Raw genomic sequence first — 119628 nt, 5'->3', positions numbered from 1 at the left:
GCTAGAGTGAGTCCTGCCAACATCCCACTGAAAGCAGCAGGTCTCAAGTTATGTATCCTTTACAGTGGTGCCCCGCAAGACGAACACCTCGCAAGATGGAAAACCCGCTAGACGAAAGGGTTTTCCGTTTTGGAGGCGCTTCGCAAAACGAATTTCCCTATGGGCTTGCTTCGCAAGACGAAAATATCTTGCGAGTTCCTGCGGGGTTTTTTCCCTTTCCCCCCCTTTTTCTAAGCCGCTAAGCCGCTTATCCGCTAAGCCGCTAAAAGCGCTAATCCGCTAAGCCGTCAATGGGCTTGCTTCGCAAGACGAAAAAACCGCTAGACGAAGAGACTCGCGGAACGGATTAATTTCGTCTTGCGAGGCACCACTGTAATTTGTTCCATTGGTTTTAGGACTTAATAGTGGAATGGTATGCATTCATTGGGGTATAAGAACATAAGAACCCTGTTGGATCAGGCCCATGGCCCATCTAGCCTGCGAGAAAGTTGCAAGGAAGACCCAAGCACAAAAGCACCTCCTTCCTATGGCTTCCACTGATACACAGAAGTACTACTGCCTCCAAGCAGGAGTCAGAGCATAGTCATCATGGTTAGTAACCAATATAAGCCTCATTATCCATGAGGATTTACTTTTAATTCTCTAGTAAGTGTGGTCATGATCATAGTCTCAGGCTGCAGTTCCAACTCCTTTTACCTGGAACAGGCTTCCTCAACCTCGGCCCTCTAGATGCTTTTGGCCTACAACTCCCATGATCCCTAGCTAGCAGGACCATTGGTCAGGGATGATGGGAATTGTAGTCTCAAAACATCTGGAGGGCTGAGATTGAGGAAGCCTGACCTGGAACTAAGCCCCACTGGATTCAATAGGATTTTCTACTGAGCAGACATGGTTAGAATTATGCTGTTAAGTCAAAGATAACTTCAGCATCTGCACTAGCTTGTGATCCTGATCCTGCTTAAATTTAGGTGTAAATAACTGTGTCCCTGAGGACAGCACTCACCTGCAGAAAAAATATCTATTCCTTCAGAGCATCAGTGTATAACAACAGTATACAAGTTTTCCTCCCACTACCAGCACAACAAAGTAGAAATGTTCTCTTTTAAGATAAACTGAAGCCAAAATGTGTTCAACTGCTGGGTCCAAATTCCACATTTTACGCAATACGTACACACAATGTTAATTATTCAGATATGCCAATCCCTGCCCAGAATAAGCCTCACATCGCAGGCATGACAGCAGGCCAAGTTCCGTAAAGCACTAAAGCTTCTGAGTGTTACTTTACCTATAGGATCCGCCCAAGTCTTTGAAGACAGAAACCAACTCCTCTTTGCTGGTTTGTTTCAGGAGCATTTTTTGCCACAGCCAAAAATCAAAGTGACATCAGTTGTTTGAAATGTAATCAAGCACAAATGAAAAACTAAAGTCAAAAAGTTTTAATCATCTTTTGAAGTTCTCCAGTCTCTGTATCAAATAAATGGGGATGGAGAATTCCTTAGAAATATATTTTGTTTTTACACAAGAACTGATGATCTCATTAAATGAGTTGCGAAAGTTCCACTTCCAGTTTGTCTTGGCTTGGAGTAGATTATCCACACCTGAACCCAGGAATGCAACTAAAGCCCTGGCGAGGGTTTGCAGTTACTGTCAATTTCCTGGAAAAGGTCTTTTGATTAGAGCACCTTCCCACCAACCCCTTCTTTAAAAAAAGAAAAAAAGTGCACCATATTGTTCAGACTAGTAAAGCTATTGAAACTTCCTTTATCCACAAGAGAGCAAATAAATCTCCGGGAAAGTTCTCCAGGCCAGTGTCTTTGGAAAGGTCCCTGTGTCTAGGACATCTGCCAGTCTGTCTTCTGTTCAGCCTCCCAAGCGCTGGCCTTCACCCCAGGCAAAGCCTCCAGGCCGTTCTTCAGGCAGAGGGTTGTAATTGGGATCCTCTTCAGGTGTATCAAATATGGCTTTCCTGTTAAAGCAAAATAATAATAATAATAAATTTTAAGTTCACATGACATCAAGTACAGAAAGCTCTCTGTAACCTGGTTGGCAACTACTTTTGCCATGAGGGCTATTATAAGAAAGGAGCCGGGCCCACAAACCCTACTGTGACCCACTGCCCATGTGACCCCTTCACTCTGCGGTTGGCAAGAGTGGTGGGTCAAATTTTGTCCTAAAGAAGAGCCATGCCTTTCTAGGCCAGAATATCAGGAATACTGCTTTGGCACTCTGCTTGTCTGAATTGTTATTCACTGGAATATTATTATGGAATTAACGCTGATGTGCTGCTGCTACTTGATTGCCGTATGTCTTGTGTATTATGCACCACATCCATAATACCTTGAACGTTAATTAAAAATCCTTGTTTGAAAAGAACATGGATTGGTACAGCTTATTTTCTCTTCTCTGGTTACGAACTAGATCACTCCTTCTGCAGAGGTGTGGTATGATTATGAAAACTTGGCTTCTCTCATCTGTTTCAGATTCAGTGTTGTTAACACTCAAAAGCATGAAGTTTGACCTGGCAGCAGCCCTTGGCATCTAGAGCTTTGCAATTACATACGTGGTTGCCTTTTCCAGAGTCAAACCGCTGGTCCATCTAGCCCATTATTGTCTACTCTGACCGGCAACACATCTCCAGGGTTTTAGAGAGATCTTTCTCAGCACCTGCTAACGGATCCTTTGATCTAGGGGATGGTGCCTGAAAATTTCTCCATACAAGGCATCCGCTCTATCAGTGAGATATACTGCCTTCAGTGTAGGAGGTTTCATCTAGCTCTTGTGTGCAGTCAGGTAGACTTTGGTAGAATTTCAGCTTTTTCAAAAGACAGGTGTTTAGCCTTCATGGTCCCGGAAACAAAGGCAACAATGCTAAAAGATAAGAGATAGATCAAGGCATCTCTGCCAATCAGACCCCGTCTCTCCTGGTGACACCCTAGTTTTAGTTCCCTCTCTTAACTGGTTTTAGGACAGTTTCTCCCCACCCCCCGCCCAATAATAATAATAACCCAACACTACACAAGAAGACACTTACAGAATTGATGGTGTTTTCAAAAGCCTTCCTCCTCCAGGCTGATTTGGAAAGACATCTTCCAAGAAGAAATATATATGACCAACAGCAATACCTAAAGTCAAGGGGAAATATTCAGAACCTTCTAAATGTGCTCCACACAGTCCTCAGTCGTGGATTATTGCCTGTATGCTGCTGTTTCTGGAAACTCAATAAACACATTTTATTTATTTTAAAAAGGCCAGACTTTCACCAAAGTTCTGTGACCTTAGAGTGAAGGGATGGTTAATTAATTAATTAATTAATTAATTAATAATACTGATTGATTGAATGAATGACCATCATCGTCTTACCTAGAAGGTCAACAATAATAGAGTTTCCCAGTAAGAGTGAAAATCCCATGAGGACCCAGGGGAGAAAGGGAGCCTGGAAGATGAGAAGCCCAAAGAAGTTCATGCGGACGAAAGGGTTCCTGCGACTCCAGACATAAACCAACATGATCGTAAACGCCTGTCCTAGGAAGACCAAGTTGACAAACAAGCCAAAAAGCTGGTGGAGGAATGGTTAAAGAAAGAGCGGCTGCACCCATGTCAAGAAAACATAACCATTTAAAAACAAACAGCAGGAAGACCAATGGTGCAATACTGTAGGATGTGCTTGTTCAGTTCTTTCTTTTAAAAAATCCAAATCTTGACACCCCCCCCCCAAAAAAAATAAGCCGATGAATAAACAAGATTTATCAACTTCCTTTTCTGCCCATCACAAAAGCCGAAACAAAAAGTTAAGATATCATGCCAAGCTATGGTTTGTGCTAGCCATAGTTTAGAATCCCCACTACAGTTTGAGCTTCCAAACATGGTTCAGAGCTACTGCTTCCATTCTGATTAGCATGTTTGCACAGAGCAACCTTCTGCAATCTAGTGATCTCTAGATATTTTGGGTTATTATTTATATACCACCTTTTTCTTCCAAAGAGCTCGAAGGTGGTGCATGTGGTTCTCTTCCTCCCCCATTTCACCCTCACAACAACCCTGTGAAGTAGGTTAGGCTGAGAAATGGTGACTGGCCCAAGGTCACCAGTGAACTTCATGGCTCAGTGGGGATTTGAATCCTGGTCTCCCAAGTCATAGTCCAACAATCTAATTTACGCCATGCTACATCCACCATCCAGGAGCACAGACCCTGCTGCTTGGGGTTGATGGATGTTGGAATCCTAAACATCTGGAGGGCACCATGTTGGGGAAGGCTTCACTGGGACCAGGGAGCTCCAGGATCCTGGTCACCACTCAAGCCACAAAGTCCACTTGGGCCTGTCATCCATACTCAGCTTAACCTGCCCTAAAAGGATTGCTGCAAAACTGGAGAACCACTTTGCTATAATGTTTTATTCAGCTCTTTTCAGTCTCACAGTATCTTTATCTCAACACCGAAAAGGATACAGTCATTAATAGTCCACCAAAAAGGAACATAAATACAAAGTCTGCTGTCCGGCCCCGGAATGATCCTTCCTCAAGCATTCGGCAGTAGCGGTATCTGAAGTTATTAAGGTCAGGAAAAACGCTCGATAACAGGCAGGCATTTACCATTTTTTATCTTTGCAGGGAAATGAAAAATACATTCTGCACTTAAACAGAATTACTTGCGAGTATCAGATAGGCCTAGGATTAAAACATGTGATGCTGTAGAATACAGTGGTGCCCCGCAAGACGAATGCCTCGCAAGACGGAAAACCTGCTAGACGAAAGGGTTTTCCGTTTTGGAGGTGCTTCGCATAACGAATTTCCTATGGGTTTGCTTCGCAAGACGAAAATGTCTTGCGAGTTCCTGCGGGGTTTTTTTCCTCACCCCCCCCTTTTTCTAAGCCGCTAAGCCGCTTATCTGCTTATCCGCTAAGCCGCTAAAAGCCGCTAATAGCGCTAATAGTGCTAATCCGCTAAGCCGTCAATGGGCTTGCTTCGCAAGACGAAAAAACCGCTAGACGAAGAGACTCGCAGAAAGGATTAATTTCGTCTTGCGAGGCACCACTGTACTATGTTAAAAGCTAAAATGAAATGAAAGAAAGATGTTAATGGACTAAGTAAATTATATGTGAAAATAGTTTTGGAAAAATGCAACAATGATATATATGGAAACTCAGCCAGGAGGATTTGAGGAAGTTACCCAACAATGTCAACAAAAGTGGAGTTATTATAGTTAGGATGTATGTATGTTTGTTTGTTTTCTGATTTTTTTATGTTTGTTGGTATGTTTGTTATAAATTGGGAAAAGTAATTAAAAAAAATTTTTGGGGGGGAAAATACATTCTGCATTTGAGTTTCAAAGAGTTCCTGAAACCAGTCTCTGGGTATCAGAAGGGTGGGTATCAGTAGGTGGGTGGGGGAAAAAGGATTTGAAGCCAGCAAAGAGGGGCATATGCAGTCTGATTTCATACCAAGCAGCCACAAAATGTGTCAACGTTCTTAACAGAAGTGAAGCAAATGGACAGGCAAGGCTCCATAACTCATACATCAGGGGCGTCTGCTAAAATGAAAATAACTCTACGGAATCTTAGCAAGGATCAGTCTCTCAACCTGCCTCATTCCCCATATAGCCAAGCAATATGGTTGCCAGGGCAACCCTGCCAACTTACTATGGCAAGGGCCATCTCACTTTTCCCAGAACTCAGTAGCCACCAGCATTAAAATGAAGGAGGGGAGAGGATGTTTTCTGTCCAAAGTGGCTGCATTTCAGCCAACAAGGTTTCCTTCTACTGATTAATTCACAAGTTGCTTTTCTGCAGAAAGAACACAATACCCAAACCCACTTAAAGGTGTAACAAAACTCAGCAAAAAACCAACTGATCTCAATGTGAGTCTTAGAAAAGAGGAATCTTGACCCTTATGCAAATTTGTAGAGTTTGTTTTTGTAACCGTGGCCTTCATCTAAGCACAGGACTTTCTAAATAATTTGCATTTATGTTTAGTCAGTCAATCATTTATTTATTTATTGTGTCTGACTAAAAGCCATTACAAATTCAATTACAGATCCAGCAAGTCAATTAAAACTTGATAAAGAAATCCAGAGATATACATCCATTTACAATAAGTCAAATTAGTGAATCACCTGTGCAGTCTACAACATTGTCTTTTATATAGCTAGCATTAATAATTTTAGCGGCTTTAGCAAATAGGACTGTTTTGTATGTGACAAGCAGATCACAATCAGATAATAGCCAACATATTTTCACTTCAGGGTTCTGTCCCTGTAGTGGTGTATTTATATTTAGCAATAGGACTACTGTACCAAAGTTCATCCACTTCGAAGGATTACAAATATATTTATTCAAAACATTGCTTTCCCTCTCATTTAATATACCTCATGCAGCTTACAGAACAAACCATTAGAAATATTAGTAACGAAAACATCACAGATGAGCTACAATTTATGTGTCTGTAACTACTGCAGTTACTACCGTAACTACTCTAATCCCATGGAATGTCTTGAGGTAAAGTATGAAGAAGTATTTTCACCTAGTGCAATGTTCCTGCCTCCGCTGGGTGTTTGAAAGTTGGGTGCCAACACACAAAATGCCTCCTCCCTTGGCAGTCATACCCAAAGATGGGGCACTGGGAACAGTGTCAAAAAATATTTTAAAACCAGCCTATACAAGGTGGGCTATGTAACTGGGAAGTCAGCGCAAATCTTTCCACTATAAGCCAAAGACCAAGCAACCCTTGAGGGCCAGACTGGTCATTGCTAAAGGCTGAACTTGAGAGAAGCAGTTCCTGCCAACTTTGTATTGATGCCTTCCTAGAGAGTCTCTTACAAACCTTCGATAATTTTTTTTGTGCTCTGAGGAATTTTAGGCCAAAGGATACAAAAATATCATATTAAATAAAAAATTAAATCCAACTGGTCCGAAGAAAAGGTAGTTCGTTACGAGCCTCCATACCTAGAAAACAGATGAGGGAGCAGATGTTAGTTACCCGCATGCTCTCAGGAAATGCCTCATTGCTTTAATTCAGGGGTAGGCAACTTAAGGCCCAGGGGGCCGGATCTGGCCCAATAGCCTTCTCAATCCAGCCTGTGGACGGTCCAGGAATCAGCATGTTTTTACATGAGTAGAATGTGTCCTTTTATTTAAATTGCATCTCTGGGTTGTTTGTGGGGCCTACATGGTGTTTTAACATGAGTAGAATGTGTGCTTTTATTTAAAATGTATCTCTGGGTTATTTGTGGGGCATAGGAATTTGTTCATTCCCCCCCCCCCAAAAAAAAAAATAGTCCGGACCACCACATGGTCTGAGGGACGGTGGACTGGCCCACGGCTGAAAAAGGTTGCTGACCCCTGCTTTAATTAGAAGAAATCTCAATTTGCTTTAAATCATCTAACCTTTCAGACCAATGGCCTCATTCACTCTTTGCTTACCAAACAATCAATCTGATAGGAGTAAGAGCAAAAAGTCCAGTCCTGCGCCCTGTCTACTTTTTGATTTTTTTGCCACTGCCACCAAAAATCAGTGGGGTCTTGGGAGATCAGACCCCTGGCTTATGAATTAAATGCACAAGTCCACATCGCACAGAAAACATATTTTCTTCCCTTTCTTTAATCAGACAGAAATTAAATAATTAACACCTGAGTTTGCATAGAGCACCTTTTCGTCATCACTAAGTGAAAGCTCCATTAATTTCCATGGGTCAACTCTCTGACTAGAACTCAAATTTGACAGGACCCAGAATGCTTACGTTCTATAAAAAAGTGAAAGTGGAGATCTGAATACTTTTAAAAATGTTAAATAACATTAGCAAAGAAGTCACTTTTCCACTAAAAAAATGGCAGTTCTGGGCAACACAGTTAGGGCTGGTTCTGCTGTTTTCTCATATTGGGTCCAGGTTTTAGAATGCAGAAGAGGAAGAACAGAGATTGACCAGAGATGAAAGATTAAATGGGTGGACCCAAACCTCATCCATTAAAATGGCAATCTCCTGAACTACTCTACCAGATTTGTGTCTTCTGCCTTTCAACCCCTCTTTTCTCTATTGGTGTCTTAAAGACAAGATGAAAACAAAATCACAGCAGATCCAGCTGTGGCTTCCGTTCCACCACAATATGATGTAATCAGGCCACATAACACAGGCTCCCATTCCCATCATAGCATGATGTAATCAGGCCGCATTTAGTCTTCCACTCAAAAGAGGATAATCATTCTATTACCGCTCAATGGTATTAACATGCACGGAACCATTGCCTGGAGCCATCACAGAAGCACTTGTGCCTGTCCCACCCAAACCCTCAAATTCCACCTGCAGCAACCCCAAAACACCTTGCAGTTGGAGAGGTAGTTTGCTCATCTGCTGCATTCCACTAGTGTGAAAATAGCAGTGATTTTTCAGTTGTGGAAACATGGCTTTAACAACTCCCTTTAAAAGTCACTGACGTGCAAAAAAAACCCCAAAGCAAAACCTACTTACTTGAAAGTGTTTAAATATTAATTCAGGGTTGAAGTACAGCTGAAACGGCGTGATTAATTCTAATTGCTGAAACAAAGGAGAATGCAAAAGAGCTTAGAATTATTTCAGTGCAGTAATGTAACTTACAAATGAAACCACTAGGTGCCAATACAGCTTTTGCCAACTTGGGTCCCTCAGACATCATTGAACTACAACTCACCATCTATAGCCATGCTGGCTGGGCCTGATGGGAACTGCCCTCCAAACATTTGGAGGTCACCAGTTTTGTGAAGGCTGAGCTAGTATGTCAATCAACTCTGCCTTGTATTCCAATTCTCAGATCTTTCCACTTAAGAACCTAAGAAGAGCATGTTGATTCAGGCCAGCGTCCCAATTTTATGGGAGAGGATGTGTAATAGTTATTTGTTATTTTGTTACTTAATGTACTGAATTCATCAACATTTGCAAAAGCTGTTACTGACTTAAAAATGACAAGCACCTCTACCGTTGCAGACATTTTTATTATTCTATGCCTAAATATTATTCTTGAAAGTTAAAAAAATATACCAAAAAAGGAACAAAAAAAGAAACCCAGGTACTTTTGCGTACTTTTGCAAAGCATAGTCTGGGTTAACCATAGTTTGGGCAATATTGGACTTCATTAATCATAGCTATGGGTGTCACTCAAGGCGCCACTGGTAAATGGGAGTGCCAAACAAATAGAAAAATGAAAGGCTCATATGCTGGAAGGGGTGGAGTACTTCATTGGTAGAGCACATGCTCTGAGCACCGGTCAAAGGAACAATTACTGGCATGGCCAATTAAAGATTCTCAAGACAGCAGGGCCAGAAAAGGCCACAGAGAGCTTCTGCTAACTGGAGCAGCCAATTCTCAATGCTCTTCTGGTTTCAGAAAATACTGTTGAGCTCAGGCACAGAGCCTGTGCTTTGATTACAGGTGGCCCCAAGTTCAGGTTCACTAAATTTTCCTCCTACCCAACTACCTTAGGAGCTCAAGGCAGTGTACGCAGTTCTTCTGAGCCAACTTTAACTTCTACAACATTCCTGAAGGTAGGTTAGGCTGAAAGATGAAGTTGCATTGAGGTCACCCCAGTGAAAGCTTTGTGAGCAGTGGGCCCAGTTGCTTCCTATTGTTGGTCCGAAAGCCTAACCACTACACTTGGCTAGCTCCTAGAGATGGAGGGGACACAGAAAGCTGCTTTATACTGAATCAGGCCACTGGTCTAACCAGCTTAGTATTGCTGACTGGCAATTAAACAATAAACAGGGTGGTGATACAATGACTACTGCAAACAGCACAAGATAATATCACCAAGGCAACTATCTGTAAACAAACAGGAAATGTCCATAAAAAGGGCAAAAATAGTTTCTTTCCCAAAGAGGTTTTATCTTAAACAACAGCAAATGAAGTAAATAAAGAGTTCATTTGTAACTTATCAGTGGTTCAGTGCTCATATCTTCTCTTTCCAAAATATTTTTTTTCTTAAACACTTGCAAACACATTAAAAAAGCGTCCACTTGTGATATGCCAGTGGTTCAGTGCTTAGATGTCATTCCGGTAATCTGACATTTCGTCGCTGAAGAACTTAGTCATCTGACTGGTAGCAGCTCTCCATGATCTCAGGCAGCTCTCCATGATCCTAGCCTTTCCTGGAGATGCCACCCATTGTGCAGGCAAAGCAGATGCTGTACCGCTCTTCCAGGAGCGTGGGTGGGTCTTGAACCCATAATCCCAACAGGATAGGCTTGCAGGGCATTAGCCAGCGGCTCATTGGGACTCCCACCATACCCAACCCCTGGCCATGCTCCAACATCAGATGGAGGGCCACAGTTCTCTCACCTCGATTGTAAATGAAAAAGCCAGTCTTTGGAAAAGGGTCATAACTCAGTGGTAGAGTGCCCACCTTGCAAGGGAAGGAGACCAGGTCCAGCGCCTGATGGCATCTCCAAGTAAGGTTGGGGTCTGAAACGTTGGGAGCGCCACTGCCAGCCAGTGCTGATCTAGATGGACCATAGTCCGACTCAGTATAATGGTCACCTCCAGACTGGATTATTGTAACTCGCTCTACATGGGGCTGCCCTTGAGACTGACCCAGAAACTCCAGCGGGTGCAGAATGCCGTGGTGAGACTCCTTACAGGGTCCTTGCTGCGAGATCACATTCACCCAGTGCTACACCAGCTGCACTGGCTCCCGGTGGAGTACAGGATCAGGTTTAAGGTGCTGGTTTTAACCTTTAAATCCCTATACGGCCTAGGACCCTTCTACCTATGGGACCGCCTCTCCTAGTATGTCGCACAGAGGACCTTACGGTCTTCAAACAAAAACACCTTGGAGGTCCCGAGCCACAACCAGAGCCAGGGCCTCAACCAGAGCCAGGGCTTTTTCAGCTGTGGCTCCAATCTGGTGGAACGCTCTGTCACAAGAGACAAGGGCCCTGCGGGACTTGACATCTTTCCGCAGGGCCTGCAAGACAGAGCTGTTCCACCAGGCCTTTGGCCAGGGCACAGCCTGACCCCCTCCTTTGGCAATCCTCACAGAACTCTAGCCCAATGGTTGCCATTAATCTGATTTTGAACTGATTTTAGAATGGATTTTAGAATGCTGTATTACTTTACTGTTGTTAGCCGCTCTGAGCCTGGCTTCGGCTGGGGAGGGCAGGATATAAATAAAATTTTATTATTATTATTATTATTATTAGGCAGCTTCCTAGGTTTCTCTCTTTCAATGAGCTGGCCTACCTTGCAGGGCGGCTGGGAGGATATTGAAAAGGGTATTATGAATTTCTAGAAGAAGGAAGAGCGGGATGAACTGTGGGCTTAATTAGCAGCTTAAAGCAGGCCATTCATTAAGCTCATGGACTGGCACCAAGAGAGAGGGGAAGCTTGCAGGCAGTCCAGCCTGGGCGACCTCATGCTGGAGGCGGGGCGTGGGCGGGACTATGCTAATGACCCTCGGCCCTTCGCCCCGCCCCCTCCGAAGACAGGGGCCCGGCGGGTAGGCCGAAGCCTCCCTCCCTCCTCCCCTTACTCACCACGGCGGCGGTGGTGAGGACGCAGGCAGTGGTGTAGGCCCGGGTGACGGGAGGCACCTGCAGGTATTCCTGGCGGAAGGTCTGGTACGCCATCTTGGCGCCGGCGCCGCCTAAGCACTTCCCTCGCCTCTTGGCGTCCCTTCAGCCTCGACCAATCCGTGCCGGCGACGATTGGCCAATCAAGAGCCTTCCCCGCCCCCGCTTTTGCCCGCCCTCTATCTCCGCTCCGGCAAATCAGCGCCGTCTTCCTTCGCCTTCGCAAGCCTAATCGGAATCGAAGACTTCGAGCCCATAGATTAAATAGATTTAGAGTCATGCTACAGAGGCGACATGGGAGTCTCGTGTCTCCTTAAGAATAGAGACAGGCGGATAAGGGTAAGAGTGATCCATTCAGCGGTTCTCAACTTGTGGGTCCCCAGATGTTGATGGACTACAACTCCCATCATCCCTGAGCTCTGGCCTTGCTAGCTAGGGTTGATGGGAGTTGTAGTTCAGCAACATCTGGGGACCCACAGGTTGAAAAAGGCTGCGAGTCTAAGCCTAAGGAACACACTTGATTCTTGTTGCGGGGATATCAGTGGTAGCTCAGTGGCAGCAGAGTATCTGCTTCGCGTGGAGAGCCGCTGCCAGTCAGTGCAGACAATACTGAGCTATAGATGACCTGACGGTTTGACTCCCTGTATGGCAGCTTCCTGTTATGTTCCTATGCCTCAGTGAAGTCTGCGGTTTCTGAGGAAGAAGAGCCCACTGGCCTTTGTTGCAGTTGGAGGGGACTTTGGGCTGGAAGTCCACCGCCCCTCAGTCAACACACCGAAGGGTTGTCAAAGTTCCTCCTTCAGCCCATTGACGCCAAGAGTGAACAGCCCTGCAGGGTTGGCCTAAGCGTCAACTTCAGCTCCATGCGACGTACAGCTGACAACCACGGGCAACACTGCAAGGATGTTGTAAATTAACTCCGCCCAATCCCTAATCTGCAGCATAGATCAGCAATTGTAGGGATGGCAGCTAGTGCTGCCAAATGCAGCAGTTCTTTCCAAGAATATCAGGACAAAAGGAATGAGGAGGTGGGAGGGGAACCAAGACAGTTTTATTAACAAACAAACATACAAAGCATAACATAAAATATACCCAACAGGGGCCACCCAATCTCCCCTTCAGCTGCCCGGAGCTCCAAGTAGAGCAGTAGGAGAAAGTTGGTCTCCCAGCATCAGGGCCTTTGATCTGGGCAGAAGCTCCCCAGGCCCCTCCCACCTATGGCTTTTATAGCCTGCCTTGATGTAATCAAGTGGACCTGGCATTAGGTAAAGGTAAAGGTACCCCTGACCATTAGGTCCAGTCGTGGCTGACTCTGGGGTTGCGGCACTCATCTTGCTTTATTGGCTGAGGGAGCCGGCGTATAGCTTCCGGGTCATGTGGCCAGCATGACTAAGCCGCTTCTGGGGAACCAGAGCAGCGCACGGAAACGCCGTTTACCTTCCCGCTGGAGCACTACCTATTTATCTACTTGCACTTTGATGTGCTTTCAAACTGCTAGGTTGGCAGGAGCAGGGACCGAGCAAAGGGAGCTCACCCCGTCGTGGGGATTCGAACCGCCGACCTTCTGATCGGCAAGTCCTAGGCTCTGTGGTTTAACCCACAGCGCCACCCATGTCCCTTGCACCTGGCATTACTCAGGATTAATACAGAGCGGCTGAGTGTCTCCCACTACCTGCAGCCGGCATCCAGCCAGCGCTTGCAACACAGAAGAAACTCCCGACAGGTGTGTAAAACACAAGAATCCAACTGGGTATGTTAAAGGGAAAGGGACATGCCACCTAACTCTTCGAAATACAATTGTCTTCTGCATTTCCACTACACAGCTCTGTAGGGATGGCATCCCCTTCAGCTGGACCTCTCCCCCCTGCAACTGCAGATTCTTTAGATTAGATTATTAGATTATTATTCTATTATATATTATTCTATTATTTAATTTCTGGTTGGCAGCTGTTCTCTCAGCCTCACCCCAGTCTGCAACCTGCAATAGGGATGCTTACACCGCAGGAGTGTTAATGGCTGCTAGCCACGACGGTTCCTTCTTCCTAGGTCGCAAAAAGAATACCAATGAAACGATCCCCTCTTGACCTTTTCATTGCTCCGTGTTCGCCATCACGGCGGCTTACTGGAAGCCACGGTGTCGCTCTTGCCTGCCCCCATCTCTATGATCGGATCTGGGAAGGAGGGCGTGAGAGGAGCGGTGGGCGGGGCCGAGGAGGTGAAAGGCTAAAAAGTGGCGGGAAGCAAAGGGGCTTCCAGGTCGGTGCTGCACCGGAGAGGCTGCCGTGGTTGTGGGTTCGAATCCCCGCTTGGAAAGGTAAAAAGACCTGAACTCGGGTCAGGAGCTCCAGATCTCGAAACGGGAACTTGCCCCAACTGTCTGGTACTGTATTTCTATAGGAAATAATTATGGATTCAATCACAGACATAACTATATGTTTTAATCCTGCTTTTAAAAAAAAAATTAAAAGTTTCTTCTAGACTGTATCTTTGTTTTTTTGCTGGTTTAAATGAGTTTGCTGCTGTTATAAGTTGCTTTGAGATTATTTTGCTTAAAAACAGTGACTAATAAATTTAATTAACAATAATGGTTAAATGCCATTCTCCCAGACTGAACGTTTTCTCAGTTTATCTTTAGCACTGCAGCCTTTGAGGGGCTTGTAAACGCCAGTAAAAATATTATAAAGTTACTGCTAATCTGGATTACACTTTAGTGGGTGAAATCTAAACCAGCAAGACCATAAACTCACAGTAGCAGCTAACACATATATTTATATGTATACATTGAAGCATAGTGAACAACGCAAGAATGCAGGAGTAAGATGAATAGAAACGTCTTAGCAAGCAGATGTTTAGATCATATTTTGTTCACAGGACACTCTCTCCCCACTGCACCCCTCTTCCCTCATGAAATTGTCGTTGTTTTTCTAAAAATTCACCCCTGGACCTCTTCTCCGAGGTTTACCATGTTGTGTCATGTCAGAATGTAGGAAATTACGGTAGGAAATAAACAACTATTTGACTTTTAGAAGATATCTGAAAGGAGCCCTGTATAGGGAAGTTTTTAATGTTTGATGTTTTACTGTAGTATTATAATTGCTGCAAGCAATGATAATAAAAATAGCTCCCTTTGCTGAGCTATAATAATAATAATAGCTAACAGGCAGTATCTGGTTTTGCCAATGGGGTCATCCAGTATTTTTTTTACCTCTTATAACACTGTCCTTTTTTTCTATTTCACAGACTTCCATGCTGTGTTTGTGTAGCTAGTTTTGCAAAAATGTCAGTAAATCCCATGGCCTATGAGGCCCAGTTCTTCGGCTTTACTCCTCAAACGTTCATGTTGCGGATATATGTAGCCTTCCAGGACCACCTTGCTCACATAATGCTTGTGGTGGAGGACACTATTCTGAATAAATTGGAGTGCATCCGTCCCAATAAGCTCACGCCTTCCCTAATCCGGAGGAGCACAGAGCAGTTCTTCTCTTTAATGAAGAAGATTTTCAACAACCTCTTTGGCAAAATGGAAGACACCCTTCTGAAAACAGTGTTGAGCATCCCCCCAAATGTTTTGCTTCCAGAAGACAAAGGCCAAGAGGAATTCCGCTACACTCCAGAACAGTTTCAGGAGCTCCAGGATGAGATTGACCAGCTGGAACGACAACTCAAGGCCGAAAGCGCAGCTGAACAGGCTCTTCTAGCGGAGCTGGAAGAGCAAAAGATTGTCCAAGCGCACCTTGAAGGGATCCTCCAGTGGTTTGATGGCCTTGAAAACGTAGGCAGAGAAGAGGGGGTCGGCAACCTGAAAGAAAGCTTTTCCGCCTTGACAAAAACAACTGTCAAACTCCAGAGTGTCGTGCAGGAGGTGGAAGAGAAAATGAACAAGCTGAAGAAGTGATTGTGTAAAGGTGGGGATGGAGAACCTTCAAATGTTCTTGAACTCTATCGCTCCCATCAGACCCAGCATAGCCAATGGTCTGGTGGAGCCTGTAGTCTGGCCACATGTTCCTCACCCCTAGTGGCAAATAAAATGGGATCCATTGGATCAGTGTTGCTGTTCTGCCTTAAAAGTATGACAAGAAGCTTTTTGCATCTGCAGATGGCCTCGTGGTCCCACTCGCTAGCTGTTGGTCAAACTGGGCAGCTACTGTCTTGTGACACATCTATTCTCACCCACACACCTTTAATGAAGAGCTCTATGATAGGAGCAACCCTGCCATGGACACTACTCCCCAATATATTGCAGGACCTCTTCTGGGGAGGAATTGCTCCTTCAGGCAGCTGGAATCTACAGGGTGGCCCAAAAGTAGCTATACTGCTTTAGAATCCACTTTCTTTCTTCTTGACTGTTCTTTGATTCAGCTGTATACCTACTTCTGTAGATCAACTTTTGGGCCACCTTGTATGTGTGCAGAACTATATAATTACACTCTTAACTCTGAAACTTTTAAGAATGGGCACATTTTTCTTTGTGTGTCTCCTGTCTTTCAGATCCCTGCCCTCATAGTTTATAATTTTACCTTGTTATTTATAAGCTGCTTCTTGGCTAGCGTAGGGTAAAATGTTTTCAGCTCTTAGCTGCGCCAATACCTTTATTTAGTTTCTCAAGTGTGCTTATCCACAATGTCCCTTCAAGTGATGTGTGTTTTCCAGCAATGCTTTGAACTGGAAAATTGTTAAACTTGCATTGCAAAATTTCCAGCTTTAAATATAAATATTCCCTAGAGTAAGGTGTTTCAGGGTGTTTGGTTTGGTTTACCGAATACACATAAATAAACGAATCACTTTGAGACAGCCATGGCTGCCTGTATTGTGTCGGTTTATTGCTGATGAACTTATGAAATGGGATGTTTTCCAATGAAATGTAAACCCTGGAGGTTTTCATTTTGGAAAACATTCCACCCTGTGGCACTGCCCACCTTCAAGGACTGTTAAGACAGTGGAACAGACTCCCACGAGAGGTGGTGGGCTCTTCTTCCTCAGAGGTTTTTAAGCAGAGGTTGGGTGGCCATCTTTTGTGTATGATCTAGCTGAGATTCCTGCATTGCAGGGGAATGGACTAGATCAGGCGTAGGCAAACTTGGCCCTCCAGATGTTTTGAGACTACGATTTTCATCATCCCTGACCACTGATCCGGTTAGCTAGGGATGATGAGAATTGGTAGTCCCAAAAATTCTGGAGGACCAAGTTTGTCTATGCCTGGACTGGATGACCCACGGGATCCCTTCCAACTCTGATTCTTTGCTTGTGTGATAGGTGACTAGTGAGCTGAATACTTGCTTACACCTGTGGTACATCTAGCTCAGTGCTGTCTAGCACATATGGGAAGCCCTATAGAACAAGAAACAGGAGGGGAAAGAACAGCACTTGGGGAGCAAGCTGGTAACCTGGAAGAGGAAAAAAACAAAGGAAAGGATTTCAGGATTGTCCACAATGACAGGTAGCAGCTCTCCAGGGTTTCAGCCCTCACTTCCCAGCTCCAATTGGGGATTTCAGGGATTAAATCTGAGACCTTCCTGCTACTGCTGTCACTGTAATTACTCCTGGTGTGCTCTGGTCCATGGGATCACAAAGAGTCGGACATGACTAAACAACAACAAACAGTGCCTAGGATTGTGGCTAAGGAATATACAGTGGTACCTTGGGTTAAGTACTAAATTCGTTCCGCAGGTCCGTTCTTAACCTGAAACTGTTCTTAATCTGAAGCACCACTTTAGCTAATGGGGCCTCCTGCTGCTGCCGCGCTGCCGGAGCACGATTTCTGTTCTCATCCTAAAGCAAAGTTCTTAACCTGAAGCAGTATTTCTGGGTTAGTGGAGTCTGTAACCTGAAGCGTATGTAACCTGAGGTACCACTGTATCATGCTTTTAGAGTGTGTGAGTGTGTGTGTCCAAATAAAACTACCAACAATTTCCTTTGCATTTCAAGTTATAAACAACACTGGAATCCCATCTATGCAAAGATGATTATCTTTTCATTGTCCTTTTTAATACAAGAATACTGGAGGTGGAGAATAACACTGATGCAATGCTGAAGCATTGCTGAGTTTATAAATGTAGACAAACAAACATTTTCAGACCATAGGAAGTTGTACTACACAACCAAAGGGTTGCCTGCTCCTTTAATTGGGGTTGAAATCTCACCCAAAGCTTCAAAGTTTCCATGTATTGTCAAAACAGCCTGTAATCGGTGGCAGATGCTTTTATTACACGTTTTATATTTGTTATTAGTAACCTTGTCACTTAAGCCACAAATCAGAAACACAAACAACACAATAAAATAGCAAAGCAAATTAAAGCAAAAGCACAAAAAGGGATACAATAATCTCAGAAAGGTAAAAAAAACAACACAATAGTGTTCAAATTGCTGTTAGAGCAGAGCTGTCTGCAAGCTCAGCCTGCAGGCCTCAGTTTGGCCCAACCCACCTGGCCTACACATGGTGTCACAGAAGTTATCGGGCATGGGCTGCTGTACACCTTGGCTGAAAACAGGGAGAGCAGGCACATCCCATTTTGCAAGCTGTATCCCACAGGAGGTGGAGGAGAAAAAGATCTGACCTGCTGGCCTGATCCAGTTCCCCACCCCTAGAGCGGAGACTAAGGCCACACTCTCCCCATACATTTAAAGCACTGTGATACAACTTTATAAACAGTCACAGCATCTCCCAAGGAATCCTGGGAGCTGTAGTTTGTTTAATGGGTGACAAGAGTTGTTAGGAAGCCCCCAGTCCCATCACAGAGCTACCGTTCTCTGAGTGGTTGAACCACCAATCCCTCTTCACAGGGAACCCTGGGAATTGTAGGTCTGGAAGTGGGGATACAGGGGTCCCCTAACAACTCTGAGCACCCTTAAATTCTTTGGGGGAAGCCATATCATAGCACTTTTAAGAGTATTTTGTGACTGTGGATTGCCACATATGCTAGGGGTGTGCCATACCTAGAGATTTTCTTCCACACTTAATAGCTTTTGCTTCATGCTTTTGTAGACACCAGTAAGCAATCAATTCTTTTTGTTTAAACGCTGATGGTGATCCAAATTTCCCCACTGAAACACCCAGAATAAAAACATTTGATCTTTCCCAACCCGTATTAGGGTTTTTAATCTACGTTTATACCACAGCCACCCTAACCATCCTCAGATATTGGGTGAGTTCATCCTCCTTTTTCTCTGAGTGTCCTCTGGTGATACCAAAAAATTCAACCTCCCCCCCCCCATGCAACTCTTGAACTATTGATGGAAAACTCACTGCAAAATGGCTTTCTTGGATGGTCTGAAGGCTTTCTTGCACCTCTCAGGTCCAAGTATACTTGCACTTGTACGCTGGGACACTTGATATGAAAAGGAATAAACAGTAGTACATACTGTAAAAGCTCTTGCTTTCAAAAAACTGCTGGACATTAGAGAGTTTGTAGTGCAAATAGTGTACTAAAGATCTTCAGATACTTTTCAGTTGTTGCAAATGCCAGTTTTGGAATTTAGTTTAGCGGTTCCCTGAATGACAAGAGGAGGCAATACTGCTTGTTTTAATTCAAGATTAGTCTGGTTCCTTCAGAGAAAACTGAATGGTGACAGTTGCAGTCCAATTTTATTCGCAAAGAATTATTAAAAGGTTGTATGTGACATGAGTCTGCTTAGAGGGGGGTTCTGACACTTCAACCCAGTGGGTTTTCATGATCTGATGTCATTCTACCTTCCTTTCAGTGAACATTGCACTTTTTAAGCAGGCAAAAGATGCACTATGAGTAACATTCCCTGCTCTGATAGCAGGATCAGTAAAATCTAGATAAACATTTCAAAGCAGCTGCACCCACTTAACGTCACAAAACAGGAAAACAAAATATCCCATTTGTTCCATGTGCAACAAGACCCACCCTCTCTCAACACTGAAAGGTATTTTTGTTCAACCGAGAACCACCGTAAACAACATGCATCAAGGACTCAATAAAAGGCACTTTTTGACATTATGTACATTTGTGTGTATTAAACCCACACATAGATAAGACGCTTCTCAGAAGGGGACGGCGGGGAAAGACTCGAGAGTTCTCTGCTTTCCTGGAAAGTGCTGCAAATGGAGCCACGGCTACAAAATAACTGTCCACGAATCGCAAACCTAAGAACACAAAAAGAAAGATAACAATTGCCTGCCATGTGCAGTTTCTTCATACTGTGCAGCGCTATGGAGATCAAAAGACTTCTTTCGTTACTTCCCATCAACTGGCAGCGCTATGGGGGCTACATCCAGGGATATCCCCTGCGCTTCTCCCAAACAAGGACAAGGGCCTTCTCAGTCCTAGTCCTGACATGCTAACCACTACACCACACTGCCTCTCCAGCGGGCGGGCACATCCCACTATTGCTGTCACAAAATGAGGCTCTTACCTGACAGCTCATGAGGAGATGTGCTTCACCTTCCGCCCAGCTGGTTACAGCAAATTCAGGCCAGCACTGACAGCGGCGGCCGTGTTCTGTCACGCTGTCTTCCAGCGAGGAGCAGAGCTTCTCCTTGGTCATCCCCTTACAGAGAGAAGGAATCAAACCCTTTTGGTGGAGCAGGCAGCCCAGTCCTCCCCATTCCACACATGTACACCTCCCTTGCCAACCGCTTCCCTTCCCCGTGGTAGGGTCTGGCGCTGTGGTCTAAACCACTGAGCCTCTTGGGCTTGCTGATCAGAAGGTTGGTGGTTCAAATCCCCGTGACGCAGTGAGCTAAGTTGCTCTGTCCCAGCTCCTGCCAACCTAGCAGCTCGAAAGCACGCAAGTGCTAGTAGATAGATATTGCTGCGGCGGGAAGGTAAACGGCGCTTCCATGCACTCTGGCACTCGTCACGGTGTTCTGTTGCGCCAGAAGCGGTTTAGTCATGCTGGCCACATGACCCGTAATGCTTGTGGACAAACGCCGGCTCCCTGGGCCTGAAAAGTGAGATGAGCGCCGCAACCCCATAGTCACCTTTGACTGGACTTAATCGTCCAGGGGTCCCACCCTAGGACCCTGAAGTGAAAAGTGGGTAATAAATCACAACAATAACTTTACAGAATTAATAGTGAAATCCAGCCTGGGAAAGCTGCTCAGCTGTTTAACTCAATGGGCCTTTTCTGCTGTGTCTTCTCTTTTACTACAATTCCCACCATCCCTGACCACTGGTCTTGCTAGCGAGGGATGATGGGAGTTGTAGTCCAAAAACAGCTGGACACCCAAGTTTGGGAAACACTGCTCTAAAGGCCTTTGGCCCTTAGCCACTTGTGGCCTTAACCACCTGTGGCCTGTGACCTGTGACCTGTGGGTGGGATATTTCTGATGCATTTTTCTGCCCCCTTGGTTTTAACATACCCAGACCTTTTGCATACAAATCTGGTGCACTCTGCCGCTGAGCCATGTTCCTTTACCCCAAACGGCGCAAATGATTTTTGAGCACCTGCTCACCTGCGTGCTGATGGAAAGCCCACACGGACACACGACCGAGTGACTCATCACACAGAGATTGTTCCTAAGAAGAACACAGCCATGAATTAATGCAAGGTGGAGAAGCAATCAGGGGTGAAACTTCAACAGGGATGAATTCCTTTTTGTTTCCTTTATTAAGTCTTACGTTGGCGAACTTCAGCCACCTGCTAGCTATTTCTCCACATCATCTATCTGGGATGAGGCAGAGGAAAGGCCTGACTTAAAGCATTGTATGTGTTCGTCTCACCTTCTGCAAACCGGGCAGATGACCTTGCGCTCTGCATCCAAGCCATCCAGCATAGCATTCAGGCACTCCTCGTCAAAGCGCAGGCTTTGTTCGTACTCTTCCACGGCCAGCTGTTCTGCAAGGGAGAAACCCCCGTCCCCTGCGTCACAGGCTGTGCCAACAGAAATTAAAGCCGCGGCTATCAGAATCAAAAGAGAATCAAGTACCTTGCAATATCAGCTCCTCCTGGATTTCCTCCAAGACGTCCAGCATCTAAAGGGAACCGCACAGTAAGCTGGTATTAGCTCCGCAGAATAAAAACAGACTTCACCTGCCAGCAGAAGGACAATATGGATAGAGCCAGTCTAGCCTCTCTAGGAAGGGAGCTCCAAAATATGGGAGCTGCCCCCGAGAAGGCCCTCTCCCACATCCCCACCAAGAACGCCTACGAGGATGGTGGGGCTGGGAGAAGGGCCTACCCCAAAATATCTCAGAGCCCAAGCAAGTTTGGTGGAAGAATACAGTCCTTCTGATAGCCTAGACCTAAGCTGTACAGTGGTATCTTGGTTGTCAAACTTAATCCGCTCCGGGAGTCTGTTTGACTCCCAGAACCGTTCGAAGACCAAGGCGCGGCTTCTGATTGGCTGCAGGAGCTTCCTGCACTCAATCATAAGCTGTGTTGGACATTCGACTTCCAAAAAACGTTCGCAAACCGGAACACCAACTTCCGGGTTTGCTGCGTCCAGGGGCCGATTCGTTCGACAACTAAGCCGTTCCACAACCAAAGTACCACTGTATAAGGCTTCATAGGCCTAAACCAGAACTTTGAATTATTATTAATAATAGTTAAATTTGTATACATCCAGAGGGATGCCAGCTCTCTAAGATACAGGGGTTGCCAACCTTTTTAGGCTCATGGGCACATTTGGATTGAACCGCTACTGCAGGTACCCTTTGGGCATTTTTAAGTGCTGTTTGGGCATTTCTCACCTTTCACCCCTGCGATCTGGGTAGAAGGCAGTTCCACTAGAATTAATCTGAGCCTTGAAAAGGACATAGAGCTGAAAGAGGAAGTGCGAAAGAGTGCCGCTCTTCCAACTTCCTCCTTCGGCTCTATGTACTTTCTGAGGGAACGAAAGATCACCTCTCTGGTCGCCAAGGGTACTTCATGTGGCCGTGAGGTGTGTGTGCACTCAGAAACCTTGTGGGCACCAGGACATTATGCTGACAATCCACACACACACTGTTGAGATTTGCATTCCACCTTAAGGAGCAGGTGTGAGGAACTGTTGCGTGTCACATGTCTGTTTACATTCAAGCACAGTTTGCTGGGAACTTCCGTTGTGTGTATTGCTTTTGCTTTTCCCTGTCTCTCTGAGAGGATAAAGAGAGAGAGAGAGACGACATGTTTCTTTGTCCTGATTTATGATTAATAAATCTGTAGTTGTAGTATGCTTTCACAAGCCTCACGCCTATTCTGTGTGTGCACTTCGATCTGCTGATAGTATGCCCTGGCTTTGAAGCCCGGGTCGCTGATTTACGTCGGAGCAGATAATAATAATAATAATAATAATAATAATAATAATAAATTTTATTTATATCCCGCCCTCCCCAGCCGAAGCCGGGCTCAGGGCGGCTAACAACACTAAAACAGTACAACATTATAAAAACATTATAAAAATTAATTAAAATCAAAATTGATGGCAACCATAAACTAAAGTTTTGTAAAGATTGCCAAAGGAGGGAGTCAAGCTGCGCCCTGACCAAAGGCCAGGTGGAACAGCTCTGTCTTGCAGGCCCTGCGGAAAGATGTCAGGTCCTGCAGGGCCCTTGTCTCTTGTGACAGAGTGTTCCACCAGGTTGGAGCCGCAGCCAAAAAAGCCCTGGCTCTAGTTGAGGCCAGCCTAAGCTCTCTGTGGCCTGGGACCTTCAAGGTGTTTTTATTTGAAGACCGTAAGTTCCTCTGTGGGGCATACCAGGAGAGGCGGTCCCTAGGCCGTATAGGGCAGAGGCCGCTGGGTCTTCGCAGGGGACGGCTGGATGGAGAGGGCCCAGCTGGGGCTAGCCAGCTGGCCTTGAGGCCCTCTGCATGTCGACACCCCCCCCCCTGCAATATGGACAGCCTCCCACAAAGAACATAGTACAGTAGCTGCTTCTTACCGCAGTGACCTGAGGGGAAGCTTCTTGTTTCCTGGAGAAGGGCAGCTGGAAATCCAGAGGCTGCAGAGCCTGCCATTCCGTTTCCATCACTTCCTGGACCAAGAGGGCTTTGCTGGCTTGATGTGCTGTGTCTTCTCCCACATGGCGGTATCTGTCCAAGAGCCTGGCACGGCTGCTCTTCAGCCTCTCCACGCAGCGCTGGAGGGCAGTGAACAGAGAGATAAAGACTCGCAATGGAGACACCAGCATGGCAAAACCATTTCTCTGACTTTCCCCCACAATCCCCTACCCAGGAAGATGAAATGCTTTCTGAACAATTATTTTTTTTAAGATTCACCTGCTATGACTACAGGGATGTAGGTTTTCAATATTCTTGGAATAGTTGGGGGGAGAACAGTGTTCTTCATTCACTAGAATCTGATCAGATTCAGCGTATTTGACTTCATTTTATTACTTGCTTAGCCAAACCTTTAATAGGCATTACAAGTATAGGCCATCATAAAATATCATAAAACATCCATATATAACATTTTAAAATATATACAAATAAACAACCATCAAAAATATGTAATAATGAGGATTTTCATTGGGATTTCTTCCTGCTATCTCCACTGAGATACTGTACTACTGACAAGACTTTTTTATTTCTTATTTCATATATGCCCTGCGTATCCTTTGCTGATACTGTGTACAGTCGTACCTTGGTTTTCAAACAGCTCAGTTCTCAAACGTTTTAGCTCCTGAACGCCGCAAACCCAGAAGTGACTGTTTCGATTTGTGAACTATTTTTGGAAGTCGACCGTCTGACAGGGCTTCTGTGGCTTCCAATTGACACACACTTTGGTTTCCGAACATTTTGGAAGTCAAATAGACTTCCAGAATGGATTCCGTTCGACTTCCCAGGTACGACTGCATTCCTTTACTGATACCTTTTATGTAAGCACTGTTCTTTGAGAGTATCTAGCTTCAGGATGATGCAGATTAGGTAATTGAATTGTTATGTTTTCTGTTTTTTATATTGTGAACTGCCCTGAGTACTATGGGTATAGGGCGGTATACAAGTTTAATAAATAAACAACAAAAACAATATCCTGCAAGGATCTCAAGGTGGTACAGCCTGTACCCCGATTCTTACTTTCTTCCTCACAATGACATTGAGAGATAGGTTAAGCTGAGACTGTGACTGGGCCCAAGCAAGGTCTGTGTGGAAAAAGGAGGGTTTTTTTTTGTTTGTTTAAATGAAATCCATTTTAAATACAGTGGTACCTCGGTTTAAGAACAGTCCGGTTTAAGAATGATTTTGTTTACAAACTCCGCAAAACCGGAAATAGTGTCTTGGTTTGAGAACTTTGCCTCGGTCTAAGAACTGAATCTGAATGGTGGAAGGGCACCAGCGGCAGGAGGCCTCATTAGGGAAAGCACACCTCTGTTTAAGAATGGTTTCAGTTTAAGAACGGACTTCCGGAAAAGATTAAGTTCGTAAACCGAGGTACCACTGTAAATAATCTTGGCAGGTGCAGCTTGCATGAAAAGCTTCCCTCATTGACGCAGTTCCTAAATGTGCACAAGCCCCTTTTCTCCTTCCCCAGTCAGGCACCGATACTATGGAACTACCCTCTTGCAGAGCATAGACAAGCAAGCACCCACAACACCGACGCAGTTCAGGGATCTTATAAAAACACATGGTTTGTGAGCAGAGCCGTCACAGCTAGTAGCCATCAACAGCCGCCGCCTGTTGATTGAATTTGTCCAATCCTCTTTTAAAAGCCATCCAAGGTGGTGGCCATCGCTCCCTTCTTGTGGGAGGGAGTTTAGGTATATGCTCGGTCCCTAGGGGATGGGCTCCTACGGAATCGGCCATCCATGTAGGACGGCGCCTTTAGCAACGCGCAGAGCCGGCAGGGCTCCTTGAAATGTATCCAGTCATGGAACGTTCGCAGTAGTCATGGAACGTTCGCAGTAGTCATGGAACGTTCGCAGTCGCCGCGTTCCACGGGAGTGTCGGGCGGACCCCGCACCGCCGCCTCACCTGCCTGAAGGTCTCCTTCCAAGGCGGGGTCCGGGCGCCCTTGTAAAGAGCCTGGTGCCGCTGAACCTGCCCCTCCATCCCCTTCGCGAAGCACGAGACCCGGACCCGGCAGCTGCGTTTACACGGCCGACTTTACCGCCTTCCTTTAACCGCCCTCCACTCGCCCAAGGCACCCTGGGAAATGGAGTTCGGCAAAGGACTCCGGTGCATGCTGGGAAACGTCTCGCACCTTGCATCTTGATGGATCAGTCAGGCACTTGATGGGAATCGTAGTCCGGAAGGAAGACGTTCTCGTCGTTCAAACGTCCCTTCTCGGGTTTTGGCGGTGGGAGGAGGAAGGAGGCGAAGTAAACAAGCCAAACCTTTTAAAGACAAGGAGATGGGAATGTAAGAGTGATAAAGCAATAAAGTGCGAGAGGGGAGGGTGGGAATCAATTTTACGAAAGAAGTGTGACGAAAGCAATAAAGAAAAATGAAAGTGTGATATACAGTATTTCTAATACCGTGCGGAAGAATATTGTGGTCAAACGGTAGAGATACATTGATAAAACAAGGATGATAAAAATCTAAAATGATCGAACAAAAAACTGAAATGCCATTGTGGCTGAACAATTATAGAAAATGTTAGAATGATGAAGCACGAAAGAAAGAAAGAAAGAAAGAAAGAAAGAAAGAAAGAAAGAAATATTAGTTAGGCAACAATAGAAGAGAACGTTTGGAATGATAAGACACATGAATGTAGCACTCCCTATCTCTACGTGTAACAAACACAATATTCGCAAAAAACAAAAAAGATACTAAGTTAATAGATGAAATTCTGGAGATCTTTCCCCGCTTTTTTCGCCCCGCCTAGAAAATAGAAAATATTGCCAAGATTTGAACGGGCGGGATGTTCTTTCGACGTAAGCAGCCCTCACTTCCACTGCAGGATAATTAGAATATCTATGGAAAACCCCATAGCCCCGCGCAGCTTTCACGCCTACCCTTTTCACAAGTCTACGGTCCAGAGACCGCTTGCGTCAGCAGGCCGCGGTGCACTCTGGGTCTCGTCCTTCCCTCGCTCCCTCCCGTGGCGAAGTTGCCCGCTGGGCTTAACCATCTTTATCGGTCCGCCGGGACGCCGACGTCACCGTCCGCGGTGCACTCTGGGGCTCGTAGTCCCGCGCTCCTGAGGCGGCGAGGCCCCGACCGGCTTCATCGACCGGCGACGATGGCGGCGGCCGTGGCGCCGGGCTTGGGAGAGCGCTGGTGGGCGGAGCTGCCTCACCACGCCGTGCTGTGCCGCTTGAGGGAGCAGGCCGACAAGGAGGCTGGGCCGGAGCCGGGGCCCGAGTCGTCGCGCCCGTCCCTCCCGCGGGACCTGTTGTTCGGCCTCGGCGGGGAGCTCTTCCTGTGGGACGGCGAGCGCGCCGCCTTCTACGCCCTCAGCCTGAGGGGCCTGGGCGACGAGCCCGACAGGCTGGGCCAGTACCAGGTGCGGCCTTTCGCCCCGATAGGGCTCGGCCCTCACTGAGGTGGCCAACCTGTGTTTGGGGCGCCGCCGCTTCGGGCCTCAAGGTGGTGGCGGCTCACCTGTGGAAAGCCCCTCCATATAGGACTATAGGCTTGCATTATCGGTAGCGATAATAATGAATGGCTTATTGCGTTTTTTTTCTCCCAAGGAGCTCAAGGTGGCATACAGTGGTATCTCGGGTTACATATGCTTCAGGTTACAGACTCCGCTAACCCAGAAATAGTGCTTCAGGTTAAGAACTTTGCTTCAGGATAAGAATAGAAATCGGGCTCCGGCAGCGCAGCGGCAGCAGGAGGCCCCATTAGCTAAAGTGATGTTTCAGGTTAAGAACAGTTTCAGGTTAAGAACAGACCTCCGGAACGAATTAAGTACTTAACCCGAGGTACCACTGTACATGCTTCCCCAATTAATCCCACACACACAACAACCCTGTGAGGTGGGTTTGGCTGAGAGGCAGTGACTGATCCCTAAGGTCACACCCAGTGAGTTTTGTGGCTGAGCAGGGATTTGAACGCAGGTCCCATAATTTTTGGGAGGGGGCAGGTCTTTTGTTAGGGGGGCAGAACCTCATTTAAGCTATGTATTTTTATTGATCTTTATTTAGGGGGGCTATGCCCAGGTCTCTGGTGTTCTAGTCTAGATAACTACTACACTGCAGCTGTGTTTTTAATTGATGTCCGAGCATTGGGAGAGAATGCTTGAAGGAACACGGCTGCTGGTTTCTCCAAGCTTTTTGTCCAAGGCAGACCCTGTGGGTTTAGTAGTCTCTTGGTTAGATAGAAGAACAGTAGCGGCTACCAGTGCTTTGCATGAAGCCTAAGAATAATATAGGTAGTCTTCATCCATATCAGATCATGCCTGAAAGAGTGAGCACAGATGAAATGGTAGGAAGCAACAGGTGCAGTTTGCTTGCAGCCAAATGTGTAATTGAGCGACACATACGCATTTTGCACTAGTTTTAAATATTTTGTTCTGCACAAAATTCAAATATTTAAGCGTTAACCGATTGCCGCTTTGATTTCCAGACCCTGCTCTGCATAAATTCACCCTTTTTTGAGGTGTATCAAACTGCACTGAGTCCTACACAGGAGCATGTAGCTCTGATAGGAACAAAAGGCCTGATGGTGCTGGAGTTACCTAAACGCTGGGGAAAGAACTCTGAGTTTGAAGGTGGAAAACCAGTGGTTAATTGTAGGTATGTAGGCTCTCCATTTCTCATAATTGCTTTGCAGCTTTAGAACTAGGGATGGTTGCTACTTCATTATCATCTGGGTCTGTAAAGAAAGCAGTTTTGAGTACATTGTGTCAATCTCATTTGATGACTGTTTTTACTGAAGTTCTCAAGCATTACAGTGATACCTCGGGTTACATACACTTCAAGTTACATACGCTTCAGGTTACAGACTCCACTAACCAAGAATAGTGCTTCAGGTTAAGAACTTTGCTTCAGGATAAGAATAGAAATTGTGCTCTGGCGGCACGGTGGCAGCAGGAGGCCCCATTAGCTAAAGTGGTGCTTCAGGTTAAGAACAGTTTCAGGTTAAGAACGGACCTCCGGAACGAATTAAGTACTTAACCCAAGGTACCATTGTATATTTGGAGGGACTTTGTTTCAGCTGCATACGTTCCACTACTACGGTATAGAGAGGCAGTCTCTTTTCAAACTTTTTTAGAAGGGTGGCTGAGGTGCTTTATGATGCAGTGTTAGGATACAGGCTTTGTAGGCCTGATGTTCTAGGTTCAGTTCCTTGCTTTTCCATTAAAAGTGATTGCTTTTGAGCAAAGTTCTGAAGCAGTCCATCTTGCTGATGGCACATTTGCTTTGCTGTATCAAGTGGAGGCTAAGGCAACTTTTCTTTGCGATGGAAGTAGTATCCATCTTCTCAAATTGCTCACAGTTAACATTTGACAGATCACTGCGAGGCTGGAGAAAAGAGTAAAGGCTCTTGAAATTCTCCCCATTGTGGAAGAAACAGGAGAGGACATTGCACAGAGAACTCACAGCCTGGCAATCTGCATTATTTGCTAGTATCAGTGATCTCTATGTGCACGTCACTAAATATGAGAGGATAGGTCCCTGCCTCATGGAGCTTACAATCTATAAACAGAACAAGGAAGACAAGGGGCGATGAGAGGCACATGAAGGCAATGGTAAACAAGGAATGGATACATGAATATTTCAGAGATATGTACTTGAACATAGTTATAGCACTAGGAGAAAGAGGCTAGGGGACTGTGCCAAAGAATAGGTTTTGAAGAGAGAGAGAGCTTCACAAATACATTACTGGGAGGCGATTCTGGGCATAAGCAGGGTCATTTGTGGGAGCAGGACTGTTAATTGGTTCAAAAACAAGATTTCAGGAAATGTTATTTTTGGACAATAGCTACTCTTTCAACCTTTTTTTACATTTATGGGGAAGATCAGTTCGATTTTAGATTGAAAGCACTTTCGATAACCGAGTCTGCGACTACATTTTTACCTAGAAGAAAGCTTCCTTAGTTAAATTCTTTCACCACAGAGATAAAATGTTTGAGTACTGACCCTTCAGGACCAATGATAGCTAATTATTTAGTACCTAGAGTTTAAGCAAGGGTAGTGTTTATGTAACACATCAAGTTAGGAAATAAAAAAGGACTGTTACAAGCCTGTCTATCCCTTGAGCTTTTTTGCTTTTGATGGGTTTGCCAGTTGGGGAGGAAACGCCTGGCCTGTTCTTGTGCTCTTGACACTACAGTGGTGCCTCGCAAGACGAAAAGAATCCGTTCCGCGATTCTCTTCGTCTAGTGGTTTTTTCGTCTTGCGAAGCAAGCCCATTGACGTCTTAGCGGATTAGCGCTATTAGCGGCTTAGCGGCTTTTAGCGGCTTATCAGCTTAGCGGATCAGCTGATAAGCGGCTTAGCAGCTTAGAAAAAAGGGGGGGGAGTCGGAAAAACTCGCAAGACATTTCGTCTTGCGAAGCAAGCCCATAGGGAAATTCGTTTTGCGAAGCGCCTCCAAAACGGAAAACCCTTTCGTCTAGCGGGTTTTCCATCTTGCGAGGCATTCGTCTTGCGGGGCACCACTGTAGCTTGATCTGCAGAAATTGGCAGGGGACACAGGCATGAACATCTGTAGCCCAAGCTGCTGGTCAAAGGCACAGCAACAGTCAAACAGTTGGCAGCCCTCTGTTGGGTTGGAACATAGTGCCTTTCATGATGGAGACCTGTCTTCTTGCAGCACCATTCCTATTGCTGAAAGGTTCTTCACTAGTTCACCATCCCTGACCCTGAAGCATTCCGCCTGGTACCCCAGTGAGACACTGGACCCTCAAATTGTGCTCTTAACATCTGACAACACGATAAGGTAACTTTATTGCTCTGAATGGTTTGCTTTTGAGCAGGCTTTGAGAAATCCAAGGAGCCTGGTTTCCCTGACTGTTTAAAAAGGTGGTGCTGGTATCCAGTATATATTAGTCATCCTTTTTTATATATAAAATTTAGTGGAATATAGCGGTGAAGAGTGTAAGCCGCAGGCTTTTAGTTTTCTGGTTCAAATCTTTGCTCAGCTGCAGACTCACTCAATGATCTTGGGCAACCTTTCTTTCTTCAGCTGCCTCGTTGACAATAAAAGGGGGGACAATAAAAGGTCCGAAATATTTTCTGTGCACTGCACATGCTGTATCATTGTTCTGTTGCATGCCCCCCCCAAATCTCTGAGTAGTGAGAGCCTCTAAGGGGTTCCAGTGCTTCCCTGGGTTTGGTTCCCTTGCAGTTAAGGTCAACGGAGACTGGTGTCTTTTTGAGATACAGTTTTATAAAAATCATATGTACAATCCAAGTATCAAATGGAGGGGCTCACAGCATTATCCTAGGAGCTTTTCCAGCTAATTAGCAGAGTATAAATGCTTTCAGAGGCTAATGTAGCTTCCTTTAAATATTTATTTGATGGGGTCATTTGGAACCACATGCTTAGAGACCCACGGAGCAATTGTTTAAGCCATACTTACTACAGTTTTCTCCCACTCTTCTTCCAAGGAGCTCAGGGTAGCATGTATGCTCCATCCTCTTATTTTATCTTCATAGCAACCCTGTGTAGTAGGTATGTCAGACCTGGAGGGAGTGACTAGGCCAGGACTACCCAGCAAGGCTGAGGGCTAAGCAGGGCTTTGAACTGGGTCTCTCTGGTCTTGGTCTGACACCAGGGCAGCTCTTCAGCTGAAGTGATACTGCACCAGCTTCTGCCAGTGTAATAATGTCGGGTGCAGTACTGAAAATTGTAAAGGTATTCAGCTAATAGAGGTTGGGTTTATAGAAGCTATTATCTGGGATGTGCTTCTTGTTTTTTAAAATGTCGTATTTTGCTTTAAAGGATTTACAGCCTGAATTCACCCCAGACACCTGTGAAAGTGATTCATCTTTCAGAAGCTGATGAGGAGACTCTGAGGCTCAATAAGGGGTGAGGTCTGAAGTTTCCCTCATAGTTGCCCCTCCAAGCACACACCAGCGGCCACTTTTTGTTGGGCAAACTGAATGTGTGCAGAGAACTGCTACAAACTCAACTGACTGCTCCCTCCCTTAGGAGAGCCTACACAGCACTGATAGGAGAAACGGCAGTAGCATTCGATTTTGGGCCCCTGGCAGCAGTCCCCAAGAACATTGCTGGGCAGCGAGAGAAGGAGGAAGTGCTAGCGTATCCTCTCTACATCTTGTATGAAAATGGGGAGACTTTTCTGACCTACATTAGTCTGCTGCACAGGTAAAGGTCTAACCCAGATTCATGATCCTCCTTTCACCTTCATTTTTTGCACTGGGCAGTGCTTGACCAGACCTCATAGATGGCTGTGCGGTAGGTGGGTACTGATTTGAACACCAAAACAGTTGCTCCTAGTTCAACTCTGAATGGAAACCCAGGGTTCAAGAATCAACGCTTGCCTGTATTATCTCCTTGTATGGTTGAGGTGATTTGGTTGGTGTCTGATTAGTATATCCTAGGCTTTCTGCTCTGAGGCTGGCAAGGTCAGTTTGGTGCCTTGGTTGGCTGCAAAACTTTGCTGTTCCAGGTATTTGGCCATGGCTTGCTTGGAGTTTTTTTGAGGGTGGCAGCAGCAGCAGCAGCAGCAAACTGCCCTAGAAGTTTGAGCTCTTCCCAGTAGGCTTCCTTTGATTCCACCCTCCTTTCCCCCCCTATTTCTTTTTCGTAGCAGTGGAAACCTTGGTCGGCTCTTGGGCCCACTGCCAATGCATCCTGCAGCTGAAGACAACTACGGTTACGACGCTTGTGCGGTTCTCTGCCTTTCATGCGTTCCCAACATCTTGGTGATTGCCACAGAGTCGGGGCTGCTTTATCACTGCGTGGTACTGGAGGGAGAAGAAGATGATGAACAGATGGTATGTTTGCCTGTTACTACTTGGAGTTTTCAGGAGAGCTTCCCCACCACCACCACCCCATTATATGAGGAGGGACTGTAGTACTTTGCACTCAAAGGTCCCACACTCAAACTCTGGCTTTTCCAGTGAAAAGGACTGGGTAGCATGTGGTAGGAGAGGCCTCTTCCAGAGTTCACAGAAAGCTGCTGCCTGTCCTAATATTGGGCAAGATAGACCCGTGGACTTGGCATAAGGTTGTTATGTGTATCCCCAACCTGGATATTCATTTTTAGCTGGCTGTCTTTGCAGTCCTCCCCATTTTTGTAACAGGTTTTTCACATTATGACATGTGCTTATTGAGCATGTGACCAATAGTACAGTGCTGTTGCACATTCTTATCCTTTTTCTAAATTTATTTGTTGTACTGGTATCCCACTTTTCCTCCAAGGAGCTCAAGGTGGCTCCCTCTCCAGCAATCTGTTCCCACAGAAGCATGATGGCCCTCTGCCCAGCTGACGATTTGCAGTTTCTAAACCCTAAAACTGTGGCTCATCTTAATTACGGAAATTGGTATTGTTTTCCCCTGATCAACATCTTTGTCTCTGCAGCCATAAACAATTTTGGAGGTTCTTGCAAGGAGGTTGCACCCAACTCAGTTGTATCCAGAATAGACTCAATGAAATTAGTGGACCTAAGATAGTCATACATGCTATTCATAGCAGCCACCATGGTATAGTAGTTAGAGTGTCCCAGGAGACCCAGGAGAGGTCCAAGTTCCCACTCAGCCACGTAGCTCACTGGGTGGCCTTGGGCCAGTCACTGCCTCTTGGCCTAACCTACCTCACAGGGTTCTTGTGGGGATTAATTGAGGAGGGGGAGTGCCATATACACCATCTTTAACTCCTTGGAGAAAAAGGTGAGGTATAAATGCAGTAAGTAATACTCAACCCCTTGAGAATTAATGGACATGACTAAATACAGCCAGGTGTCTTATATTTCATATTCCTCTTATATTGAGGAGCTATTTTAAAAACCCTGTGCATCTCAGAAATGCACAATATTGATCTTCATTTGGACCTTAAAAGCATAAACACACAAAAGAGTAAGAAGTAGATATTGTTTCCCCTCCCCACCAGCTCACTAGGAGACAGTTGAGGGTTCTCTATTTATATTTCTTTATAATATGTACTTACAGCCCACACTTTATCAAATGCTGGGTTTCCCAATTAAAATACATGCAATGTGCGATTAAAATAATAAACAAACCCCCAATTTTTACCTTTTTTTTGCAGCGGGGAGGGAGGTGCTTCCTAAGTGAATTTAATCCCTTGAGCTATTATCTCAAGGGAGGACAAATTTAGAAGTGTTAACCAAATCATCTCTGCAGTCTGTCAAATCCTGGGATTCAAGAACTGACCTCATTCCGTCGCTCTACGTGTTTGAATGTGTTGAACTGGAGCTTGCACTGAAACTGGCTTCAAGGGAAGGGGAGGAACCCCTGGAGTCGGACTTCTCCTGCCCAATCAAATTGCATAGAGGTAGGAGCACAAGTCAGTTACCTCTCTTGCTTTCCCCTTGCTCTGCTCACTTGGCATCCAATTAAAGCAACCTTTCAGGCAAATACAAAAATTAATAAATGCCAGGCTGCCTGTTCCTTGATTTGCACGTATCTTTGTCACAGGATAGCATTACCCAGCTGGCCCAGCAAGCTGTTTACTGTCTCATTCTGCAGCTCCCGGTGGTCTGAGTTGCTTTGCCGTCTTGAGGCAGCCCATCAATAAATGAGAGGGTGGCAACAATGTGGGTCATTGCTGGGAGTTCATGGAACTGCTTTACATAAACAGGTTCAGCATAGTTCGATTTTCACGCAGTTCCACGTTGCCGCTATCATATGTGGACTAAAACATTCCCGTGTCTTTGTTGGCTCTCCATGAATGCATAAATATCTCACTTGCATTTTCAGATCCCAAATGTCCCTCTCGATATCACTGTACACATGACGCTGGGGTGCACAGCGTTGGAGTCACCTGGATCAACAAACTTCAAAAGTTCCTTGACTCAGGTAGTAGTGAAACCTTCCTGCCTTGGAATGTTGCATTCCTAAGCCTTGTTTCTCACAGATGCAACTTGTCTTGAGTAGTGTGTGCCAGTAGTGTGGAAAGGTGAGATATAAATAGAGTGGACAGTGGTACAGTTTAGTGAGACATCTGAATCTGGCAGACCATAGTTTACCTCCAACTAGAACTGAAAACCTACTTCAAACTGTAGTTTCCAAGTCAGATTTGGAGGTAAACTAAGATTTGACTAAGCCAGAAATAATGAAGGGCATCGGAGCACGTGCAGAGAGGAGGGAGAACCAGAGCCTAAGGCATGACACTCAAAACACAGCCATGTGAACTGAACGCATATATTGCTGGCACAACCCATTCAAAAATGTGATCCAAAACTGGTAGGGCCAGAGCAAATTTGTCATTATCTGCGTCCTCCCAATGGTCAGGACCACCTCCTTTTCTCTTCCTCCACCTCCCAATGGGCTGCCAGGAAAGGGACAGATGGCTTTTGTCAGAGATCTGAAATGATCACCTGCATTTTCTGTTACTCAGTCCAGTTTGGCTCCCTCCCCCTACCAATCCCCTTTCCCCTCCAGATTCCCCCACCCCTGCATGACATTTGGCTAGGAGTTCTGATTTCCTCATTTCTGTTCTGTGGGGTGATAGGTGTGACTCCCCAGTAACCTGCATGTTTACTTGTTTTTTCAGATGAAGAAGACAAGGACCGTTTGCAAGAACTTGGAGCAGAACAGAAATGCATCGTAGAGCACATCCTTTGCACAAAACCTCTGCCATGCAGGTAAGAGTCTACTTCTTCCCAAATCCATATTCTTCTTGCAGCTGCTTACTGCTGGAGAAGCCAGGCCAAGAACACAACTCGGTTTCTGAAAAATCAAGCATTGAATGGTGTTGTTTGTGTTAAGATTTGGATGAGCAAGCAGGGTGGACAGGGAAGGAGAACTGTGTTTGTGTCTCTCTGTGGTGAAGACAAGGCTCTTGACTGTTTTTGGGGTGCCCCTTTTTCTAGGTCTGGGTAAGGATGTTGGCTGGAAAAAGGCTTTTTTTTTTTGAGAACATGAGAGAACAAGGCATGAATGCTTATTCTGGGGATATGCAGGAGGCCTTCAGTGAGCAAAAGGTTAAGCCCCATTACCCAGAGATGGGCAGGGAGATGTAATGAAACAGAAAGCTTTACTGATGTGACACGTACTTAGCACTTCCTTAGTGAGTACCCTCAGAATCTTGTGTAGATCCCAGGTTGGAAACATCTGCATCCCAGGTGGGTTCAACAGAAGGAGGCCTTCTTAACTAGCAAGACATGCATGGATGGGCCAATGGAAATTTCAGCTTTCTTCTAGTAAATGTGACAGACGCACGACTTTGAACTGGTTTTTCAAGGTGTTGGAACAGAGCCCCAGTTGAGGCTGTACTGCAGTAAAGGCAGCACATTGGTGATACTGGCAGAAAACTGAAACACAGAATCATAAAATTGTAGAGTTGGAAGAGACCCCAAAGATCATATCATCAAACCCCCTGCAATGCAGGAATATGCAGTTTTCCGATACGGGGATCAAGCCTGCAGCCTTGGCATTAATAACACCACACTTTAACCAACTGAACTATCCAGGCATTTCTGCCTGCTGTGACATTTCAAGACCTACTTAGTGGTCTTATAGATGTGATGGGTAGAATCTCTGCAAGACACCAGCATAGGGTCCACTGCAGCTTCTGGATATTTAAAGACTTATAAATCTTGCATTCAGCCTCCAGATGAAGAGGCAGAGCCAAATTGGGTCAAAATACAGGAATAGGCCCTAAACAGACGATAATGAGCTGGAGGGATTATCTCTGGTAATTATAGATCTGAGAACAATGGTGGGGATGACCTCTACTCTTGCTCAGTTTTTGCAGAAGACTGACCAGGAGAGACACTAAGCATCAAAAAGCCTAGGAAACCAAATCAGTATGAAGCTGTAAATGTGGCTACAGTGAAGGAAGAATCTGATAAGAGGCACTTAAAAGATTTGCTAGATTCTGCGGTGGATTCTTGGTTGTGTTAGTCTGAAGACAGCAAGTGACTTCTGCTCTTCTGTTCTTGGGGTTGCCAATGTTTTCTGGGATAGCTTGACATTTTTTCTGTTCTGTTCCTTCAGCCAAGCGGCCTCAATTATAGGGTTTTGGATCGTCTCAGACATTCTGGGTCCCACAATGGTCTGCATCACCAGGAGCTACGAATGTGTCACCAAACCTCTTCTGTACGTACTGAGCCACATTTACCTATTTAATGCTGAAATATGGTAGGCATACTTCCAAGGACATAGTATATTTCCCTTATATAGTTGCTACGACTCTTGAATTGCCTAGGTAACTCCTTCAAGATTCCATGGCACCAGGCTCTGCTGACCTTGAATTCATGACTATTGGTTCTCCTGGTAATCCCTGACATACCCCTTCATTACCTTGACTGGCACACTTGCCTTTCCCTTATTCCTAACTAGGATTGTGTTAATAATTCTCTCAAGTTTCTTATTCAGCATTTCATGCCTGCTCTTTGCAAAGGTCTGCAAACTTTTTTGGGGGGGAAGGGTGTAAAAGAATTAAAAACCTCTAAAGAACTTCATGAAAGCAAGTGAGGAGTGTCTTTGGAAATGTCTAACTAATGCCTGACACTTGTATTGACAGTTCTGCCATCCACCCACCATGCCCTCCTCTTCTGTGCACCAAGCAAGATTCGCCGGTTACAGTCTCACCTCTCCGCATCCTGGCCGAATCGCAGGATTCCTTTGAGCGACACATCCGAAATATCCTGGATCGCAATTCTGCTAACCCTCTCCTATTGAAGTATGAAATCTTTCTGGAGGCAAAAGGCTTTCGTCATCCCCCATCACTCCTGTGTCCCCAAAAGGCAAAGGCACACCTTGGCCTTTGGTGTTGTTCGGAAGAGGGGGTTCCATCATCTGGTATTCTCAGCCCCTTTCCTTTCACTCTGACAGGGTTCACCCTTCTCATTGCTATAATCCTGCATAAGGTCTACACTTGCTGTTCCACCACCTCCATTTTCAGGATGGACTTATGCACAGTGGTCTTTCGTTCTGGCTGATCTCCGCTCCTCTTCTCCCGCACTTGACAGCTCTTGCAACTTCACTGGTGCCACCATAAATTTCTTGCTGCTCTTTCCGCACCAGCATATTCTGTGGCCCAGTCATGGCACAGTCACTTTGAGGTTCTGGCTGGGTTGTTAGGCTCATCGGACATAAATCTAGCAGGGTCGGTGGGCTACAGCGATGAGCAGGGCTTCTTGGCTTCTTGGCTTCTCTTTACTATAAGTGTTTCTGGGCATTTAAAATAGATTGGCTTTCTGGTGTGTTGATCAGCATCCGACTCGAGGGCTTTGTCAAATGCAGTTTGATTGTAATGTCCTTATCTGAGCTGAACCCTCAGTTTGAGGCCAGTTAGAAATCTTACCTAAATAACTGGACCCCTCTCCAGTTCAAGCTTCTTGATGCACACAGCCCTAGGGCATATGGTGTCAGAAGCATTTGTGTGGCAAAGCAGCCTGGGATAGCTCAGTCGGTAGAGCATGAGACTCTTAGTATCAGAGTCGTAGGTTCAAGCCCCACATTGGGCAAGAGATTCCTGCATCGCAGGGGGTTGAACTAGATGACCCTTAGATCCCTTCCAACTCTAATTCTATGATTCTAAATGCTCTTTATCAGAGCATGTACCGTAGTTTTCCATGTATAAGACGAGCTTTTTTTCTTTAAAAAGTAGGTTAAAAATTAGGGGGCGCCTTATACACGGATAGGGCACAGGGGGTACGTGGGATTGTTTGCCGCTGGGAGCTGGAGATTGTCAGTGGCTATTGGTCATGTTATTTGTGGCTGCGGCAATTGTGTGGGTGATTGGTGGCTTTAGCAATGCATGTGAGTTGCAGGGCAGGTGGGTGAGCCATGTTTCAACAACTCTGGGCCAGCCCCCAAAAAGCTCAACAACTCTTGGCAGTACGGTATAATGACCAAGACGGTGTTGTGTTTGTCTTCCAGGTCTGCAGATAAAGAAGTTTCCCCTCCCCCTGAAGAATGCCTTCAGCTTCTCAGCAGAGCCACTCAAGTGTTCAGGGAGGAATACATTCTGAAACAGGACTTGGCCCGAGAGGAGATCCAGCGAAGGTAAAATGGGCCCTTGGCTTCTAACTCCTTGCTCTTCTTCCCTCCTGTTGCAGCAACAATTGGCTATTTTCTGATCTTGATCCTGCAATCTATTATCTGCCAACTTCATCAGATGTAATGCAATAGGGACAAGAATCTCTAGTGAATAGCTTTCCTGCCCTTGGGAATTATTTCCATTTTTGTGAAGAGCATATTCCTGATTTGCTTTATCATTGGCTAATCGAAAGAGTGGCATACAGTGGTGCCTCGCAAGATGAAAAGAATCCGTTCAGCGATTCTCTTCGTCTAGCGGTTTTTTCGTCTTGCGAAGCAAGCCCATTGACGGCTTAGCGGATTAGCGCTTTTAGCGGCTTAGCGGATAAGCGGCTTAGCGGCTTAGAAAAAGGGGGGGAAAGGGAAAAAACCCCGCAGGAACTCGCAAGACATTTTCGTCTTGCGAAGCAAGCCCATAGGAAATTTGTTTTGCGAAGCACCTCCAAAACGGAAAACCCTTTCGTCTAGCGGGTTTTCCGTCTTGCGAGGCATTCGTCTTGCAGGGCACCACTGTAACTGGGTGGAAATCCCTGCCTTGTTTTCCCCCAACCCCTGCTCCAGAGGAAAAACAATCGGTGGCAACGTTTGGCTTAATTCCAAAAGCCTTCTGCAAGCTGTCAATTCTGTCCTCTGGCAAAGGAGAGTGAGGGTGTAATGCACCTCCTCCAGCAGCCCTCTGGATTGGGGAAAGGGGTTGGCCTGCCCACCAGAGAATGCAGCCCCTAACAGAGTATGAAGGGAATGTGTTCCCCCCCGCCACAGAAAAAGGTTGCCCACCTCTGTTCTACAGCTAGGTCGTTATCCTCCCCCTTTCTCTCGTTTTCGGAACAGAGCAGTTAATAGCACAATTCCCCTTTCTGTTGTATGTGTCTTTTTAAATGTCTCCACCCCCGGTTAACCCCCTTGTTCCTCATAATTTATTTTTCTCATTGAACAATGGGTTGGAGGGGTAGGGGAGAGCAGAAAGGCAAGCCAGGTTGCGTCAAAAAACCTAACAGTTTGGCCATCCCTTCAACCCTTGCTCCTCAGAGTGAAATTGCTTCGGGAACAGAAAAAGAAGCAGCTGGAAGATCTTGCCTACTGTCGAGAGGAAAGGTGAGGTGACTGTCTCTTTGCCTTTTAAGCTCGCTTGGCTGGTAGTTTAAAAGAACTGGGTCGCCCCGTGAGAGCAGCTCAGAGCTCAGTGGTAGAGAATGTGCCTTGCATGTCAAAAATCTCTGGTTTAACCCCACCCATCACTAGTGAAAAATGTTTGTGGGTATTAGGGCCAGGAAAGCCCTCCTGCGCAAGACCTTAAAGAGCTGCTACCAGCCAAAGTAGGCATCACTGAGCCTAGAAGGATCTGTAAGGTACTTTTCAGAGCATCCTTTCCAGAGATGTCCACCAAGGTCTGATATTAGACACAAGTGTTTTACCCCAGGTTAAAACCTGAAGAGATCTTCTAGGATTTGCTGATTTTGTTACTCTTCTTTTCCATGTGATTTAGTCCCCACTTTGTGTTCCTGTTCCTGTTCTAGTGATAGTTTGATTCATTAGTGATATTTTAGTGTAAGCTTGTTTTAAAGAAGTGTGTTCCTAATAACTGTCTGGGGTGTCCACTAGACTTCTGCCACTTGCCTGCTTTTCATTATGCTGCTTTTAAGAATATAAGAAGAGCCCTGTACCTAAATTGGGCCCAAAGTAGCACTAAAACATAATATCCTCCTGCTCATCTTTTTTTTAAAAAAACTACTAGCTAAAAGTTCCTGGCGTTGCTCAGGGATTCTTAGAAATCAAAAGATGCTGGTATTTGTAAATGGATAATGTAATCTGTAATTTCTAGGGCTCTTGATGCCACCTCCCAACACCCAATTATATTTAAATAGAGACGAAACATCCTCCACCATCTCAGGAACTACCATGCCAGATCTGGAAATGTTAACCAGTGCAGTTTGGATCCAGCGTTGTCATGGCCCAACTTGGTTAAAGTCCAGATTGGCCTGATTTGGTATGGGATTCAGGCTTTCACTAAACCCACTGCACAACCCCTTTAATTTTCTGCCAGATTTGGTTAAAATCCAAATGGCATCTGACAGTATCCAAACCTAGACAAAAACCCACTCTGCCTCAAGAACCATCATGCCAAACTGGGCAATGATGCCATCAGAGGTTTCCCAATTGACAGAGGTAGGAAGAGTTCGTTCTGCCATCTTGATTCAAAATGGCAGCCGACTGTATCCAAGCATCAATGGAAACTGGCTCTTTGGCCTCAGGCACTGTTGTACCAAGTTTGGGAATGACATCTTAAGAATGCCTAGAGAACATACAGGTAGACAGACCACTTTCCAAAACATATAGTAGGCTAGAAAAAGTTTGTGGCTTTTATTTGCTTCTGGCTGTTTTTTATAACATGTGTCAAACAACATCGGTTGGCATTGCCTTTTAATGGGACATAGAAGTTATCAGTGGGTAGTGCTGCTGGGATTTCCTGCACATTACTGGGATTTCAGTGGTGGACGTTTTGGGGTTTGGGGTTCAGTGGGGCACTTCAGTTATATAGGTACATGGATTCAATTACTTTCGGTTGTCTTATTTCACCGTACTCATAAAATCTCTGCTTCCACATCTATCCCAAATTTAAGGGTGTGCAAGAAAATTATTTGCTTATTTGTTTGTTAGAGAAAGTCTAATTTGCTTTGCTATGAGTTTCCTTTTGCCATTGATGTCTATGGGAGACCCAGCTGCTCTTCTTCTGCCTGTCATTTCTGTGTTTTCCATCTGGTTGGCATGAAAATGCATTCCATGTCTATAACAGACCTGTCAGGTTCAGACAAAGACACTCCCTTTATGAGCCGTTTTTAAAAGGCACACACAGGGCACAGCACCGGCTAAGTTATAGTAACTGGTGTCCAGGATTTGGATGGGAGTCAAAATTTCCTAAAACTCTCCCTTGCAGCCTCATGTAGACATGCCAGCTGCTGGTGGGAGACATGGAAAGAGAAGGGTGCACTGCCCTTTAGAACTGCTTTGTTTCATAAGAAACAACAAATAGACCCCACTTGTTCTGTTTTATGAGACAAATGCGCACCACTATCCCAGAATAACATTTCCTCTTCGCCCAAAGGAAAAGCTTGCGGGAGATGGCAGAGCGATTAGCTGACAAGTACGAGGAAGCCAAAGAGAAGCAGGAAGACATTGTGAACAGGTAAAAGGGCACACTCTTCACAAGGCTCTCTTGCTGGGGGCTGGAGCAAGAAAATGCCCATGCCTGTCTGATGCCAAGGATGCCTTGGGCTTGTGCTGAAACCTTGTCCTTAAGATGTGCACCCTTCGGAATTGCTGGGCCTGAATTAATGATAAAGAAAGCCAGGTTGTGGAGAGGCATTTCAGCTGAGCAGCATGCAGTTTGGCAGCCAGCTGAACTAAACCTACAACTTAAGCTGCTGCTAACAGTTTCGTGCAAGTTTATTCACTGACTAAAGCCTTTAAACCCGTGTTTAAAATGGCAGAGATGTTCCCAAACAATGCTGTTGTCTTTGGAAGGGCAAGCTGTTTGGAATTGGCATTATCTAGCCAAACTTACACCCCCGTGATGTGTGCCTGAGTGGTCTGTGTATTAGCCGAGAGAGAATAGGTGAGCAACACATTGCAAGTGGATTTTGTGTGAAGTTAATCAGTCCCATTCTTCCTGAAAAGCAGTTGACAGAAGCCAACTTAATAAAGGAGGGCTGGGAGCACTTTGAAAGTAGGGGTACCACAATTAATGTGCATAATTTTGCATAACTTTGATTAGAAAATGGGTGGTGTGCAGTTTGTATATGCAGTTTAATATTCGTTTGGGAGATGGGTGGAGAAATTATTATTATTATTATTATTATTATTATTATTATTAGACTTTGGACCTGCTTGGGAATACATACAGCTTTGATGGCAACTTTCAGCATTTTGAAAATAAGGACTGAATTTGTCTTTAGGAAATTATGCTTGTAGTGTAGGGTGACATTCCCCTCTTCTGCTCCTGCTTAATTAGCACTTGACAATTGTCTCGGTTCTAAAAGCAGAATTTGCAAACAATTAACTTTGTCTACAAGTTGGGGATGGTCACACGTTACTCAACAAGTGTATAGTCTCTGTGCACAATAGAAGAGCTGCAGAAATGAACTAGCATACACTTTCACAGTGTGCAGAGACCTCTTATATCTGTGTTGAGTGCAACATATGAGCCAGCGTGTTGACTCTGACAGTAGTGGTATAGTAATATATGAAGTGGTGGTCAACTAAATTGTCCTTGGAATAGACCCACTGAGTTGAATGTAAATGATTAAGCTTGGTCCAGTTCAGTATTCTGAGTAAAACTTTGTTGAATACCATCCGTGGTCAGTAAACCTGGGTTTAATTTGCCTCCCCCTCAGCTACTTTTGGTATGATATTGTCTGATTCACATTCTTTCAGAATTTTCAGGTAGGACTTATAATTGGTATCTGGCAAACCTTTTGGCAAATTATTTGAACGTATTATTAGACTGTCGCTAAACTTCTCCTTGCTGAAAAAAAATGTAAAGAAAATTACCCTGATTAAACCTTTTTCTGTCCGGCTGCTGTTACAATTTCTAATGGCTGTGTTGTTTCTTTTTTAATCTACTTTTAATGTATAGCTTATTTTAGACATGCTTCAGATCTTCATGGCTGCTGCTTTTATCTTGTTCTAGTCTGTGACTGCATAATAAAAAGATTGATTGACTAACACTGTCTTTGTGGGTTGAAGGATGAAGAAGGTACTGCGTAACTTCCACTCTCAGCTGCCTGTCTTGTCAGATAGTGAAAAGGACATGAAGAAGGAACTACAGACAATCGAAGAACAACTGCGGCACTTGGGAAATGCTATCCGGCAAGTAAGTGTGGATGTGCATTGTTTTTGTAATGTTTGGCTGTTTTTGTATACGTAACGCTTAGGGATTATCAAGTGATCTAAAAAGCCTTTAAAAAATAAATAAGTAGAAGAAGAGGGTGGGAGCTAGAGGCACTACGCATGAAGCTGGAAGGCAGTATTTGAAACACTTTTTCAAGGGTTTTTGAAGCATCTGTCTCTTGTGCTATTTACTGCTTGCTTTTAGGTTAAAATGAAAAAGGATTATCAGCAGAGAAAAATGGAGAAGGAGACCAGTCCGCGGAAGCCTAGCATCAACCTTAACACCTATCAGAGGAAATGCATCCAAGCAGTTCTGAAAGAGGAGTAAGTGGGCGCTTGCACTTTGAAACACTTGGCAAATGAACAGCGAGCGAGTCAAGAGGCCCACCTCTTGGCTGCTGCGTTGTTGTGCTGATGCTGTGTTTTCAAGCAGTAATGTTGAGGGGTTGTACACGTGGGGTAAGAGGGTGCTGAAGTAAGAGGGTCCCACCAGTATTAGCACTGTGCCAGCTGTGAAAGTCATACCTGCTCAGACAAACATTCTCCTTATCACCCGATTTGAACCTCCTTCTTCACTCTTCCAATTGTTGCGCTGCTTGTTTTGTTACACATTTTAAGTGCAGTTGTTTCCGTGCTTAAATTGTTACCGTGTACGTTAACTGTATTTTTGGCAATTGGTTTTATACTGGCAAGCTGCCCAGAAGCAGTATATAAATTAATAAATGCTTGTTTGCTAGTGTAGCCGCTTGCAGTAGTGGAGGTGAAAACCCCACCCAGGAAAGTTGTGTGTTGCGCTCTGTTTTTCATGCCTTGTCTGCTCAGAATGGCTGAAGTCACTGAAGTGCTTTCTCTTTCTCTCTCTGATGCAGGGGAGAACGCATCCAGGCGATGGTAAAACAGATAAATGATGTCAGAAACCATGTGACCTTTTAGAGCCGTCATTAATGGTGTAAATCAAACTCGTGAAACATGAAGGGAACGCAAACTGCCTTTCTCCTACTTTATACGTTGGTTCCTTGTGTTATTTTTATATATATAAAACATCTCTGTTGTGAATAAATACTTTTTTTGAAAGCTCGTCTCACTTCTAAATCTAGGCTTAGACTATTTGGTATGATGTACTGCTGTTTCTTCTCCAGAAGGCAAAACACAGGAAGAATCCTGCCAATAGATCTTGGGCATAATCACCAGGATTACTCTGAAAGTCTCTTTACAGAATTGATTAATTCCCCACACACCAAAGGAGAAAGCACAAGCACGGTTTTACCCCTAGATATTGCAGGTGCCATATTAAGGTCAGTGCTGCTCATGTATTCAAGTTTTTTTGCAGCATTCACATAACGTAACAGCAAAATGTCAGCCTATGTTTTCTCCCGATTTAATTCATGTCTGCCCCTTGTCCAGTAAGTAAAAAACCATGTTGCCAATTACCCATTTGTAAATTAAGCCCCTACCCCATATTTTTTAAAAGAAAATCTATACCTTCCTTACTAGAACAGAAAACCTCTAAGCGGATGTTAATCCTTGCCTTTCTAGTTCTTACTGTATTTACGCAAATCTAATGTGCCATCAAATCTACTGCGCACCCTAATTTTCAAAAAATATTGAAACCAAAAAACTATTTCCTGGTGGCATCAAATTTAATGCGCACCCTAATTTTTGCGATGTAGTTTGGCCAAAAAACGTGTGCATTACATTTGAGTAAATACAGTAATTTGCCCTCCCTGCAACCTGCAGTTCACATCTGCGCATAAAAGCAAGTCAGAACTTGCCATGATGTCATAAGGATGATTTAACACAGGATAATAATGGAAACAAATCCTTAGGCTCAGTGATGAACAGAACATTAGACGGTCCCCTACTATGACCATTTTGAGGAAAGCGTCACGGATCTCTTTCTAGCCTCATGACCTAACATTCACCTGGGCAGAAAGGAAGTATGAGAAGGATCACAAAATACTTTTTACCTCCTTTAATTTGGAACACTTCTTAAGGATACACCTTCAAATACAGTTAACAAATGGTTACATTTCTGAATTTGGTAGACAGGAGAATTTACATCCACAGTTTCACAGGACACCAGAGGCTTGGTTCATTGGAATGTAGTATTCCAGACACTCATTTGGAATTTAAAGGCTTAACTAATTTTTTTCTTAAGGGACTATATTTATAGATGACTTGCCTGCCTCCTACCCTTATTCTTATCCAAACCATGCTTTAAGAGGTTGTATAGCAATGGCACAGGAGTCAAGTAAAGAAGATGTTAACAGGTTAGACATGCTGCAAGAACTTATTTTGCACATTTTAAGATTGTACAAGTATACAGAACAGAGCTAAAACTTGCAGGCTTTTTATCTTAAATTCTGCACACAGCCCCTTTCTCAAGAGTTACTGTATTATATTCCCTGTTTGTAGTAGCTAAGGCTCAGTGCGTAACCCTGAAAGCCAATGGTACAAATTAAGCAATCCTTTACAGCAAGAGAGCCAGGACCTAAGGTCAGATGGGCACAACTTTCCCTTTTAAAAAAAGAAGGGGGGGAGCTTAATTATAGAAGAAATTATGTCCACAATTAAATCATTTACTTTCACTGAGGATTTCCCGGCATTGAACAAAATTATTTTCCCTTTTCTAAATTATTTGGACGGCTTCTTTAATTCATCCTGTGTGTATCTTGGGTTATAGGTTTGAGAATTTCTGCATTACACTGTCAATCATCTGTTAATTTAGTTACAACTATGAAAGTTTTAAAATCTAGTACTGCTGATCTATTCCCCTGTCCTCAGGAGCTGAAAACATACTTCCCCTGTTGTCTCTGAAGCCATACTAGGCATCTGGATGGAAAAACTCAGTTAATCAAGCACCTGACCTCACAAAGTACTGCTCTTCAATGCATAAGCTGTAACGAGTTCAGTAATGGTCTTATTGTGCTACTCTACATGCTATATCGTTCTCTTCCTATTTAACCAGTTTCTAACCACTTTAAGACAAATAGTTAAATAAAACTGACTAGTTGGTGCTTTTCCAAAGATGGCTCACCAGAGAAGGTGGACAGGAGAGTCACTAAATCCATCCTGACTCATACTGAAAAAGATTTAGCATTGTTGAAATGGCAGGAGCAAAACAGGGAGAGTTAGCCTCAGGCATGCTTGAAGAAATAGGAAAACCTCCCCTACAGCCTCTAGGACAGAATTAACAATCCAAAGAAACTTGTCAATGCAGACTAGGTTCTTCTCTCCCAATCCTACTGGTTGCAAATGTTCCTCACAGCAGTAGGCGTCCCAACCTTGCCATTTCTTTACTGCTGCAGTATTCCACCCCTCCCATAAACACACACGCATACACACAAACAGACTGGATTCCACCAAGTGTTTTCTGATTCTGTAGCAATTATGTGGGTGGAACCACACTGAGCAAGAGACTTCCCACAGGAGATAGCTTCCAGCACAGCAGAAACCTGCAGAACAGCCAAAGTGACTGATTACTTCTGGCCTCAAGTGGTTAAGTCTGGAATGGGACCCTTGGCAAGGAACTCTGGTAATTCCTCCTCTTACACTGATAAAATATGAAGCAGAATTTCAGATCACTAGTTGTTTGGGAAATAATCAGGTAATGGTGAACATGATTATATTAAGGACCATGCTAGGCTCATTCCAGCAAATCAGCTTCATGGAGCAATGGCTGGTCTTTCAGTAGCAGGAACAGAAAGGGAAAGGGGAGATGGGCTGCTCTTTGCACCCAAAGCACCTCCCTGTTGAAGGTGATCTGTTCTGCTACAGGAAAAAGCTAGGAATGCAAGGGAGCTGCAGCTCATGGATACAGCACACCTTGCCCATTTCACACAACCCTTCTTCTAAGATGCACTTTCTAGGAAGTAATACGCTCTTACTGGAAATGCAGGGAATCATGGTTGAGAGAAATCAAAAATACTTTTGATACGTTTGAACCTGCAAATAAGGTTTCTTTCATGGTGGCTCTGCCTCAAAGCCTGTTTCTTCCAAACTCTGCAGTACATTCCACCCCTGCCTTCATGCTCAAATGGTTAGATGCAGAGGGCAAATGAGTTGCATGGAGGTCCCACTGATTACAACGGGGCCAGACCATGATCAGCTTCCAACCCAAAGTCTACAGCAAGGGGAGGCTGCATCTCAAGTGGCATATCCAAGAATGATTCCATTGAAGCTTAACCACCATTTCAGAATCTGTTTTAAAAGAGCGGCATATTTTACAGCTTCTAAATCTGTGAGTCTGAAAAGCACCTGCTCCACTTTTTGTTGGCGGTGCCTTGAAATCCACATGTTTGTTTTATTAAAGAGTCATAAAAAACCTAATTCCATCTTCTGTCCTTTGTACTCAGATTAAATACCCCCCCCAAAAAAAAAACACACACACACATACACACACACACACTCACTTCGAGGGGAGGAATGGTGGGCTATAGCTCCCTCCCATAAATGAAAAGATCCTAAATTTCAGCTCGACTAGGGCAGAATATCTTTGCCTGCCACCTCTGAAATAAAGGCAACACAAAAAGTGTTGTTTTCAAACTGCTCCTGCAGCTGTTCCAGGGTGCATTTGCCACCCATTCTCTTGCCTCAACAATCTGCAGGGCGAAGCTTTTTATTTCTAGTGGTCGCTTTCCCCCGAAGGCCAAGTCCTCTCTTTCGACAACTTCAGAGCCTTCTCATCTACACTGCCCCCCCATCCCCCAGACATCCTGTCCCATCACACTTTTCAACAGCAATTGGTCTCCTGCACAACATACGAGATACAATGTGTGCACCGAGCTCAAAAACCCCAAATCCAGTGTCCTGCAGATAAATTCATATTTTAATATAAAATATTCATACAGCATGCTAGACCAGCATCTGCCTAGCCTGCTCTCTCACTCAATACCCCTGGTAGCCCTTCAGTCTTCATTGGGGTGGAGTTCAACAGCTTTGCTCCAAAATATGGTTTGGGAAGAAGGGGAGATTTGATTTGCAGAACTACCTTCACCACAATATTTTGTTTTTAATGGGAAGAGGTGAGAGAAAGAAGAGAGCCGAATTCCAGAGTAGGGGTGGAGGTGAGAGAGGGAGGATAGGGTGGTTATTTTGACAAGTCCGGTCCCCCACTAAAGCCCCCCCGCAAAAAAAGCATCTTGCTCATCTCTCCATCTGACGCTTTTCTGCCCCCAACACAAAGCCATCTCTCCCTTCCAGAAACACAGCCTGGATCATTGTTCCCCTGTGTCATCTTCTGCTTCTTTCAGTTAAGAGTTAAATAATAATTATTAAATGTTTTGCTATAAAGATGAGGGTTTTTCTTTTTTAAAAAAAACCAGAAACAAACACAAAACAAAACAAAAAATTTGCAGCCTTAGAGCCCTGCTATGGAGGGTGTCATGTTTCAGGCAGTTGATTAATGTCTGTCAGTTTTGTGTCGTTGAGGATCACACGGATTCTCTCCAGGGAATCTGCCTGCCGGATCCGTTCCAATTGGACCTAGGGAGGGAAATAATTTGGTTCATTATATCCGGGTTCCCAGACCTTAGATCATAAAAATACTGTAAACTGCTATGAAAAACCCATCAGCCCTTATGGATTGTTTTCTGTTGTGCTGCTAAAGCTGATCAATAGGTGGGAAACATTTTTAATGAATGACAGCACATTTTAATCAGAGGGGAAGAAATTAAAAAGGCTATTTGGGTACTGGGGTGTTACTGTAGCGAGGTGATAAAGATGGACTTTCTTTAGAGTATGGTTTAACTAACATAAATCAGTGTAAATTATTCCACAATTGCTATTATTGTTGTTATTATTATATACTCTGTCAGATGCACTAAGTGGCTATAATAATAATCAAGGCAACTAGCTGTCAATTTACTACTATTACTAGGCATTAGAGCCCACCCAGTCCAGCTTGGGTAGGGCTTTCCAGAGTCTGGAAAATCTCTTCTGAATCTCCCCTTGGTTTATTCAGTGCCTCACCAATTGTGCCAACAACCCTACCTGAAGGGTCTGCGAAAGCTTCACAAAATCTCTCTGCACTTGCTCACTAACATCCAGTTCCGTCTGCAGCCGCTGAGCTTTGTTCTTCTCCTCAAACATCAGCTGCTCCAGGTTTGCCTGAAACAAGTTTTTATTTGCATGAAAGGGCTTATCATTGCACTGTAAGATGGCCCTGATGGTCAGGGGGCACTGGAGTGGCAAATAATGGGGCCCCCTTTTTTTTACATGAACACACCCTATTTTCATTAATAGTTACCTTTGCAGCCAACTCCTTCTTCAGTTGCTCCTCAAGGCTGTTTCTCCTTTCCTGCAAGCTTTCCAGCTGTTGGTTTTTCTCCTTCAAGGCGGATTCCAACTGTGAAATCAAGAATAAGTTGCATAAGGTTCAACACTGCCCTTGTCTGGCATTCACCTGCATGAACTGACTGCAAGTTAACTAAATCTTACAATTCCCTGGCCTTTAATAAAACGAGAATGGAAAAGCCTACAGTCAACAAACACTCTCCTTTATTGAACAGCCCCAGAAAACTTAGGCCAACTGCAGCTCCTGGGCAAGTGACACCCACCTGCTCTACAGGGGCTGCTGCTACAAGGTGGACAGAGAGAGGCTGTTTTTCACCAGAGCATGTCAAACATCCCCTAAAGCATCCAGGTGGAACCCTTACCTGCTCCTTCCCTGCTTTTATTCTCTCCAGTTCTGTTTTCAGACTGGAAGCAGCAGCTGTAAGAGAAGAGAGAGACTTTCAGCTCATTAACCAACCTTGTGTTCAGCTCATGCTGGCCAGGTAGGGACTAAAGTCACCAACACCTCTTTCTCACCGATGGAATTCCATAAAAGACTGTTCATCATATTTTAATGTGTATGTTCCTGTCTGAGCCTCTAGCTGCTGATTTTTTCCTCTCAACTTATCTTGGCATGGAATATTAGGGCCCTGCCCTCCCTTTGCAAAGGGAAGGAGGCTGAGCCGTGGCAGGTGGCTCCCTCATACCTGTGCTCCGTTCTCAGGAACCTACTAACTCTCAGGCATAAATATGAAGCACCTTGTCCTGTGACACAAAGCTTGTGCCATCTATCTAAAATCAGTAGAGATAAGAAGTTTCTATGGGGGAAGGAAAAGCTTGTTTATGTACTTATTTTTATTTCCTAATATTTATACCCTGCTTGATTGCAAAAAAAAAAACAAAACCCCAAAACCAACTCCTCAAAGCTGTTTACAAAAAGATAAAATCATTTTTTAAAAAAAATCACAACCACTGTTGTGTTTGGCTATGATTAAAGTCTCACACAGACCCTACAGCCAGGAATACCTTTGTATGGCAGGCTGAGGACTGGGAAAAGGTTCTAGAAAGGGGAGCAGGGAATTCCATAAGCAAGATGGCCAGAGGAGGAGTGCACTTGAGTGTGGAAGAGCCTAGGGAAAGAGGAAGTGTCTGATTGAGGCAGAGGAAATAAGAAGGGGATAATGAGGCAAAGTGCTGTGGACAGGCTGCATACTACGTCTGCTGCCACTAGACGATTGAACTGGCAACCCTAAGGAGGCAAGGAGGGTCAAGAAGTAGCGGCTAGAGGCAGGATGAGGAAACAAGTACCGAATTTCCCATATCAATTTCAACTAGCCAGTTATTTGGTTGCAAGATCCCATTTCAAACATTGGACTTATTTCAAGTGGTTTCATTAAAGCACATTGGGCTATGACCCTGAAAAAGTTTCTTGGGATGCTCCTCTCAATATGGGAGACGAGAAGTGGAAAACTACCTTTCAAGATATTGCAGAGCAATTTGAACACCTAAGAAGTGTGGTTTAGATGCAATGAATGGCACTGATCCTTCTGTGCAACTAGAGGAGCAGTTTCCTTCCAGCTCAGGGTACCTTTCTGCTCTGGTGCTCAGTGCTGCCCTCTCCCTCCAGGCCCAGAACTTGCCCTTCTCTAACCTATTTCCTCTTTGCAATTCTCTATTTCCAGCTGCAGAGTCTCCTCTATGTTCTCTTTCAAACACTGCTCAGCTTGAATCTGCTCTTTCAGGAACAAAATCTCCGCCTTCAGCTTTTCCTCCAGGTGGTCTGCCGCTGTCCGCACACTAATGATGTCTTCCCGATATTTGAGGACCAGGTCGCGGAGTTCCTGAAAGGAAGGTTGACACAGTTCTAGAACAAAGCACTCTCTCTTTCCCATGCCCAGACACAGCCCTAGCTTAACAAAATATTTACCACCCTGCCCCCTGTAGAAACCGGTTTTAAAATTAGCAGAAGAGGGAAGTAAACACTAAAGAGAGAAACCAACATTAGATTCCCCTCCCAAAAAAGCTGTGTGTCCAAATGCTAGATAATCTCTTTCTGAAAGTCAGCTGGGGGATGGTGGCAGGGCGAGGAAGAAATGTTGTGGAAGTAGAGATCCACACTGAGGAGCATCTGACAGCAAGGTCTCATGGCCTAAAGGCACCAGAGCAGAGCCCTCAAGCAGAGAATGATGTCTCAGCAAAGAGGCACCTGTGTGAGATTCCTAGAGTACAACTGGAAAATACATACTAGTGAGGAGGGAGCAAGGATCAAGCATGATATTCAGTAAAGAGATGTCACATTTTCTAGGAAATCATCTTATTTCTTTTCACCCTGTAGAGTCAGGGGAGGGAACTGATGGGGGAAGGTGGTATGGCCAATTAATCAGGTATGGCCAATTAGACTTGGGCTCACCTGTAGGGGATGAAACTTGGGACATGTTGTATCTGACAGAGAGAAAGAGATGGATCATTGGCACCTTTCAGCAACCCAGGAAGGAGGAAGTGAAAAGGTGAGAATCGAGAGACAGAGATGTCCAACCCATTCCTGGTCAGTGTTAGAAACTGAGATATGAAAGCTAGGAGCTAAATGGCACCTTAAACACAGGTTATGGGCACAGCGATGGAATGTCTAGGCACACTTTTTATAACAAGAATACAAAGCTGAAAATGAATGAACTGCAGCTAAAATATTATGTTCATTTTTCACATGGTCTAGTCCTTCCCTTGCCCACCCCCCTAATATTCTCAAGAGGGTCTTTTACCCAGTCTTAAGAGAGTAGCTGGAAGTGGGGAAGCAGAAAAAGGTCCTCCTTTCCTTCCACTCTGCAGTTTTAATCTGAAATCTTGGGCACAGTACTGCACCCAGAGCTCAGAAACTGCTCGTGCTAATGAAACCCCCTATCGCAAAATGCACCTAAAACTATGGGAGTTTCGAACACTGCTCCTGGTAGACAGAACCATCAAGGGAGGAATTCCAGCCTGAATGCATGGAAGATTTTGGAAATGTGACAGGCAGGTTGCTATGCAATGGGAAAGGTTAGGCCATTGTCCCAGGTACACTGGACTTTTAAAGGAACAGGCATTTATTTCATTGTCACACTTGTGTGCACAGCAAGCTCACTTGTGTATGTGCCCAGAAGTTAAGATCAACAGGTACTAACCTAACCTCTCATTGGGGCAGAAGTGAGAATCCTTGTGTTTGTGTGGACACAGAGGCACCTGAAACTAACTTGTACATCTTTACTCAACTATCTCCCTGAGCTTTTCATGTTGAGAATAACTTCCAGTCAATCACCACAAACGTATTCTCCTACCTCTCCAGATTCTGGCAGGATAAAGTCTTCAGCCTGCTGCAAAGAGACATGCAGGCAATGTTTTCCTTGAAGGCTTTCATTGTCTTTCTGGAGTCTCAACAACTCCTCCGAGACATGTTCCCTCGACTGCGTCAGGACAGCCTCCGGTGGAAAAAACACACAAAAATATTTCAAAGTCACGGTTTCAAAATCAATGAAGTTGCATCTCCAACATTTTCTAAGCTCACGGAAGGTAAAACACTACTTCTCTTTGTGTCAACACCTACCCAAGACTGGAAATAGGAAGTGATTTTAGATTATTTAGGAATCGGTGGGAATTAAACTGCTGCAGAAAAACACCTTATAGCTAACCAACCAAATATCAATTGCATCATGGTTTCTCATTCCAACAAGCAGCATATTGCCAGAAGCAGTAAAGGATAGGTGTGTCTTTTTTTGTCCGCAAGGTTGCCCTTGCTCCATTGCAAGGTCAGAGTTCTCAATTACCTCAAAGAGCTTTAATAGCCTTAGAAAAGTTTAACACTGAAAGTAAAATCGATTGCAGCAGACACAATTGAACAATAATTCATACCGACATGATTCCGAAGGTAAACAGACAAAAAGGAATCTTGTTACATGAAGTGAAAAGAAAAATTCAAAACACGCAGTACTAGGATGACAAGAACTGTTCTACTGCTCAGAACTGAGTGTGCAAATAAGTATGCATTTGCTGTTTACAAACTTTGCATTCAGCCTTCATCAGTAAAACAATTTCATGGTGGGTAACATTATGAAGAAAAATCTACACTGCCAGTCAAGAAAAGGTATTACAAAATCTAAAATCAGTATCTGCACTTACATATGAAAAAGAAGGAAGTTAAAGGCAAAAACCAGTTTATGATAGGCATATTTTGTGCCTGTCTCCTGAATGGAAGACTGACCTACTGGTCAAGACATGGGCAAACATTTCTAGCCTAGTGTCCATTCCTATCACTGTGAAGTTTATGGGACAGAGCCAGCAACAAACGACACTAGGAAGACACTTTGGGCTCATAGATACCTGAATCCCACCTGTGTAATCCCTAATCCACTTTTCCCACTGTTCTAGTGTGCAGATAGAGTGGGTTCAAAAGCCATGGAAGCAATACAGGCCATTGCTGGATAAGAATAAGCTACCCCAGAAGAAGATGGAAGACATAAAACCTCTGCCATCAACCGTCCCCAAGAGACTTTAGGTTGAGCATTTACCACCTTCTGACAAGACAGCCTTTCTGGCCTTTACACTGCAGGCAGAATTCATCATTATTTTATTATTTATTTATTGCATTTGTACCTCACCTTTTTTTCTCCAAGCAGCTCAAGGTAATGCACATGATTCTCTCCCCACCCCACACCCCATTGCATTTAATCCCCAAAACAACCCTGTAGGGTAGGTTAGTCTGAGGCTGTGACTCATGTGGGGACTGAACCCTTGTCTCCCAGCACTCTAACCACCACACCATGCTAGAAGCTCTGCTGGATTCCTCTGCATCTCTCAGGACATGGTCAACTGAGATATCCCTACTCCTCTTATTGCTGCAGTGTCCTCAGTGCCCCCTTCCCCTGCCTTCCTTAATATTCCTTAGAAAGTGGCCATCTTGATGGGTTCCCCACCACCATGTGCATATTTGGGCTCCTCCAACAGCTGGATAAGCAGAAAGAGCAAGGAAACAGATGCACACCTAGCTTTGCTGTCAGGAGTCAGCCAGGTACAATCTCCTTATTTCTCTCTCTCTATATATACATATATGTAGGTGAGGATGGACAGCACTCAAGCTTGTTAACTGCCTGGCATCAACCATTCTTTGCCTTGGAAGGGCAGGCAAGTGGATAATTGCAAGGCTGTCATTTGGAGTAAAAAGCCATACAGTGACATTATTTATTTATTCAAAACCCCAAGATTATTTTTAAAAAGTCTGCATTTCTTTTACCATTTGGTCCTGGACATCTCTCCTGGCTTGAGAAAATGCCTGTTGCAGTTCGCTAAGCAGGGCCTCAGACTCCTGAACTCTAACAATAAGGGAGGAGATCTGTTAAAGGGAGGAAGGAAAGAAGACCTTATCAACCAACACAAATATAACACAAAAAGGAAGCACTATACAAAGTTTTCAGTAGATGGTGTGTTGCCCCTTGCAATGTTTCAGTCTGTATGTTCAAACTAAATTCAGTATTGTTGAAAGGGCCACAGACAGATTGGTGGAGATGTCAATTAGTGCAGGAGTTTCTGGTACATGGTCTCTTATATAGCATGCAACTGAAGTCACCCAAGTAGCTTTCTCAACAGCAGTTGATAAAATTTAGGAGGCCATGATTACATACATTCCATTTGTCTTCTATTTTCTATGTGGAAGCTCTTCAAGCTTCTGATCACATGTCATCCAAACATAGATGCATTTGATTCTTTAATTTCTATACTGCTTAAAATATTTTTAAAAATCTCTCTGATCAGCGTACAGATAACTGAAACAACAACAGACAACTTAAAACAGAATATTATAAAAATGCACAGTGATGTATAAAAATGTGATTCAAAGTTACTGGTACATGTAATACAAGTTACTACAAAGTTACTCATATATGTAAAGCAATATATTTTCATCTTCCTTCTGACACACTCTCCCTCTCAGCCTCTGGATTCTCACCCAGAGGCAAAACCAACTCTCAGCTCACCTGCAAAAGTCTCACAATGAGAAGAGTTCCTGGAAACAGCAAACATCCTAGCCTCTCACTCTAGACTTGCTTTTTATGGGCAGGCCCAAGGTGGTTGGTACTTCCTCAGGCTGCGCACATATATTTTTCCGGCTATGATCTGGCTACGTAACTTGCACACATCTAAACTTCTCCTTAGGCTATAAAAGCAGCAAAGGAGTCTTGTGGCCTCTTGAAGATTAAAGGTGGTATTCAACTACGTAAACCCCTTTGAAATTAATGGACCTAATTTAAGTCATGTTCATTAATCTCAATGGGTTTATTCTGTGTAAAACTTAGCTGAATACCACCCCTACCAATTTATTATGGCATAAGGTTTCATGGACTACAGTCCATTTCATCAGAAGCATGCAATGTTATCCAGAGTTATATACATGGTGATGGTGATTTTATCGTTTCTGCCGGAACACAACAACATAGAGTAGTCTGGAAATCCTTTGCTTGTTTTACTCTAATGGTCCCCAGAAGCCTGCCTGTGATACTCTGTAATTAGGGAGTTTCCTTTTCCCCTTAACTATGATATTGTTTTATCATGCATTCTTCCTTTTCTTTTGTCTATATTTTTAAAATATATATATCAAACTAAAATTCCATGGTTGGTTGATTGTTTTATATCACTGCCATTAAGGGAAGCTGTTTACATAGGGAAATCACACTTATGGGGTTAATCTAGGGCTGGAATAGAAGCATCAGCTTTTCTTGGTTGATTTATTCTCCCAAATCTCACACTGGGTAGGTATTAAGATGGCTCTAAATGCTTGACCTTTGAGAGTATAGGGTTAGATGAGAAGAGGCCACTTCTTTCCTCTTCCCTCCTCATACCTTTTTTGCTTTTGTGCTGTGTCTTTTTAGACAGCAAACCTATCAGCAAGGACTGTTTTGTCTTAATTAATTGTATGTACACTGCTCTGAGCTTACATGGCAATTAATAGCAACTGAAAATAAATGAAAGCTCTTCAATACCAGTAATTGTTTTTTAAAAACAGTAGTAGTTGCCAATCGTCTCTCTCTCTCTCTCCCCCGCCCCCCCCACACATTCAAAACAGTTCTGCTAAAAGCTTGAACTGTTCTTCCAGGGAACTCTGGGGTTTTACAATGAAAAAGGTTCAGGCCTAGGATACCCTTCTGCAGACTGCTGCTCTTCCTTTAGGATTTTGCTTCTCTCCAGGTTTTCTGTACCTGATTTCCTGAATCTTCAGTGCTTTGTTTCATGTACTCCTCCAGCTCCTGTTTCTCTCGCATGGTTTTTTCGAGTTGGTCATTGGCCTGCCTCAACATCACCTGAAGCTTCTTCACCTATGTGGTTAGGACAAGAGCACACCATAAATTACCTTTCTTCTAAAAGAGGGTGAGGTGAGGACAACTGTCCAACAATAGTATCATAGAATTGTAGAGTTGTAAGGAGCCACGAGGGCCATCTAGTCCAACCCCTGCCATGCAGGAATCTTTTGCCCAACGTGGGGCTCAAACCCACAACCCTCCGAGTAAGAGTCTCATGCTCTACCAACTGAGCTATCCCAGTTCACTGACCTCATGTTCTCTAGGTGCTCTGAACTTACAACTGCCTTGGCCGATGAGAGTTGTAGTTCGAAACATCTGGAGGGGTCAAGACTGCCATAGATTAAAAAAACACAGCATGAATTAATGTTTGCACTCTTGATGATAGAGTGGCTGTGACCAAAGGCCTCCTTGTATAGGATGCAACCTTTTCCAACACTGCAGCAACTGATTCATTGCAAAGAATTCTTTTCCTAACTGTAATCAAAATTCTTTTCTTAACTGTAATCAAAATGTTGTACAACTTGCCTTTTCTTCTCTGCAAAAAAAATCAAAAGCTTTCTGTAAAGACTGCAAAAATCAAGTATGCCAAGTTTTCTAGATGTAGGTGTAGCTATGCACAAAAAAGCTGAAGTGTAAAATATTTTAAATGTGAAGAAGAGTTTGAACTTTTGGACACGAGAGACTCTGAAAAATCTGGTAGCAGTTACCGTATTTTTCGCTCTATAAGACGCACCAGACCATAAGACGCACCTAGTTTTTGGAGAAGGAAAACAAGAAAAAAATATTCTGAATCCCAGAAGCCAGAACAGCAAGAGGGCTCGCTGCGCAGCGAAAGCAGCAATCCCTCTTGCTGTTCTGGCTCCTGGGATAGTTGTGCAGCCTGCATTCGCTCCATAAGACGCACACACATTTCCCCTTACTTTTTAGGAGGGAAAAAGTGAGTCTTATAGAGCAAAAAATACAGTAATCTATCTGTCAGAGGGGCTTGTCTACATGATCAATGAACCAAGGGCAGCCTTCTCCAACCTGGTGCCCTCCAGATGGGTTGGGCTGATGGCAGTTGCAGTCCAAAACATCTGGAGGGAACCAGGTTGGCAAAAAGGCTGCCCTGGGTTAACAACCCCCAAACTCTTTTCAACCTCCAATTTTAACTCAAGGGGTGAATCAGAGGATGAAGTGAGTTGAAAGAGAGGAAAGGAGCCCCTGCACAAACTCAGGGGCTCTTGACTCACCTCTCATGCAAACAATAGCGGAGTTGTTATCACTGATGTGCAGAGGGAGGTGGAGTGCAGAGTTCCCTGCAGCCACAAGTGACCTGCGAATTAATTATACGAGAAAGTGAGTGCTGCATTGTGACTGGGTGTACTGTAGACCTCCTTGATCACGTGGAGAAGGGATCCCTGCATTGAAGGGGGTTGAACTAGTTGATCCTATGGGTCCCTTACAACTCTACGATTGTCAATCCAGGAAACCATCCCCGAGTCAACAAACTCTAAAATTCAACCTCAGCCAACCCTAATCTTGCAAACAAGGTCTCTACATCAGAGATTGGGAACCTACAGCTATTATAGAATTCCAAATGGACTCCAGTTCCCAACAGACCCAGCCAATAGGGCCAGTGCTTCTTCTAAAGCCCAATAATACCAGAGGGTTGGTTGCAGGCTCCCCACTTCTAGAAATGTGAATCTCAGAAGAATATTGACTGAAAGCACAGGTTGAGTCATGCTTCATTTGTGAATTGCCTAAACCATCCAAACTTTATGTTTTGCACAAACAGCAAAGAGGTTTTTATTACAACTGCTTTGACACTGGTAACACTTGCAATAGGAAGGAAGATTCCCTTTCCTCCACCACCCTGGTGTGTGTTGCAACTGCCAAAATAGTAAAACTGATGGCGCTTATGCACAGAAGGGAAGGGGCAAGACAACTCTATGTAAGACATTTCAATAATAAAGTAATACAGTACAGAAGTTCTTGTTCTGCAACACATTTTTAGCAGGGGCAGTCTTTGAACTACACAAGGCCCAAAGGCCACAACACTCGCTCCACCCACCAGATCACACCTGCCTGAGCCCAGATGCAGCCAAAGGCCTTCTTTACCGTCCTCTCTCTGCTAGAAGTAGCAACAGAGGATTCAGAAGCCTGATGCACTTCAGCTGCTCATTCTCATTTGCCTGTTCTTGACTTGTGCATGGGAATCAGCAGCTGAGATGCAGAACAGGAAGAGCTCCACAGCTTTGCGGCTACCACAGAAGAGAAGGTGGTTAGACCTTATCAGATGGGCAATATGCAGGGAGCAGAGGTCCCAGGTGTTGGGGACTCAGCTGGGTCTAGACTGAGCCTTTGAGAAACCAGCTGCCTCCCGTTTTAATTTAGTGCAGCGTCCCCAGACCTGGTGCCCTCCAGATGTTTTCAACTACAACACCCATCAGCCCCAGCCACCACAGCCATGCTGACTAGGGCCCCTACTGAACCTCTGGAGTTCAGCAGGTTGGTTTAGTGGATGGGCGGGTTCAGACTCAGATAAAGATGCATGTATTGATTCCCGCCTTTCAGATAAGAAACCACAACTCAAGAAACACTCATGATCCAAGAGATATACTAGTCACATCTTGAACTGAGACTCAAAGATCGCTGTTTGTGAGATATTTCAAATGTCCAGTGATAATGGCAATCTTATCAGATCTTTCAGGGAGGAAGGATTCTAAGTTTTTAACCTGAAGGTTGAATAAGGAAATAGATCAACACAGGTGGGGTTTCTCCCTTAAAATGTCAATTAATTATAGAAGAGAAATGCTGACCATGTGCTCTGCTGACTTGGCTAGGGAGTTGTTAATGTATATATTTTTACTGTTTTGAGGGGGGTGGGAACCAGATACAACAAAGGAAGAAAATTCTTACAAAAAGAATACCAAGCTTGCAAGTAAGCTCACAAGTAAAAAAACACACCACATAACCCATTGAGCTTCCTGTCCTTTCCCAAGCAATACGTGTACACTAAAATGTCAGAGTGAAGGCACATAAGAAAGTACCCATTTAAAACCAGGGTAAACTAAGAAAATGCTGTGTGTAAGAGACAAAATAAAAGGAAAAAAAACTATGAACAACAGGTAAGTAGAAAGAGCCTAACAAGAACTTGAGCAAGAGTGAAACATTCAGCCACAAAGCAATGAAGTTAAGCATTTCAGATCTTTGTATAATGTAACTGAGGAAGTGGATTATTGATTTCACTATTAACATAGCTGATAAAGGAATACTGCTAGGGAGATGTTAGATATGTCAGATTTAACAAAGTTGAAGCAGATGCAGAAGACGATGTAGAAGATAAAGAGTGAGAAAGGATAGCTTCCTAATTTCATACAGCCCATGGCCTAATTTTACAGAGGTGGGGAGCCAGGAGGAGGAAGATGACGACAGGAGAGGAAGAAATGCTGGACAGACGGAGCCATGTGGAAGGAGAGAAGATCACTTGGCAAGCAATCAGTTCAGATTGCTGGCAAAAGTGATCTGTCCTTCCCCGAGGAGCCCACTGGAGGGGAAGGCGGGGGAAGGACGATGGCAGAAAGAGAGTAAGAGTCTGACCCCTTTCCACTTTTGTTTCTGCCCAACACCACCCCAGGGTGCAGCCCCTAACACATTACTACAGCAAAGGGATGTGGACGTGGTCCTCAAAAGAAAGTGGTTTCCTATCCTGAAAGCAAATTATACTTTACAAGCAAAGAAGCAATTCTGGGAACCACAGAAACCCATCCCGCAAGTGTCAACATTTCTTCCCCTTTATACTGAAGTATAGTAACAGTTCTATGTGAAAATTTTACTTCTGTCTGACACTCCAGGAATCATTTTATTTTCTCATTTCGAAGGTTGAAGGCTGGCCAGCTTCACTTCTATCAAAGTCCATACAGCCGAGAGCTATGCTGCCCTGTAAGTACTCAGTGAACTGGTAGCAACTTCTAAGCACCAAGACCCTTTTGCATGGAAGAGAGCAACCTTGGACCCACCTGATCCCTGGTTTCTGCCTCCTGGATCTGAATTGCTTGCAACTGTTTCTCATAGTTGGAACACATATCACAACGCCGGCCCAGCTTGTTCCCAGCGTTTTGCACCTGGAGAACATAAAAGTCATCATTTGCCATGGAAGCTGCAGAAACTCTGCAAAAAGAATGCCAAAGTATCACAGAATACTGCATTGTGATGGTGGCTGCAGCAACTGCTGGTGGAGGTTTAAGGATTCTGGGCAGGGCAGAGCAGTTTTTTGTACTTGGTGGATGCACCATCCTGCACAGCAGCAATCTTCAGGAGGGAGGAAGATGGTGGAAACAAAACTTACCTCTTTCTGAAGGAGATTCCACTCGGTTTCACTAACTAATCTGTAACCGCTAGGAGATACGTAAGCATTCTCAACACTCTGTGTGATGCTGGAGAGCAGGGATGCTGTCTCCTCCTGCTCTGGTGTCATCGCTGTGATTGCTTTCTCCTGGTCTTTGGTTAACATAAACCCACTGGGCATTTGCAGAGAGCCAAGGGAGGCCGTGTCAAAGTTCTCTGACATAGAGTCCGCCCCAACTAAGGGTCCAAAGTCAGACTCATCAAGATTCCCAGCCGATTTGGCTTTGTTGTTATAGCCCAGAGTTTTGGCCTGCAAGGATCCTGATGTTCCCAAGCTGTCCGTTGACTGTGCCCTCCGCAGCCCCTCTTTGAACATGTCGTTGTCTGACTTGAGAGATTCTCCCGAAGACAGCAGGGCATCTGTGTCAAGTGAGTGGACTGAACCGTGAGTACTGTTTATGTGCACCTATAATTTAAAGAGAGATAAAAAACACTTAGGCAATGCTTACAGCTGAGAAGAGAAGAAGCTGCCTTATACCAAGACCCAATCTACTCTGACTGGCACCTTTCCTCAAATTTCTGTGAGGAAAGGTTGCAATGTTTGGGACTTTTTCATTCAGAGGAAAGGCAAGTAAGATAGACGTTTATAAAGTTTTGCAGAGCATGGAGAGAGCAGATAGAGAAAAGCTTTCTTCCCTCTCTCGTAACACTAGAAATCATGGACATGAAGCTGAATCTTGGAAGACTCAGGACAGACAAAAGGAAGCCCAACTTCATGCAGCACACAGTGAAACTATGGAATCTGCTCCCATGAGAGGCAGGGATGGCCACCAATCTGGATGGTTTTAAAAGACGACAGGACAAACTCATGGAGGATATTAATGTCTACTAGTCATGGTGGCTCTGCTCTCCACAGCTGGAGGCAGTAATGCTTTTGAGTACCAGTTCACTGGCCTGATCCAGAAGGCTTTCCTTGTATTTTTTAGCAGCTCTGAAAAGTTTCAGCCAGAGATCTTTCCTTGTAAATTTCACCAAGTTTAGCATTTGACTTGGGAGAGCTGCTAGCCAGATTCTTCTAGGAAAGCTACAAGCAGAGCACAAAAGCAATCACCAACTCCTGTTGGTTTCATGCAGTACTTTACATTTACAAATACTAACCTTCTGTTTAAATGTTATGGCCAGTTGCCACAAATAAACAGATGAAGCAGAACAGGTCTGTCTAATACTTTCTAAAGGTTGACAAGTTAGTGTCCACTATCACACTTTGCATTAGAAAACTTCACGTATGCATTTCTGTTGTTTGACCTACATCTATAGTGAATCAGGCAACCCCTATAACATCCCAATATTATATATGGGAGAGGAAAAATAAATCTCTTTGATCAATGTCTTCCGCACCCCACACTCTCACCCCCAACTAGACTCATGACTCCAGCAGAGGTGAGTAGAGTCCCAAATTCCCTGAAGCACATAGCAACAGAAACCTGAAAGAACTAGTTAGTAGAACATGAGACTCTTAATCTCAGGGCCGTGGGTTTGAGCCCCAGGTTGGGAAAAAAAGATTCCTGCATTGCAGGGGGTTGGACTAGATGTCCCTCGGGGTCCCTTCCAATTCTATCTTTTAATGGCTTTGTTATTCCATGTGACTAATATTTCCTATAATTCCTTCACAGCATTAAGAAGGTTGCTAATTCAGGACTGTTGCCTGGGGATTAAAGTAGAATTCAAGCATTTTTTTTTAACCAAACAGGAAGCAGCGTTGTACAAAGTCAGACTTTTGGTCTATGTACAATCAGGGTTGACAACATGGCTGGCAGTGGTTTTCCAGGGTTTCAGGAAGGGATCTTTCCCAGGACCACCTGGGGAATGAATATGTGACTTTCTCCTGCATGCAATGCATGCCCTCTACCACTGAGCCCAAAGCCCCTCTCATGTAAACAAGCTCACAGGACTTAATCTGAAAGGAACATCCTTTTTAAGCATGCCTGTAGCAGTACGTCTCCTTTATGTAATGAATGCAGGTGTGTGTGTGCGTGTGTGTTGCTTATAACCATCTGCACAACTCCAGCTTCCTATTTTACTACAGTATAGCCTTTGCAGGAAGCAATATGGCACGATGTGCTGGTCAAAGCAACATAAAAATGTCTTAAGGGCTTAGGCGTCAAACCTCAAGTACACAATTCTCTTGTGTGGCTTACCAGGACTTCACTAAGACACAGAGAAGGCAATTAGTGCTGGTGGGAGCCAATTATTATGGAACCTCATTTAAAGAACCCATGTAAATCCTATTAACATGCCCTATGAAAAACTGGCTTACAGCCACCTTAAGTTAAAGGATTAAAACAAAGAATTTTCCCCGTAGACACAAGAATTATGTTCTGCTGCTTCACAACGCAACTGAAAGAAGAATAGGCAAGATAGCAAAGGAAAGACTGTCACTCCTGAATATACCCCAGTAAAACTTTCCGTTTTAATATGGAGAAATACTGACTTTGCTCTACTGAGGGTGGCTGAACTTAAAACCAACTCAGTTTTAAAAGGGATAAGGAAGACAAAAACTAGCACAGCAAGTACGCCCAGGCGATCAACTTAGAACAATGGTTACATTCAAGCCAAAGCCAGTTGTTTACCAGATTGCTTATTAAAACACATAAATAATGGGGTCTAACTGTGCAACTTGCAAATTCAAAGCCAATTCCTATCACTAGAATGGATTTCAGATTCACCACCACAAGAATTATGCTGAGTGACCTGGCAGAGACCAGGGTTCAAATCCCCACTCAGCCACAAAGCACAGCGGGTGAGAACCACATATGCCACCCTGCATGGACATACCTTAAACTTCCCAGTTTAGGACTAAGAGAGTCTGTGTACTGGTCCAGTAAACGCTTCCGCTGCGCAACCAGCAACAGTTCTCTTTGCAGAGCATTGATTAAGTCCAGTGCAGAGATTCTTGTTGCAGTATAAGCTTCAGAGTCTCAGCAGCAAAGAAATAACGACACAGGGAAGCCTGTCTTTCCAAAGACAGGTTTATTGCAGAAAGATAACAGAAACACCTCCGGAGCTTTCAGACATTTTTGCTTCACGCCCCCACAGGCAGAGAAAACAAACACTCTTTATATATTGAGCAACTTAACAACTTAACGAGCTTGACTACTTAAAGTCACATGACATTGCTAACTTGCCAGCGTCTTAGGTTTCACACCCTAACAAGGACAAGGGCAGCTTTCACCACCCCAGTGCCTAGCAGGTGTATTAGACTACAATTTCCATCAGCCCAAGCTGGAACAGCCAAAACATCTAAAGGGCACCAGTTTGGCAAAGGCTGCTTTAGGAAATCAGCTCCTCTGCCTTCACATGTAGTAACTTGAGGCTTCACACCATATTTAACTATCTTTACAATTCAGGTTTTGTGTGCAATCCAAATCTTTAATGTGCATATTAGAAGGTTAGACTGGACCCCTGACAGTTAAGTCCAGTCATGGACGACTCTGGGGTTGCAGCGCTCATCTCGCTTTACTGGCTGAGGGACCCGGCGTACAGCTTCTGGGTCATGTGGCCAGCATGACTAAGCCGCTTCTGGTGAACCATAGCAGCGCACGGAAATGCCGTTTACCTTCCCGTCGGAGCGGTACCTATTTATCTACTTGCACTTTGAGGTGCTTTCGAACTGCTAGGTTGGCAGGAGCAGGGACTGAGCAAAGGGAGCTCACCCCGTCATGCGGATTCGAACCACAGACCTTCTGATCGGCAAGTCCTAGGCTCTGTGGTTTAACCCACAGCGCCACCCGCATCCCTACTAATGTGCATATTACCAGAGTTTTAAGATGAGGATTTAATTTTTGTGACATTAAGGCTTTAGAAAATTGCTGGATAACTGATGCCTTATGCTTCATTCCGAAAAAGAGGGGGAAGGTCCCAAAGGTTGAGAGAAATATTTCAAAAGGAAAAACAAAAACAAAACAGTGTAAGAATTCACTGGGAAAGAGCTGAAACATCTGCATTCCATTGTAGGCTGAGTAGTATGTTCAGTATATAGTTATCAACTGTCAATTGTTAAACTATTTTTAAAAGGACAGGCCCAAGAATGTAAGATAAGCCCTGCCACATCAGGCCAATGGAAGCCCTTCTAGGCTAGTATCCTGTTGTCACAGTGGCCAACCAGATGCCTCAAAGGGAAACCAGCAAGCAACACCCGTGCACAAGAGCCCTCTCCCATCCTGTGGTTTCCAACAAGCGGTATCTCTTGCCAAAATCTTATGCAAAGCCAAGGAAAATTACATTCTGCTCATTTAGGTCTTGTCTTACTCCAGTACCATTTGTTTCACATTTACTAGACTATAGCCATACATTTAAAAGGCAGATCATACACCAAGAATACCATTCATCATGCTAAAACTTCAAGTTTGGCAACACATGATAAGCAAGACTCCAGCTACAAAGGCTGGGGCTGCTGAGGAGGCAGGAGACCATTTTGGCTGAGTCCTGGAAGACCTGCTCCCTGCCTTGCAGGCCTTTCTCACCTGGCCTGGGAGGGCGGTCCCTGACTGACTCCAGCTACAAAAGCTGAGGCTGCTGAGCAGACTCTTGGACTAGGGTGATGTCGGGTTTGGGGGGTTGTTGGGAGGAGTTGTTGCTATTGGTTTTTTGTAACTTTATTTTAGTACGTATTGTGATTTATGTGAAAATTGTTCAGTTTGGTTGTGTGTTTTTTAATGTTTTATTTATTGCTTATGACTACTTTTTTTCTGTTGTGGTTATGTGGTTTTTTTCATGCTTCAAGCCAGCTTGAGCATGGTGTGAAAGGCAGCATACAAATAAAATTATGTGTGTATGTAAGTAGCAGTGAATGAGAAAACTCATGTGTCAAGACAGGATCACATGGAAAATATCCCTAGATGTTACTGCAACAAGGTGAAGGACTTGCCTGCCACAGGGGGTACTGGGTTTAGGGTTACCCTCATGCGACATGGTTCTTTGTTCCTTCGAAGAGTGAAGTGCATCCTGTCCTCCACGCCATGTCACACTCCTTACAGGTTATTTTATTTATTTTATGTTGGCATTTATACCCCACCTTTCCACCAAGGAGCTCAAGGTGGTGTATATAGTTCTCCTCCTCCACATTTTATTCTCACAATAACCCTGTGAGGTAGGTTAGGCTGAGAGTAAGTGTCTGGCCCAGTGAGCTTCATGGCCAAAGGGGGGATTTGAACCCTGGAATCCATGATAGGGGTCGCAGTTTGCTCTCAACACATTGTAGTATTGGTCTGAATAAGCCAAGATGGCTACCAAGGAGTCTCCATTGATTTTTGCCAACAGTAGCGTTTGCTAAAATTAAATACAATCAATAACATTTTGGGAAACACATGCCAAACAAATCAGCTTTACCTCTTCACCAAGGAACTGTGGAAGGGATTCATCATGAGTGATGGAGCTTACTTTTGATTCATCATCGGGGCCTTTCTGCTTGTCTTCCTTCCTTTTATGAAGTTTCCGCAGCTCTTCATCTTCCTAAAAACAATGAAGTGTTTTGATGTGCTTTCAGCGTCACCTATACCATTATGAATTTCAACGTGGCAGATGACGCCTGAGCGCCTTGCTAAGCAGGGAAGGAATGAGAGGGACAGGATGTCCCAAAGGAAAATATTGCAAACGAAAGAGAAATGGAGCATTAGGCATCAGAATGACTCAAGTTCTGGATTGAACGACTGAATGATTGCGAGCTCTAAGGTCCAACTGAACACAATCACAAAATGGTGGACAAATAATAGAATCACAGAGTTGGAAGGTACCCAAAGGGTCATCTAGTCTACTCCCCCTGCAAGGTTGGGGGAAGGGGAGCTTGTAACAACAACAACCCTCTAGTCATCTAGATCAGGGAAGGGGAACCTTTGGCTCTCCAGATGTTGCTGCACTACATCATCCCTGACCACTAGCAATGCTGGCCAGGGCTGATGGGAGTCAGAGTTTAGTAACATCTGGAGGGCCACAGGTTCCTCATCCCTGATCTAGACGTTCAGCTATTGCATCAGCTTAGAAGTCAGCTGCCGTCAATTAGTATCAGTCACACATGTTAGCAGGCCTCCATAGATCTCAGTCCAGACCACAAGTGTGTTAACAAACAGGGATGGGGCAAGAACTTGAAGCAGGGGTGCTCAACTATGCAAGTGCATCTACTGGAATTGTTGCAAGTTAAATTCAACGCAGGCATGGCCAACTGCAAGCAGCACCCGCCCCCTTTGATTCTGCTCACATTCCACAGCCCAAGTGCAGCCTTTCAAGTCATCAAGCATAAACAAATGGAGCAGCTGGTTTGCATGACAGATGATCTGAAGGGCTGCCTGGAGGGGAAGCAAAAGGTCTCTACCATAGGGAAGCTTTGGGACATGTGGGTTTAATGCAGCAGGGAAGAACAGGTTTGCTTTCTGCTCACATTCATTTTGAGTATTCATAATAGTCCTCTGGTATTTGCAAATCCTAGGTCATTTATGAGCCGAGCATGAGGATCTCCATAGACCCCTCGTCACACGCACATGGCAAGAACTGAAAGTGCACGCCAAGCGCAAAACTCAAGCAAGTGAACCCAGCTGCAGAGCCATTTGCATCAAGTCGCATGCATCTCACAAATATTCGTCACATGTCATTTAGGAATTGAACATGTAAAAATGTTTACCCTTTTTATGGATGGGACTGTACTCGGCTTCAGTGTTACCTAAGAATAATAAGCAATCTCCTTCACAGAGAAATCAAATACACGCAGAACAGGTCTTTTTATAAAACACATTGAGGTTGTTTTGGTTTTTTGACAATCAAGCAGTGTATAAATTTTATGAAACAAACAAACAAACAAACAAACACAAGCTGTCTCAAACACAGCAGATACAAGAAAAACAAAGAAGCCCACCTATCTCGGGTGCACATACATACGCACAACACATTAAACCACTGTAAATGTGTACACACATGCCAATGCACACTAACCTCCTTGAAACAATTTCTGCGTTAATAACGTATGTCAAAAAAATTCGAAACCCAGAAACAAATGTTCCCCGCATCCTTGCACTCCAGCCTCCTTGTCACCAAACGCCCACAATTATTATACTCTGAAAAAGGCAACAATATTTGATTGCAACACACACACCAACCTGATCTTTCTTCTTCAGTTCTTCCACTTGCCGAAGCTGCTCAGAGGTCAGCACCATTTCCATCCACTGCATGTCCCTCATCAGCAAACGCTGCGACTCTAAGAACTGGTCGTTGGCCTTTTGCCAGGTGTGCTTCAGCTGGTTGTGCTGCTGCCGTTCCTGCTCTAATAGATGGCAGACTATGCAGAAACAGACAAGGATAATGAATTGGGGTTTTCATGGTCACCATTCACTTCTCTCACCCAAGTAACTCTGGTTACATTTGTTTGCTATTCCACACATTAGGGCTTTTTACTTAAATCTAAGAAAATGCTCACATTTTCTTGCACAGAAACAAAGCATGCACTCTCGCAAGAGTCACCATTTATATGATCTAGGCTAGGTTCTACCCTGGTTGACTGCAAATAAGCAATGAACATGCTTGGAGGGGCCCAACTCCTGCCTCCCCATTGCCTCTTGGCATCAATGGTCCATTCCAGTCCAGCATCCTGTTTTCACAGTGGCCAACCAGATGCCTGTGGAAAATCCACAAGTGAAACCCAAACACAATAGCACACTCCTCTTCCTGTGGTTTCCATCAACTGGTACTCAAAAGAATTGCTCCTTCCAACTGTGGAGCCAGAGCCCAGGCATCATGGATAGTAGTCATTGATAGCTGTATCCACCATGAATTTGTTTTAAAGCCGTCCTAGTGGGTAGCCATCACTGCCTCCCTTGGTAGACAGTTCCATAGTTTAACTATGTGCAAAATAACTGCAGAATTGGAGTCTGGGACAAGCCCTGCCTGCAAATCCCCACCCTTTTTTACTGCCCTGTGATTAAGACTCCCCAGCACCACACTCTGTACGATACCACTGTGCGGAAAGTAAGTGGAACATTCTGGAAGCCAATGTGGGCATGCAGCTCAGCCCATGCACTTAGCTGCCTGCTCCTCATCTAAAGCACGGGTCTACTGTTCCCACCTCCTATGTTGTTACCAAAGGAGAGAATTCACACCTTCGTGAAGTTCTTTCCGCAGCTTCTCTGCATCTTCCTGCAGAACTGATTTCTGAGTGTTCAGAACAGCCACATACATTTCTAGATCGGTCCTGCAGGATTTCTCAGCTTCCAAATAATGATTCAGTTCCTTAACCTGGAAAAGGTATATAATCAATCAGAGGAAGATTATGGTGAAATGCATGCAGCTGGCTTCAGTTGCTGTACTAAAAAGACTGAAGTTTATAGCCACTTGGTGAATTCAAGCACATTTCTAGGAATAACAAACTCCACTGAGAGTCCTTTACTCCAGTTCTATAGTTGCCATCAAGTTTTTGTGGTGGCACACACAACCATTGTAAATTCAAAGCTCCTATTATTTGCCATTAAATGCTCAACGGCATTTAAAGATACTATCATTAGTCATTTTGAATAGAAAGCTAGTAAGTCACTAGAACTTAATAGCATCAAAGTCAATCAAATCTATCTGAAAATGCTAGAAACTAACAAATCTGCAAGCAGTGTATATACTTGCCAAGATGAAAAACTAGATTCAAAGAACAGTAAATAGATCTTGGAACGTTTTCTTTGCTGTTCAGAACACAGAGGACACCAACTCAAAGGCCACATACATACAAGATTTCTGTATCCCAAAATGAACATACTGGTAGTCCTCTAGTCCAGTGTTTCCCAACCCTGGGCCTCCAGCTGTTTTTGGACTACAATTCCCATCATCCCTTGCCACTGGTCTTGCTAGTCAGGGATGATGGGAGTTGTAGTTCAAAAGCAGCTGGAGGCCCAAGGTTGGGAAACACTGCGTCTAGTCCACACAACCATCTCTGCCCTGTTCAATTTGACATCTCTACAATACCTTCCCCACCACTATCTGTGGAAAGATAGAGCCTGAAGCTTTAGACTTAGATAATACATGTTGCTTGCTTATCTTTCAAGATCTGCCTGCTATACAAGATTTTCTACAATCCTCTGCTGGAGACAAGTGGGGATAACAGGGCTTGAAATATTAAGTTTACAGGCAGGTCCTGCTTCAAGATGTTTGAGAAGCACGATCTATGAAAAATATTAGTTTCCTGTATCAAGGCAGATGACCCCATCACAATCTTACAAACACAAGATCTTTGGACATTTTTCTCACCCACCTTTGAAGCCTCCAGCTCCTTTATCCTTTCTTCAGCCTCTGTCAGTTTGTCTTTCAAAGTTGCAATCTCCTTTTCCATGGGCATCACAACCGAACGAAGCTTCTCTGCATCTTCTTGGGCCTGAAGTCAACATTAAATGATGTAACAAACCAACAATGGCCCAGGGTTCATTTATTGTTCTACTGCTTGAAATGTAACAGAAATGCAGCCTCAAATTGCAATACTCCTATGCAACCCACATGCCCCAAATGTTGATTCTGACCGAGATGGGCCACAGAGCCCAGAGGTTTCAGACTTTGTAGCCTTTCAGTAGCAAACATGTTTGTGTAGGATGGCTATATGTTGCAGAGGCTTCTGGGAAGCACATCTCACAGTGGGACTTACTCTCGAGTACAGAACCGTGGACCTCAAATTAGTAGCTCTTGCTGAATCAAGCAGCCAAAGTTTTCTAAGTTCAACAATTCACTTAGAACATTAAAATGATACCATGAAAAAACACAGGCCTGTTTAACTTCAAACAAGGCTTCTGCGTTAATGTGTCCTCTGACAACAGTCATGGCCCAAATCATTTTAATATATATATATTTTTAAGCCTAACTTACTGAAGGCTAAGGGAGGCATCAACAGAATTAAAATTTCAAAATAGTTAGGAATGTGTCGTGCTTTCCACACAGCCCAACATTTCACATCAGGACAGGGGGTTCCTGCACCCTGCTGCAGCTGTTTCAGGTTGGGACAGAGATACTGTCTTTCTATTGCTTTCATGCTTGAATGGCCCTACAGATGCCGTTGGACTCCAGCTGTCATCAGCTTCAACCAAAGGTTAGAGATGATGGGAGCTGTAACCCAACAACATCTGGAGGGACACAGGTTGCCTCTGCCTCCACACTCAGCTGATAATGCAGAGACATTCTCATGCAAACATGCCCTTAAATCTGTAACATCAACACACAGGAACGTATCAGCCCCTGCCAGTTAATTTTAAGTAGCCAAAAAGCAGCCAGTTAGGTCAGCCAATATCTATCAGTATTTATGTCATGTCAGGAACGTAACTACACATAGTAGCCACAATTGCAAATTTCTCTCATTCTCTCTCTCTCTCTCTCTCACACACACACACACACACACAAAGTCAAGATGTTACTGCCTTTTAAGCAGATGATGCGTTCCAGGAAATAGCTTCCAACTCCTTAAATACCTCAATCAATGCCATCATTTTTAGTCCACAGAGGAGCCTAAGCATTAAGGCTCCCATTCTGTCCAAAAAACTAAGTATGTTTTACTATAACCACACTTTGTGTGTAAAATTAGAAATATGACTTAAGGGAAGCAGATTCCTGCATTTCACAAAACACCAATTCTCAGCGACAAAATATTGTGATATTTATTTAAAAACAACTACATGTGCATCAGTACTTTACGTAAAATTTCACATGCATCTCAATATAACAGCTCTATTTTTAAAAACACACACAAAAGCACACATTTTCAAATTATATCAACAGGGATATGCATACAAGGAGACCAAAAAAAGATGTTTGTAGAAGGAAGAATTCACCAGGAATTCCCCTATACAAGTCCCACTGAAACAAACACGACCTGCACAAGAGAATTTCCTGGAGGGCTACACCTCATTAATATTTGCCCATCTCCCACACTATCCCACAGCAGCACTGCTTCCGATCAAGTCAGGCAACCAAGAGGCACATTTTGGCATGGGCTAACAGAGGTTCACAAGAGCAGCAATACCTGCCCCCCCTATTGACCTGTTGTCAAATATTCACAGCCTCTGAACAACATGGGTTATATGACTGGTCACCAGACTGAGTTATGGCTGCTAGGCCAATCTTTCATATATGCTTCTTCAGATCACAAGTACTGCTTATACACAGGTTTCTGTGACGATCTGCTGCTCAGCCATGGACTCTCAATGTTGTGTCCACACTTCGACTGAGTATGCTAGAGAGGTTTAATTACCCACTCTTCCTCCAGTGAAATCAGGACAGTATATGGATGCTTCTCTCCCACTCCTTTTATCATAACTATCCTGTCTATGGCCCTGTGCTTAAGAAAAAGTCAATATAAGAAGAGCCCTCGGATCAAAGGTTTAGTGGGCCAGATCCAGAACCCTTTCCCTCCCCAACCTCCTACATGCCACTCTGACAGGTGGGGGGGCAGCTTTACCTGTCCCATGTCTATAGTCCCATGATATCAGGTGACTGTAGTTTGTGCCAAACCACACCAGGGGCCAAATGGGAATGACTGGAGGTGCACCTTCACTGGTCTGTCTAGTCCAACATTCCTGGTTCCCACAGCAGCAAACCAGATCCCTATGGAAACTACACAAAGCAGGACCTGAGGGCAATAGCCCTTTCCTGCTGCTGTTCCAGTATAACAAGTATACCGGAGAATGCTGTCTCTAATTCTACAGGTGGTATAGTCTCACCATATTAGTAGCTACTGAGTTGCATCCTCAATGAATTTGTTTAATCACCCTGTAAGCAGCCATCTTACTTATCGACTAAGATAGCAGCCACCACCACATCTTGTGGTAGCTTAACTATGACCTGTGTGAAGTATTACATTTTATTTGTCTTGAATCTTCAGTTTCACAGGATGATCCTAGGTTTTAATATTACGAGAGAGTGAAATAATATCTCTATCCATTTTCTCCACATCTCTATCACATCCGCCTGGTTACTTGTCTCAAGGTGCCTGAGCAGGGAATACTAAGGGGAAAGTGGAATAGCAGGAATGGAGTTTATGTTGGGGAAGAACAGAGGGGAGGAAGGGGAATAATTTAAAGAGATGTTTGTGCTACAAACCTAAATATTGTGGGAATAATTCAACTCAGGCACACAGCTTCAAGTTTCAAAGCAGAAAGAGAACATTTCTAGTTCATACCAGCTTCTGTTTCCTACTTTTATTTTCTAAGGTGACTAGTCATGACGAAAAGAGGATACACTCCTAGTTATGTTATTTATTTCCCAGTTCTCAAGAAGAAAGACAATGGACAGACAGCTTCCAAACAAATCTGACAGTACTACATGTTGAAGTATGCTTTGATTTACCTTCTTCATATCATTTTCCAGGTTTTCCTCTTCTTGGCCTTCAGAAAGACGTCTTCTCAGATCCACTATTTCCCTTTCCACGTTCTCTCGGTATTGGTTCCACTGAGCTCGCTCTTGCTCCAGCCTGTGATGAAACTGGAGTTCATAGTCACTGACAGTTTCTGTTTAATAACAACAACAATAACAAGTTGCTCATCACTTCTTTAATCCCCCACATCTTCTTTAGGTGACAAGCTCATTAAAAAGCTGGCATATGTCTCAGAGTGAGATCCTTAAGCAAGTTATTTGATGTCCTGCTGAAATCAACAACATATGCAGCTGCCTCATACAGAGATAGAATGCTGGTCCATTAACCTCAGGATTGCCTACTGCAAGGGTTCAGAGCCTGGTACCTTCCAGATGTTGTTGGACTACAGCTTCCATCATGCCAGATTGCCAACCATGCTGGTTGAGGCGGATGACAGTCAGGATCCAGCAGGATCTGGAGGGCCAAAAGTTGCCCAGTTCATCTACTCTGAGTGGCAGCAGTCCTCCAAAGCCTCAAGAAGAGGATGGCCTAGCCCAGTCCCAGAGAAGCCAGAAACTGAACCTGGGCCTTCTGCATGAAGAGCAATGCTCTACCACAGAGCTATGGATCCTCTCCACCTGAGGAACATACTTCCCAAGCAAACAAGTAGGGTTCAGAGGTCACATTGTTATATATTTAGCACATTTCTCACTTGCTATTAAAAAATGTTCCAGGCTTGACCTGTCCCAGAATTGTAGGGACTCCCACTGAGAAGACCCTCTCATGTGTGTCATCATTCCTGAAACCTCTGAGGGCAGTGGAAATCAAATTAAAAACTGGCCTTCCCTGCCAATCTTAAATCCAGGGCTGGTCTACAAAGATGGAGGTGACAGTTCAGGAATTTGGAAGGCAAACGTTTATTTCTTTTAACTTCTGCTGTATTTTTTCCCTTCTGCTTCTGCTGATTGTTTCATAGTTTTGTTAAATACACAAGACTATCTCTTTTCTGCCATTTCTAACTTGCTTTTGATTGTGTCTTTTTTATATACATTTTTTTATTTACCTACATTAGCATTTGAAGTAAACTTTAAGAAAAACAGGATAATAATTTGCTAAGTAAAGTATAATTAAATGCAAAATGAGTTTGGGGGCTGCAAAAAGTATAGAAAGCCAGAAAACATACTGAAGAATGACCTCAAATGTCAACGTGAACCTTCCAACGTCAAATAATACACTCTCGTTTCTACAAGAGATATCTCAAGCATGTGGTTTCAGTGCTGCTAAAGCAGTGGTTTGGGGATCAGCGATATCACTGAATATGAAACTTTTTTGATAGCAATTCACCCATTTCCGTCAGTCCAACCTTTCATGATAGCCTGCAGAGAAGCAACCTCTTCCTGCCATTGCCTCTTCACTTCATCAATAGCTTCCTGCTTTGTATTTTCAGATACTGTCGCAATGGCTTTAATATTCTCCATTTCAGCCTGGGCTTCCGTAAGCTGCGCTCGCAGTTGCTCCAGATCATCCTGAGCTGCCTGAAGTACTGCATTTTGCCTCTTCAGATCCTCTGAAATGAAAAGTAGTTCCACTTAAAAGCACATACGTTAATGCAGAGGTTCAAAGTGAAGCCAAGGGGACAGAACTCCTGCTGTTCCTCATTTTAGCCATAAACGAGTCTGTAAACTCTGCACTTAGTTTACTGCTTCATCTAACCAAGAGGATCATTGGCATCTCACTTATGCCTCTACCATGCTAGGAGTGGGAAAAATTACCTTATGCTCAGCTATATTTCACAAAAATAATTATTCCTTTGGCTACGAAACAGAACTTCCCAGTACAAGAACTTCTCCATTACATCACTGCCATACAAATTCCCTTTCTCCCTTTAGGATTGGTGATATAAAGCTGGCATGGGAAGCCTCCAGTTCATGGACCTAATCTGACTCACCAGGCCTCTTAATCTGTCCTGCAACACTCTCCCTTGGGCAGAAGGTAGATCAAACCTACTGTAAGATTATTGGGTGATTTGCAATAGATCGGGTAAGGTGGGGAGATTCTGAAGCACAATTGTTTTAACAATAGCAAGAAATTGATATTTTCCCACGTAAATTAGATTGATGAAATAGAGCAAGCTAACTAGGAACAGACTTTGGTATGAAAGGAATATGAGCTCATTCAGTTCTGGTACTGGTACTGATTCCTGTACAGAAATAAATGCCTAGTCTCAGAATATGCTCATAATATCCTGCTCTTTAAATCTAATATTTTTGTTTGGTGGCTTTGGTTAGGGTTCTAGTACAAAATGAAGTAGATACAACAGGTCTGAAGTCTCCCCACCCCTGTCACACATCTTCCCCTTAGGCCATGCCCCTCACTTGTACTATTTTGCAGCAAGTTCTCTCGTCATACATCAACACATTGCAGCATTTTACCTCTGCACTGAGAAAGGGTTTCCCATTTCTCACCACACAGCAGGGAAGCCAAAGTGAGAAAGGGAAGAAAGGGAAGGGAAGGGCGTGTGAATGGGGTGCAAGGGTTGGTCCTGCCCACTTTGGGAACATGCTCCCCATTTTCCCTGAGAGATTTCAACACGTTGGGGGGGGGAGTGTTCCCCATCCCTGGTGTAAAAGCTTTCCCAAACTTTCCATCTGTATAGGAAAGTGAAGTCCAAAGTAATATACAAGGAAAGAGTTCCAGACATATCAATGATTATCATTAATGTAGTGGTTCAGGCTTCTTTGGAATTTCTAAGGGCACATATTTAGGCATCATGGGAATTTGAGTAGTAGTCTATCTAATTTGATAAGGGCATGAGTCAGACCTGTCTGTGTACTGTGACCCGGAGCTTGCCAAACTTCTACCAATATGCCCAGGGTGTATTTTACTCATAAAGCCACCAAAGTTTGAGTCTGGTCTCAGATCTTTTAGTTACCAGCTCTCTTTTCACTACCAACAAGGACATTCTTTGTCTCCAATTTTGAAGTCTGTGATACAACAGTCAACACAAAAACAATGAATACGTTTCCTTAGTAGTCATGGCACTTCTATCCAAACAAATGGGACCATCAGCTCCCCATGGAGGTTTCAGGATGACACCAACATTTCCAATCAGTTGATGCTTCCTGAGGTGTTCTCTAAACTTGCACAAAGAAGCTGAGCTAAATATAGCTAGACATGTAACTAGATACATCAATCTAATCCACAGGTGTCCGGTGGTTTTACCCACATCAAGAGATAGAAGCAATGAATGCAAGCACTATATATCCCCATTTTAAGGTGTGATGTTCTGTGTCGTCCCATATTCTGGTAGTGACTCATTTTGGAGTGCACAGTTGTGGCATTCTGCAAGACAACAACGCATGTAGCTGAAACCTCAAACTCACAATGTGATAAAACGACACCAAATTAAAATAGTTTATTTGTTCAGTTACTCTAAAGACCACATGAATGTCTACAATTTCTACATTCAGTAAATTTAAGTATTACCTTCTTTAGCCAGATACAGCTCTTTAAATTTTGCCCTCTTTTGATTAAATTCCTGCTCACGGTGCTGCTTCGTGCGTAGAAATTCAGCATTGACTTTTTCCAGTTCTGCTACTCGTTGAAGGAGAGCTAAAAATGGGCCAATGGGGAAAAAAAGGCACATGACCTCAACAATCAAACGAGCTGCATTTCATCACTTACTCACTAAGGCAAATCATTCATCAGAAAGGAACATGGCAAAAAGCATAAAGCGTTTGTCCAGATTGACAGCTTTGCCCTTGTGGTTTAATACTTTAGATACTAACTAGTTTGCAGGGCTAGCACAAGACATTTCACTGCCTGAGGCAAAAGACGACATGTGCTCTTCCAGTCAATAGTCTCTGGATTGGCAAATGAACTTTAGTTTCACCTATAGGATGTGAACAGCATCCTCCAGTATGTCAGAAGGTGACAGGTAAATTTTGGAGGTATAGAGCAGGCCTCAGAAGACACAGCTGCCTCACACTACCTAACAGTAGGGCTGTCCTTGCTACTTTGTGTTTTTTAAAGCAACAGATGCTCTTCTGGACTGTACCACCAACTCTAGCCCTCATGTCTTCCCCTGGACTGGAAGGGACCAGCACAGGTTAGTATGAATCCTATCTGACTATCTGACTTTTAGCAACTATTTGACTTCTGGAAGACACCTGAAGGCAGCCCTGTATAGCCAAGTTTTTAATGTTTGATGTTATACTGTGTTTTGATTTGCTGAAAGCTGCCCAGAGTGGCTGGGGCAACACAGTAAGATGGGCGGCATATAAATAATTGGGCGGGGGGATGTCCTGTCCTGTTTTATAGTTATTATGTTGTGCCAAATCAATATACCTAACCCACTGCAAAGCCTTCACTTTGAAGCACAAAATATGCAGGATGGTAATCCTGTACACAGAAGCTGCCTTTGCTTCATCGCTTATGTTAGGGAGGAGCCATAGCTTTGCAGAAGGTCGTGGGTTCAATCCACCATGACTTCATTTTAAAAGGTGACAGGGAAAACTACTACTGAGACACTGGAAAACTGCTACCGTATGGTATGTCAGGATGATCAGGTGCATTTTACATCCTTTTGCACCTCTCAGATCAAAATGTATCAATCAGTCTCAGTGTGACAAAGCACTGTGCTGCAGCAAGCAAAACCCACCAGGAACTGACTTCTGTAATTTTCCACTGTGTAATTTGTGACATGGCTACTATTACTTTGTAAAACATTGAAGCCCTACAGTGGTACCTCGGTTTACGAACTTAATCCGTTCCAGAAGTCTGTTCTTAAACCGAAACGGGTCTTAAACCGAGGCGTGCTTTCCCTAATGAGGCCTCCCGCCACTGTTACCCTTCCACCGTTCGGATTCTGTTCTTAGACCGAAGTAAAGTTCGCAAACTGAGACACTACTTCTAGTTTTGCGGAGTTCGTAAACCGAATAGTTCGTAAACAGGGCTGTTCTTAAACCGAGGTACCACTGTATACATAACTGAATAAAGTGTTCTATTTGCTTCTTATTTTGCTTCTTTAATGCTGGTCAAAGACTGTAAAAATAAAGATCTGATTTGATTTGCTAGCACAAGAAGAGACAGTACTGGGCTAATGGTCCAACTTAGTTCACCAACTGTGAGCAAAACTGAACATGACCATAGCTGGACATATTGCCACAAGTGCAGCAGCACATTTTCAAGTGTTAACAGAAGTTAACAGAATTATTATTAATATTACTACTGCTGCTGCTGCTACTACTACTACAATTTCTTACCCACTATTCAACTAAAGGTCACTGTATTAAAACCCCAAGAGGGTTTTGCTTCTCCCATGGCCACAGCCACTAATTTCCACCAGAAATTAGGCATGGCTTTGTCTCTCAGCTGCCCAGTTGGCATCCTACTTCTAGCTTCTAGGTCACACATCTCAACTACAGCCTTGTCTTTCTAACTACCAGAAATCTGAGGGAGGGGTGTCCACCCACTTACCCTCTAGCACAAAGCCACTTCTTTCATTTACCTTAAAGAACCATGCTTAGGTCATTACCAAGAAACTTGCCTGGCTATTCCAGCAATTGAATTCTTGTTGGATCCAGGAATTAGGATACCAGGTACAGCCTACCCCTCCTCCACCTCACAATAATACCTTTCCAACCAATATTAAGAGTTCTAAGTCACACTAGGCAAGTAGATTAACCACAAAAAATTAACCAGCTTGTATCCTGTTTCTATTCTGAGCACCACTTTAGCTCCTGCTAAACCCTACAGTAAAACTTTCAATTAACAAATGAACTTAAAGCACCTTGAAGTATTAAATACCCATTTCATATATAATGGGGGGGGGATTCAGAAATGAGTTCATACAGTAAGCATGCGTGCTATCTTTAAGAAGAGAAGCACCTGCACACCTATTCTATTCAATCATCTAAACCTTAAAGCTCTGTATCTCCTCTATGGTGCCTCTATCAACCACAGAGAAGGTGGCTGCTATCAGGAGAAGGCTGCTTCCACCTGCCATGCTATACCCCGTTCTAGATGCCTTCATATGGGAGTACCTGTCAGAACTGTGAGGGGTTTTTTGAGTCTTTTAGGTCTGGTACAAAAGTTGGTGTACATGGATTTCTAGGTACTAACACCATCCACTTTTAGGCTACTATGGGATAATATTAATTGTAAGCGTCATGCTCTCAAATTTCTTTTGATATGTTCTAAATTAGACTGGGCAACCTTTTTTTACCTGAGGGCCTGATTCCCTTGGGCACCTGCTTCTGGGCATCAAATACACTGTGGGGGCTGGGGGCCAGAGAAAACCTTGCCAGGTAGGCAATTTTCATACGTAATTGGGACAGAGATACAGGCAGATTAGATATCACGGCACTGCCCATTTAGGCCCTATCATGCCATGCACTATATTATATTCCAAGCAGCTATCTCTGGGTTTTCAGTCAATTCATGGAGAAACAAAAACACCATTATCACCACACTCCTTCTATCGACATCCTGGTCCCCTGCAGTTCCCAAGGTATAAAGGAGCTGAGATTAAGAGACTTACTTAGGGCCACTCAGAAATATCAGGGTTAAGCTAGAGGCTGGGGAACATGAGAATTCTCAAGTCAAAGTGACTTAGGAAAAAGCATCCCAAAGTTAAGTAACTGTTCTGCCAAAATAGTATCAGACATGCATATTGAAACAGAGGACTGTCCCAAACCTCTCTGAACGATATGAAACATGAAACAAAATTAGTGTCACTATTTATGTAGTTTTCCATTTTAATATTTGTGCAGCTGTACTCTCACAATTCCACAATGTATTACAATCTTCCATATGTAATTACAGTGGCTATGTATATAGTAAACAAAGCTTGGTAGGCCAAGGGCACTAATGCAATACCATCTGACTGAAACAGGAGACACAGAACAAGATGCTTTCTAAGCACCGGAATGGGGCTGCTATGGGGCCCACAAAATTCATGCTACATAGGAAAACTTATTTCCTACGATTCACAGTATCACTCTCATTTTGCTTTGTTTTTAGGTCCAAAAAAAGCTTGTCATACCAGTTTCTCTGAAGCAGACTTTTTATTACTGGGAGCATTTGTACCCTGCTCTTCAGCCAAGAAGGCTCCCAGAGTGGCATACATACAATTAATTAAAACAAGACAGGCCCTGACCACAGGTTTATAGTCTAAAAAATACAACACACAAGACAAGAGGGGAAGGAAGGAACAAGGAAAAGAAATCAAACTCAGGCACTCATTCTTAAATAGTTGTTCTTGTAATGACCAGCTTGCGTGGTTCAGTGGTAGCAGGTACCTGATGGAGCTGGGCTTTTGGCAAAGATGGTAGAATGAGCCCTGATTCCACCCTCTCCCACTGAGGCAGTCAGATGGAACAGCAGCTCTCACATGACACTTGATGAACAGGAGGGCTGATGCAGCTGGCCTGTTCTAATTCAATAATTCCTAACTATTACTACTTTTTCCTTTTTCTCCCTCCCTCCCTCCCTCTCTCTCTCTCTCTCTCTCTTTGCATAGAGCATCTCTTAACACCCAGTCTTAAATTCTACTTGAGCCCTCTTAACATTGAATCTGGAGGAGATATTGACCTCAGGAAGGAGACAAGCTGCAAAGAGGCTGGAGGAGAGAGAGTATAAAGGAAGTGCATTTCATGGTATTCAACTCACTCTGTTCACAGCTGTTCAGGAGCCAAACTGTTGCTCAAACCCATGGATGGGGAACCTGTGACCCATCTGATGTGGCCAGATGACAACTCCCACCATCCTATCATTGGTCAATCTGACCCAACATCAGGAGGGCTAAAGGTTCCCCATCTCTGGTCTAGCTTTTGGCTAGGAAACACACACACACCACACACGACTTCCTTTCTTATTCTCCTGGCCCTCAACTGGCCAGTTGGGTAACAAGAAGCAGTTTTGATTATGCCACATCTTAAAGATGTGTGCCAGCACCAGGATAAACACCAAATAAGGGAACTGGCTCACACCCCAAACCAAAATCCTCATACTCTAACCTAACCTAGAGAAGAGCTCTTTTTAAGTAGCTGTCTTCTTGTAAATTGGTTATGCATAATGAAATATGTTGAAACACTTTCTGAATTGTGCTATGAGAAGTAACAACAGACTTCATTCCTCCCACAAGTTCTGAGTGATGCTTTTCAATTAATTTAGCAATTAAGAAAGTGTAGGTGAAAGAAGAGACTGAGAAAATGCTTATTTGAAAGCTAGATTTAGTTCAGGCACTTCAGTGCTAGACACACCTCTAGTTTAAGCATACTCGGCATTTGTACCTAATTAGAAAAACAAAATAAAATTAAGATTTAAAGAGTCTTTAGGTCAACTCAATCTTGGGAGTTAGGGGCTTTGGTAAAGGTGCTTCATGAATTCCCATTCTTTCAGTTTCATGAACTCTCCACTCATGCTTTCTTGTCCCACTCACTCCTGGAATCCAAATCTCAACTACCACTTCTTTCAAGGATGGAAGGAATAAGGAAATAATTGCCTGACTGCCTAACTTTTGTTAGGGCAGAATCCTATGGCCTTGGGACAGCCTCCTACTTGAAGCTCCTCCTTGCAGCTGTGGACACTACACAGAGGACATAAAGAAGATTTTCTGGGAGCATGTCAGGTTAGATGAGAGATGCGGCCAAGACTGAGGACAAGGAAAACCCCACCTTTAAAAAGGCATGAAAAGTAATAGGAGAAACACCATTTCCTCTCCACCTTCCATCCTGTTGACATGAGCCCAGCACAGCTCTGGATTTCATGGTCCTGGGGTTTTACTCCTTTGCCTGATTTGGAAAGCTCTACTTGTGAACTTAGTTGGAGGAGGGAAAACAAAAGTCTTTCACATATGCAAAGAACTGGGAAACAGATGTTATAGATAGATAATGTCAGCTATACCCAATATATTTGAAACTGGCCAGATTTCAATGGCAACTATGCTAAAGTTTCTAGTTTTGCAAAGTACATGAAGGCCACTCCAGAATTTAGGCACAGCTAATTATCCATAGAATTATTTTTGAGCACAGTCTGATTCCAAATTCACAATACAGATATTTTTCCTGAATGCAACAAGAACAAAACAAGCCATCACAAGTTCAGAACAACTTAAGTGTAGCTGGACCAAACATTCTGAATGAAGACTGAAAGCCATCTATTGAAACAATAGTCCTGAAGAGTAGCTATGCTGGCTACAAAACAATGAGTTCTGTGCCACATTTGAAGGATGATAGATGTATTGCAGCACACCACACAGATGGCCACCAGGCAATTGCAAGGCAACCAATGAGTTTTTGTTGGCAACCTTCATGCACATCTTTCACACATAAAATGTTTTGAGCCTTCACCCTATTAAGGAGATTAGAGGTCCGGGGTAACTTTGAAATCAGGAACCAAAAATATAACATTCCAGAAGTATTGATCTACAGGCCATTTTATGCCAAAGCTGATAAATTGCCTTTGCCCAGCTGAGCCTTACTGAAGTATGCCAGGCCCTAGAGCTATCAAATCATGTCAGTATGATCCATAAGATACCATCCTGTATCTCTCTGGGATCATGCAAGAGGACCACTATGATAATCCCATGCCTCTCAATTACATCATTTACCTACCAGAGCCCTGTATTGTGCTTCTGCCTCAAAATTATTTATTTATGACTGAAATAGACAGAATGGATTATTTGCTTTCCATCTCATAGACAATTTTGCCCAGTAACTGCCAGCATTTGCTTCTGGAAAAATCTCAGCATTTGAAGCACAAAGCATGTTTACTCAAAAAATAAAATTTATTCATCCCTTTAAAGCCTCAGGATGAAAGGAAGCAAGTGTCTGACATGTGTGAGAATGGCTCTCCTCTGTCAGGATTCCCTAGCAGTATGAAGGCATGAGAAGCCCTTAACCATCTCTGAAGTTTGTCCTATAAATTAGTTGCCATCTCAGCTACCTATGTAAACTGGCCCACAAATTAAGTGAGAAAATTTTCTAACAGCAGGAAGATTCTGTTTCATTTAGTTTTCTTCTTAATAAAAATTAGACTTGCCCCCCCCCGCAAGGCCTAGAAGAATATATTCTCACCCACAATTCAGCTCCCATTACCCTTTTGGTTCTCAGTTATGAGGATTTATGTACACATAATCATTCAAAGGGATGATGAAGCTATATTGCTTTTCTTGTCAATCTCCCTTTGCTACCATAGCTCTAGATTGTGTAACAGTCTTGGGTAGTTTTCATAGGATAGGAGGCAATAAAAAAATAGGTTAGGATGGATTTTTAAGTCATACAGTAACTTGAGTCGTCTCTTTCAAAACAGTTAATGGGTGAAACAGGGCTTGTATTAACAAGGATAATAATCTAGATTAACTAAAGATTTGAAATGAAATCATATTAATCTCTGTATGAACATTCAGTTTAGAGGTGAAGCAATTTGACTTCGCCTGATTTAACTCAGAGAAAAAAACATGAATATTAAGAGCAAGGCCAACTTAACTGAATAATGCTTTGTGTGTTTTATATGTGAATTGCTACCAGATAATTTGCATTGCTTTGCCTTCCTGCAATGTACATGCGCTTCTGTGTCATTCCTGCTCCCACAACAGACCCCTTTGCCCCCCTTGATTCTGTATTCTTCTGTAATACCAGGCCAATTCAACTGCATAACTATATACCAAGCAGGGAGAAAACACACACAGGGACTGGTCACTTATTCCAAGACAACAGCAATAGCAAAGGCCCATATATGATACATGCACAGCTATTCCTCAGAACACAAGGATCCTACACAGGGACGAGAGGAGACAGTTACTGATGTACTATTAAATGACTGTAACGGAGCTGTAACACCCATGCTTAGAAAGATCAGAACTTCAGCAACCAACCCATTTACTTTGTAGCAGCTCCATGAATGCCAAACAGTTCCACAGCCTACTGGTATATATTATACAGTGGTACCTCTGGTTATGAACTTAATTCGTTCTGGAGGTCCATTTGTAAGCCGAAACCGCTCGTAACATGAGGCGCACTTTCACTAATAGCGCCTCTAGCTGCTGCCGTGCTGCCAGCGCGCGACTTCCGCTCGCATCCCAGGGCAAAGTTTGCATCCAGGAGCCTCTACTTCCAGGTTAGTGGAGCTCGTAACTCAAAGCATTTGCAAGGAGGACAGTACGTAACACGAGGTTCCACTGTACTGGGTTAGTCTATAAGCAAGTAGGTGGGAAGGGGGTTGTCTATGCATCAGTAACAATCCAGTTAAGGGGGGGACAACATGGGTGTGTGTGGAAGTACTAACCTTAAAATCAGAAACTGCTTACATACCTGTCATGAGGTTCCCTTTGGATAAATTACTAAACTGCTTTGTCCTTCCCACAGGCAGCAAAACAAGCTACATAACCATCAACAGAGTTAGGAGTCTTGTTCCCAATTGCAGCTCTCTATGTCATTTCCCATACTGTTCCAGAGGGTACTGTTTTGAGAGGCGCGAGGGGTGGGGCGGGGTGTGTGTGAGCTGGCCAAAAATCAAGGGCCCTGCCTTGCAAATGTGGAACTGCTTCCATTAGGGAAAAAAAAAAAAAACACTATGGGATGCATACTCTTTGTAATAAGAGTTTTACTCATATATATTTAAGGACAACTTTAAGCAAGTATCCCATGACCTCAGTTCCATGGGAACAATAGGTGCTTGCTCTATTGGGTTTCTGATGACTTGACAGACTGAATTTGCAGCCAGGCAAACAGGATTGTTGTGAGGCTGGATGAGACACAGAACACCTTTTGCTTAAAGACAGCACTTCAGAAATTTTAAAACACTGAAATGAGAATGAGCTAATTGTGCATCAAGTACAGAAACCAAATAGGATAGCACATTTTTAAACCAGATAATATAAAATAAATGAATCGTTAAAAAATGGGTTGTCCAACACAATTTAGACACATTTACTATGAATTTTCATTTTTTCTATGTATAGGCTTTAAAGGGGGGAATAGAAATCTTTGGTAAATCTCTTCATACACATATCGCCCAACACCTTTGACCACAAAGGGGCCCTTCTGCTACTATGAGAAGGGTGTGTAGTATTCTCCCCTCATCCAATTTTGCAAGGTGTCAAGATTCATATAGGCTGGGGTTGGCATACACATCAGTTGACTTCTTTTCTGAACACAGTCAAATATTGTCAAATATTCCATTATGTCATGAATGCCCCTATGTAGCTGGAAGCTTCCCAGTTCTGTATAGCACCATTTGTTCCCAAGGGAATGAGTAAGAGCTGCAACAGACACAGGCAGACCTAGCAGCATAGTAAAACTTCTCTTACTGGCTACTCAATTACATTTCCTGATCACTAGTAGCTACCTGGTATTTTGCAAGAGATCCAGGGCAGTCAACTTGCCCAGTGACCAGAGGTTACAAACTATCACAAGCTATAATGCAGCAGCTTGCAAGCGTATGAAGATAGTAGAATATGATGTCTTGTTATTTCAACAGCCCAACTGTCTTTGTTCCTCTCTTAAATCACAGTGAGAGAAATAAAGTTGAAAATGAGGTTATACTAACAATAGTATGATGAGCAGAGACCTAGAAAGCCACAAACTGCTTTCTAGCCAACTTTTACATCAGTGTAGAGAATCTTTGTTTTTTTTGTTTAAGTACAAGAATGCTTTGCTCATGTGTGCCAGTACAAATTGTATTATGCTGTCCTGGGTCATTAGGCAAACTAATAATAGATAAGCAAAAAACAAGGGTCATACTGCCTTACAAAGTATATTTATGGGTTCTCCTGAAGAAAAATACATGTATAGGGTTCTGGCTTTCTTTTAAAATAACAGCCATGGAACAACAGTTATCACAATTATCTTAAAGATATTACAAACAGCTAACTAACCTGCATAGGGGCTTTCATAAGACAACTTTATATTTGGCAGTGAAATAATATGATAAAAACAAGTAAAATTAGTTTCAGGAGAAAGGGGCAAGCTTCTTATCCAGGGATCAACAATCTGGATATTCAATGCTTTTTATCCAAAGGAAGAACTTGATACTTGCTCAACTGGATCCAGTCACAAGGCAAACCAAGGGTTCCTTACAAATGACTTTTGCATAAGAAGTGTTCAAGAGCAAGAAAAGAGAGGTGTAGGAACGTTCAGTGTGGTATTTCCAACTTATAACCACTGAGGCTAAACCACTCAGTAGGAGTAGGGAGAATGTTTCAGTGTTTGTGTTTACCAATCTGCTCCTGGTTATGAACTGAAAACTGTAAATTCTATCCAGTCTATGTTAAAATTCACAGATTTGAAGAGGATCCTAAAGAAACAAATATTTTTGCTGGATCTTCAGTTTTCTGCATTTCCTTCCTATCCCTACAGCCAAACTGTTCCTGGTCTCTCTGTTTCCTTCCTGCTTTTGTCAAACAAATTAAAAACTTAGTGGTGATTTTTTTAAACTACACCATACAGAACCACTTAACTGAAACAATTCATTCCACACATGAATTTTATATTTCCTTGGCACAGAAGAGAAATCAACAGATCAGAACCTTGCACTTTAAAACGAATAGCCTTTCCTTTCAGTTTGGAACCCTATGAGCATCAGCTCTAACTTCATTAAATTCTTAAGAGAATGCTGTTGTCATTGTCCTTGAACACGTGATAGCTTTGGAAAAAGATGCACTTTCTTAGAGATAAACATGTTTCCATAGGTTACTGAAATCTAGGGATTAATATGAGCAGCCCCACCTCCCTCCCACATATTTGTTTGAAAGGTTGTCAAGAAGATAAACCTTTCAAGTTACAACCCAAACCCCAAATGTCTATTTGCCACTGCAAGGCTGAATAGAGCTTGTCCACTGCCCAAAGTAACTGGCTGATACCAGCAAAGTACAGTACACTTCAAGCACCATATCATGAAAACCAAGAGGCTACAGACTAAAACTACAGGAGTGAAAAAATACATGATGTTTCTCACTGTGGGGAAATTGTCACTTCTTGAGGACAAAAATGCATACCCCAGCTGCAAAGTCATCATCAACAGAGGAAGAAGGAAGAAGCAAGTCTGCTAAACCAAAGATTCAACAGTATTTATCTCAGTCTTTATCATGTGCCGTCTTGTGAAGATCTGGACTTTCCATGGCTGAAAGGAGTTGCATCCACTGTCAGTCCTACTCAGAGGAGACCCATTCTAATTAATGGACATGACTAACTTAGGTTTATCAACTTCAGTGGGACTACTCCAATTAGAGTTGGATATAGCACAGTTTATTTCCATTTGAATGTTTACCACACTGTATAATTATTTAAATGTGCAGACCACATTTAACATCCAAACATCAGAGCAGCATTTTATTTTCATACCAGCTCTGAAAGGTAGGTTACGGTAACAGGAAAATGACTTGTCCAAATGCCTTCCCAAATGAGTTTCATGGCCTATCAAACTATTTTGAAGCTGCTAAGGCTTCCATGCTGCCTCATCCAACATGTCAGCCCAAATCCAGTAAGCCCAGGGACAAATGAGCATACATTTGATGCCATGTATCACATCAGGAGCTGCTTTTGACATTCCTGAAGTTGCTTTGATAGCTTCCGGGGCGACTCAGTAGAGCTGTTGAAAGTCCTGATGTATGCAAGAATCATCCTGATCTCTTCTTTGAACTGAAGTCATACTATCTACATCATTGTTCAAAACTCCCATTGTTCCAGGTGCGTTTTGCAACAGGGAATTTCATTAGCACGAGCAGTTTCTGAGCTCTGATGGCAGTACTGTGCCTAAGATTTCAGATTAAAACTGCAGAGAGCTGCAGTTCATTCATTTTCAGCTTTGTATTTTTGTTATAAAAAAGCACGCCTAGACATTTCATTGTTGTGCCCACAACCTGGGTTTAAGGTGCCATTTAGTTTTCATATCTCAGTTTCTAACACTGATCTATATCACTGTTACACACATCCACCATGCAGTTATATTAGTACCAATCAAACTGCTCACATACAGTAATCATCTATGGAGGTATGGTGGAAAATTGCACTCAACTAGAGAGGGGCAGGCTTCCTTATTTCACTTTTCCCAGTACATAGAAAACCTTTGGCTGGAAATCCTGTGAATCCATCATTAAGACTCTGATCTTTGTCCATTATTTCCAAGCAAAAACAGGAACACACTATATATATGGTTTTCTTTAACTCTACTTTATCCCCACTATCACCATGATGTATAAGCAACTGCGCAAAATGTATAGGCAATTGCACAAAGAGCACAGCAAAATCATCCATCAGAAACATTCCTCTATTTGGAGGAATATAAGATCACCTAGAGTAATGACCACCGTATTGTTCGCTCTATAAGACGCACCCGACCATAAGATGCAACTAGTTTTAGAGGAGAACAAGAAAAAAAAAATTCTCTCTCTCTGCGCAGCGGCTCTTCAGCGAAGAGGCAGGAGAAACGGAGCCCCTTCCGTTTCTCCTCCCGCTTCGCTGAAGGGGCGCTATGCAGAGAGGGAAAGCTGTGCAGCGCCTCTCCAGCGAAGCGAAGCCAGGAGAGCAAGAGGTTGGTGCGCACCGATCCCTCTTGCCCTCCTGGCTTCAGGGATAGCCGCCCAAAGCCTCCAGAGCGCAGCGGGAGCGCTCCCACTGCGCTCCGGAAGCTTTGCGTTGCTTTCGCTAAAGCCATGGAGCCTGCATTCGCTCCATAAGACACACACACATTTTCCCTTACTTTTTAGGAGGGGAAAAGTGTGTCTTATAGAGCGAAAAATACGGTACCTCTGGGCAACCTCCAGTGGAAGAATAAAAGGCAGAGAGGAGATAGTACGCACATGTCCCCTAGAACTCCTGATCAGGAAACGGGTTCAGGATATGTAGCACAGAGTACTGAGAACTGTTTCTCACTGGCAAAGGCAGGGAGGGGTAGAGAGCAAGAAAGAGTACAAGTTCCTGCTGTCTTTTTCTCTCCTAGGCTAGAACCCTACACTCTAACTCTAGGGGAGGGAGACAGAGCAGCCACTGCTGTAAAAACACAGCACTGCACTAATGACAGTTACCTCTAATGGCTAGCTGCCCAAGCTTCTCAGTGTATGGGAGAGATGCTGGAGGGCAAGCAGAGGAGTGTGGTTGAGGGGGTGGAAAATCTGATTTTTTTCTCTCTTAAAACACCCAGTCGTATTACAAATAACTGGACAGCAGCAACAGCAGGAAGAGATAACTACAGAACTTGTGAGGGTGGGTCTTAGAATCACCAGCTCATAATAATATAGAATACATTGTTTCCCCCCCCAAGCAGGGCTGGCCCAATACATTTTGGCACCTAAAGCAGATCCCAAAATGGTACCCCACTTCCTGCCAGGGAAGAAGGAGTGAGGGAAGATCTACATCAGAAAGAAGAGAGGAAAGAAAATCAACATCAGGATCTGCTGCCCCAGAGGATCCTGCCAACAGAAGCAGTCTCCTCACCTTGCCTCATGGATGGACCAGCCATACCCTCTAGTAATTACAGAGAATGATAAAGCTTTTACATAAAGGCTACAGGACACCCAGGGCATTCACTACTGCTTTTGCATAGCACCCTGAAGATATCCTGAAGTAAGCAAAGAACATACAAAATTAGTAGCTGGACAGGCCGTTGGACAAAAATGTTGCCCTTCTTCTTCAGGCGATGATAAGAACAAAATCCACATTTTCCAATAAAGAAGTTGCTTTTGCTATGAAAGCAATTATAAGACAAAAAGATCTGCTGCATATTTCACTTTTATTCTTTGGCTATTGTTTTCCAGCATTGCAAAAATCCTTGTAGGCACCCAAAATGTCAGAAAGCTAGAAAATACTGCAAGGTGGAATGCTCCACCCAGCCCTGCCCTCATCCTTGATACTCTATTTCATCTCCTTTCTCACCTGGTTTTTCCTTTTCTCTTCCAACAGTCTGTCAGCAGTCCACTGCCACACTCAGTTCCTACTAAACTGTTTTGGCAACAACAACAAAAACACCCCTTAGCACTTTTCTTCTTCTTTTTGGTACTTGAAATATACTCAGAGTCGCAAAGTGATTTCATGCTCTTTATTCAGCTCATAGTGGTGAGGAGGAATGAATAAATGTCCCCTCAAAGTATATGCTTTATATACATTATTTACACAATGGGCTGCACATGATTGGCTAATTCCGGAATTCTACTGTAAGCCAATCAGGTTGTGGATTCGCTTCTATCTGGAGAATGATTGGGTGGTTTCTGCCAACCAATCATACTGCTGCATTGTTCTAGGACCAATCAGACTGCTGCATTCTGAATCCTATTGTTCTAGGACCAATCAGACTGCTGCAGTTTGGATCCTATTCAACTCAGTACATAACAGTACTTTTGCAAACATTGAGGTTTCCCTAAAGTCTGCTAATATTTCTCTCTTGTGCATAGATAGTGCCATGAAGATACACATTGACCTCTAAACTACAGAAACAGATTTGGGGAAATGAAACACAAATGGGGCAAGCCAATCTCAGAGGTAGAAAGTGGGATAGCCATTATAATAGCTGCAAAAATCCTTTAAAAAACCCAGTGCAACTGTGGGAATGATTCCCCACCCCACACCTCAAGGATCAGGAGAGGGACTGTGGACAGTTTTGGCACTGCATTTCAAAAGCATTCCAAGCACCTTAGAAGTGCAGCAACAAACTGATATACTGCAGACTTACTCCCTGAAGAAGGGAGAAGGGGGCTTGTGTTGCTGCTGCTTCTCCAAATACTTTGGAAGAGCAATGTAACTGTAGGAGCAATCCTTACCTCACCCTGCTATCCAGGTCCAAGTTTGGAGTTAAGGAAGAGAATAGAAGATTGCCCTTGACATTGTATATGGGGACATAGCACTAAGCCAGGGACACAATCCTTTCCTTTGGGAGAGAGCAGGTTGCTAGCGACCACAAATTTTTGGTTGGCCAGCAAGGCCCACAAAAATTTCTAAATCACAAACACAATAAATCTATGAAGCTCCAATCAGTCATAACAAGCAACTTCACATAAACTGCATTCATTTAACTTTCTCCACTTAATTGCTTCACAAGAACAACGAACTGAATACACATTAAATCCTGTGATTCACTCAAATGAAACACTTCGTTTCAGCTTGAAAAGAGACAAGAAGTTCAGCCAACATGCTGCTATAGTAGTTTTACATGCACTGCTACCCCAATCACCTTGGGGAGAAAACAGGGACACTTGAAGCCAGGATTGACCCAAAGCAGGTGGTGGTGATGGCAGGGAACAATTTTGTGAGTGCCGGCCTCCCTTCAGGAGAAGCATGCGAGGGAGCAATTGCTTGCCTGAGAACCAGGACCCATCAGGTCCCATGCAAATGGTGGCAGGGTACCAGCCCCCATCCCACCATCATTTGACATTCTGGGGGAAATTATGCATGAAGTCCAGCTCTCTGTGAACTAGTGCAATCAACTGCTGTGATATACAAGAGATAGGTGACCAGAGCAGATGCTGGGCAAGCACCCTTCTCAAGCCTAATCTGCAAGTCTGAATTACAGTCACCACCCTGAAATAAATTGTACAATGCCCTAAAACTCTAAACAGAATGAAGGATGATATCAGTATGTTTCAAATAAATAAAATTCACATTGTAAGATGACCTGTACACGGCCACCACGACCATCTAACACTGTATACCAGGGCCCGTAAATAGCTACCCACCTGTGGTGTCACCTTCAGGCAAGTAGGCAGGGAAACTCTTAAACTGTGGTTCTTCCTACGACCTTTTCAGGCCACCCATGTGCCAGAAATGACTAATCTATACATGTGGGCTGACAAGTGAGTAACTTCTATAAACTTAGGCTGAAGAAGTTACAAAGCTGGGCAGTAGTTGAAACCTCACACTTCTCTTACCAGCAACTCAGATAATGTTGCTTGTATCCCTGACCATTTGGTCCTGTTAGCTGGGGCTGAGTCCAACAACATCTGGAGCGTAACAGGTTCCATGCACCTGGGCTAGAGTGCCAGACTACAAATGGAGAGATCTAGATTCAGATCCACACTCAGCTGTGAAACTCACTGGGATGATCTAGTGGTTTGTCACCACCTCTCTGCCCAACCTACCTCACAGGGTTATTATAAGGATAAAGGTTGAGGAAAGTACTATGTATGCAGTACTGAGTTCACGGGAGGAAAGTGGGGGATAAAATATAGTTTTGTACCCTCATGAGTCATTCCAACTGCAGCCACTGAAAAATTTAAAAATCATATAATTTTTTTAAAGGATGTGATAATATCAAATTCTTATTCTAAACCAATAAAAAAAAACTTCTGTTCCAGTTAACATTCAACAGAGGCTTTTGAACAACAGTTCTGGTTCCGTTGCAAATGAACAAAAATGAAGGTTCAATCTTCTTTTCAGTTCACATTTGGTTGATGTACTGCATAAAATATAATTTGGCAGCTAAGAATGCACTACAAGTAAAGATCAACAAGTATAATTCTCTGTCTATAAAGATATTTGCTCAACTGCATCCATTCCCCTACAAAGAATTATCCAGTCTTCGTTTCTTGTTCTCCAAAAAACATGCCACTGGTCAATCGTGAAGTGATTAAACTAACTTTCCCCCAGAATGTCCTAGGTTAATATTATGAAGCTTCAGTAAAAGTTTTCTTACAGAAGTTGTTATATAACTGCCTCTCTAAACACAAATAATCATAATTACCTGCCCAGATAAATACAGTACCTCTTTCAATTCTAAAACAGTATGTTAGGTCACTTCACTACATTAAGTTCATCCAAGTGAACTCCCTGACCCTAGTGATACATTTCTTACACAAACCTGTCAACTAAATTATTTGCAGCATATCTGGCCCCTCCCCTTTAAATACATTGGGTAGATCTTCCGTGGGCTTTTAATTAGTGTACTAGAGGTAAAGGAGCCACTCTTCTTGAATAAATCTATGACTACCATTGGCCTACCACAAAATTCCTACAGCAGGTTATCATTGTTGTGCTTTTTTTTTTTTTTACTTTTCATAGAAGAAAAACTGAGAATGTTACCTTGCAAACTGATGCCTCAGTGGGACCTTCAATGTGTACCATTCCAGTTGCAAGTCCTACATTGGTCCACATAAATTCACTCAAAAGTCTTAGGCTGGAGCCACAAGTGTACAAGCTTACATTTTACACTCCCTGTCTGCATTAACATATTGTGAATGGTTCAGTATCTATTTATTCAGATCACCAGCCAGTACTAAAGATGACTCATACTAACAGAGTTTTAATAGAGGCATAAACTGAATATATTATGTTTTCGGCCCCAGTATAATACTTCACATTCTGCTGTTCTTAGGAATAGTAATATTCGAATAACATCCTTTCTCTTCATCCCACATACTTACTTTTCCAGATACATCCCTCTGAAAATAGGCTTCCCAAATCTTTACATAGCAAGTAAAGAGGGAGTGTAGAGAAGGCACATTAAGAAGCTCCAAAGAAAAGACTACCTTAAGGATCTTTACATTCTGGTATAAACGGGCTAGGTGAGGGCCAATAAACAGAAGCTTATTCCAGACAAGACAGAGCTGATTCTGATCAGAAGGGAACAGACTGCAGAACAGGGATGCAGTCCATTTGGGATGGGATAGTACTTCCCTTGAAGAATCTGGTTCACCATCTGGAGGTACTATTGTATTTGGATACACAGGTGGCAGTGATGGCCCAAAGGGTCTTTGCCCATCTTAGGCTAGTATGTATCTTTTGTGAGGATGTCAGATCTGGCAACAGTAACATATTCTTTAATTACATTCAGGATGTATTATTGTAATGCACCCTATATGGGTTTCCTTTTGAAGAGTGTTAGGAAATTTTAAGTGATCCAGAAAATGGTTGGAAAGATGTTAATGGGCCCATGGGATAACATTACACAAGCCTATCCAGCCTGGTGCTCTGCAGGATGCACTGGCTGTGGATGAATGGAGTTTTAGTCCAAAACTAGGCACCAGTATAGTGAAGACTGTAGCAATGATTCTCCAACATCAACTTCGTTGGACTGGTCACGTTGTGCGGATGTCTGATTATCGTCTTCCAAAGCAACTACTCTATTCCAAATTTTAAAATGGAAAGTGTAATGCTGGTGGTCAACAAATCTAAAAAAATGTAGTATAAACACCGACAACTGGGAAACACTGGCCTGCGAGCGCTCCAGTTGGAGAACAGCCTTCACCAAAGGTGTCGTGGACTTTGAAGACACTCGAACTCAGAACCCAAGGGAGAAACGTGCTAAGAGGAAGGCATGCTTGGCAAATCCACACCATGATCAACCCCTGCCCAGGAACCAATGTCCCCACTGTGGAAGGACGTGTGGGTCCAGATTTGGCCTCCACAGTCACTTACGGACTCATTGTTAAAACGGACTCATTGTTTCTGGAAGACAATCTTACTCGGCTACAGGTGATTGCCAAAGAAGATACCTATCCAGCATCAGCTGTACTAGTTGCCAATTTGTTTACAGGTTTCACAGTGTTAGTAATTCTTTTTAAATCCCTAAGTGGCTTGGGTCCTGGATACCTGAAGGACCACCTTCTCATGTAACAGCCTGCCTACTGCCTAAGATCTGATGAAGTGGTCCTTCACACTGTCCTGCCTATGATGGAAGCACCATTTTCTGTTATGAGGTACTTTGTGATGTATATTATTAGATGAGTAGCGTAGACATTCTCATAGAAATAAATCCATATTGCCATGATAGGTATTGTCAGTCACATAACCCTAAATTCTGTGTTGCTACTTGATTCTCAGGTACCAAGTGTTTGGTACTGTTTGCTAGCTCCGCCCTTTTCTTGGGAAGAGACAGCTGACTATTGTATCACTCTTCAGGATTAATGCAGTTTACTCTACCATAGGGCTGTATTTGAATGGTATGAAGAAATTACCTATGATCCAGGATGCAGCAGCTGAACTCCTGACCATTGTAGCCAGAGAGAACATTATGTAGCTATTATTAAGGAATAACACGTACCTTGGTTTTTGAACAGCTTCGTTTTTGAACATTTTGGTTCCCAAACACTGCAAACCCAAAAGTGAGTGTTCTGGTTTTGGAAGCCACATGTCTGATGGAACTTCTGTGGCTTCCGATTAGCTGCAGGAGTTTCCTGCAGCCAATCAGAAGCCGTGCTTTGGTTTCCGAAAATTTTGGAAGTCGAACAGACTTCTGGAATGGATTCCGTTCAACTTCCGAGGTAGGACTGTATTGCCCATTTGCCTTCATGTCAAATTTAAAGTGCTAGTAATTACACTCAAAACATGAAATAGTATTTATCCTTTATCAAATATGTCTCCCACACCTGCATCTTCTAAAAATCTGCAGATGAAGCCCTGCTCTATGTGTCTTCACTGGTGGAGATGTGTAAAGTGGTAGTTTTTCTGTTTTGGCTCAGCTTCTTTAGGAACTCAATCCTTTGGGCCTGTCCAATTCACTCCTTGTTTTAGAACAATTGTTAAGACCTTCCTGCTTCAGAAGTCCTTTTTATTTTTTTACTGAACAGTAGAAAAAACTTTTATTGCATTGTTAGTTTAATCTGATTTGTTGGTTTTACAATCTATTGTTTTAGAGCTGTTTTACTTTTCTGTTAATTATTGCAAACTTCTTTGAGAGCCCAGCAGTAGTGGATAAGTGGAATAAGGATATAAGAAGAAACTTGCTAGAGGCCCACCTGGTTCAAAGGCCCACCTGGTTCAACCCATGTGTTCTGACAGTGGCCAGCCAGATGCCTACAGAAAGCCTTAAGACATGACCTGAGCACAACAGCACTCCAGCACTTGTGGTTCCCAGCAACTGGTATTCACTGCCTTCAAAGGTGGAGGCAGAACATTAATTCTATCCTTATCCCCCATTAATTTGTGTAATCCTCTTTTAAAGCCATCCAAGTTGCTGGCCATCACTACATCTTGTTGAACGGAATTATGGGAGCAAATTCCACAGTTCAAATGTGTGCTGTGTGATGAAGCACCTTGTCTGTCCTAAATCTTCTAACATTCAGCTTCATCCGACAGTCCTGGGCTCTAGTATCAAGAGAGAGGAAGAAAAATGCCTGCCTATCCACTTTCTCCACATCATATAGAATCTTATGCACCTCTATCATGCCCCTCATTACCTGACTTTTTCCTAAGGAGATGCAAGTAACATAAATATGTTGTATTGTATTGTATTGTATTGTATTGTATTGTAATGCATAATATACATTTTATTTTAATGTAAAAATATGTAGCTGATGTAGCTTATGATAGCACCACATAAAATTTGATTTTCAAAAGTTGGGCACATCCTTATCCAGGTACCGTAAATCCCATTAGCACACTTCAATAGTAGTGTCACACCAGCTAAAATGCTGTTTCATTGTACAGAAAGAGCACTTCTGCTACCACATGGGACCTGCATGTATGCACGCGCGCGCGCACACACACACACACACACACTCTTCCTTCACACTCACACTTCTCCCTCAAAATTCAACTCCACAACCCAACACTACAGAGTCTTTTGACTCTCATTACAGTTTGAAAGCACGTCAAAGTGCAAGTAGATAAATAGGTACCGCTCTGGCGGAAAGGTAAACAGCGTTTCCGTGCGCTGCTCTGCTTCGCCAGAAGCGCCTTAGTCATGCTGGCCACATGACCCGGAAGCTGTACGCCGGCTCCCTTGGCCAATAAAGCGAGATGAGCGCCGCAACCCCAGAGTAGGTCATGACTGGGCCTAAAGGTCAGGGGTCCCTTTACCTTTACTCTCCAAGAAGAATTCAACCACTGGATCTGTCTTGTTCATTTCACCAAAGGCTTACAGGTCAACCACAACTTCAGAAACATGGGATAACCCAGGGCTGCGAATGTGCAACTGCCAACAGCATGAAGCTGAAGGAAAAGGGAACTGAGGCTGCCCACTGTGCAGAAGGGGGGAAAGCTTGAAGTGTTTGTTGCATGGAACATTGGACTCACTTTTGCACAGGGCTTAGTAGGCTAAAGGAATGGGCTGTATATGGCTGCAAAAAGGGGGTGGTGGTGGTGGTGGAATATTTTGCCAGCAATGATTTTAAGATCAACTCTAATTTGAATGTTGGATTTCCAATCCACAAAAATTAATGCCACAATAAACGTTATTATTTTAAAGTGCTACAAACTCAGGAGATTCATCATGAGGGGAGTAAGACAGAAAAACACAGAGCGCTTGAGGTGAGGATTGAAGGGAGTAGCTACTGAGGGTAGAAACCAGTAGGCTGGGGGGGGGGTGTGTAGTATTGCAAGGTGATGCCTGTAGTGGTGGGGCAGGAAAATGATAAATTACTGGGTGTGGGTGTGTGTGCTAGAGAGAGAGAGAACCAGTAAAGCACAAGATGGGGGAGAGAAACAGTCCTAAAGATAGGATGAAACTGTTAAGGATAAACCAGTAGGCTGGGGGGGGGTGCATTGAAGTAATTGCAAGGCAATGCCTTTGACGTGGTGGGGGGCAGGAGAAAGATAAATTACGGGGCGGGGAGGATAAAAGAGAAATAAAATAAAGCACGAGACAGGGAGAAGACTGATAAGGAGATAGCACTGCGAGGAGGGGGGAGGGAGAAGTAAGGGTTAGGGAAGCAAAAGAAGGAGTTGCATGGGGATGCCTGTCGTGGTGGGGCAGGAGAAGATACATTACTGGCGGGGGGGAGAGAAGAATAAAGTAAAGCACGAGATTGGGTGGGGGGGTGAAATAGTCCTTTGATGTGGAGGGAGGAGACTGCTAAGGAGAAACCACTGGGGGGGAGGTAAGGGAAGTGACAATTTAAAAGGTGGGGGGGCACGAACAGGGGGTGTCAGGGGCTTGATATTGGGGAGAGGGGAGAACCCCCCGTGGGGGTGGGGCTACACTTCCGCCGCCCCCCTTCCAAGCCTCCCTGGCCTGCATCCCCAGCGCCATCTGCCCGCCCCCCACAGACACACACGCGACCCCCCAGGCCCAGGCAAGCCTTCGCAGGCCGCGCCCGGACTTCCCCTCCTCGTCCTCGTCCTCACCTTCGGTCGACGACTCTTCTGCCGCCGCCCCGGGCTGGGCCATGGCTGAGCCAGCTCACGCCGAGGCCGGGCCCGCTAAGTCAGGCGAGGGGAGCGGAGCGAGCACAACAGGGGCCGCCGCCTCAGCCTCAGCCTCCGCCGCCGGCCCTGGGCCGCCTCAGCCGCCTCATCCTGACAGGCAAAAGGGGCGGGCGAGGAGCTGGGGGGCGGAGGAGGAGAGTGAGGGGGAGCTCTGCGCATGCGCCGGGTGGCCAGCGTCTGAGGGGAGGCTGGCGGGCTGCGGGAGGGGAGCCTCAGCTGGGGAGGTTTATAACCACGGGGAAAGCCGGCTTTGGGGGAGCTGTGGCTGGCAAGGACTCCCGGGGCGGGGCGTGGGGGGGTATTTTTTTCAAAAGGAAGAAGTACACGCGTACAAAAATTAAGGGCGCATTCACACGTTACGCGCCATGGGTCTCAAAAGCCCGAGTGACAAACATTAAGCGCGGGGGAGCATTCTTCAAACTGCAGGGGGGGTGGGGAAATAGAGGCTGGGGTTTTGCAAATTTGCTCACAAAATAGGGGTTCTTTCACATGGTAAAACTGCACTAGGGTTTACATGGCATTATAGAATTGTGGAGTTGGAAGGGACCTTGAGGGTCATCCATTCCAACCCCCTGCAATGCAGGAATCACAGCCATGACTGATGGCCATCTAGCCTCTGCTTAAAAACCTCCAAGGAAGGTGAGTGAAACAGCTGTTACCCTCAGAAAGTTATTCCTGATAATTAGTCAGAATTTCCTTTATTGTGACTTGAAGCCATTGGTTCAGGTCCTACCCTCCTTAGCAGGAGAAAACAAGCTTGCTCCATCTTCCATGTGATAGTCTTTGAGATATTTGAAGATGACTTGGTTATCTCCTGTCAGTCACCTCTTTCTCCCCTTGTGGGGTCTGTTCACAAGAAGAACTGTGACTCTAAAGAAAAAGCATGGCAAGGTGGCAAGTTAGTTTAATCCTGTGTGAAAATAATTACCAAGCAGGTGTGGCAATATTTTTGTTTGCACCATAATTCTCTTCCATTCAAATTTACTCTGTTGACACAACAAAATGTCCATGTTTTGCCAAATACATTTATGTCAATGGGCTTACGTGAGTCTAATGTGTGTTGGACACTGGTCAGTGTGTTTGAAAAACAGAGTGTGTATATGTACAGTGGTACCTTGGTTTACGAAATTAATCCGTTCCGGAAGTCAGTTCTTAAACCAAAGCGTTCTTAAGCCAAGGCGTGCTTTCCCATAGCAGCGGAGGACTCAATTTACACTCAACAGGAAGCGGAACATGTTCAGTTTCTAAGGCATAGTTCAGAAACCAAAACACCTACTTCCGGGTTTGCAGCGTTCTTAATCCAAGTTGCTCATAAACTAAGCTGTTCTTAAACCAAGGCACCACTGTACTCCCAATGCAGACATAGGAGACTATACCAAAGCTTTAGGGTCCCTTATTTTAGGAAGTTTATCTAGCAACCACAGTCTGACCCTTCTGACTATTCTACTTTGTGAAATGTGTCATCTGTCGTAGTTTTGCTTGGAATCCCCCTAACTTCCCTACAGTATTGTAACAAATCTTTGAATAGTTCAGTGCCCTTACTTACATCTTTCAGGTTGCATCTCACAAACACCCAAAGACCACGTCTGGTATTTCCTATACACTTGGTCTTAATGACCACATACTAGAGTAAAAGCGTGCAAATGCACTGCTAAGCAGAAACAGGCCCATAGTGACTTTATGATTTTTCTGCTTTGGAAATGTAGGACATTCTTCCGCAGTTGAAAATCTTTGCAAGTACCATCGGGAAACCATGCTATTCCTGTCCTCTTGTTTAAAAGGTTCCATGTGGTGTATGGCTCAGAATAGATGGAAAGCAGATAAGTGTGTCTATGTGTGTACCCCCAAAAGTATGCTGTCTACAAGTTCAGATACAAACACATGATCATGGCCTCATTTGAAAGCTGCCTTATTAAATTTCTCTTTTTTCTTCTTCTTACCAGGCCAGGATGGAGGATGGGGTGGTGATGTTTGTGTACGTGTAGAAAGGCGGCTTCTGTATATAATTGTAAAATGCTTAGGGTTGCCATATTTTAAAAAGTGAATATCTGGACACAAAAGTTGTTGGTTTTTGAGCTTTTTTATAATATAAACCAAACTAGTTGAGCTTTTTGAGCTATTTTTCATGAAATTCACCAAGATCTACATTACTGAAATGGGCTGTTATGCCTACAGATTTCCCCAGACCTTCAGCGATTTCTGCCTGGACATATGGAAACCCTACATTTGCTGCTGTGCCCACTTGACCTGCAAGCTTACAAATTCTTGGCATGTGAGCTACAAAAGGTTGCCTAGAAAGGAATGTTCCCCACTCCTGATCTAGAAGCTCTTAGAATAACATGGGGTGGGGGTGGGGGGTAAAGCAGACCCATCTGATAGGTTTCCTAACCCTTATTGCTGAATTATTGAGTTATTGAGAACTCAAACCTTAGGCACTATTTTGTGACATTATAAAGGTAAAGGGACCTCTGACCGTTACGTCCAGTCGCGGACGACTCTAGGGTTGCGGTGCTCATTATAGTTGACCTAATAAAGGTATTGCCCCAAAGTGAGTTTTAGACTTTTGTTAGCTTGTTCTGTGCAGCTGTACAATCAATCATTATAATGTGCCTCTTTATTTTAAATTTTATTGTGTGAACTGGTTACAAAACTTTTATGGACATAAACAAGAAACCAGAACAAACTTCAGCTGTAGTTGAACATGAACTGGGATCAAAATTGTTAGAATTTGACTCCCTCAATAAAATATGGAATTGCTCAGCAAAGGGGTAGGCATCCATATGATTTGCAGATCAGCTCTATTTTGGGGGAAAGGGGAAGTGAATGGTGTGCATTACAGATCTTTGTGTCTTATGTGGCATTCTCAAAGCCTACCAAGTTCTTCCCCTTTTTGTTCACTGTGGGAAATACAGATGCAAGCAGAAGAAATCATAGAATTGAAGAGTTGGGAGTTGACTTACTGTCTGGCGCACCATCATTGCACAAGAAAAGGCCCTTGATGTTCCACGGGCCGTGGTTTCCTTGAATCTTTTCCCACAGTGCAGCACAGCAGCCACTTTTATCCTTAATAGTAAGCCATACTTCTTTGCTTAATAAACCGTGGTGTGCACAAGCTAGGTGCTGGTGGATATAACCCACTCATGCAGGAACAAACAAACCAAGGTGTAGCCAGTTTAGCCTGATAGTTACCCATACCCCTCCAACATCCCACTGATCAAAATTGGAATGCTTGTTTTTTTTTTTATCTGAGCTCTCACGGGAGTCAGCTGTTTTGCACAAGACCAAAAAACAAGTGTCTTTTGGTCCAGTACTCTGCCACAAGCCAGCTATGTTATGCGAGAGTGTGAGAACAAAAACAAGGATCTTTTGGTCCCAAGCTCTTGCGAGAGCTAGCTGATGAATGTGAGACCAAAAAACGAACAGCACTTGGTCCAGTGCTCTGGTGCAAGCCAGCTGAAAGAGCAAGACAAAAAAAGAGTGTCTTTTGAACCTCAGACCTGGTGGCCAGATGTGGCCCTTTAAGCTTCTCTGTCTGGCCCTTGGGACTCTCCTCAGGTTACTCCCCCTTCCCAGCTACATCCTCACCAACCCTGCTTTGTACTCTCCATGTTTTTGTTGGGCTAGAATGTGTCCTTGGTCTGAGATAAGACATACTGGGAAAGGGTGTATGTGTGTTTATAGACCAGCCTACTGTACAAAGTTAAAATTTACTTTTGCCTCTGGCCCTGCTCGCCACTGGTATGAGACCCATTGAAGTGAATGTGGGCTGAAAAGGGTTTCTCACCCCTGATTAAGCTAAGAACTTCTATTTTATGTATTGCATTTATATCCCACTCTTTTCTCCAAGGCGCTCAAGGTGGCATACACAGTTCTCCCACTCCTCACTGAATCCTCACAACAACCTTATGAGGCAGGTTAGGCTGAGAGTGATTGTCCCAAGGTCACCCAGTGAGCTTCATGCTGAGTGGGGCTTGGAACCCTGGTCTCCCAGTATCTCATCCGACACTCAAACCACTACACTACATGCATGCCACTTCCACTGCTGTAAAACTGCTCCTTTAAGTGTAAACCTGAGGAATCCAAACTCTTTTTTAAAAAATAAATAAATGCGTTAGGTAGAAAGCAAAAGACCAGGAATGTGTGTGTGTGTGTGTTTAAATGGGTATTTCTTTTATCTTTGCAGCAGCGTTCCTCCTGCTTTTAAGTGATCAGCAGCATCTCCTCTCTGTCTCGGTTCTCATTCACCAACTTGGTGATGCCCTTGAGGTACTTCACAAATTCCATCCGGAAATCTTCAGGATCTTCTTCGAGGCTAGAGTGGACCACCTGCAGCCTGTTCAGCGGTGGAGCTTTGAAGTTTAAGAAGCAAACCATTAAAACTATTGGCAATTCTGACAAAACAACAAACATAGGTAAGAGACAGGAAAGCAAGGCATCAGGGTCTTACGCAAGGTGAGATTCTCCGGGTCCATTGCACTGCCTGGCTTGTGATGCGAAATGAGCAGGCACTGGCTCTCCAACAGCTGCTGCTGTTGCACAAAACAGGAGTGCCACATTTCAATCTCCTTCAAATGGGTGGGCGAGTCTTGGTTGAAAACAATGACGACCCCATGGGAATCTTTCATCAGTGCTGGCCAGCAAGTCTCGAATCTGGAAGCGCAACAGAGAAACGGCACGGCTGGCATCACCTGTGTACAGTTCTGGTCACCTCACCTCCAAAAGGATATTGTAGAGTTGGAAAAGGTCCAGAGAAGGGCCACCAAAATGATCAAGGGGGTGGAACGACTCCCCTATCAGGAAAGCTTGCAGTGCTTGGGACGTTTTAGTTTAGAGACAGGGTGAGAAAGAGATGATACGATAGAAGTTTATAAAATTATACATGGCATGGAGAAAGTGAATAGAGAGAATTTTTTTCTCCTCTCGTTACCCTAGAACTCATGGACATCCAATGAAGCCAAAAGCTGGAAGATTTTTTCAGGACAGAAAAAAAGGAAAGTACTTCTTCATGCAGCAAATTGTGGAACTTTCTCTCCCAGGAGGCAATGACGGCCACCAACTTGGATGGCTTGAAAAGAGAATTGGACTAATTCTTGGAGGATGAGACTATCAATTCCTACTAGCCATGATGGCTCTGCTCTGCCTCCATAGTCAGAGGCAGCAAAGCTTCTGAATACCAGTCGCTGGAAACAAAGGGAGAGGAGAGTGCTCTTGTGCTCAAGTCCCGCTTGCAGGTTTCCTACAGGCACCTGATTGGCCAATGCAAGAACAACATGCAGGACTAGATAGGCCATTAGCCCAATCTAGTAGGGCTCTTTGTAGGTTCTTACCTACCTTTATCATTTTTTTGCTTTAAAAAAATCTCAGTTGAGATTCTGCAGCTGCTTTGCACATACTGGGCTGTATCCAACTAAGTAATTATTGTAAGCAGAATGATTTCCGCCTGCACAATGGAAATTCCCTTTCCCCTGCTCCCGCTGCATGTCCCTACCCCTCTTCTTCCAACCCTGCATAATATATTTAGGGGCAATACAAGGAATGCGCAGAGAAGAGAAGTTCCATTGTGCAAACAGGCCACCAAATCCGTGCCTTGTCTGGCATTCATTTTTTAGAAAGGGGTTCACCAACCACAAACTAGAATGCCCCTTACACAAGTGCATGTTTCCAACATGCCCAGAGTACCCTCTGCTTCTTAAATGATCAAAAATAATGGTAGGGCTTTGCCCCAACTTCTCGTGAATAGCCTCCCCTCCCCTTCCTTAACTAAGGCTTGGTGTAGCGTTTGAATTACACCAACTTACTCTGAGGAAGTTGGCAGGATACATAAGTGATCCACTTACTTTTGATCTCCTCCACAATCCCACAGTTCAAACCGACACCCTGCTCCTTTGCCGTTTCCACCGAAATTTGGCATCTCGTATTCTAGGATCCTAGAATTTAAAAATACATATTTTATACAAATCAATAAGGCTGGCATTCTTTGGGCCTACCTGAAGGACAGAGCTCCCATCCATATTTGCTGGTCCCTTTTTCCAATGTCAGTTCTTAGTTACCCATGCTGTGTGCGTGTTTCGTAATTGTATTTTCGTGTGTCTAAAGATGAAACCCATCCCCACTCACCTGGGAATAAGTCCCATTAAATTCAACAGAACTTACTTGTGAGGGGACATATTTAGTTAGGAATGTGCTTTTAGCTTTGTAAGCCACCTTTGTAAGCACTGTGCCTTGAAAGGCATGTTAAAAAAAAATTATTAAAGTAAAAAATCTCACAGCCCCAAATTCCATCCAGCCTCTGCATTTGGCTTACTTGGCACTGGAGCAGCTGCCCACTGTTATGAGGCATTCCCCCTTCCCCCATTTCATGTACCATTTTAAGACTTTACTAGTAACCCACACATACTGAACTGTGTAACAAATACCAACACTTCAACTTGAAGAAGGCCTGGTTGGTTAGATGTGAAGAGAAAACCAAGAAGTTGATGTCAAGGAAATCTTGTAGATTTTGCAACCATGCTGTTTTGCAAGGATGGAGAACTTCTTGTGAACCTCCAGATGCTGGACTCCAACTCCCATCAGCCTCAGCTAGCACAGCCAGCAGTCAGGGATGATGGGGGCTGTATTCCAGCAACTTCCAGAGGGTACCAGGTTCTGCACCCTGTTGTATGGAGGGGGGGGGAATCCATGTTTTGCTAGCAGTTCCACTCTACCTGCTTGAAACTCACCTTACTGCATGTGTTGGGAGGTAACTACCAATGCCTTCAGTGCTCTCTGACAAGAAGTTTGCCAAGACAGACTTTCCAGCCTATCACAAGTGAATACAGAAGCAAGATTAGCAATAGAACATAGGAAGCTTCCTGCTATCAAGTCAGACCATTGGTCCATCTAGCTCAGTATTGTCGGCACTGACTGGCAGTAGCTCTCCAGTCTCTGAAAGGGGTCTCTTTCAATCCTACCTGGAGGTGACAGAAACTGAACCAGGGAGCTTTTGCATGCAAAGTATGTTTTCTGACCCCTAAGCTATGATCCTCCCCAAATCTTAAGATCATCTTTTTATTTGTTATTTCATAAATTTTATATAGCACTCGATTGGAAAACAGAACCTCAAAGCAGTTTACAGAAAGAATAATACAATTAACTTTGCAGTAAAACAATTCAAAACAACTCGGTAAAACATTCAAATAATAACTAAAATTGGTGATAACCTAAAACAGATCAAAACACACGCAAACATTCTACAAATTTGGGTAAGCTAGTCTAAACAAGAATGCTTTTAGCAGGTGCTGAAAAGAGTACAGTGAAGGCACCCACCTGATGTCAATAAGCGGGGAGTTCCAAAGTGCAAGAACTGCCACGCTAAAACATAAATTTATTATAAATGCAGAAGGAGTATTAGGCAGCACCTGTAACATTGCTAGTTCCACAGACTGAAGCGGGCATATATGAGGAAAGGCGATATTGCAGGTAAACCAGTCCCAAGCTGTTTAGGGCTTTATATAGTAACACCTTGCGATATGACAGTAGCAAATTGACAAGCTGCACAGGTGTTATATGCGGACATGGTCTCACTCCTACCAGCTACACTGCTGCAGGATCCTGAACTAACTGCAGCTTCCAAAACAAACACAGAGGAAGTGCCACAGAGAGCACATTGTAGTAATAAATAGATGTTAATGAGATGAGATGGACACCGATATGCCACGGTTTTGTCTCTAAACCCCTAAAAACAACGTGGTGTGTGCAGTTCTATTAACAGTTATTAGCCCGGCGTTTAACAGAACCTCCATGTTCAGAGGCAGTGTACCAGAAAACCAGGTGCTCAAAGCAAACAGCCAGGAATAGCTCCCTCCATCACGTCAGGGTATACAAAGGCATTCTGCTGGAAACGAAATACTGGATTTGTCCTAATCTGAAAAAGTCAAGAAGAAGCTTTGCCCCTATGGTTCACAGCGCTTTTAAGGGCTGGGGAGGCGACTGTAAGACCGTGGGGAGCTTTCCTTTCCTCCAAAAGGGACCCCAGGCGCTCTTTCGCTCACTCACCTCGCTGGGGCCAACGAAAAGTATCTTCACCTTCAGCATCGCCCCGTCGGACTAGGCCGCATAGCCTCGGCCTCGCGTAGAAAACCAAGCCGAGCAAACGGCCGAAAGGGCGGGTCAAATGATGCCGGCTGACTCCGCCCAACCCAGCGACGCGACGTTGCCAGGCGCGGTTGCTAAGGGCGGAGAGAAGGCTGAGCCCCGGCGGAGAAAAGGGGAGACGGCTCGTTTCAAAGCAGCCGGGTATTTCCCTGTTTACAAAGGGTTGACTCCTTAAAGCCCAGTCTTGCACGTGTGAACGACCACTGTGTTCAAATGGGATTTATTTCTAGGTCAATGTGCATAGAATTCCGACCTTAATTAGGGAGGACTTACATTTGTTTACTGACAGGTATGCCCCATTGGGTTCAGTGGGGCTTATTCCCAGGTAAATGTATATAGGATCGCCACCCTCCCTGGTGGTAATGTGTCTTCTGGAGTACAACAGGCGTGTGTCCTGTACAAAACATAGAATTAAGAAAATTCTGAGACCAGGACTTTGTTTCTAGTAGCAGAACTGAGTGACACTCCCAGCCCCCAAATCCCCAAACTTTCTTCATTTCTGCAGTATAATTTAGTGTGTGCATATCATTTGTTGTTGCAATTGTTAAATGATTGGGAGGCAGAATCCTCATCAATCTGCAAATCACCCACAGATCTGCCAGTAAACCATAGCTGTCAACGTTTCCCTTTTTTAAAGGGAAATTCCCTTATTCCGAATAGGATTCCTCGCAAGAAAAGGGAAAAGTTGACAGCTATGCAGTAGACCCAGACCTATCCTTAGCTCCACACACACACACACAAACACCCAGTCTGGAAATTACTCAGTAGTATGGTAGTATGTTGGGGATATTTATTAATTATTTTATTTGAGATATTGATGTACTGTTTTTCAGGTAGACCTCACATAGCATTTCCCAAAAGAACATTACAACAGTCACCTTTTTTTAAAAAAGGTTATAGTAAAAGAGAAAGATAACTTAGATCTGAGTAAACAAGTACAGAATTATGCTGTTAAATCCCTTGTTCACCAAGGTGAACTACTTATCATTAAAAAAAAACAAATCCCAAACTCTTACATAAAGAGAAGTTACTGTACTCCATAAATCTTTATTTTCCAAGTATTCAGAAGAATAACACCATACTTACAAGGCTATGTACAAGCAACAGTCTATTTCAAATTGATGAGAGGCTATCTAAACATTTTAGAAAGACGGAACATGTTAAAGGATGTTTTGTTTTGGTTGAAACTTAATCTGAAAGGTCCCCCCCCCTCCAATTACGAAAGAGCAACACATTAATCGGCATTTCATCAACCACACATTTATTTCATAAAATTTATACACCAGTTGATTGTATAAAAACCCCTCAAAGTGGTTTACAAAAAGGAGATATGAAGCACATGCTGATCAAGCTACAAAACAAAGGAGAGAAAAATCTGGAAGCTAATGCTAGTAAGATGCAATGAGCCCCTGTTCTTCCTCGCCACCTTAACTGGTTTTGAGCAATGCTTTTGTTATTCCAGGAGGCTCAATTTCCTGCATTAATAAGAAACTTTTATAAGACAAACTATGTGGAACACATTTAGTAGTACTGGGTAAAGGTAAAGGGACCCCGACCATTAGGTCCAGTTGTGGCCGACTCTGGGGTTACGGCGCTCATCTCGCTTTATTGGCCGAGGGAGCCGGCGTACAGCTTCTGTGTCATGTGGCCAGCATGACTAAGCCGCTTCTGGCGAACCAGAGCAGCGCACGGAAATGCCGTTTACCTTCCCGCCGGAGCGGTACCTATTTATCTACTTGCACTTTGACGTTCTTTGGAACTGCTAGGTTGGCAGGAGCAGGGACCGAGGAACGGGAGCTCACTCCATCGCGGGGATTCAAACAACCGACCTTCTTATCAGCAAGTCCTAGGCTCTGTGGTTTAACCCACAGCGCCACCTGGGTAGCAGTACACTAATAGAAGTAGTCCTCTTGCTGCTGCTATAGCTGTTTTCGTTAAATTTTTAAATGCGCTACATGCTCTGTGCGCTATGCTAATGTAAAAAAATCTACTTAGAGCACAGTTAACATGCTATTTCCTCAAGACTGCAAAATGTGTGGAAGATTTTCTTTTCCTGTTCGATGTCATTAATTATATACTGAGTGAAAAACACTTAGGGGTTTTTCCAGTCTGCTCTCTTAGGCCTTGTAGTTTTTCCTTGCGTGTCTACTAGCTTTTTTCCTTTCATACATTACCACTGATTTTCATGTAGCATATTCCCTTTAGAGTTTACCAGAGACTAAATTCATTCAAAGTATAACACTGTACATTGCAAAGTAATATTAGAAAGGTGTGTGTTTGATGCAGCAACTGTCAGTATCAAATTCCATGGACCAACAGTAGCACCTAGTGGCGGAACAGACTTAAATTCATTTCCTTTTCCTCCGTTCGCCTTTAACCTGATATGACTGGCAGTTTTTCTCTGTGTCCTCTGGGGATTGGCCGCTTGTCCAGCCCCCCTGTCCTGTTCTGTTTTCTGCTAAAATGGAAGGTGAAATCTGAATTTGCGTTTTCCCCTCAGTTATACACCACCATTGCATTCTCTGGTGTGGTTGTGTGCAGTATGCAGAATCTGTTGCCCGCCCAGCCTAGTCTGGGTGGCCTGCACACGTCCCAGACTGTTGCATCTAAACTCTCCCAGTACATATACTTTCTCTCTTTTTCTTTTAAAAGGAGTGAGTCGGCTGCCTGGTGACGGGCGGTGCGTTCAACATCCTGATACGGCTCCCCTGTGGGAACTTGATACATCCTGAGAAATAACAGTTTTGTAAAGTTCAGCTCCATGGCGGTCTCAGTCGTCATTTGCTTCTGGGGCAGCTCGTTCATCTACCAGGCTCCCTTGACACTCTCACATTTGCGATTTTGGGGAGTGGGGGAGGTCGGGACAGGGGATGACAGAGATGGTGGGACAGGAGGACCTCCTATTGCAGCTCATCTTTCAGTTGCTGCAAAAGGAAAAAGTCGTCCTCACCAGCATCTATCATCATTAAGGTTGTCATAGGTAGCCCTGGTTAACCCTTCCTTGTCCAGCTGCACCCACCCCCAAGTGCTTTCTAGGCAGCTGTTAGACTTTTAAAAAAAAGCAATTTGGCACCCATGGAATATTTTTCTTTTTTTCTTTCTTTCTTTATAGCATTTGCACTCCAGTCTTCTGCCAAAAAGCCTCCCCAGAGTGGCTTACATACATTCAGTTGAAAGAAGACAGCACCCATCAACCTCTTGGGGGCCCTTAGCCAATCACGGCTGAATGGGAAACATTTGATAGGGAAGGAGAGAGGTTGGGAAAGGTTGACAGCCTGACTGGGGAAGTAACTAGAGAGCTCTTTCACCTGTGACAAACAGCTTCCATGACTTTTTGCGTTGTTTTGCAACACACACACACACACACACACACACACCCCTGCAAAAGTGGTCTGACCAGAAAGGGCAGAGAAATATCCTCATGAAAACCATTGCTTGCTTCCAGTCCCAGACCTCTGTTAGGGCTCTCCTAGACCACAGGCGAAGAGCAACGGGGACAGCATTCAGCAGCAAATGAAGGGACTACAGCTAAATCAGCCTAGACTCTATAAGCCAAGTCAGAATTTTCTGCTCTTGACCGATTGCCAGGATTATAGGCACTGAAGGATGCAAAGCAGAAAGAAGCGGGGGGAAAGAAGGAAAATATTGGTGAGTCGGGTTTTTTATCATCCTCTGGTCCATACAGAAGGGGAGGACTGATGCTTCATAGTAAAGCATTTGATTTGCTTGCAGAAGTCCCCAATAGCATCTCCAGTTAAAAGACCCAAGTTCCAGGAGAGCAGAAAGACAACTGCTGTCTCTGCCCCAGGCGCTGGATATTGTCAGTCGGAACAGACAATACGGGGCTGGATGGACAAATGTATGGTGTGATGTGAGACAGCTTCCCGTGTTTAAGAGCGTGCAAATGTCACACACACCCAGGGGCTACACCGCAAGTGCAGCCACCTTCTACAATGTATGTTCTGCGAAGGCAAAAGCATCAATGCAGCATGCTGTACCACCACGGCTCACAAAGGTAATGGAAATCCCTTACAGGCTTACAATTGAAAATCCACGACGCAAAAGGAAAAGGGAAAAGGAGGGCAGAGGGAAATGGAAATTCAGGCACAAGATCTCTCTTGCAAGAGGATACCCCCCCCCCCCAGCCTGAGCTGATGGACCTGCTGCCCCCCATTTTCTTCACATGTGAACACGTAAAGACCATACCCTCCAACACCTTGACTGCCAAAACCGGCAGGTCATGTGACCTGTGTGAGATCACAGAGCCTGAAATACATTTTTTTTTCAGGCCCATGTTCTGGGGCGCCACCTGAGGTTGTGGTCCCCCAAAAAGTGCTATTTTCCTGAGTGAAAGTGCTTTCTTCTGAGTGAGAGCTCAGTGCGAAATCATGCGAGATCATGGCACCCCCAAATGGTTGCCGTGCTCTTGCACAAGAAAACTGAATGCCCCATTTTTTCCCAGGACACTTGCAGGGTATGGAAGATCGATCTGTCCCCCTGTTAGAAAAAAACTGTATCACTTAACATGCAGGTACTGTTAATATTCCTGGAAGGATTTTATTTGTGGTGTAGAATTTAGAGGGTTGGACTAGGGCATGGTAAACCAGGGTTCAAATTCCCCCTCGGCCTCTCTCAGTCTAACCTATCTGTTATGTACTGAAGTTCTCACCCTGGGCCAGCAGGGGAATACTGTAGATAGTTTTCACTCAGGTCCACATATGCAAATAAGGGATCGAAAGTGACGTTCAGTGATTGAATAGTTACAGAATGTTGTTACAGTTACATTGTACTGGAGCTCTATATAAGCAGGCTGACTGAACCCTTCAGTTCAGTTCTGTTCTGGCCTGCGAATAAACAAGAGCTGTTTGAAGAATTGCTGTGTCATCTGATATGTTCACCCACAACGTAACACTACCTCTCAGGGTTGTTGTGAGGATAAAATGAGGAGGAAGAGAACTATGTACTTAACATTGAGCTCTGTGGAAGAAAGCTGAAGTACAAATGTAATAATACTATAAGAAAAAAAGTTTCTATGATTTCTGTTTCACCTCATGCATGGTGTGATTATAAGAACCAAGCAGCCCCAGGAGGATCACAGGAATTGTTTGCTCCATGGTGACCTTTCCCCGTGGCTAGGGAAACTCGGCTCTCAAAATAAGCACTAGGATCCCACTGGGTTTTGTGTTGAAAGAAGCCTGATTCCATCGCTCTGTACTGCAATTGCAGCCATGATTGCTAAACCCAATTCACTTTTTAAAAAATCCCTTAAATATAGCAAAAGGTTTGAATGATGTACGTAGCAAGGAAAATGTAGAACATGATGCCAGACAGTATTTCTGAAGAAACAGGCGATAAATCAAGGAGGTGGCAGTTTTGTTCGCATATGATCACATCCAGACAACTCAAGAGTGGTATCTATAGAGCAAAGAATTGTCTGCGAGGAGATGGGATCTGGGTGGGGAGATAAAGCTCAGGCCAGGAGATAATACCAGACTGTATTTCAACTGTTAAGTTATGAAGCAAAGGGGATCCGGCCTCTCGTTTAGGTTTGCAGAAAGATCTCCCTGTGGCTCAGCCGAGATGCCTTTTAAAATGGTGAAGAGGATTAATCAAATTGATTCAGACAAAAGTCTGTGAAAAACAAGAGCATGAGAGAGAAATGCAAAGAGGGGAGGCTGTGTGTGAGGTGGCGGGGGGGAGGCAGAGGCTGATCTGGCAAAACTCTTGGCCTCCATGTGGAATAAGTTACTGGAGGGGGGTCCTGAGAATCCAGCCAAGCTGGATGCCTGGGAATGAAGTGATGGCAGATGGGCAAGGGGGGAGGGAGTTGGCAGCCTTTGGGAGATGCTCGGGCTGTAAGCCTGAGCAGAAGAGAAGCCGTGAAAGTCAATTGGTTTAAGAGACCAGCTATAGGATTCAATGCCCATCTTGGTTGTGAAATAAATTCAGTGTTAAAAGCGGTGGAAACGGATAACATTCACAAGAATAGGATGGGTCCTGAAAGCCACAGGTGTCTCATCCTTAGTGTTGTTGATTGACAGCAGTTCTCCAGTTTCAGACAGGAATCAAACTCTTACCTGGAGATGCTGAGGAACGAATGTGTGACCTTCTGTGTTGTGATGTATGTGCTCTTCCCTTTTGCTGCCAGACGATAGCTGCAAATCATCCAGCAGAGAGCTATTGTTGTTGTTTAGTCATTTAGTCGTGTCCGACTCTTCGTGACCCCATGGACCAGAGCACGCCAGGCACTTCTGTCTTCCACTGCCTCCCGCATTTTGGTCAAAATCATGCTGGTAGCTTCGAGAACACTATCCAACCATCTCGTCCTCTGTCGTCCCCTTCTCCTTGTGCCCTCCATCTTTCCCAAAATCAGGGTCTTCTCCAGGGAGTCTTCTCTTCTCATGAGGTGGCCAAAGTACTGGAGCCTCAGCTTCACAATCTGTCCTTCCAGTGAGCACTCAGGGCTGATTTCCTTAAGAATGGATAGATTTGATCTTCTTGCAGTCCATGGGACTCTCAAGAGTCTCCTCCAGCACCATAATTCAAAAGCATCAATTCTTCGGCGATCAGCCTTCTTTATCGTCCAGCTCTCACTTCCATACATCACTACTGGGAAAACCATAGCTTTAACTATACGGACCTTTGTTGGCAAGGTGATGTCTCTGCTTTTTAAGATGCTGTCTAGGTTTGTCATTGCCTTTCTCCCAGGAAGCAGGCGTCTTTTAATTTCGTGACTGCTGTCACCATCTGCAGTGATCATGGAGCCCAAGAAAGTAAAATCTCTCACTGCCTCCATTTCTTCCCCTTCTACTTGCCAGGAGGTGATGGGCCCAGTGGCCATGATCTTGGTTTTTTTGATGTTTCAAGATCATGGCCACTGGGCCCATCACCTCCTAGCTGCAAATCATCTAGTAGAGAGCTGTTGTTGTTGTTACTATTGTGATTGTGATTATTTACCCACCCTTCCCCAGCAGGTCCAAAGGTGAGCTACTACAGTTTAAGAATTAAAACAGTTTCAAACAGATCACAATCACAGGAATAAAGTGACTCCTGGAAACACAGCGCAGGTGCCAAATGCCAGGGTAAAGAGGTGCATTATCATCATCATTATTATCATCATCACCACCTGGAAGCTGTATAGTGAAGGTGCCATACACACCTCTCTAGGGCGGGAGTTCCACAACCTAGGGGCTGCCACAGAGAATGCCCTCTCCCAGTCCGCCACCACCCCAAGCTTCTGAGTGAGGTTGGAACTAGAACCGAGGTGGCTCACAAGACTCTTAAACTCGGCATGGTGGGTTCGGGCAAAAGGTTCCCGCATTGCAGGGGGTTGCACCAAACGTCTCTTGTGGTCCCTTCCAACTCTACAATTCCATGATTCTACCATGTGGAACACTATCTGCTGATCTTTCCGGCCTTGGCGGTGCACATACTGTAGCTTAGTGCTTTAAACACTAATGTGTTTAAGGCCCAGAAACAAACTGGCAACTGGCACAGCTGTTTTAAAACGGGGTTCATACGAGATCGGGAAAAAACCACGAGCCAGTAACTGGCTGCTGCATTTTGGACCAGCTGAAGTTTCCGAGTTGTCTTCAAGGGCAGCCCCAAGTACAGCACATGGCAGTAATCCAACCAGGAAGTTACTACAGCATAGGGCACGGTCCTTTAGGGTATCCAGAATATCTACCTGTGTCATGACTGGAACACATATGTAGCCAGTCTAAGGGTAGCTGAAGTCATTCATTATTACAGCTTCTCCTCTGGATGCTTCCTTGACTTCATTCATCACCTCAAGATCTCCCTGAGCATATCTCCTGGGGCCCAGTGTCAAAAGATGCTATGAACCAGCTCTCCGTTTTCCTAATACAATTATTTACTGCATTTATACCACTTTTTTTTCCTCCAAGCAGCTCAAGGTGGTGTGCATGGTTCACCCCCTCCTCATTTAATCCCCACAACAACCTTATGAGGTAGGTTAGGCCGTAAAGCAGTGACTGGCCCCTGAGTCACACCCTGTGAGCCTCATGGTCAGGTGAGGATTTGAACTCTGGTCTCCCAGGTGCTAGTCCTACACTCTAACCACCACGCTGCACCGGATCACAAATTTATATCTGTAGCCCTCGTTTCCCAGCAAACATTTTATCAATACGTTGAGTGCTATAAAAATATCTAGTTTTTAAAATATTGCTCACTAATAGCATGTCTGGTTTATAAGAACTGGTCCATTTTTTTTTTCTGGGTTGCTCTTCTGAAAAAAAAGGGGGGGAGAGTAAGAAAGAAAAAATCTCCCTGATAAATTGAATGAATAGATATTTGTCTTGGCTGCCTCTCTTTCCAAATTGAGCTGGTTCCAATTTATCAGCATAGTTTTGAGAAAGTGTTCAGAATAGGCAGTTCTGATAGGCACCCTGGGGGGGAAACGAGTCAGCCTATTTATTACTGCTAATGTAGGCCATTACATGACACATCTCCAGAAGGGAATGCCTTCTTTCTTTTGCTCCTTCCAGCAGAAAACCTTGTGCTTTTCTCTTCTCTCCCCAAACACCCTGGAAGATGCTCCATTGACCTGTGTATGTCTTCAGGCCAAAAGAGGTGCAGTGCTGGAGAGCTCTGCCTGGATCTCAAAACAGAGCAGCAACAGCTTTTCAAAAACTAGTTCCCTAGTGCAGCGGTTCCCAATTTTTTTGGGAGGCCACCACTCCCTTGGTTCCATAAACTTACCGCCAGTGCCGCCTGCCCTGGCCTATAAAAAGCATTATTTGGAATAGTGATTTGCATGGCCCACTAACGAAGAGAAAAACACAATGAAACTCAAAATAGTAGCAATTAATTGCACATTTGGTTTAATTCAACACAACTGATGAACTTGGAATCATAGAATAATTAGAAGGGACTACGAGGGTCACCTAGTCCAAACCCTGCAGTGCAGGAATCTTTGCCCAACATGGGGCTTGAACCTACAGCCTTGAGATTAAGAGTCTAGTGCTCTGCCAGCTGAGGCTGTTGATCCGGTGATAACAGCTTTCCAAAGTCTGATAGTCATTTATACCTCCAACGCCTCCCTGCTGCCCCCCTGCCTCTTAGCGTCTCCTTGGGTAATTCCGCCCCCCCCCAAGGGACAGTACCACCCACTTTGGGAACCACTGGCCTATTGCCTTCCAGATGTTTCGCGCTACAACTCCCATGGCCGGGCCTCTTGAAGACCATGCTCCAAATCATCTGGAGGGAAGCAGGTTGGGGAAGCTGTGCCTTGCCATTTTCCTGGTCCAAATCACTTTCCCCAAACCTTTATCTTTTCTCTTCTTTCTTTGGAGGTGAAGGAGTTAGACGTGCCACAGGGATCAGTACACTCCTCCCAGGGGATGAATAGCAACCTGTGTGGTGAAGTGTGGCCTAATGGTTAAAGTACGGTGGTACAGTCATACCTCGGGTTGAATGTGCTTCGAGATGAGCGCGTTCGAGTTGCACTCCGCAGCAACCCGGAAGTAACGGAGCGCATTACTTCCGGGTTTCGCTGCTTGCGCATGCGCAGACGCTCAAAATGACGTCACGCGCATGCACAGAAGCGCCGAAACATGACCCGCGCAAGCACAGACGTTTGCTTCTAGATGTGAACGGGGCTCCGGAACGGATCCCGTTCGCATCTAGAGGTACCACTGTACCTTGGTTTGCAACTGTTTTGGATTACAACCATTTTGGATTACAACCACGTCAAACCCGGAAGAGTGTGTCCCTTTTTTTGGATTACAACTCAATTTTTTTGGATTACAACCAATTTTGGGGGGGAGAGTCCCCACTGGTGAAAGCACGCCTTGGGTTACAACCTGTTTTGGTTTACAACCAGACCTGCGGAACAGATTATGGTTGTAAACCAAAGTACCACTGTATTGGACTAGGACTTGGCCCTGAAGCTCACTGGGTGAACTGGGGGGGGGCAGCCTAAGCTACTTTGCAGGGTTGTTGTGGCCATGTAGTAGATTCGTTTTGTCCCTCACTTAGGAATTTCTTTCTGAATTATTTTTTTAAAAAATGTATTTCTGTAAGGTTTAAATTTCCCCTGGCAAGTCTACCCATATGTTCCTATTATGAATGGAAGGTGGTGTCTCAGTGATAAACAGATCCATGTTTGAAGAATAAATTCACAGCTGGAGAACCAGTGACCTTTCGGATGTTGTTGGACTCTGTCTCCCTTCATCTTTTGGTCATGCTGGCTGATGGTTCTTGGACTCCCAACAAACATCTGGTGGGCCACAGACTCCCCATCAAGGTACATATTCATAATGCAGACAAGTCCTCTGGCTTGGAGTTAGACATATATCGCAAACATTCTCTACAAATAAATCAGATCAGAACTGCAATGCATTTTTGTGAGCTGAAAAGCATGGTCGAAATCTACATTCCCCACAAACTTCCAAAATATAACTCTTTGGGGACACTGAATAGCATATTTCGTTTGTTCTTTTTTAAATTGCTTGCCTCTGGTGATTGCTCTTTAGTGAAATGTACCTTTATTCTAGAAGATTCGTTATGACATGAGTAATACATATCTATGTCAATCTACTGCATATCATGGAAAGTTTTTCACTCACCTGTTCTCTCTATGCATTCAGATGCCTCTAGAGCAGGGATGTCCAACTTCCAAGAGACTGCAATCTACTCCCACTAAAAAAAAACAAAAAAATGGCAGTGATATACCCATTGTATTGACCAAAGTTGTTGAGCTTTTTGGGGGGAAGAAGACCCAAAGTTGTTGAGTGACGCCCCACGATCGACCAGTAATTGACATGTTGGACATCCCTGCTCTAGAGATATCATCACCAAATTTGATATGAAGGTTCCCAAGACAGAGGATCCATTTTTTGTCTGGATGCCATTGGACACCATTTTGAATCAAGATGGCAGACCAAACAATTCTAAACTGATTTGGATACCTCTGAAGACCTCGTCACCCAATTTGGTGTAATGGTTTCCAAGATCAAAGAGTGGGTTTCAATGTATGTTTAGATATCTTATGAAGGCATTTTGAATCAAGATGACAGACCTAAATATTCCAACTTTTGGAATTCTTAGAATTCCAGAGCAATGCTGGCTTATTTCTACTGGTCGGTCATAAAAACAGCTACTTTCTGTTGGCCTGGAAATGACTTCACTTGGGAATGGGACTTACAATAATTTTCTTAAGATCTGGCAAGATGAACATTTGAATTGATGACCTCCCCAGTATTCTGAAACAATACCGTTCCAGGAAGAACTGTATCATCTGAGTTCAACTGATGTCTAGATGACTATGCTTACATTTTCCTTTCACCTATACTACTCTTCCTGCCCCTTTATCTCTTTTATATTCCATTAACACCCCTGATAAATGGGTGTGTTGCAATTTACATTCTCCTTCAGAGGATGTCAGTGGAATACATGAAGCAGAGCTTTGATTTCTGTCAGCACCGAGATTTAGTGAAATGAGAAAACAATTATCACCAAATTCATGTCAGAGCTTATATCAGAGGTATAGTGAATCTCCTTATTAATTAGAAACAGAGGTCTATGTGTCTGTTACATCTATAAGTTCTGGTATGTTACTAGGAGAAAGCTTTAGTGAGGTTATCTCAAAAGCGTGAGAATCCAGGAGTTTACCAGTTACTTGCTCCAGTCTTCTCTGTGCTGTCCAGAATTCTGTCACCAAAAGTGGCAAGCACCTTTAAGACAATCACATTTATAAGTTTTTGTGGACTCAACCCCACAACGGTCAATGGGACCACTGACCTTATATTTTACTCCCTTCTGTACCTGCCAAACAAAAATTTCACGACATGCCTGTGAAAACGTGGACTGGAGTCCATGAAAGCTTTTGCTGTCACCAGTGGTGGCAATTCCTGTTCTGCCATGTGAGATGAAATGGGAAGTGCTGCCACGCCCTGCCATGTCACCCTCCCTACCATCTCCATCACCAGCACTTCCACCCTCCACCAGCATCCCTGATGTGCCGCCTGCCTCCACAGGCACTGCCTGCTGTGCCACCTCCACCATTGGTGGAGAAGCAGCACTGGCATTGATGCCAACTTCTGGTGAGATCTCAACGAGATGTCACTGAAATCTCACAAGTTCTCATGCACTCCATGAAATCTCGTGAGATCTTGCAGAAAGTGGGTGCCAATGTCGCTTCTCTGCTAGTGGTGTGGGTGGGAAGGCCACCTCGGGGGCTTCCACCACCTGAGGTGTCTGCTTCACCCTGCTTCATGGGTGGGCCGGCCCTGAAGGAAGGCCATCAGGAATTTGTTAGTCTTGAAGGCAGAGCTTTCCAAACTGTGTGTCGCGACATGTCAGTGTGTCGGCTGCAGTGTGTGTGTCACGTGAATGCTGCCTGCGCTCCACCCAGGGCTGGAAAGGGGTTAGTTTAACTTATAGTTTGCTAGTAAAACTGAATTACTGCATTGAGAAACAATGCCGGTCTAAAAAGTGTGTTACCAACAGGAAAAGTTTGGAAAGCTCTGCTTTAAGGTGCCACAAGGCTCCTTGCTTTTAGATGTATTGCTTAATGATCCCCTGCTTCGATTCTTTTCTTCTAAATTTTGGTTGCTGTTTTATTATGGAAGTTAGTCATAGAATCATAGAATTCTAAAGTTGGAAGGGACCCTGAAGGCCATCTAGTCCAACCCCCTGCAACGTAACTTTATTGCTTTTTGTAAAAATTTTGTATTCCGTTTTATAAGGCACATAAAACAGAGAGAACAATTGTAGCAACAGATGAAAATTAAAATATGAAAAA

At 44.0% G+C, this 119628-nt stretch overlaps 6 protein-coding genes across 9 annotated transcripts; 2 read left to right on the top strand and 4 right to left on the bottom strand.

The window, feature by feature from the left end:
* Nucleotides 1-1421: 1421 nt before the first annotated feature.
* On the bottom strand, nt 1422-11649 carry DERL2 (derlin 2). The gene is made up of 7 exons (XM_079955880.1): nt 11491-11649; nt 8459-8524; nt 6865-6938; nt 4447-4540; nt 3361-3556; nt 3032-3122; nt 1422-1966 (listed from the first exon to the last, which is right to left on the bottom strand). The coding sequence occupies exons 1-7, from the start codon at nt 11581-11583 to the stop codon at nt 1861-1863; spliced, it is 720 nt and encodes a 239-aa protein (XP_079812006.1). The 5' UTR covers nt 11584-11649; the 3' UTR covers nt 1422-1860.
* A 2078-nt stretch (nt 11650-13727) lies between these two features.
* Nucleotides 13728-16321, top strand: MIS12 (MIS12 kinetochore complex component). 2 transcript variants are annotated; one of them, XM_079955952.1, is made up of 2 exons: nt 13728-13840; nt 14767-16321. In XM_079955952.1, the coding sequence occupies exon 2, from the start codon at nt 14804-14806 to the stop codon at nt 15419-15421; it is 618 nt and encodes a 205-aa protein (XP_079812078.1). In that variant the 5' UTR covers nt 13728-13840; nt 14767-14803; the 3' UTR covers nt 15422-16321. The 2 variants fall into 2 exon arrangements, with proteins under 2 accessions (XP_079812078.1, XP_079812077.1); XM_079955951.1 differs by having other exon boundaries at nt 13743-13906.
* A 2768-nt stretch (nt 16322-19089) lies between these two features.
* RPAIN (RPA interacting protein) lies at nt 19090-25538 on the bottom strand. The gene is made up of 7 exons (XM_079955886.1): nt 25381-25538; nt 23352-23549; nt 21419-21464; nt 21213-21327; nt 20945-21008; nt 19903-20037; nt 19090-19633 (listed from the first exon to the last, which is right to left on the bottom strand). Exons 1-7 carry the CDS (start codon nt 25456-25458, stop codon nt 19604-19606), a joined length of 666 nt encoding a protein of 221 aa, XP_079812012.1. The 5' UTR covers nt 25459-25538; the 3' UTR covers nt 19090-19603.
* A 988-nt stretch (nt 25539-26526) lies between these two features.
* NUP88 (nucleoporin 88) lies at nt 26527-44454 on the top strand. The gene is made up of 17 exons (XM_079955585.1): nt 26527-26854; nt 27919-28088; nt 30112-30237; nt 31243-31329; nt 31453-31629; nt 32075-32261; nt 33628-33778; nt 34204-34302; nt 35000-35090; nt 36445-36546; nt 36974-37132; nt 38335-38460; nt 39523-39588; nt 41597-41677; nt 43237-43363; nt 43586-43704; nt 44250-44454. The coding sequence occupies exons 1-17, from the start codon at nt 26591-26593 to the stop codon at nt 44311-44313; spliced, it is 2196 nt and encodes a 731-aa protein (XP_079811711.1). The 5' UTR covers nt 26527-26590; the 3' UTR covers nt 44314-44454.
* An 883-nt stretch (nt 44455-45337) lies between these two features.
* On the bottom strand, nt 45338-98830 carry RABEP1 (rabaptin, RAB GTPase binding effector protein 1). 3 transcript variants are annotated; one of them, XM_079955519.1, is made up of 19 exons: nt 98649-98830; nt 77143-77268; nt 75020-75223; nt 73650-73810; nt 70579-70698; nt 69443-69578; nt 68447-68625; nt 67975-68013; nt 66690-66812; nt 61303-61767; nt 60974-61078; nt 56871-56987; nt 54914-55012; nt 52965-53105; nt 51305-51494; nt 50037-50092; nt 49628-49726; nt 49372-49488; nt 45338-48864 (listed from the first exon to the last, which is right to left on the bottom strand). In XM_079955519.1, the coding sequence occupies exons 1-19, from the start codon at nt 98689-98691 to the stop codon at nt 48763-48765; spliced, it is 2622 nt and encodes an 873-aa protein (XP_079811645.1). In that variant the 5' UTR covers nt 98692-98830; the 3' UTR covers nt 45338-48762. The 3 variants fall into 3 exon arrangements, with proteins under 3 accessions (XP_079811645.1, XP_079811646.1, XP_079811647.1); XM_079955520.1 differs by lacking the exon at nt 67975-68013; XM_079955521.1 differs by lacking the exon at nt 77143-77268.
* Nucleotides 98831-102834: 4004 nt separating this feature from the next.
* On the bottom strand, nt 102835-106929 carry IFT22 (intraflagellar transport 22). The gene is made up of 5 exons (XM_079954452.1): nt 106764-106929; nt 105449-105528; nt 104567-104656; nt 103177-103379; nt 102835-103078 (listed from the first exon to the last, which is right to left on the bottom strand). Exons 1-5 carry the CDS (start codon nt 106800-106802, stop codon nt 102930-102932), a joined length of 561 nt encoding a protein of 186 aa, XP_079810578.1. The 5' UTR covers nt 106803-106929; the 3' UTR covers nt 102835-102929.
* Between the last annotated feature and the right edge of the window lie 12699 nt (nt 106930-119628).

The sequence above is a fragment of the Podarcis cretensis genome (genome assembly GCF_951804945.1).
Source record: "Podarcis cretensis genome assembly, chromosome: 15".
Taxonomy (NCBI): domain Eukaryota; kingdom Metazoa; phylum Chordata; class Lepidosauria; order Squamata; family Lacertidae; genus Podarcis; species Podarcis cretensis.
The sequence above is the reverse complement of the archived record's forward strand: the minus strand, read 5'-3'. Positions and strand labels throughout refer to the sequence as shown.

What these genes read in the sequence shown, in the direction of transcription:
- DERL2 (XM_079955880.1), bottom strand. Translation starts at nt 11,583, where the DNA reads ATGGCGTACCAGACCTTCCGCCAGGAATACCTGCAGGTGCCTCCCGTC. An exon ending in TAATATTTAAACACTTTCAA is followed by an intron (nt 6,939 to 8,458) that starts GTAAGTAGGTTT and finishes TCTGTTTTCTAG; the next exon opens with GTATGGAGGCTCGTAACGAA. An exon ending in TTATTTAATATGATATTTTT is followed by an intron (nt 4,541 to 6,864) that starts GTATCCTTTGGC and finishes TAATAACTTCAG; the next exon opens with ATACCGCTACTGCCGAATGC.
- NUP88 (XM_079955585.1), top strand. Translation starts at nt 26,591, where the DNA reads ATGGCGGCGGCCGTGGCGCCGGGCTTGGGAGAGCGCTGGTGGGCGGAG. An exon ending in TCAAAAGTTCCTTGACTCAG is followed by an intron (nt 34,303 to 34,999) that starts GTAGTAGTGAAA and finishes TTGTTTTTTCAG; the next exon opens with ATGAAGAAGACAAGGACCGT. An exon ending in ACAAAACCTCTGCCATGCAG is followed by an intron (nt 35,091 to 36,444) that starts GTAAGAGTCTAC and finishes CTGTTCCTTCAG; the next exon opens with CCAAGCGGCCTCAATTATAG.
- RABEP1 (XM_079955519.1), bottom strand. Translation starts at nt 98,691, where the DNA reads ATGGCCCAGCCCGGGGCGGCGGCAGAAGAGTCGTCGACCGAAG. An exon ending in TCTGCAGGCTATCATGAAAG is followed by an intron (nt 73,811 to 75,019) that starts GTTGGACTGACG and finishes GTTATTAAACAG; the next exon opens with AAACTGTCAGTGACTATGAA. An exon ending in TCCTGCCAGAATCTGGAGAG is followed by an intron (nt 51,495 to 52,964) that starts GTAGGAGAATAC and finishes CCTTCCTTTCAG; the next exon opens with GAACTCCGCGACCTGGTCCT.
- RPAIN (XM_079955886.1), bottom strand. Translation starts at nt 25,458, where the DNA reads ATGGAGGGGCAGGTTCAGCGGCACCAGGCTCTTTACAAGGGCGCCCGG. An exon ending in GGAAGGAGACCTTCAGGCAG is followed by an intron (nt 23,550 to 25,380) that starts GTGAGGCGGCGG and finishes ACTGCCCTCCAG; the next exon opens with CGCTGCGTGGAGAGGCTGAA. An exon ending in ATCTGCCCGGTTTGCAGAAG is followed by an intron (nt 21,009 to 21,212) that starts GTGAGACGAACA and finishes TGTTCTTCTTAG; the next exon opens with GAACAATCTCTGTGTGATGA.
- MIS12 (XM_079955952.1), top strand. Translation starts at nt 14,804, where the DNA reads ATGTCAGTAAATCCCATGGCCTATGAGGCCCAGTTCTTCGGCTTTACT.
- IFT22 (XM_079954452.1), bottom strand. Translation starts at nt 106,802, where the DNA reads ATGCTGAAGGTGAAGATACTTTTCGTTGGCCCCAGCGAG. An exon ending in GATTGTGGAGGAGATCAAAA is followed by an intron (nt 103,380 to 104,566) that starts GTAAGTGGATCA and finishes TTGCGCTTCCAG; the next exon opens with ATTCGAGACTTGCTGGCCAG. An exon ending in CCCGGAGAATCTCACCTTGC is followed by an intron (nt 103,079 to 103,176) that starts GTAAGACCCTGA and finishes TAAACTTCAAAG; the next exon opens with CTCCACCGCTGAACAGGCTG.